The 140,410-nt window shown below is 38.8% G+C and overlaps 2 protein-coding genes across 2 annotated transcripts; both read left to right on the top strand.

The window, feature by feature from the left end:
* Positions 1-18,941: 18,941 nt before the first annotated feature.
* LOC139718002 (double zinc ribbon and ankyrin repeat-containing protein 1-like) lies at positions 18,942-94,979 on the top strand. Its single transcript, XM_071629490.1, has 19 exons — positions 18,942-18,961; positions 25,097-25,271; positions 31,515-31,662; positions 33,940-34,069; positions 36,414-36,596; positions 39,102-39,202; positions 40,462-40,579; positions 42,774-42,887; positions 44,265-44,366; positions 45,398-45,520; positions 46,158-46,316; positions 49,765-49,978; positions 53,272-53,375; positions 55,670-55,835; positions 61,662-61,679; positions 65,551-65,651; positions 70,906-70,986; positions 94,102-94,229; positions 94,724-94,979. Exons 2-19 carry the CDS (start codon positions 25,163-25,165, stop codon positions 94,977-94,979), a joined length of 2,355 nt encoding a protein of 784 aa, XP_071485591.1. The 5' UTR covers positions 18,942-18,961; positions 25,097-25,162.
* Positions 94,980-135,497: 40,518 nt separating this feature from the next.
* On the top strand, positions 135,498-139,989 carry LOC139718028 (isthmin-1-like). Its single transcript, XM_071629517.1, has 5 exons — positions 135,498-135,605; positions 136,136-136,856; positions 137,727-137,858; positions 138,400-138,543; positions 139,487-139,989. The coding sequence occupies exons 1-5, from the start codon at positions 135,498-135,500 to the stop codon at positions 139,987-139,989; spliced, it is 1,608 nt and encodes a 535-aa protein (XP_071485618.1).
* Positions 139,990-140,410: the final 421 nt, after the last annotated feature.

Genomic DNA, 140,410 nt, shown 5'->3' with positions numbered 1-140,410 from the left:
CAGCAAGTGGGAGCCAGCTGACCAAGATTTATGGAATGGATCAAAAAGTTCCCAACCAGTGGAAGAAGTTTCTTTCATGTAGCAAGAACAAAGAAGCTTTGATTCGCTTCCTGTTTAAGGCATGGCAAGAGAACCCAACTACCCTACAAGATGTCAAGATCACCATTTGCTCCAAAATGAAGATGGTACAGCCAAAGTAGAAGTTGTTACAGAACTTCAATGTAATCATGAAGAAGCAGACACCAGACTCTTTTTGCATTGCCAGTATGCAGCTGCATCTCTCCCATCTTCTTCAAGCAGTATGCCAGCTGTAATCATCAAGAGTCCAGACACAGACGCGTTTATCATTGGCATAGCCAAGGCTCACCAAATTCAGGCTCAGCTGCTCTTCCATACTGGCAGAGGCAAAAATAAACGTACGATCAACCTAACTGCTATCCGAACTCACCTTGGTGACAGTGTTGCAGATTCTCTGATTGGCCTCCATTGCTTCACTGGTTGTGATTCTACAAGCTCATTCTATGGCAGGTCCAAGAAGAAAGCCCTAAAACTCTTGACCGAGACGAAGAGTTCCAACAGGTCTTCCAGCAGGTTGGTCATGAATTCTCTGTTGCTGACAGCCTCATAGAGAGAGTCAAGAAATTTGTGTGTCGGCTCTACGACCAAGATTGTGACAGCGTTAATAGTGCACGATATAACAAGTTTTTAATGGGAACCAAATCAGAGATGAACATGCCCCCTACGCATGATGCAATGGCTAAGCATCTGATGAGGGCAAATTACCAAGCTGCGGTACATAGCAGATGTCTTGAGAAGTTTCCTGACATTCCCAGCCCACATAACCATGGTTGGACTGTGAAAGATACACAGATAGAGGTAGTTTGGGGAGACCTTCCACCTGCTCCTAGTACATTACTTGAGCTTACTAATTGTAGTTGCAAGAAGACCAATTGTGAGGAACCCAAAGGTGAAGGGAAGGGTCGATGCTCTTGTAGACATAACGTACCCTGCACAGAGCTATGTAAGTGTACAAATTGCCTAAATTCTTCACAAATCACACATGGCTTGGATGATGAAGATACTGACAATGAAGAAGAGTAAGGTCAGGTAGAGTACTAGGAGCAGGTAATAGCCTGCATGTTTGAGAGGAAATTCTTCATTAAAGGCATTCATCAACAATGCCAAATCATCTCAAAACATGTTTAAATGTGTGTGCTCCTCTTTATTTTATATATTTGTAACTTGCAATATCTAGAAGCATGAGATACATGTAATTAAACAGAAATTCACTTATGATCCCCAAAGGGCGAAAATGGCACAGCGCTCAGAAAGCTCATGAATTTGGGTTACCAAAGCAAGCAAGATTTTTATTCATTTATCTTTTTTTTGCTTAAGCTCCTGGTACCTTGCTTGCAATATTCAATTGGTTGTACATGTATCTTGAAATATACAGAACCAATGGTTGATGTTTTAGCCAAGATTTGGCGTTATGAGTATAGCACTACATTGTAGTTGAAGCAGCAAAAAACAAAAAAAACCTCCCCCCAAAAAACCCCCCAAAAAAACAAAAACAAAAAAAAAACATAACAAAACAATACAAAACTATCGGCTATGTTATCATTGCTTTTAATTTAGAATACTAAAGCCACATTCAAACGGGATGAGACTTTTGATGTCTCAATAATCTATAGTTACTCAAGTAAGGGTATCTTATAATGAGATTCCGCTGTATTCATGATGTAAATGTGACTGATTCACAAGAGAAAGGCAGAGATCAGGTCTTATTCACATTTTATTGTCATTATGGATGTATAGTGCTTGCGTCTAAATATATGAGTACATTTTTTTTCCTGTGAAATAAACAAAACAATTTCTATTATGAAATTCAATGTAACTTCCCATTTAGGAGAACATCTGCTAAAGTTTAATAAAGCATTGCTTTTTCTGCTGATCACTGTCAACAGGACAATCTGCTACATGTTCAAAGTGAAAACACAGTTCTCTTTTGGCTACAGAACTGTTAATTTTTGCTCTAAAATATACACAAATGCATATCAAAAGAGTAAAATAATGCTATACGACAATATCTCTTGGGTAATGATGTAAATGTGAAATATTAGCCTATTAACAAATGAAAAGTTGTACTTTCAAGAGGTGATATTACATTATTGTAATTCACTCTCTTTATTGTACTAAATACATATAAAATTACATTGGCTGGCATCTCTGTATACTGTACAGTTGTAGATGAATTTATTGATCTCAATCTTTTATTTAGAGGATTGACCTTCAATCCATTGCCTTCACATGAGAAAAAAATATTTCTCAATTTATTTCTATTTATATCCTTTTTACCAATTATCATGTTACCTTAGTATTTTGTAACTAAGTTACAGTTTGAAACCTACATTTAGTCAAAGTTCACAGACTTTTTACTTATAATTTACAAAGATTTTGCCCAAATTCTAATCATCTACAACTCATAATGCTCATTTGTGTACATCCATCCATGGGTTTTTCATAAAATGCGAGCATGAGAATATGGAAGCACAGAAGGATGAATAGTGATTGTCAACCGCCAATCATAGTGCCTTCTGTACCCTTCAGGGGCAGAGACATTGAAACACAAGTGAAACAAACTGCTCTTTGTAAATGTATCATCACTGAATGACTCAATGTAGAAAACAAAAAAATACAGTCTTAACTATTGAAGACTGGTTAACAAAACGAGAGAATCTACTGATTCCGTATAATGAGGTGTATACATGCACTCTTCTTTGGTTGCTTTTTAATGCCCTGTGGTATGTCACATCATTTGTAAGTCTTGGATCTTCATGTCAGGTCTGTTAGTAAGCTGTATCACCTGTGGTCCTTTCCCTCCATTCTCTCTCGCTTCTCTCTTAGCTGCTTAGTAAGTTCTATTTGTCTTTTCAGTTCCTCTCGGTTCTGTCTTTTCCTCTCTTGGCGCTCCAGATCTTTGTATATTCCTTCCCGTAATTTCTGCAAAGTGAAGATTGAGAAAAAGAAGAAACAAAGTAAACAGATGATTTTTGATGCTTTGTGTTCACGTTGTTGATTTTGATGGCCACAAACATGAAGTTCTTCATTGTGGAAGTAGTCCAGGAATGGACTGTGAGGAGGATGGAGAATAACATGAACAGTTTTTACGCCTCCACCACCAATGCAGGGCTTATTAACCCATTTTACCTACTGGTCAGAAAGAGTACCCAGTTTTTCCATATTTTACTGGTCCATTCCTGAAAAAATTACAGGTCAAACAGTAAGTTTTACTGGTCCTTGACCATCAGATCAGTACCTGAAGGTGAAAGTTGTGCTTGTATTGTTTTAAGCCTGTGTGAGAGTATCAATGACAAACAGTGAAAAACTACGCAAACTTGTTACACGGTCATGTAATGTTTTCTTTGCATGTTCACGGCACTGTATACACACATGCTGATCTAACACAGTGCTCGATTGCCGACCCTTGCTGGCTTGATGTGCTAGTCGCATTGTGCCCCGAGGATGCTGGGTGAGCATGGTGGGCGATCACTTTACTGCTTGCGTAGCCGTGCGGTAGCACTTCTGCAGTAATGTTCATGTACAGCAGAACTTTGCATGAGCGATGCATGTCAATCATGAATTAGGTACAACTTTACAAGGAACATGCACAGACCACATTAGGGGATAGAAATGTGAACTAATAAAAGTAATGTGCAGTTTAATGCCCCATCACTGTACAGGCATGCTAACTTGGAAACATTAAACTGCACATTACTTTAATGAGATCATTCTGAAGCAAATAATTTTCACAGAATAATATATAATGTACTCTTAAATGAATCCCACAAGGATAAGAACAATCATCCCCCATCATTCCCATTTGTACTGATTCCCACTGATCAGTTACTAGCCATCCCCTTTAATTCACAGCAATCTTTTATCTTCAGTAAATTAAATTGCCTTAGAGTGTACCATGCTTACAATTAACTTTACCCAGACAGTCTCTATTTATAGTTGATTTTGGATTAATGATAATCCCGGGGCGCTCCTTCACACAATTATACTATGGGAACGCTTCGCGTTCGGGCTGGTCACAGTTAGATCAATGATTGAGTTATAATTGTAGGATTTTGCAAAGTTATTATTATAGTTAGTAATTGGGAGGAAGTTTTGACTGATTTCAATTTGGTGTAAGGGTCTGTAGTAAAACAGGTTGAACTCGGTACGTGGGCTCCATCGAAAACCCCGGGGATAAAACACTGACAACAGGGAGGATGAAGAGGATGTGGTCCACCTTGCCGGGGGAGTGATGAACTTCTGCGACCCGCAGAAGTTCGCCGAGGCCGGATTTGAGGGCAATATCCACCAAGCCCTCAAATACAAAGTGGCGGTGGGATCCACCCAAAGAAGGCGACAAAGTTCACCGCCAAGCAGCAGGATGCCTTTGTTCGCCACCTGCAACACGCTCGGGTTGTTGCAGTGAGCGAACTGAGCTTTGATCTTTCAATGCCCAGGAACCAGGTGGGGCACCAAGAGGACCTCTTTAAGATAAGAGGATCCTCTCCCTAGGATCCTCGGATACGTGCTTGTCATACAGCTCCAGAGAAGTGCCCCACCGGCTGGGCTCTCTGCCTGTTAAGGCAGAGATGCCAAAGGATACATCTCCACTGTTTCGATGGGAACATCGTACTTGTTCGGGACTGGTACAGGACATTCCCAAATGTTTATTTTGGGATTACCGGTCTGGCCCGGACCTTCAGGAAAGTCCAGCAGGAGGCCGTGCGGGCCATCCCCAGCAACCGATTGTTGCTGGAGACAGACTCTCCCCACCTGAAGCTCCATCCCGACATGTGGTATAACACCCCACTCTTTGTCGGCGATGTGGGCAAGGTGGTGGCAGACATCCTTGGGGTGGCCCTGCCGACCCTAGCAGGCAGAGACCCTCACCAACGGGCACCACCTTCATGGCCAGTAATGCCATTTATCTGGCCATTGTAAATATGTAATATACATGTAGTATGTAGTTTTAAGTTGTATGTACATGTCCGTATATGTTATCTTTAATTTCTGTACGTGAAGCTTTCAGAGTTTAGTTTGAAAAGGCACATATGATTATACATATGTAGGGTATATGCGCAGTTATCAGAAAGTCTGTGGTGTCTGTCACCACGCACCCTGGAAATGTCCCTCTGTCTCCCTCAACTTCATTGCCCTCCGGTTAATTCTTCTTCTTATGGTTAAGTCTGCCTTCTTCAGTAAGCTGAAGATTCTTGCAGACTAACTTGATTGTGTTTATTTAAAGGAAAACGTTATTTTGCTGGAATCACCGCTAACCGGCATTCCGCCAGAATTGCCGTTAATCGGCATTCCGGCAAACTGAAGTTCCACAGGTAGATAATTGTGAAGAAAATTATTATTAGAATTATTACTGACGACAATCTGTAGGACCGGGGGGAGTGCAGTGAAACATGTTAAACTCCGTGCTCGGCGCTCGTTTTGGTTGTATGGATGGTGATTATATCTGCCACCAGGAGTATATATAAGGTTGCCGATAATATATCTGCCACCAGGATTCTATATTATAAACGGTTGGCAATGATATATCTGCCACTGGGAATATACAAGCCAATACCAGTGCAGCGGTATATAATAGGTTCACCAGTGTGTAGCACCGTCCGTCGCCACGCATACACTATTATATAGCATTGGGCTTTGCCATACAGCCACGTACCCTCCGGTAAGAGACATATGTGCCAGCACAGGCTGACGGACAGCACAACCCCCCAACAAACATGGGCGCATGCACCAGTCGCACGCAAGGAAAGTTCACATGGAGGGCAAATTAGAGACAGAGAGACAAACGGACATGAGGTCGCTGTGCAGCTAGTGACTACCAATATATTTTCTCCCAGTTGACAGATTGTTTTGCTTCTAAAATTCTTCTTTTATGCAACTCTGTTGGACCTACCAAGTGAAAAGTCTTTGATTTTGATAATTGGAGAATCAAATGTGCCATGGATTGACACAGGATGGCTTTGACTTATGCTTGATTCAGACAGATGATTGCTAAAGAAAATCTTCATTGTTTGTGCCTCACAGTTTGCTCAAGCCCCACTCAATCATTTTCTTGTAAGTACTTTTGCAACAATATGGCCGATGACTATAGGCTGATTATTTTCTGATTATCTACTCACTGTATTCAGCATGTAACATTGAATCAGTGTTAAAGTGAAGTATCAGGAGATTTGGACCTAAGTCAAGCATTATTTTTTTTTTTCATCAGTTGTGTGCCATCTGGTTCTGCTTACTCCTAGGAGCTGATTCACAAAGCTTGTTTCTAATGAACACAAACAAGTGTATATCTGGAGTATCGTTCCATGCTCGCAGCATCCGACGAAAATTTGCTGATCTAGAGGCATACATTGATTGTAAACAACCACATATCATCAGCATGACTCCACGTGTGAGAGCTCTGAACTTTCCAAACCGAATGATTATGTTATTTTCCGACAGGATCGTGAGCAACCTGGCAATGGTCAGCGTATGAGAAATGTTGGTGGTGGTGTACTCCTGTGCCTCAAGTCATCCTTGTGCCCTCGACAGTTACCCAATCTGCAGCACCCCGAGTTGGAAAATGTTGCAGCTGAGATACAATGTATGTATCAATGGCTCCAAATGGATTGTTGCGACCCTATATCGGCCTCCAAACAATCTTGCAGATTTCTGGGACCGCCTTCAGGACAACATTGACCAGATTCAGTCTGTATCGTTGAGCTACACAGGGGAAACTTACTCACAGGGGACTTCAACATTGATGTCTCCGAATGTAATGTTGATGCTACCAGATTGCTATCTATGCTGGAAGCGGTGGATTTATCGCAGCTAGTGTCTTCGTTCACATGGCTGTCAACTTGTGACACTACAAGAGGTTCAATTATTGACCATCTCTACTCAAATCGTCCAGATTTACTGGCGTCTGTTTCTACTGAGCCAACTCCTGTGTGTAGTGACCACTTTGCTGTTGTCTTCAAACTGAGATCTCTGAAACCTTACACATGCAAGAATAACCTGCGGGAATTTCTCTTGTATAAGGCAGCTGACTTTGACCACTTCAACTGTCTCCTTGAGCTAGCTCCTTGGCATGTCTTTTTTGATGACAGTGACATCAATGCCAGTTGGGAAGGTTTCCTTGACATTTTTCATGCTGCATCACGTGACGTGATTCCCCGTAAACTTAGTAAATCAAAGTCCAAACCCTGGATAACAAAGGAAATAAAGAAGCTGATCACAAAAAAGCACAATTTATTCAAGTGTGCAAAGTTTTCAAATGATTCACAAGATTGGGAAAAGTTCAAGGTTGTCTGCAATGACACAAAGAATGCGATCAACGCGAGCTACCGGCTGTATGTAAATACTCTTTTTGCCCTTCCAGACGACAGGAAGCGTTCCTTCGCATACGTCAGATCTAGGAAGAAAAGTGCATCTCCTCCAATTCTACTTGTAGATGGGGAAGTCATCAATAAGCCTAGTGACATAGCTAACAGCTTTGGAGTATTTTTTGAGTCAATCTACCCTCCTCCATGTGTGTTGCCAGAAGGTCCGAGTGCATGTAATCATCCACTACCTCAACTTTGCTCCATTTCAAATTCATCTCAGGAAGTTTACAGGGGCATCATGCAGTTGCAGGATAAGAAAAGCCCTAGCCCTGATTTAATCACTCCTACCCTTCTCAAAAAATCAGTGGGTGTGATATCTCCTGTCCTGCAACGTCTGTTCAGTATGTCTCTTTGTCAACACTCTGTACCAGAAGGCTGGAAATCGGCAAACATTGTCCCAGTGTTCAAAGCTGGTGATAGGTCAGTTGTTTCAAATTATCGTCCAGTCGCATTAACTTCTATTGTCGTCAAGCTGATGGAGTATTTGATTTCAAATGCAATCTCTGACCACATGGAATCACATTGTCTCCTTACTCCATTCCAGCATGGTTTCGTTCATCAAAAGTCATGTGTTACCCAGCTGATGACTCTGACCCACTCCTGGCTCCAGGATCTTGACAAGCGGAGACCTCCTTCCATCATCGCGATATTTTTCGATTTCGCGAAGGCGTTTGATCTTATACCTCATGATGTCCTCCTGCAGAAGCTATCGCTGTATAACATCTCTGGTGATATTTGGTTCTGGATCCGTTCATTTCTGTCCGGCAGATTACAACGTGTCCAATATAAAGGACATATTACTCAGAGTGGTCGACGCCTACCTCAGGTATACCGCAAGGGAGCGTCCTGTGGCCTTGCCTGTTTAACTTATTCATCAATGACCTACCCGAGGCTGTTACGTCGAGATGTGCGCTATTTGCAGATGACACTGTTATTTCTCGACCAATCTATGACCTCACAGATCAACAGGCTCTCCAAGATGATGTCAATGCTCTTGCAGGCTGGTGTGACAGAAACAAAATGAGTCTGAATACCTCCAAAACTAAAGTCATGAGAATATCCTGGAAAAGACATTTGGGCCATACACAGTACTACCTCAATGATACGCAACTGGAGGAGGTATCCGAAATGAAGTATTTGGGTGTCATCATGAACAATCGTATGTCCTGGGATAACCAGGATTTAGTATTTCTTGATTTAAGTAAGGCGTTCGACACGCTTGATCATAGTATATTGGTACGTAAATTATATGCATATGGAATTAGAGGATTACCATTACAATTACTTAAGAGTTATTTGTGTGAACGTAAACAACATGTGGAGTGCCCCAGGGCTCTATTTTGGGACCTTTACTATTTTTGTTATACGTGTATATCAATGATATTTTTAATGTTTCTGAAATTTTAAAGCTTATTCTTTTTGCCGATGATACGAGCATATTTTTTTCACACAAGAATATTTTTGAGTTACAAATTATTTTGAACCAAGAACTTACTCTGATGACAAAGTGGTTTTATTCAAATAAACTTACAATTAATGTTCAAAAAACTAATTATATGTTATTTACCAAGAGAAAATGTAATATTGATAATTTTTCTGTCAATATCTGTGCCTCTCGGGTAAAACGTGTGTCGGCTTTGAAGTTTTTAGGATTAATACTTGATGAAAATGTTACCTGGAATGCTCATGTAAATAACCTTTGTAATGTGTTGGCAAAGAATATTGGTGTTATGTATAAATTAAAGTCAATGCCTAAAGTGTTTTTAAAAATGATTTATAATTCAATTGTTTTATCACATTTGTCATACGGAATCATAATTTGGGGTAATGCATCAAAAACCCAGTTGAACAGAGTTTGTGTCTTACAAAAACGTGCAATACGTATTGTACACCATGCTTCATATCTTGCCCATTCAAAACCAATCTTTCATTTGTATAAGATGCTGCAATTTTATGATATTTATCTTTTACAGTTGGGTATTTTTATGTATTTATGTTACAAAAAGTTCCTTCCAGAATCCCTTTTAGATTATTTTTCGCTGAACAGCACTATCCATAATTACGAAACAAGAAATTCTGCAAACTATCATCTATATCACATGCGCACCTCATTTTTCAAAAATTCAGTTATATATCAGGGCCCTCATATATGGTATTCTATCCCTAGAGAAATTAAAGCATCAAAATCCATAAATAATTTCAAAATTAGATATAAACACTTTTTATTGGAAGATTACAAACATAGTTAATTCAAGGCGTATTTTTGTTGTTGCTGTTTTCTGTGTTGTTATCGTCCATACCTCCGTAGTTTTCTTTTGTAATGATTGCATTGGTTTGACTTGTTCTGTTTTGTCAACTTAACTGACATTTTTTTTCTTAAATATGTCAAAGGTATGTATGTTACAGTAAAATGGGTCAGCTACTCACAAGGGCTTTTCCTTTCTTGCTGCTTCCCCCACCAATGGCATTGTCTCTGTATGTAGTCATACCGCCACATTATTTTTACTTTTATGTCGTATGTCCTATGAATTTTTCTCTTTTTGTATCTCATTTTGTACACTCATGTTTTATTGTATGCTCTGTATATTTTTAATGCTTGGTGCAAAATAAACTAAACTGAAACTGAAACTGAAACTGAAACCATGTTGGGTACGTGATCTCTAGAGCGAATCGTTTACTTGGTTTGATAACCAGCCTAGCCTCAGGTCTTTCATCAGTGGCTGTGTTCACCTTGTATTAAGAGTTTGGTCCTCCCAATTCTTGAATTGTCTATCAACAGACTTGAGTCGATACAGCGTAGAGCAACGCATCTTGCCTTGAAGCAAAGGCGAGGTCAAATGCCATACGAGCAACGCCTTCAAGGCTGAACTGGAAATCTCTCAAGTCTAGAAGGATTTACTTTACCCTCGTTTTCATTGCTATGTGTGTCTGTTCAAACATATTCAATGTCCTGTTGTGAACCAACTTGTGGTGGTGAACCCACCCCATTTGGATGACCTGAGGTTCAGGCACCTCCTTGCATGTAAAGATGGTCTGCATTTCTGTGCAACACACGAGTTCCCTAGGCTATGGGATACTCTACCTTCTGACCTCAGAAACTCAGTCCTTACTGTGTCTCTTTCAACATGGTGCATTCACTTAAATTTCCATCTTGCCGAGGCACCTTAAGTGTCGGATTTGGTATTTCACTGATTTCATGTGGAGTACATGTAGTTTTATAGCGACATTTATGTGTATCTTATCGTTTGTTTGTTTGTTTGTGTTTTTTTTTAAATCTTATGTATGAATTTCATTTACCGGTAACTGTATTCATGTATATGTATAATAACGATGTATTCATGTCCACGTGTAAAGGTAGTTTGCATTTCTGTGCAATACAGGAGTTCCCCAATCTGTGGGATACTCTACCTTTTGACCTCAGAAACTTAGTCCTTATTATGCTGTGTCTTTTCTAACATGGTGCAGTCACTTAAATTCCCACCTTGCCGAGGCACCTTAAGTGTCGGATTTGGTCTGTCACTGATTTCATGTGGAGTACATGTAGTTTTATAGCGATATTATTTGTGTATTTTATCGGTTTTTATGCCTCCGCCACGAAGTGGTGCCGGAGGCATTACGTTTTCGGGTTGTCTGTCCGTCTGTCCGTCCGTCCGTCCGTTCTTCCATCCATCCGTCCCTCCGTAATGAATTTTGTGGACAGCATAATAGCAGCCTGCTATTGATATCATAAACATGCCAAATGTACCGTTATTATCGAAAGATTATTTTGACAAACGCATTTACGAGATGTCTTGCGAAGAACGATGAAAATTTACTGTCATTGCTCCGTCGAAACGACTACCGAGCGCTCCACACAGGGTAGCCATGAAAAAAGTGACTGCAGCACATGATAAACGAGACGCTCTCTTTGCTAAATTTGCGTAATCATGAGCGGAAAATTACGCTCACAGAGCGCGCATATTTCAGTAACATTTGCATCTGACGTAACGTATCTGATCGCACGTTTTTTCAAAGCGCAATAACTGTTGAACATTTGCAAAGAATGGCTAATTATTTTTTGTGATGATGCACAATCTCAAAAGGTCTTAATCAATGTACAATTAAACAATATTACATCAAACACTTTTGTAGGAGGTCGTGATTTATAGGTAACGTATCTGTTGCGAAAAAAATGTGGAAAATGAGTTTTCGGAGATAATGGTCTGATTTTGAAAACCAAAATTTAGAAACAGAAAATCAAACTTAACTGTATTTGATAAAGTATATCCTTCTGATATTAAACATGTAATGTCGTATCTCACGTCTGCTATTTTCACTAATTTATCAATTAAAATATTTTGGTAAGGTATCTGACATGAATTTTGGCGACACACCTTCAGTGAGCTCCGGAGGGAAATGACGTGGAAGAATTCAAATTTTTTCTTGTCTATGCATAAATATATCAGACGTTAATTATATTTGCCAACATCATGTTGGGTTCAAGCTCATTTTATATAATTTTTTAGCATAATACAAAAAGTACATGATTGCGGCGACATCGGGTTTTGGGATACTTCTCAAACTTTACCAGTGGATATTTTAAAATTTACGCAAGCGACAACAATATTTTTTTTTTTACTTTTCTCCTCAAACCCTCAAGTGTTACATAGACAATTCTGGCAATTCAAACCAGACCTTTAGCAATGGAAATAATCGTGGGAACGTTGGCGACACATATTTTCAGTTTTTGAACGCTTTAGCAGAGAATGGCCCAAATGATGACAGTGTAAGAGAAAGGTACATTAATGTACAGTAGGGCCTACATGAGCTTAGTCTTCTGATATGGTGTTATGAACTTATGGAAAAATTACAACGGGTGTATGGTAACTTTCGGGGGGGGGGGGGAGGGAGGGTTGTCCAGTGGGTAAGTATCAGGAGGGGGCGGCGGTTCGGGGTATGGTTATGGGGGGTATCTCGGGGTGGTAATCCGGGTGGTAGTTATCCTGGGGGTAGTTATCCGGGTGGTAGTTATCCTGGGGGTAGTTATCCTGGGGGTAGTTATCGGGGGGGGGGGGGGGGGTAGTTATCCAGGGGGTAGTTATCCGGGTGGTAGTTATCTGGGGGGTAGTTATCGGGGGGGGGGGGGGGGGGGTAATTACCCAGGGGGTACTTATCCGGGGGCTAGATGTCCTAGGGGTAATTGCCCTTGGGGGTAGTTGCCCTAGGAGGGTAGATGACCGGGTGGTAGTTGTCCTAGGGGGTAATGGCCCTGGAGGGTGATTGCCCTAGGAGGGTAGTTGTCCGGGGGGGGGGGGGGGGGGGGTAGTTCCCCTAGGGGGAATAGACCTGGGGGGTAATTATCCGGGTGGTAGTTATTCGGAGGGTAGTTGCCCAGGGGGTAAGTGCCCGGATACGGCCACACCCAGGTGACTGCCAGATGAAAGAATGCGCGCACTGGAATAAACAGTGTGTAAATATCCTGGAAATATCGATGGAAGAACCAGCTCATTAGTTGAATTAAAGGAATCATTGCAAAGATACAATGTATCGTGATTCTATAGCCTTTCTTTTGGCGTATAGTAGGAAATATCAAACAGTCGAATATAGTGTACTTAATCAAATATCTTATGTTCCCTGAAAAATAAAAAAGGATCGATTAATCAGTCAATTAAAAAGGCAATCACAGAAATACTTAAAAGGTCTCGTATGCAGAGACAAATTCACTAAGAGTAGGTCCAATGAGATGCAGTCATCACCTGGTTAGACAGCAAAATCATGACAATTAATTTCAGTTCATGCTCATCATAACTGCTTATTACTTTTCAAAGTTTTGGCTATCAACATTCGTTCGTAGGTGTTGTTTGTTTGTTTGTTTTGTATGTTTTTCCTTGTGAAAGACGTAATGACTTCTTCGTATCGAATGTAAACTGCATGTTCACTGTAAACAAACTGTAAACAAGCCATTCAGCTCAGCTATGGCGCATTCGATTCATCGAACTTGCAGTAACCTCTTAGGCAGGAGCACATGGCGCGTTCCTTTAAACTTGAAAGTGAAACCACATGTTTGAACATTGGCGCAACCACACACAGCGCGGCATTTTGCGATCATCGTTATACATAGCAGACTTTCCGATTCCAGTCAGGGTAAAAGAAATTGGAATACCGGTACTTCGGAACATACTGATGTTTAAAATCCAGTAAAATGAAAAAGCCTGAAAACAACGCATGATTATGTTTTATAGTAAACAATAGTTGGAAACACTGAACAGAGTTTTGCATTTGCTCACACAGAAGCTTTCTTGAAAAGATGAAAGCATTCCCCCTCCCCTGCTTTAGTGCTAGATAGTGGAAGCTTCCATAACCAGCCCAGCAAGTTTCTGGAGGTACATACATGCGCTTGTACACATGAATTGCTAGAAAACAATCAATCAACGCTGAACATTGCATAGTTTGGATTCTTTATCATGCTGGTGACCAGCTCGATACTTCGGCATGTGTCGTAATGTTATGTTTAGAGCCTGTACATGTAGGCCTTATAAGTTGACGAGTTTAATTCAAAATAGCAAAAAGAAGGAGATGGAAAAAAATACGAATTCTGGTGAAAAAATACGGATTTTTGAGCTGCTGAGTACGGATTTGTGCTTCCAAAGCTTGGCAGCTCTGCTGATCAATCAACATGTGGCGTTACATGAATGTTTCTAACCCAGACCTTGCAGCTAAAAAAAGAAGAACCGAGAAAGAAAGACAATATGAACAGACCAGGGTAAGAAATTACAGAAGGGAATGGGAGAGGGACCACACAAAACACCTAGGCCTACACACACTCCCACACACGCAGGTGCATGGCAGGCACAGGCACACACACACACACACGCGCACGCACGCTCACACACACTGCGACTGTGCTAAAACCCGTTAGAGACTAAAGGCATCTCAGGCTTGTGTCTGTGGAGAAATGCAAGTTATATCTACATGAAATCTTCTCCACCTGGTTAATACATGTAATACTAAGTAGACCTCTACTGCTGATTGTGACTGAGGGAAAGGTGGCTCCCTAAAACTCAATTTGGCTCCCTAAAAAGGTCTCTGAGGAGCCCGGCTGGCTTCCTAGAAAATGAATCATCTCTTCTATAAAAAAATTTATAAGAAGAAAATCGGCGAACTTGAAATAACATCCCACTTCTCCCCGCTCTCCCCTATATGGAACTCTTCCCAATTTGTATATTTAAAACAAACAGGTGTCTAACTGTTACACCTGATTTTATAACACCAGAAGTGTTACAGTTAACCATAATTGATAAATGAAGATGGGAGAAGGAAAAGATGGGAGATGGGAATCCCCTTCCCTGCTTTGATTAAAAAACATACCATTTGATCAGTCTTTTTCTTGTGATGAACGCCTGCTATTATGGCAGCAGCAGTTACTACAGAAAGTCCAAGAGTAACTTTCGAAGCTGTCGACATGATGCTCTGGATTGCTGTCTCACATGCATGCACATCCACGAATCGAATCGGATCGAATTACAGGCTCCGAATTACACCAACCATATGTACATCTGTGTGTAGCGAGAGAATAAAAATGTCTGGTGCGTCGCGGCGGTGACCGGTTGCTGTTGCGTACGTGCCTGGACGCCTCGGCCTCCACTCGGCGGCGGAGCACCTGAGCTGTACGTTAAGTCAGATGCCACCCTGGCACTGCACTGGTCCAGAGATGCCAAGTTGCATCGGGAGACGACCGGGAGGACGACACGTGTGACACAGCTCAGGTAGATTTCTACACAGTTCTGATCGAATACGAAATCTTCGCGGTCCAAATCCTGAAGTCACACTGATTATACAACCTCATTGAGGAAACTTGCAGCGTGTTTGCTCATCAATCAATGTTAGCAGCAGCAAAGTACGACTGGTACTTATACGGACTACGGAGGGGTCGCGGCCGTGGGATCGGAGGTGTGGGTATGGGGGGACGAAAATTTTGACGAAAAGTGAAACACTGGCGAGGAGTGCGCCAACTAGCGTTCAGCGGGGATAGTTTTCAGCGGGTGAAGTTTCCAGGTAGGTGAGCTGCACTTTCGCGATACAAGTGGTAAAAGGGAAATTTAAATTGCCCTTCTCTTGTGGCAAATTATCCATGATGTCAAAAAGTGGATGAGCTCTCATTCATTGAAGTTAAATCAGGAAAAGTCAGAGTTGTTATTTATTGGCTCCGAAGTTTTACAAGACAAGGTCAGTCTTAACGGTTGACAATGATGTGGTTATTGCTCCATCTAAATCGTGTGGAAATCTTGGAAATGATTCTACAATGTCCATGTTTGTCAGATCTCTGCTGTCTGTAAATCCTTGAGGTATCAGTTACGCAATTTGGGCATAATTCGCAAGTACTTAACTCATCAGCCACAGAGAAAATAGTTCATGCTCTTATATCGTCCCGACTTGACTTTGGTGATGCACTCTTATTTCAGCTACCAGCTACCACAATCTCAACTTTCAAGGTTACAAAAGTTGCAAAATTCAGCAGCTCGCATTGCTACCCTTACCAGGAGAAATGCATTACCCCTGTTTTGTCCTCATCGCATTGGTTACCTGTTGAATCTCGCATTGTATTTAAATAATTACTACAAATGTATTTGTTTTTCATTGCATACACGCATATGCCCCAGAGTACAATGTTAATTTGCTGACATTTTATATTAGTCCTCCCAGATGTTTAAGGTCATCCGATTATAGATTGCTTGTTGTTCAAAAGACAATAAAAAAAATCATGGGGAACATACCTGTGGAATCAGTTTCCTCAAGCTATCCGTTACATTTTGAACATTGACTCCTTTAAAGTTGCTCTCAAGACTCATTTGTTTGTAATCGTTTTCCAGTAGAATTGTATATTATGATTTTTTTTTCATCATCATTATTGTGTCATTCATTTTCATATGCATGTATGTGTAAGGATTTTTGTATTTCATAACTCACTTCTTCTACTGCAAAAGTACCCTGTATTATTATTATTATTATCATTATTATCATAGTAACCTTGAGAGAGTTCAAAGGTAGGGCCATGTAGAGTGTGGATTGCTCTACCCATGTGCCAGATATGTCAGTGATATAAGCCATAATATTATGAAATAGCCTAACGGAGAAATTTTTATGGGGAGTGGGGCACAATGTGTCTCCTCCCCTTAGGCCTGAGAAAGGTCAAGTAAGCTTGGGCTTAAATAGGGTTCAGAGACTTACTGTGTGTTTGTCAGACAAGAATTTTGCTATGCTTCATATCCTGTTAGCAAGGCATGCTTAAAAACAAAAACAAAAACAAAGATCACAGACAACAGAAGAGGTTGTAAAACCATGAGCTACAATGGTTAGGGCCTACTGCTTCCCGCCTGGTCAATGTACAAAGTGACAGTCGATGAAGAAAGATCAAAAAAGAGAAATAACAGAAATCATGAAAATATAATGAAATAGTATCTTAAAGAAAAACAATGAATAAACCAGAGAGAATAGTTTTTGGCAAATATCAATCTGTAAACGATGAGCAAATAACAAATATAAGCAAGATTAAAATTGGTTACTGATTGTGTAGATTTCTGACAAAAAAAAGATAAACTGAAAGAAATTATAATATATAGCTGTGAGAACAAACTAATAAAAGTGAGGTGTCCCTCCATGATCAGACTCAGTATAAACTTGAAAAATACAGCTGAAGTCTTATTGAAATAGGTCACCTATATCATATAAAGAGTTTGTTCACAAAAACTGATAAGTCCATATTTGAAAATTTTGAAGAATGGTCTCTGTCATAAAGCTCGGTACAAAATAATACCTTTTAAATGATATATTGGTCACTACATACATATAAAGGTACATTTTTGAAGTTATGGTCAAAAGAACCAAAATGTTCTTATTATTCTCTTTATTTTTCTTGACCTTTAATCGCAAATATCTCCATTTGGCAAATATGGACTTATCGGTTTTTGCGAACAAACTCTTCATATGTTGATTTAGTTGTGGATATTATACATTTTTTTTTGAATTTTTCATGAATGTGTAAAACAGGAAACTGTTATATAATACATCCTGCATGACAATATCTAGAGTTGAAATGTTATTCCACCCATGCTTATCTTTTTTTCTGCTATTCATTTTACAAGAGAGCTGCCTCCCGTTTATTTGTGCTTGTGTGTGTGTGTGTGTGTGTGCACGTGTGTGTCTCATTTACGATTTCTTTTTGTCCTTCTTTCTTTTTTTCCCCCCTCTGGCAATTTGCCTAGGTAAGTTTTGCTAGCTCAGCATTCTTTTTTTAAATAAGGAAACTGCAAACTATATTCCTGCCTGCTTTTTGGCAGCCCCCTCCATTTCAAACAACTCTATTACTTGCTATTAATACTTAGTTGACAGTATTTTCCTTCACTGATTATATTGTTACACTGATTTTGTGTCGCTATGAAGTATTCAAATATCCCATTGCAATTGCAATTTTGTTTGAAATGAAATTATTTACAAGTGACGACTTTGTAAGGAGGGGGAGAGGGAGGGTTTAACATTCAGCTTGTCCTTTAAAAGTCATAGGTTCATTTTTTGTTTCTGTTTCAGTTCTGTCTGAATATCCAGAATTAATTGTAATCAACCAACATGGATATGTTTGTTGGAATAGGACCTATATTCTTTTATCTTTCGTAGGAAGGATAAAGATTACCGGTAGTGAAAGTCTGTGTCTAGACCGAGGGGAGATCAATAGTCTCTAATTTCATCACATAGGTAGCCAATATACCATCTGGTATCTACTTGCTTGAAAGGGACCAACACTTCAGCAACCCTGTAGTGTTTTGTTTGTATCTCTCATGTTTTACATTTTGATGCAGCTTAAATAGCCACTTGGAAGCAATTAAAAACTAAATGTTTAGAAGAAAGCAACCAAAGGACCTCATTTTCTTTGGTTGATATCAGACAAAAACTAGCTATTTAAGTGCATCCCGTGGTAATAGTATCAGGTGTCAATGGGGGCGGGGGACAGGAACGACAAAATCCACACCGGGTTAGTACACTGTACACCTGTACAAGTAGAGAGCGGGGAGAAGGCGTCAGGCGTCCCCTGCAGCTGGGGAAACCGACGCCTTGCCATTCTTTGAAGAGGTGGAAGCAGGACTGATTGTAAAACTCTTGAGACCAGCAAATAGATTACTCAGAGTTTAGAAATACTGTATATGTTTTTTGTTATTCACCTAAATAAATATTGAAATAGTTTTTGTCGGAAAATGTTGTCCATAATGTGAAATCCTAAGATCTAATGATCTATCTGTAAATACTTTCCCCCTTTAAAATAGTGGTTCAGTCGAATCATGTTCAAATTACTGAGTACTATAATCCTACGCGAGCTAGCTAGCACATACATACACCGTACGCAGAATGAACCTGTCCTGCTCGCGTCCTGCTCTGTGCAGAATGTCAACACTACGATCTTTACTATACACAACATACATACCGATCTTTGGTACAACTCACCATGCACTGATCTGAGAGGAGCATTCGGCCGACTCCATCTCTACTCTGCAGCTGTAAGTTAGGAATCTAGGAGCAGTTTCCTTGTCCAAAGTTCCATTCCCGTCCGTAATTTTAACCTCCGGTAACGCTTGGACAGCAGTTCCAGGCTAGGGCCCTTCCCCTGCCCTGCCCTGGGTGCCGGTCGCACGCCCTGTCGTTAAGAAGCTGTGCTCCGCACGTTGCGGCGTCTGGTCGGGCTAGGACTCGCTTGTATTAAGATCTGGGAGTGCCACTGATTATAGTGATCGATGGAAAATGTTGTGTTTGTTTATCCCATAATGTAGAAATTAGATTCTAGATCTATATTTGATCATTGATTGATTGATATTGAATTTGTACCTTCTTTGAATGTGCAACGCAGCGCCATAACAATGTTACATAACTTAATTAAGCACGTGGACGTAGACTTGGGGGGTGTTTCATCAACGTTTGTCAGCGCTGACATGACAGTCACCATAGTAACAGGGTAACAGTTAGTGACCAGAGCATCTCATCCAATCAAAACCAAGGATTTTGCTGAAATTGTCAGTCAGCGCTGACAAACGTTGATGAAACGCCCCCTGGTTCTACAGACTACACAGTTGCACATGTGCACCACTACATTGTAGCGTCAATTATCGTATGGTCGCCACTTGTGTGTAATTTTTATGCACGTCTGGGCTGGCGAACTAATATCGGCACTGAATTAGTTCGCCGCCCATAGCCTGCCACATATTAGCATGTGTACTTATACATACACTTCAATGAAGGAGGCATTGTCGGTCACCGCGTTTGAAAATCTCCCTTAATCTGCCACCTGAAATCCATTCTAAATCAAAAACATCCTCGCATTAAAAATGGTTTTATCACCTGTTACATATGGTAAAATATATTTTGATTACAATTATTTGTGTTTTTACGGAGGAAAAAGTGAATTACGAATGAATTTTGAGAGTGATGAAAATCCGTCGCCCAACCTGATCTCCGATCGCGGCGCGCGTTACATGCGATGTGAATGTCTGGCGACCTTACCGCAGTGGCGACCATACCGTAATTGACGTTTAGGTTATGTTTAACGTTAAATTTAATTGTTGGGGTACATCAAGAAAGATCTGTCTCGTCCATCTGGATGGAAGAATCTTTTTTTTTTTTTTATGTTATCGCTCTCCTACGTATAGGACGTAGGAGGGGATTCCGTGAAGCCAGACGCAGTCTCTGCGAAACAGTTCCACGGAGATCTCATGATCTGGTCGTCAAGGATACTCCGAACTATTTCTGACGACCAGATCATGAGATACAGACCGATCTTTTGGTCAAATCAAGCTGCAATCCATGTTCAAGTGGCTTAATAATATTCTAACGTTAGATAAAATGTGTGAAGGAGCGTTCAGGCAGGGGTTTCTATAGACAAAGGCAGTTAGCAGATCCAGGAATTCTGTAAAGGGGAGAGGCACCTTTTTCTTTACTAAATTAAAGGGGGCGCACGCGATCCCCCCAATTTTTCTTTTTATTTCTTTTGTTTTAACCAAAAATATGATAAGGATGAGATTTTGGTAGGATAGGAAGCCCATGCATCAAGACTCTGGCCATTGGACTCCATTCTAACATTAGTTTCTACTCTACTGCTGCTGCACTGGCTTGCTACACACATGTACAATTTAAAGATTTAGTACATTGTATATTCAACTGACTTCACAACTAAAGCTGGAGCCCTATATTTCCATTCTTATTAAAGTATTAGATTTTCACCTGTTTATGTTCTCATTTTTAAAAATTAATTTCACCCTCCTGCAATAATCTTCAGGACGAACTATAGGCAGAATAGAAGAAGAAGCACAAAAGGGAATGGAACCTCAGTTATTGCCTTTCATCTCCTGCTGACGGAAGGCAGCAGCAGCTGATTTTGAAGCAGAACTTTTTTTTCCAGTTGCACTGTGTAAATTATTGGCACATGCGCCTTATCTTGACCCCGTCGCGGGCGCTGTTACTAACTACGTGTTGGGGTTGGTATTTTTTGGTTACTTACTCCTATGACACACACTGTCATCAAGTGCTACAAGAATCTTCAAGGCTGAAAGGAGCAGACTACTGACAAGAAAAAGAGGAAGAAGAAGAAGAAGTAGTTCGAAGAACCCAAATAGATTATGTGGATTGAGAGAATGCAGCAATTACAAGTATGGCCAACCAGGGTTTACTTTACACGGCAGTCCATATCTATAGACACTGTGTGACTTCTGTACAGTGATGTGTCATGGTGTATACTGTATATACCAAATATTTCGTAAGGTTTTTATTTTCATGAATTTTGCCAGTTGGGTGCTATTCGCGAATTTAAAAACAAAATATTATGACATTCATCCACCATAATATCATAGTGATAACGTGCAGGCATACATTTCTTAGGTCAATACTGGTACTTCACGATCTAGAATTTAACCATTCGCAAAAATGTTAGAAAGTTCCAATTCACAAAAATTTGGACTCGCTAAATATATGGTGTATACAGAAGTTTAACCTCACCAGCAACCCCAACACGTACTGGTTACACTCACAGCCCCCCGGGGTTATGTAAACATGTATTGCAGTTATACTTTCACAAGGGCCATTTGCGCAGTAAATATTCAACATATGATGCATCACGCGTTACCTCGGGGTACCGTACATGTAGTACCCCAGGGTACCACGTTGTGAAGCGCCACCTCACATCTACCCGAGGACAGCTGCAGAGAAATGCATGCACTGTGTGTACGTCTACGGTCATTCCCATGCCCATGCCACTGCATGTGATACTATGCATACATGGTATACTGTGCTAGCAATACAGCGTGTCCCAGAAAAAATGAAACCGAGTTTCATTGCAATTCTTTGCGATCATAATCATAGTATTATTTGCTCTATGAGATGTACATGAATTGAAAGATACAATTCTCTTCTTTCATTTGATGCACAACACGTTCATAATTCATACATGACTGAGTTAGAACAATAGACAGTGGTGCTGCTAAATTTTCATTTGCACGAGCAAATGGCGACTTTAAATAAATTTTCAGACTTTTTCAGCAATCTTTTGCAAAAAATAAAATCATAGCTTTAATATCCATTCTTTTTCCTTTCATTTGATATCCTATGCGTAAAAAATGATCAACGCCTGCTCAAAAAAATTTGATTTGAAAATATCCTTACATTTTACCCAGATAGATAGATAGTAAAAAAGGAACAGTTAACTTTCCCGACGCCTGCCGACTTGGCAGATAACAATGGCCTTCATGCTTCAATGAATTTACACAAACATGAAGGGAGGGGGTAAAAGGGAATGTTATAGATGGTTCGGTTGTGAAGAGGGTCGTAAATTAGCATGTGATCATGAGCTTGCCTGACCATGCAGCTAACTACAGAGCAAAGGGTGTTCATCAGGGGAATGTTTGGGAAGGTGGGATGGGAGTAACAGACCGAAAAAAAAACCTTCCGAGCCCCCCCCCCCCCCCAAAAAAAAAAGACGACTTTCTGCCCTGCACTTGCACCTTTGAAATGTTAGAAGCGCAAGTTCAGTAATAGATAAAGTGATGTACCCTCTCTTTCTGCTTCGCCTCCCCCTTCAAAAACTTCAAAATCCTGTCAGTGATGAAGGACTAACCACGCGTGAGGGAAATGTAGAGAGGAATAAAAACAGTGAAATAAGTTTGAGGTATAAAATCATCAAAATGTGTATCATTGTTGTAATGTTGATTTCCCGTAGCCATTGGACTGCGTGCAGCCTGAGAATACTCATGATATTAGTCTTCAATTATTGGTCATGTCTCATACAGCTGTAGCTTATTCTAAATAGATAACAACAAAGGGCTGTCCGTCTCATACAGCATTCTCTATAAATACCCTCCTGAACAACATTCACTCAGGGAGGTGGAATATCCACCTCCCTGATTCACTGTAGCACTGCGGTTGTTTTGTGTGAATTCAATGGTGCAAATGAGCCCATTGTCTAATGCTAAGTCAGGAGAGCTGAATGCTTGTTTTCTTCGACTATCTGTAGAATTGGTAGAAATGAAGCATGCTTTCATACAAACTTTTCTCAAGCATGCATTATTTATATTTGACATGTAAGGTCTCATATATGAAAGAAGAAAATATTTGGGTTATGAACTTTGTTTTTCGAAAACGTAACATTAAAAGTTTGAAAAATTAACTTAAAATCACCATTTGCGCGTGCAAATGAAAATTTGGTAGCACCACTTTTCATTGTTCTAACTCAGTCATGCAAGAACAATGAACATTAAAGGGACTGTACAGTACTGGTTGAGGAGGGGGTTCATGTTTTGAACATTCCTAAGTGAGATAATGAGAAATCTCTTACGAAATATGAAAGAGCATGTAATTTTAAGAAGGATTCAACGTTTATTTGATGAAAATTGGTTTTCAAATGGCTGAGATATCCAAAAAGAGCCATTCTAATAAAGTGTGGGACCCACACTTTATTACGATCGCTTTGTTTTACTTTGTTTTTGGATGTTTCAGTCATTCCAAACCCGATTTTCATCAAATAAACTTTGAATTCCTCTTAAAATAGTATGCTCTGTTCTATATCATAAGTGTTTTCTTGGTATCTCTCAAAAAGTTAAAAGCCCAATTCTCATCTCAACCAATACTGTACTATCCCTTTAAGTTGTACATCAAATGAAAGAAGAAAAGTTTATTTTTCCATTGATGTATATCTCATTATAAAGAAAATGTATGATTTCGATAGTAGAAAGTTGCATGGAAATCTGGTTTCGTTTTTTCTGGGACACGCTGTATACTGTAAAAGTGGTTTCTTTCGCGGTGGTTTTATTTTTGTGCTTTTCGCACTTTGAGGTTGAACCGCAAATTTAACATCATGTGAAAATGTTTTGAACTTGTCGCTTGTACAATGCTATCATTACCGACCGCGAATTTAAACCAACGCGAAAAAATGCGCACCGATGGAAACCGCGAAAGTTTTTGTACGCGAAAGAAACCACTTTTACAGTACCCGGTAGCGTGTGCTCAGTGCAGTGCAGTGCAGTGCAGTGCAGGGCAGTGCAGGGCAGTGCAGTGGCTAGCATGCGCTAGCTCCACCACCAAAATAATTTCCTACTTTGTGGCACCCGGGGTACAACCTTAAAAAAAAAAAAATGATTTAATTCAACAAAATGGCTGATTTTTATTTGGTACCCCGGGATACCATTTATGTCATCATATTGTCACTGTTTTAGCATAATATAATGAAAGAACACTTGACTTGGCTCTTTCAGATTCAGAAAGCAGGGGGGATGATATAATTGCTCCTAGCGTATGTTGGCCTGCAGGTGTCAGTAACAAGTGTTGATAGAATGCATATTTTCATGAAAAATTAGATATTGTTGCATTCCTATATTTTCCTTATTGTTACAACAAATTGATGTTATTTTATGTGCTGTAGTGGTCTTCTTACTCCATCAAGAACGATACTGAGAGTTTCAATATTTTCCTAAACTCACTGATACGTTTTACTTCCTATTAAGTGGCTGTCAATGCATCTATTTCAACAAAAGATGATGCCTCATCCACATTATCTCACTTCCTGACAGTTTCCAAATCCTCTACTAACTAGTGCCAACAGCATTTGTTGTTTTTTTATTCTTATTGGTACTTTGTTATCTAATTTTTGGTACTTTTTGATTCAATTTGTCTACTTTATTTTGATTTTGTCGCAAAGTGTGTCGAAGCATTGCATGTTTTCTTAGTTAAAGGCCAGGTTTCACACCTCTTTTTCAATGTTTGTACGCAATTATCAGAGTACAATGCTGCTTTGTTTGTGAGCTTCAGGCTAACTGTTTTCTCTTCCAAATTATGTAGAGCTCCTCTATCTTGGCAGAATATGTGATGAAATGACAACATGAATAGTTCGTCTGCCCCTGAAAAGTTGTGAAATACGTGTTCACTTGTATCTCATGACATATGGCAGCTTTAATTATTGCGGCTTATTGTACACTTGTACAACTGTATCAGTTGCTTTCATTATAAAGGGAGAACATTAATGTGGAAGCTTGCGTAATTCGAATGTAATATTCATCGATGAATTGTGATGCAAACATTCTACATATTTCTGATTTGTTTTTTATTGTTTGTAATTGATTACTGGCCTGATTGTTTTGTCTCTTGTTTGTTATATCCAGATTTATTGCTTCACTGCAACGATTGTCTCATCTGCCCCACTGCCATCTTGAACATCAGTCATCAATATGGCTGCTGGTGCTGTAGTTGTCCCGTCTATCATTCCACTTCGACTCCCTGTCCAGGGCAAAAATAAGAATGATATTGACACAAATACTTTTGTGGAGCTCAAAACAGGTAAAAATTTAAAGGACAAGTCCACCTTCATCATATTCATGTACATGTGGATTGAGTGAATGCAGCAAGAATGCATCAGTGAGAGTTTGAGGAAAATCAGAGTTTCTGCTCAGTCACTGCTGGTGATGTCACATGTGTAGAATGATATAAAGAAAATGCAAAGAAAGTAAACATATTTTTACTTTTCTCACATAATAATAGAACACTTGACTTGCTTCTTTCAGAAGGGATTTGAATGATGTTACCCTTAACACAGGGCTGCACACTGGCGCCGGTCCGACGGTCAAAGACCGGTAAAAGTCACTGTCGGACCGGTAACTTTTCAGGAAATCCACAAGTTACCGGTCCGACATGACCAGTAAAAAAAAAAAAAAAAGCATTGGTGGGGTCAGTAGAAAGGAAAAGAGCAGCCCCGATCAGGGAGAAACAGAATGCAAGATATCGCACTGTTCAACAAGTTTTACGCAAGTTTTCGTTTATGTCTACCGGTGCAATTTGTACGGTAAACATAGTTTTTAGCACTAGCAGTGGACCAGTTACATTCGCGCTCGCTTGCGCATTTGGCGCTGCTCACGCACTGCCATGCAATGCAATACATGCAAAGCACACGATGCAAAGCATGTACAGTGTAACTGCTTCTCGTTTGCTTGCGATCAGCGGTCATGCCCGACAAGAAGCATTGAAAGAAGCGCACACATTTCTAGGTCATTTTACTCATGATTTTTTAACGCAAGATCGATCCGATCCCGGCTTCGCAGCAGCGTGGCAGTTATGTTAGAACTAATTTACTTGTGTCGATTTTTAGAAAAAGTTCGATTTTCGATATTCAGCGATACAGTAAATGGATCTGATTGCGTTTATTTTCATTTTGCACAGTAATTTCACAAATTGATACTTTCATTCGCTCAGAATGTTCTCATAACGAAGATAGGCGCAAAAAGGATCACGAAATCGGCCCTTCCGTGTACTTTTTAAGAACGCATGCACAAAATGTGAAGAGATGATACTAGGGAGAAAAAAAAAATCATGAAATCATGGCAGTCCCGCTTACATATTTCAGGTAGAAATCGTCCCAAAAAGGATCATGAATTCGACCGGCCGCGTCGTATCTTCCAAAAGATTATGTACGAAATGCGAAGAGATTATAGAGGAGAAAAAGAAAAAAAATAAAGGACACATTTTGGTGAGTGCATCATAAACGATTACAGCCGAATAACAATTCATGAAATCAACGCAATCCCGTTGAAATTTGAGGAAATAATAGGCGCAAAAAAAGGATCTTGAATTCAGTCCTGCATGCCGTCTTGGTTATCAAAAACGCATACACAAATTCGACGAGATTATCGGGAGAAAAATAAAAAAGACATTTTTACCCTTCTGGTGCGTGTATTACAAAAGATTACATCCGAAGTAATTCATGAAATCGCCACAATCCCGCTGATATTTGAGGTAGAAATAGGCGCAAAAAGGATCTTGAATTCGGCCGTGTCGTATACCTTGTAGATAAGAACGCATGTACGAAATGGGAAAAGATTAGCGGGAGAAAAATAAAGGACACATTTTCACCCCTTTTGGCGCTTGCATCATATAAATTACAGCCGAATAGTAATTCATGAAAATTTCGCAATCCCGTTGGAATTTGAGTAAACAATAATAGGCGCAAAAAGAATGTCGAATTCGGCCCTGCATGCAATGTATAATTTTGAAAACGCCAAATACGAAGAAATTATCAGGAGAAAAATAAAGAACGCATTTTCAACTCTTCTGGTGAATGTATCACAAAAGATTACAGCCGAAATAATTAATGACATATCGCAATCCCGCTGATATTTGATGTAGAAATAGGCGCTAAAAGGACCGTGAATTCGGCCGTGACGTACAGGCATGTACGCAATGCGAAGTGATTATTGGGTGAAAAATGCAGCACACATTTTCAACCCCTTTTGGCCCGTGCATCATAAAGATTATAGAGCCGAGTGATAATTCATAAAATCATCGCAATCCCGTTGAAGTTTGAGGAAATGATAGGCGCAAAAGAATCTTGATTTTTGGCCGTGTCGTGTATCTTTTAAGAACGCATTTACAAAATGCGAAGAGTTTATCGGGGAAAAATAAAGGACACATTTTCAACCCCTTTTGGTGCGTGTATCATAAAAGATTGCATCCGAAGTCATACATGAACTCATCGCAATCCCGCTGATATTTGAGGTAGAAATAGGCGCCATGTCGTATACCTTTCAAGAACGCATGTACGGAATGCGAAGAGATTATGGGGAGAAAAATAAAGAACGCATTTTCAACCATTCTAGCTGGTGCGTGCATCACAAAAGATTACATCTGAAGTAATTCATGAAATTGCCACAATTCGTCTGATATTTAATGTAGAAATAGGCGATAAAAGGATCGTGAATTCGGCCGTGTCGTATACGCATGTACGAAATGCGAAGAGATTATTTGGAGAAAAATACAGGACACATTTTCAACCCCTTTTGGCGCGTGCATCATAAAGATTACGGCCGAATAATAATTCATGAAATCATCGCAATCCCGTTGAAGTTTGAGGAAACAATAGGCGCAAAAAGAATCATGATTTTTGGCCGTGTCGTATATCTGTTTAGAACGCATTACGAAATGCAAAGAGTTTATCCGGGAAAAATAAAGGACACATTTTCAACCCATTTTGGCGCGTTTATCATGAAAAGATTACTGCCGAAGTTATTCATGAAATCATCGCAATCCCGCTGATATTTGAGGTAGAAATAGGCGCAAAAATGATCGTGAATTCGGCCGTGTCGTAGAACGCATGTACGGAATGCGAAGAGATTATGGGGGGAAAAATAAAGAACGCATTTTCAACCATTCTTGCCGGTGCGTGCATCACAAAAAGTTACATCCGAAGTAATATGTGAAATCGCCACAATTCCGCTGATATTTGAGGTAGAAATAGGCGCAAAAAGTATCATGAATTCGGCTGTGTGGAACATCTGTAAGAACGCACTTATGAAATTCGAAGAGTTTATCGGGAAAAAATAAAGGACACATTTTCAGTCCCTTTTGGCGCGTGCATCATAAAAGATTACAGCCAAAGTAATTTATGAAATCGTCACAATCCCGCTAATATTTGAGGTAGAAATAGGCGAAAAAAGTATCATGAATTCGGCCCTGCATGTCGTGTACCTTTCAAGAACGCATGCACAAATGCGAATAGATTATCGGGAGAAAAATAAAGAACCCCTTGTAGCGCGTGCATCAGAAAATATCACAGCTAAAATAATTCATTAAATCGTCGCAATCCAACTGACTATCATGAATTCGGCTGTGTGGAACATCTGTAAGAACGCACTTACGAAATTTGAAGAGTTTGTCGGGAAAAAATAAAGGACACATTTTCAACCTCTTTTGGTGCTTGCATCAGAAAATATTACAGCCGAAGTAATTTATGAAATCGTCACAATCCCGCTAATATTTGAGGTGGAAATGGGCGCAAAAAGGATCGCGAATTCGGCCCTGCATGTCGTGTACCTTTCAAGAACGCATGCACAAATGCGAATAGATTATCGGGAGAAAAATAAAGAACCCCTTGTAGCGCGTGCATCAGAAAATATCACAGCTAAAATAATTCATTAAATCGTCGCAATCCAACTGACCACCAAGAGCAGGTTACGCAGCAAGTTCGTGTGCCGATGTTTAGAAAAAGTCACAAACGCATTTTGATACAATCTGATTTTGTACATCATCATTTTACACTGTAATTCACAAACAAACATTCTATTTTTTCCTATCTTTGTTTTTATTTTTTTGTGTGCAATAAACAATGCAAGTTTAAAAAAAATATTAATCTGTAAAATGTACATGGGTGGGGGGGGGGGGGGGGGGGGAGGGGTTTGTCCTTAAAAAAAAACAAGAAAATACGTTTGCAAGTCATTTAATGTTTTTTTAGGTTGTTGTTGTTGACCGGTAAATTTTCTGTTCGGACCGGCAAAAAATGGTAAAACGGGGCATTTACCGGTCCGACAGAGACAGGTTGGACCAGCAGAAAAAATGGGTTAGTGTGCAGCCCTGCTTAACATATATCAGTGACAAAGTTGAGGAAATATGTACACTTTCTTTAAAAAATAAAAAATTTGTGACATTTTCTCTATCTTTTCCGTAACGTTATAAGCATGTGACATCTTCCACTGTAGTAATCTTCTCATCCAGCAGTGACTGCACAGATACTTCAGAAATTCATAACTTTTGAACAGATTATCAGATTTTCCAAAACTTTCGCTGATTTGTTCTACTTATATTGCTGCATTCACTCTATCCACGTATGAAGGTGAACTTGTCCTTTAAGAATGTTTGTTCCATGAATTATAATGAAATGTATCGAGATAACCTATGCAATGCACGTGGATGATCACATTTCAGGTGTTGATTTATTGTACCCTGATCATCACTTACATGGCCTAAAGAATGTCTAGATGCAATGTATGCCATATATTTAGGTGATATGCTATGTGTGTATTACCTACCAGGTATTGTATCTGACTGTACGGAATCATCGTCTTTTATTATTCCCATTTATTTCTGATGAATTTTGTGAACGCAGTATCTCAACATTGACATGACCAGCTAGAGATGTACTCTGAGAGCACAGACCTCCACCAAGCAGCTCATTTTCACCTCTGATCTTGTTCTTCCATAGAGATCAGTGATTTCCACCTGTACGTATGGATGCCGAAAATCGCCCAATTTCCCAATAAAAGGCTTTTGCTACGTCATCAACTTCCAGCTGTGTGACCTACTTGTAGCAGAAACTAGAGCATGCACTTTAATAGTGCATGTATGAAAACGTCAAAAATGTGCAGTTTGAACTCCCACGTTCATTGACCCTACCTATCAAGATATTGTAAATCCTTCATAAAATCCATAAAAATTCCCAGATCACTACCAACATTTAAAATCATATAGGTACTACATGTATTCCTTATGTCATTCTCAGCCTTTACTGTACATGTAAGTTTCATTCAAATCTGTTCACAACTTTTTGAGTTATTTTGCACACGGAAAAAGCCAAACTTTAATTTTTGTCTTGGCTGTTTCACTGGCGCTGTGAGTGATTTATATTGTTGGGGCAGTATATACAAAGATGTCAAGTTCAAAAAAATTTTATGAGTGAGATTTTCATGAGTCGGCATTTTGGCGCGCGCGCATGTGCATGAGCGAGGGGAGGGTGTGGGAGGGGGATGTCCACCCTCCCATGGTTAGGAGCTTTTTCAACTTTTAGCTCTTGATGGTACAAGTTGGTGCATATTTAAGTGACTATTTTTTACTTATTTTGAATGACAAAAGGGAAATATGCCTTCAATTGCAACTCTTACTTTAATCCTTTAAGCTATGCTCCCAATGCGTGAGAAAAATGGGTGTCCTGTGTGAGATCGTGAGACAGACCCTAAATGCTTGAGTCTCACTCACAATGCGTGAGACTTGGTAGCTCTGTATATAGAACAGAGTATTATGCAGAAGTCACCCTGAGTAACATGGTAAAAAGCATTCACTTTGGTATCTTTCTTCTTGTAAGTCAATAACTGGTGATTGAATGATACAATATGTTGAGACACATTGCACTGGTACCTAGCTTATAAAGGGAAGTTGATGCAAGATGCAATTGCTGGTGTACATAATGAATGCTGCCATTGATTTCAGAGGCAAAGTTGAAGTACTATCCTTATGCTATGCAAGGGTGTGATTACCTTTGAATTTATGAGACCATACTTCTGTACGTCGATTTCTAACTGTCCTTTTGAAGATGTGTCTGTAACGGGCGACCGATATCTGATGACCCCCCCCCCCCCCCAAAGTATCTCCTAACTCGTCTTAATGTGACAAAGTTTCATATCTCGTCTATAATGATATTATAAATCATGCCATTCTTATTTGAACAGATTATTGGATACGCCCACAAAAACCTTCCAGACCAAGGTTCTATGGATGACATTATGTGTCAATCACTGCTAAAAGTACTAAGTATGATTAACAAGAGAAATTGGAATACCTCTTCCCCCCAGGCTGAGGATAACTTACATGCATGTTTCCATACATCTTTTGTTAAAGCATATTAATGTATATGATGAATTAATGATGTGTGCGCTTCTGATGTTTCCCTTAGACTTTTACACAAAGACCTCATAGTGATTGGAATTTCACGCAATAGGCAAATCTACTTTTGACCCATTCAAGATTTTGCTGATGTTTTTGCAGCAACTCCAGATACAAATATCTACTACACCATCAATGGAAAGAAACCTGATCCATACCAGCAGCTTGGAGAGAGAACTACTTTCCTCTACCAACGACCCTTCCGACTTACAGAGGGAAAGAGGACAGTCAAAGCTGTAGCTGTTGCAAAGTAGGATTATTCACCCTTGTGGTATAATTATCAAGATATTGAGAAATGCCTCCATCTCTCCCTCTCCCTCTCTCTCTCTCTTACCTTTCCTGTCTTATATGTGACCGTGCATCACAAAATGAACAAAAAATGGCACACACTGATTTTGCGTGAGGGCTGAAAATACGTGAAATGGGTCAACCTAGCCAATATTGACTTTTTCATATTTTCTAAAAGAGCAAGTCTTCTTTTACATTGTGCTAAAATTTGGGGTCATAAAACGGGCGGGAAAGTGTGTTTTTTAGCAGTTTATCTCGAACATTTTTTGTAGAATAGTGTGATTTGGTGTGTCTTTGTAGTCCCTTTTTCATTTCTGAAAAACCTTGTACACACTCTTCACTTTCAACTCTAATAACTTTTGAAAAGATAGTGCTACTGCTTTGAAAGTTGGCATTAATTATGGACAGAATGTGTAAATGAGGCATGCTTAATTTCAGTTTAATCTGATCATCTCTTCATTGTTATTACTCGGGTGGTTTACTTCCTTTTTATGCCTCCGCCAACGAAGTGGCCGGAGGCATTATGTTTTCGGGTCGTCCGTCCGTCCGTCTGTCCTAGCGTCCGTACGTCCGTCCCGTTTTGTTTTTGTCGATATCTCAAGAACTGTGTGGTGGTTTTACATCAAACTTGGTATGAGGGTATATCCTGGGGGATAATACTTTGTTTGGATTTTAGGGTCATGGGGTCAAAGGTCAAAGGTCACAGGTTATTTTGTGAAAAAAAGGTTGAAAATTCATGTTTTTCTCCATATCTCGCAAATGGTTCAAGGTATCTTCATGGAACTTAGTATATGCTTGTTCCAATGGGCAGTGATCATCTAGGGAAGTTGGGGGTCATGGTTCAAAGGTCAGGGGGTCAAAGGTCAAGGTCAACTCCTCAAAATATCACTACTTTCCTCATATTTATGCAATGCCTGAAGGCTTTTTTTTTTTAACTTGATGTATACATGTATTACCCAATATATATTCTATGGGAAGTTTCTTGCCAAAAGGTCAAAGGTCAAGTGAAAGTGCTGAATTGCACTTTTTCCTCCATATCTCAAAAGTAACTCAAGGTATCATCATGAAACTTACATATTTATGCATGTTCAACCTAACAGTGATTCTCTTTGGAACTGTGCAGAGGTCAAAGGTCAAAGGCCAGGTTTAGATTATGCTATTTTCCCATTTGATACTGAAATTATGCTTTTTCTCAAGACCTTGAAAATTAGTCAATGCATAAACTTATAAAAGGGTCAAAAGTCAAGTAAAAATCATCAGTTCCCCAAATACCTGCACTCTGACATTTTAATCATTCATTCAATTGAACCTAGTTCTAGGAAAGTGAACATTCAGCACATTTGTGTCAAACCTGTCATTTTGATATTTTGCCAATTGTGTGAAACTGTCATCACACATTGTCAAGACATTGTACTATAGATCTATTAGGAGAACCATGCATTATGGCGGAGGCATATCAGTCACTGTAGCGATATATCCAGTTTTTGTCTCATTCATCGCACAGCCAGCACGGCTTGGTAAAGATTAAGCGCTTGAATAGACACTGTACTTCAGCAACCCTCTTTTCTTAGTTCACACTTTTCCTGAGTTTGTGCATTCTTTCCAATATTTAGATAGGTTAGGAGAGTCCATTTGATTTGAATAATATATCATTTTAAAGCTTAAGGTCTGCTCTTTCAGAATATAGTCTTTACTGAAAATTCATGTCTGGCGACTTTTTGTTTGCTTTGTGGTGCAGGGTGACATATTTAGTTTAGTTGCATTTCATTTACCCATTTTCTTGATAAAGGGGACAAGATAAGTGCATTTGACTGTAAAATCTTGTGGGGCTCAAGTCAAACAGAGCTGACTGAACATGGGCAGTTTACCTTAAATGAGGGACAGTATAATAGGGGCTTTATAACATGCTTACTTGTCATTCATTTTCTCAAGCATGGACCAGTAATTCGAACCACTGATCTGTTCAGTCTAAAGCTTAGAGATGTTTACTGTTGTACGCCATATATTTGGCGAGTCTAAATTTTCGCAAATCGGGAATTCCCGATGATTTCGTGAGTGGTTAAATTCGCGATCAAGTCCTGTGCTGAACAGAGAAGAGTACATGCGTATGTCAAATTCACATTGGGGATCAGAGTCTATATTTTCGCATGTCTTTATTTTCACAAATAGCACTTGACTCGCAAAATTCGCGAAATATTTTGTGTATACAGTATATTTTTCTTTATATAATTCATTGCAGGGATCAGAGCAGGGAAAGCTTTGTGGTCAGTAAGACATTCTTTGTGGAGTGGACTCCGCAGGAGGTCGATGAGACAGATGAAGAGAGTTTACTTGAGGCTGAAGCAAGGAACCAAAGCCCTGGACTGAAGGTATATAGCTCTAGAACCAATATCATCATTGCTGGGTTATTCAAACTTAATCAGGCCGGGCTTTTTTGGCTGTATGCTAATTCCCCCCCCCCCCCCCCCCCCCCCCAGATCTCGGCCATCAGAGGTGCAATCGTGACAAAATTTGGCATGCGTGACACCAACGTCATAATCTACAAGATTGCGCCATAATATTTTTTGAAACAATCGATTTTTAATTTTAATTAATTAATTATGCAAATAAGCTCAAGATCATATTTTAGCCTAATTAAAAGCATTGAGAGCCTACTTTTTGGTCTGTAAATCTGTTTTGGCATATTCAACAATTGTACATCACAAAAACTTCCAAAAGTCATTTCAATTCTTATGTATTTAATTGTTTCAGAATTTCTTATGTATTTCTATGTTTTCAACTTTTGTTTTCCCTTTGTTTTTTTATCGGAAATTGTCACTGACCACTTTTCTACTGTAATTAGCATAAAATTAATCAATGAAAGTGATCAATTGTAAAAATAATCAGGTTTTTATGACTTTCATGACGGAGCACTGTTTTCCATAGGAAATGTACACAAAATCACAAAATTGTGCCCGTTTTTGGGCGACATGCCGTTACAAAAATGGGCGTGGCTTCGTAAAAATATGCGCGGACGTTGCAAATTTGGTCTCAAAAGTTGCACGAGACTTGAACAAAAAAAATTCAAGAAGCCTCGCGACGAGATTTTTTAAAATTGGACAATCGATGCAAAAGTTATGAATTTTTTGAAATTTTTGTGTTGGAACCGCTGGATGAGGAGACTACGACAGCTTGTGAGTCATATGCGTACAACAGTATAAAGAAAATGTAAAAGAAAATTCAACATATTTCCACTTTTTTCTCATAATAAAAGAGCACTGGACTTGCCTCTTTCTACAGGCAGGGGGATAATATTACCCATAACATGTGTCGATAAGGAGTCAGGGGAATGTGTACTTTTTTCAAAAGATGGAATTTTGTGAAATTCTCTTTATATTTTCCTTATATTGTTGTACGCATGTGACATCTAAGTTATTCATACACAGCAGTAGTCTTCTCATCCAGCGGGTACTGCACAAAAACTTCAAAAATTTATAACTTTTGAACGGATTGTCTGATTTTCCTCAAACTTTCAATGATGTGTTCTACTAATATTGCTACATTCTCTCAATCCTTATGTTTATGAAGGTGAACTTGTCCTTTAATTTTGTTATTGAAATAGAAAATTACTTTAAGTAAAGTCTGAAGATATGTGTGTAAGTTGATGGAAGAGATGTGATATGACTAACTTATAAATGACCTCATCTAATCTGTATTTATGATTCTAAGCACTGTTTAATACTGTTTTGTGAAAAAAAAACCTTTGATATGATATATGTTTTTCAATATTAACTGTGTGTTGCATTTCAGTGAAATCTCTACTATTCTGCAAATATCTGTATTTCACTTTGTGTGTTGAAGTCAATTTGAATGTAGAATAGCATTTCACTCTAAGAATTAGGATAGTATTTTTCCAGAGAGTGAATTAGCAGTCTCCTTTCTATGAATCGGCAACCCCACCACATATTGCTTTAATACTTACCAAGAATTACCATGATACATAGTGCAGTTGTTACAATAAGCATCAATTATAGAACTTTACATCCATTTTTAGTTTGAAATGATGTTTGAAAGTACACACCTCATCAAGCTCAGTCATTTGTATGCACAGTGGCATGGAGCCATTACAATAAGCCAGTTCGGAGATAGCTCATGTGCACATGGGTACAAATGACCTTTCATTTTTCTCAGTTGGTTAGGCACTTCACTCAAGTCAAAGCGAGATAATGCAGCAGCTTGCCTAACGTAGCAATTTACGGAATTCGTATTCTAACAAAGCGTGTAGATGAAATGACCAGAATGGTTCGTCAATCAACACTTTGGGAAGCATTTATTTCATTGTGCTGTTTTGAATACATTAACAAACTTTTTCTGTTTTGTTAACATTGCCAAATACCAGGCTTGCTGTCAGGTGGATGTTTATCCTGGCAGGCACCATTTGTAAGGATCCATGAATAATCATAGCATTACAGATGCTTATCTCAGTGAAATTAAAAACCAACCTGTCTCTCGGTACAAATGACCTTTTTCTGCTCATGCTCAAACTGGAACCCCGAACTGGCTTATTTGCGTATACGAAGGATCACGGTACATGATGTGTGCTAAATGTTAACATGATGCAATGTAGGGTCTACCATACATTGTAGAAATGCAGTCAAAACTGTTTTTCTTGTTTTAGCAATGGAGAGATTGGAATCTGAAATTTCCACTCATTTTTGTCCTACCTGAAATTAGCTGACAACAACTAAAACAACAGCAGCACTTTTGAAGAAGGTGGTAGAAGCAGAGACAAGGAGACCTGGCTCAGTGCAGGGTTCAGAATATAGAAAGCCTACCACTGGGACGAGGTTTATGGAGAATCGCATGGGATCCAAGAAACCCAGTGTGTCACGTGGTCACAAGATCACAACAGGAAAGGTGAGATAGGATTGGATTTCATTGTGACCATTCAAGGACACTGACTTCATAATATTTTCATTTAATTGTATTTTGTCCTGTCTGCCCTTTAAGGAGGGAGGACTCACAATCATTAAAATCAGTGTATAATCTCTAAAATATGTCTGTACTTGTAAAAGAAAGAGGAAACTGATTTGAAGATACATTGTACTTCTTGCTTCATTGAAAAGTTTGCGTGAAGACTTACATTTGTATTGTCGAGCTATGTAATAAGCCAAACATTCGATTGCACTTCTAGAACGCGTCTGCAATGTTGTGCTGTCATGGTATTGCAAAGATACTGTAATTGTCTTAAAAATAAGTACAGTATGCGTTATAATAATTTCTTTGAAAGTTCTGGCATGTAAGATGAATCTTAGATCATAGAATTAAAGTGTCATATATTAGAACTAAGAATGAAAGTGTATCTGTACCCTAAATTTTAGATAAATTCTGACATTGTAGTTTATTGTGTTGGTAATGTCCTTGAGAATTCTGAAAGTGTGAGGTTGCTCTCACGCAGAGATATCAAATTAACAAGGTCAGTCTGAAATGCCTAAAATTGCCAGCGCCTTAATCTCAAACTAAGCGTAAAGTGATATTGATTGCATTCTATTGTTTGTAGTTTGATAACTTTCTGTGCAAACTGTGATGTTTGGTATTGCTTTTTGAACTTGCAGACACACACACACATATATGTGTACATGTTACGCAGCAGCAGCTAGGCCAGTGCTGCCGAATGCCAGGCCACAGTCCCACATTCTCATATCAGCGACATGTGCAATGTACACAGTTCTGTATTGTGTATACACATGTACGTATATTATGTTTGCATGTTGCTGGATTGTGTGGTCTGGCGAGAAATCGCTCTGCCTAATTTTGTGATCAATCCCCCCTGATTACATACAATGTGAATACTCGCAAGGCAGACTAAATGTTGCAGAAACGAAGGTGTACAATTTCATACCAGAAAACAAAATATCAAAATACTAAAATAGACCTCCTAATGAAATTTTGATGTCACTAAAGAAAAATTCTGGATAAATATGATGAAACCTTGTAAAGCATAGCACCCATCGAACTGTGAGAAAGGACTTAGAAGGAGGCCAAACTATTAAAGTTAACCACACCGGTGACCCGAAAATGTTTGTGTCGACAGCACACCGCTCCACCAGGGGTTAAACTAGCTAGTAGTAGTACTACAACCTACTGGTGCTATGGACTGCAAATTATAGAATTCTTGCGTAGACATAGCATCGGAATGGTGCACATACAGCCTGTACATGTAGGCATACTATGTAGAGAGTATGTAAAGCGATACCAGTAGAAAGTATTTGATGTAGACAGAGGCAAGGAAAGGAAATGTGCACACCACATGCGGCTACTGTTTTGCGATGTGGCTACTGATGCGGCAGCATGGTCGTTTGCGGATGATGAAAATTAATATTTCTCAGTTATGGGAGCTTTTTGTGATGAATAATAACTAAACTTTGCCTAGGTTACTAAGGACATGTCCTAACACCTCTCAAATTTAAATTTTTGGGTGCTAATGTACTTTAAAATTTTCACAAAAGTAATTATCCTTGATGCATGATAGTAACATTTGATACATTATGTACATGTATCCATAATCCCGTCATATTTTTTTCAAACCAGAGTTACAGATTTCATGACATTGTATGATTATATATTTTTCAGAATTATTCTGTTGTATTCATTTTCTTTAAAGGACAAGTTCACCTTCATGTACATGTGGATTGAGTGAATGCAACAATATTAGTAGAACACATCAGTGAAAGTTTGAGGAAAATCCGACAATCCGTTCAAAAGTTATGAATGTTTTAAGTATCTGCGCAATTACTGTTGGATGAGAAGACTACTACAGTGTGTGATGTCACATGCGTACAGCAATATAATGAAAATAAAAAGAGAATTTCACAAAATTTTACTTTTTGAATAAAGTGCACATTTCTTGGACTTGTTACTGATGTATGTTAAGGATAATATTCCCCATGCCTTCTGAAAGAGAGAAGTCAAGTGTTCTTTTGTTATGCGAGAAAAGTGAAAATGAGTTGAATTTTCTTTATACTTTCTTTATACCGTTGTACTCATGTGACATCACAAGCTACAGTTGTCTTCTCATCCAGCCATGACTGAACTGAAACTTTAAAAATTCATAACTTTTGAACGGATTGTCGGATTTTCCGAAAACTTTCACTGATGTGTACTAATATTGCTGCATTCACTCAACCCACATGTCTATGAAGGTGAACTTGTCCTTTAAATCTAGTATACACTTTGGTACAGCATGTAAACCCCAAGGTTCTTGTTGTGCATACAGCATGTCCTTCATCTTGTAAAAGTGTATGTCAAGAATTTCTAAATATGTACATTCATAGAACATTTCCTGAAGGTGTAAAGTTGTGATGACAACTGAATTCACATTGTCATGCTGTGTAGGACGGATTTTCACTTTTTGATTCACAGACAAGTGATTCTGGTAATGGACACAGCAAAGAGAAAGTGAAGAAGATTCCTGAAAATTTCACTCAAGCCAACAGACTGCAGAGAGAGACAGACTTCCTGAAGTGAGTTTTCATTCCTCTGCCACGAAGAGTTGCCGGAGGCATGTTCACGGGTTGTTTGTCCGCCTGTCCATACTTCTGACTGGCCGTACTTCCCACCGTTCATCCGTAAACAATTTTGTGGACAGCGTAACATAAGAACCGTTAGAGGTATCCAAATGAAACTTGGCGTATGTATGTATGAGGAGACGAAGTTGTGCCTATCAACTTTATTTTGCACATGCTGAAGGTCAAAGGTCAAGGTCAAATTCTGAGAATTTCACTATTTCACCCATATCTTTGTAATGCCTGAAGGTTTTTCTTGAAACTTAGTGTATACATGCATTACCAGATAAAGATTGTGTAGGGCAAGTTTTGGGCCATGGGGTCAAAGGTCAGAGGCCAAGTGAAACTACTAAAAATTTCACGCTTTTTCTCCATATCTCAGAAATGGCTCAAGATATCGTCATGAAAGTTGGCATATGTATGTACATTGTATGAGTGGATGAAGTTGTGCTTGTCAACTTTTGGTTGCAATGTTCAGGGTCAAAGGTAAAGGCAAAATTCTTTAGATTTTACTATTTCACCCATGTCTATTCAGCGGTGCACATTTTTTTTATTAAGATGTAATTTGTATTACCAGATAAAGATTATCTAGGGAAAGTTGTGGGCTGTGGGGTCGTAGGTCAAAGGTCAAATGAAGTACAGTAAGACCTTGATTATCTGGCCATCGATTATCCAGATTCTCTTTTAGCCAGCTTTAGGGCAAAGCCCAAATGTCCATGAATAGGGAGGTGCTGCTTGATTAATCTGCAGTAATCCATGAATCCAAAGTCCAAAGTAAAAACCTTTTTCCTGTGGTTGATAAGGTGAAGTGCACTGCTCAGGTGAGCACTGGACCCATGGGTCTTATGTTTAATGATAATATCATTTTCCTGTGTTGAGAAAATGTCTTAATATTTACCAGCAGAATGATGAAAAGAATTTATATCATGCATATCAAGAAATTATCCAAATGTTTGATGGCATTACATACACTTTGTATGCACACACCATGATTCACTGTCAGATTGATAACTTACACTTAATACCAGAAACATCTTTGTAATTTTATAATTTGCATCCTCATATATCTGTTTGATTTTGTTTCTTGACTATCATTGAAGACACTCTAAATGGTCTATTCTCTATGAAGAACAAGTAATATCTAGAATCAATTCAGGTGACTGATTTTAATGTAAATTTGTGTTAACGGTATTATGACTTTTTTCCACTCCCGGCAGGTGTATATTTTGTTTTGCTGACCGTCCTGCAGACCCATTTGCAAGGTTTTGCATCTGTTGTGGCTCACCGGTCCCACCTCTCCCTAACGTCAGACTTCCTCCTCCAGAACCTGCTCAGGTTGGAATATAAGCTTATATTAGACTGTTTTCATGGACAAGTAGATATCTGACAAGCTTGATCTTGTAGACAATCTTTGCCTTATTTATCTGTTGATTCAGTGTTCCAAAGCACTTCTATGTTTATTATTAACTTTTTTTACCCCTGCTTTGGACAATTTAACAGAGACTTAGGGTGAACATGGGTGACTTTGTTATTGCATGTCAGATGCGATTTGAAGCTTAAAGTGAAAATTTTATTGCAGACCTGTCTTGTAAATCAAATATTTTACATTAGTGATATAGTGACCATGCAGCGCATAGTGCAGTTATGTGTATTTGAGGTCATTCCACTTCTATTCATGCAGGGCAACATCAGTTTCTTGATATACCCGGTAGTCTGCAGCAAGATGCTACTGTTACAAGATGCTTGCCATTACTTCAAATTTTCTTCCATAATCTACTGTTCACTACTCTACACATGAAAATTGGTGTGATGGATACATTAAATTAATCTTTTGCTCCTTGAAAAAAGGGGCACACACACACACTCACACACACACACACTCACACACAAAAATCACCTCTTGAGCTATTTTGTACACAACTGCAGGATAACCTGTGTAGAAATTTTGCTGAATTTAACGGGTTCAAACTTTTATATTTATATATCAAGATTTGAATTTATCTCTCATGCAAAACATTACACTGCTGTGAATAGTTCAATGTATGTACACTGATTTGGCCAAAAGGTGGCGTGCTGAGTTTGCTCAAATTACATTCTAATGCTTCAGTGTTCTGCCCCATTCCATAAATACCCAGAGCAGGATTGTACGTGTAGTAGGTATTGTGTGAATGATATCATTAATTGGCCATTCATTATGCCTCCGCCACGAAGTGGTGCCGGAGGCATTATGTTTTCGGGTTGTCCGTCCGTCCGTCCGTACATCCGTATGTACGTCTGTCCGCTTTCGTTTACGCGATAACTTGAGTAATATTGAGTGGAATTTTACCAAACTTGGTTCAAGTATAAAGTATGATGAGGCAATTACTTGATTAGTTATTGGGTGAAATTGGCCAAAGGGCAAAGGTCAAGGTCAAATCATTAAATTGTATCTGTTTACGCGATAACTCAAGACGGGATTCAGCAAATTTCACCAAACCTTGTCTGAGAATGATGTTTGATGGGACAATTACTTGAATAGTTTTTGAGTGAAATTGGACAGAGGTCAAAGGTCAAAGATCAAGGTCAAATCCTAACATTTATATGTTATGTGATAACTCAAAACTGGATGAAGCAGCTTTCACCAAACTTGGTCCAAGGATGAAGTATGATGGGGCAATTAGTTGAGTAGATTTTAGTGACATTGGCAAGAGGTCAAAGGTAAAAAGGTCAAGGTCAAATGCAATAAACGTTGCTATTTCCCCCATATCCATGCAATGCCCAGAAGGTATTTTCCTGAAACTTAGTGTAGACATGTACTAGTACTGCATAAAGATTCTCCAGAGAGAGTTTCATGTCATAAGGTCAAAGGTTAGGTGAATATGTCACAATTTCACTTTTCTTGCAAATGGTTCAATGTATCTTCATGGAACTTGGTACATACGCATGTACTGACTGGCAGGGATTTTCATGGGAATGTAGGAGTCATGGGTCACTAGTCAGGGGGTCAAAGGTCAAGGTCAACTCCTCAAAATTTTACTATTTCCCTCATATACTATTATATGCAATGCTTACATTAATGTTTTTAAAACTAAAAATTGATATATACATGTATTCCCTAATGGAGATTCTCTGAGAAATTTCCAGCCAGAAGGTCAAAGGTTAAGGGTCAAAGGCCAGGTTTGAATGCGAAAAACATATATATTTTATACTGTAATGACACTCTTTCTTCATACCATGAAAATAACTCAATGCATAAACTTATAAAAGGGTCTGTCAGAAGTCAAGTAAAAATTCTCAATTCCCCAAATACGGGTACCTGCACTCTTAGACAATTAAAGCAAACCTAGTTCGAGGAAAGTGAACATTCAAGATATTTCTGACAAACCTGTCATTTCAATATTTTGTCAGTTTTGTGAAACTGTCATAACACATTGTGAAGACATTGTACCATACACCTATTGGGAGAATCATGCATTATGGCGGAGGCATCAGTCTCCATAGCGACATTTCTAGTTTTAACATTTAATTCATTATGTTTATATTCCTGCAGCTTGGTATGTGTGTTGGATGTCATTCAATGATACCACTCAATGTCTCAAAGTGTTTGGTGTGTGAGACAGATATACCTCCACAACTTGTTCCACAGGCCTCCATCAAACTCAGGGTAAGTTTTAAGAAAGACTTTCTCATGAAGGGTACCAGGGTGAGTCATGTGAAGAGATGTCCTCCCACACTCCCATGGCTCTTCATATGACTCTATCAAATACTGGATCACTGAATACAACATAAAAATCTCTTATTGATAATGCTACTCTGATGTTTCTTTTGTAAAATGCCAAATGATTTTTGAATATTCTTGTGACTAGATAGTACTCAGTAAATTGTGAGACCAACATTCTTCTACTGCACACAGTGTACGTCTTTACCTCATACATCAAGAGTTTACCAAGATATATGCACTTTACATATCAGACTGTGCATAATCTTGGTTTGGTGATGCTGCCTCCGATGTTCTGGTTTTTACAGGGTCAAATGGAGTAAACATGTTACATTTCTGGATTAATTTTCTTGAAAACTCATTAACCCGTGGAGGATGGTTTGATTTTGCTACAACATGCATTTCCCATAGACACCTGCCCGAGTATACTCGGGACTCGTCCTCAACGGGTTAAGAGATGCAGTATTGTGGAAATTACACCCAATATTGCTTTTGGTAATGCTGCTCTCAGTGTTCTGCCTTATATAGGCTCAGAGGTCATATTGTAGCTGGTGTCTTGTTGAGGTATTTCAGTCAACTTCTTATAATTTTTGGTGTAGCACTGTTACAAATTGTACTTGTTTATTTAAAAAAATTGGTTGAATATTTGAGGGTTGACTTGTCTTCACTCTACTGGCCACATTTCTTGATGGACTGAGTTTATGTTTTGTACAGTTATAACAGTCAAATCTTGTCCTGTACTAGTTTTCATTTTGCTGCCCCCATGTTTTGCCTTGTACTGAATCAAAGACCACCACCATGGTACCTTTCTTGTGTGTCCGCTTCCATCCATATTTCTTTACATTTTTTCTTCAAAATTCATATGTACTTGCATCATGATGAAATTGAATAGACCCCTTGTCCTCAGTGTTGTGCCTTTCATAGGGGCACAGATCTTACTTTGGTTGGTTTCTTGTGTGCGCCACACAGGTAGTGTTGAAATTTTGTACTCGGGTGTATTATGGTTGAATCTAGACTCCTGTTGTTTTGAGTGATGCTGCCTTCAGCATTCCATCTTTTATAAAGCCTATGGTCATATTTAGGTTGCTGACTGTATACACTACTGGACACACTTTTTGCCTGTTTTTTTGTTTGTTTAATTTTCCACTAGCATGCAGAGCTATCATGGTAAACATGTAACCCCTATACTAGAAGTAGAATGTACTTCTGTTGCATGGCAGTGGATATTTCTCGTTAGTTTAATGACTATCATTATAACTATTACTATAACTATTACTATTATTGAAATCAATGTCATTATCATCATTATCATGCCATTTATAGGACAAGCTGGTGTGTGATGAATGTGGTACAGGGAATCCTGCCAACATGGAGTACTGTGTGACTTGTGAGTACCCCTTGACAGGGGCCAGCAGGCATCTCAAGGTAGGCACTATTCAGCTGCATGCCATGGTAATCATCAATCGACAACAATGCTAATACCAGGTAGTCATATGCTCCAGGCAGATTATTTAATTCCAAAATTAAAAACAAACAAACAAACAAACAAACAATTATTTTATGTAAAATATATGTCATTCCTTAAATTTGATCCTTAGTGTTTATATATATTTTGAAGACTTATACCAAACTTGAAAGGATTTATTGTTAGTAGAAGGACATACAAGTTCAAGTGAAAGGGGTAGCCCCATGGGGGCCCAATTGTACAGGGTAGAGGCCTCCAAAGGCCTAATCTATGTGACTTTTAAACATTTTTGTCAGAGCCAGGAGTAGCACAGCTGGTATTGAAATGATCATTGTGATTGTGAGTCCCACACTCTTCAAAGCTGATTAAAGCCATGCCAGGCAGAGAATCATGCATGATATAAGGGTCATTCAGTCTTTCTTCATTAAAATCTGTTTTTCTGGAATCGTACAACTGTATCCTTGCTTGAAATGGAATCTAACATGGAATTGACATGTGTATTAAACAGTGAGGATTCTCATGTGAAACTTCACAATGATCTACATGAACTACTTGATCAGATTTTAGTAGAATATGGCACAAATCATCCTAGAGGCAATTGGATTTGGTCAGTCAAATTAGAAACACATTCTATGTAACTTTATTACTAGTACCTCTGATTTCTATAAACAATGATTTAAGATGCAAGAATCAACTTAGACACAAATAGACAGTGAACCTATTTATAAAGCTTAATTTAAAGATTTAATGTCAATATTTAGAGCATTTCAGGGACTGGGCAAGTTTTAATAAAACTTACAGGATTCTTATGTGTGCTGTAATATGGCACTGCAGATGGAGCGTGATAAACAGAGCTGCGAGGTCAAAATTTTCTACTTCGTAAGAAACTGATTAATAGAAATCCTAAAACTTGAAAATACTACAATGCCTTGCAAGTGTATTTGAATGAAAACATATTAAAGCAACATATGCTTGTCTCTTCTGCTGACAGCCAACCTACAGTCAGTATGCTGCTCCTCCAGAACCAGGGCAAAAGGGTCGGCTTTTGTGCTGCAGTAAATGTGGACGTGTCAACAACAGTGATGCCAGATACTGTGATTGGTGTGGAGCTAAGGTGAGTATCTTTGCTGTATTTACCCATTCTAAAACTGTGAGTTTGTAATCACATTGTAGCATGCCTCATTTCATTCAAAGTACTGACATGCAATGCTCTCAAGAAATATCATTTCACGTGGATTACTACAGCTGATTTTGTAATCTCATTTTGTTTTCACAGGAATATGAAACATTCCAAAAAAAAAAATCTGTTCTGTGTTGTTATTGTCAATGTTGATGACAGATATTGAAGTTATCTCAGATTGACATTGCAGTAAGAGGCTAAAAAGCAAAAATTACAAGGTGTCATGGAATGCCATTCATGTTATTACAGTAACGCTTGAAGAGATAGAACATATCCAAAATTTTTTTTCAAACCATCTTTGATGATTTAGAGTGAAACATAAGTAGATCTGGGGGGCGTTTCATCAACGAGTTCGTCGGAGGTTTTCACTGACAAATTTGCTATCAGCCAATCAGACGCAAGGATTTCGGTAGCTTTTAACAGTTGTCAGTGTAAATCACTGACAAAAAGTTTCATGAAACGGTCCCCAGATATGTCATATAAGAAATGTAAAATGCAACGTTGATATTTGTGTCCTAATCTGATGTGTTAATATGAAGTCTTATCTACATTGTATGTTGACTACCCACAGCCAGCACCAACCACATCTCTCTTGACATGCTCCCGATGCAAGGCTGCTAATCAGGCCTATTCCTCCTTCTGTCATTCCTGTGGTGTCCTCATTGAGCCTCCTCTTAGAGCTGATCCCAGAAATAGTAATATAACGGTTGGAGGAAAAGCCCCGTATCAGGTATGCACATGTGCCTTTATATCACTCAAAATCTGGAGAAAACTTTATATACTCTAGGTCAATATCATTCCATTTCCATGTACATACAACCCTTTGGTAATACAGGGGAAACTTGATATAACGAACACTGCTATAGTGAGATATCTGCTGTTATGAGGAAACTTTCGCAGTCCGAAATGTCCTTCCACACAAGTCTATGTCAAACGATACTCGTATAGCGAGATTGGCTGTTACGAGATACAATTGTAATTGCTATAATGAGATAAATTTGTGATTTTCAAAATAAAGAAAAGCATAGCTGCTAATCCTGTTATAGTGAGGTAAAGCAAAATCTTTTTGGGTAAAGCTTTACTTTGCCTGTAAGATCATGTTCGAAGATTCTATACCTACAGCATGATGCGACACAAACTATGTCTTGGTCATGTATTTTCTGCAGTGCACTGCATGTTGTACACCTACATGTGTGTGTGTGTGCGCACACATGTTTGTATACTAAATTATATGCACTGACTGTACCAGAGTATGTATGGCTCTATGCATCCATCTATCATCATGATGTAGCAGGTGTGAGGCAATCTGATGTTATGATTGGCTCTCTGCAAGGGAATTCCCAATCTTCACACACGTGTGCATAATGAAACTAGAAAAGCACTCTGAGAGCGCAGACCTCCGCCAAGCATGCAGCTCATTTCCACCACTGATCTTATTCTTCCATAGAGATATCAGTGATTTCCACCCATACGTATAGCATTGTGTGCTGAAAGTCGCCGGATTTCCCAATATAGAAGCCTTTGTTACGTCTTAAACCCTCAGCTGCACGGCGCGCCTTGCCCTAGCAGAAACTAGAGCACGCACTTTAGTGCGCGCAGCACATGCAAACCTCAAATGCAGCCTGAACTCCCAAGTTCATTGACCCTACCTGCCAAAATACCAAAAATCCTTCATAAATTCCCCCAAAATTCTCGGATCACTATCAAAAGTTAATCGTTTGATACTTGTATCATTCTTAACCTTTCCTGCAAGTTTCATCCCAATCCGTTAACTACTTTTTGAGTTATTTTGCACACGGACAAACTAACAAACAAACAAACGGTAAATGAAAACATAACCTCCCCCTTGGCGGAGGTAATGAATGCAAAATGTGTCTCACACGCAGAGCTGGCAAGCATTAGCTTGTTCAAGTCTTCACACACAACACATGCTTGCCAGAACCGCATACCAATGAATTCACAAACGATCATGACATGATCGCACACAATCTGTAGATTTACAAATTCAAATATTCATTAAGAAAAAATTTTTTTTTACACATAAAGGAGAGTAATTCTGTCACACACATTGCCAGGTTATGAGTATCAGTTGAAACATGATCTGTAGTCCCATATGTACAAATTCATGTTTTTATGGTATGTTAATTATGCCTACTAATATAACAAGATATCAGCTGTAACGAGGAAAAGTGGACAGTCCCGACCTTCTCGAGTGTCCCCTGTATACATACATGCATGCAAACATTCCTAGAGTGATCAGTATAAATACTTGTGTATGTACATATATGTTTATGATGATGGTACAGTATACAACAGAAGTGAGTACACACCATGTGAACATTTAAAAATTTGAATATAATTCTTTAAATTGTTTGTTTTATCTCACAAGTCTCACAGAGATTGTAAAAATGACATTGAATGATATGACTTGAGACAGAAAACTAGTATTTATAACCTTAATTTTGAAATATTATGCATACTTGAGAAAATAATGGCAACAAAAGTGAGTACACCCTGTGTAATATTTGCATGGAAACATGGTTGAATCTGGAGTTTTATGGTCGACAGCACTGTTCATAATTTTCCTTAGCACAAAAAACATGTTGATATGACATAGCACTGCCTTATAATGCCCCTCTGCATTCTTTTATCTGTGTTTCACTCCTGTTTGATGACTTCTTGGAGTGGTCAGGGTTTGACTCACTTTAATTCTTGTATTCCTCTGTGCATTACTACTGGTGTGACTAGTGTGGTCAGGAGAAATCATCGAACATGCAACTGATCCCCTTGCTAACTTTTCAGAAAAGCAGTTGGTTGTGTACATGCATGGAACACAAACTCTAGGTCACTACCATGTAATATCAACATGTTTTTCATGCTAAGGAAAGTTATGGCAAATGCAGGGACCATAAAACTCCAGATTTGATCATATTTCAATGCAAATACTACACATGGTGTACTCACTTTTGTTGCCACTATTTTCATGAGATATGCATAATATTTCATAATTGAGATTACGAATACTAGTTTTTGCGCCAATTCCTATCACGCCAGGTCCATTTTACAATCTCTGTGAGACTTGTTATTTAAAATCAGCAACTTGAAGAATTACATTCAAATTTTTAAATGCTCATGTGGGGTGCACTCACTTCTGTTGGATACTGTACGTATTCATTTACATCATCTACAGTAATAAATGTATTCACCCAGCAGCTCATTTGATATTGCCCCTCAATCACCTCTTCAAATTAAGTGAATATGACCATCATAGATTCATTACCCAAAAATTAGAAAATTTATTAATAGATTGTTGAATAGGAACAAGACCCCTTACGCTTCATTTACAAAGTGTTTTTCCAACTTTCCAACACCAGTGGTGTTATGACAAATAAGCAGTTGTGTCATTGGTGTTGCTTTAGGAAAACAAAAATGTACCACAAAGTATACAAGGATACCATAATATTTTGTCAGAAATGGTATGCAGTATGCTTTAACATGTTCAGTATATTTCTGTATATTTTTGTCTGACTCAAGATTTTATCCCTTTTTTTTTCTGGCAACACCAAATTTGCCATAATTTCTTTATTTTAAGGATCTCATGACTCCCTTTGTACAAGTTTACATATTGCACCCTGTAAAGTGGGCTAATGTACCATAACTTTAGAAAAAGGAATTATACTTGAACAGAACATAAATGGGGGTGATGCTTCCACTGTCAAATTATGTTCAACAACTAATAAAGTTGTCATGGTTGTAATGAAGGCACTGTTTAACATTGTAGTGGCTCACTTTTGGAAACAAACTTTGCAGACATATGAAGATATTCAAGTGTATGAAAAGAACATAATTATTCAAACATTTTGAGAATGATGCTGTCACTATCAAGAGATATGTGAACAAATATCACCAAACAATTGACTTAGGGGTTACTTTTGTGGGGAAATGCTGAATATAAGTCCAGCCAATCACAGATATTCACTTCCTTTAAGCAGTTAGCATACAATGTAAATTTATATTTGACCCAGTAGCTTCATATTTACACCAAAGACTGGGAGTGTTTTGGACCATCCGGCTCAGATTTTTCAAATGGGGACATTGTCAAACAGTGTCTATAAGCTATGTATGTAGTTAAGTTTTCATCCTCATGTTTGTCCTGTTTGTGTGTCCTTCATATTTAGGTTGTGGACAAGAATGAAGAGCCATCATGGGTTCCAATGACCACACCCAAGAAAGAGCCCCCCAAAGCCTCAGCTTCCACTCAGACAGCAGGCATCTTCTACCCCTCCATGCAAGAGATGCACAAAAGGGAGGCAGAGCAGCAGGAGGCCAAGAACAAAATGGACTCAATGAGTGACCGTAAACTGACCCTGACAGCAGTTAGTCCAGGCAAAGGTGATCTTTCACACTAGTGTCTAGGGTTTTAATCCAGTAAATTGACACCTACATCCTCTGAAAGCAAGTGGCATTTTGATGTTCCATGTGTATGCAGTAGACTGGAAACTAGTACTTCCTCCATTCCTTTTACTACTGCTACAATGAATCTTGCTACTTCTCTTTTCATGGAAGGTGTGCGTCAACTACCTGTACACTTGAGGAAAACCTAGTACAAAAACAACAACCCCCCTAAAAAAATTATGTATATTTGTGAAATGTGTGTGTGTGTGTGTGTGTGTATGTATGTATGTGTGTGTGTGTGTGTGTGTGTGTGTGTGTGTGTGTGTGTATGTGTGTGTGTGTTGTTTTGTTTGTTTTGTTTTTTCCACCTCCACCATTTTCTTTTTGCCAATGTATGGGCTGGTTCACAGCTTGTTGATGAAAGTTCCAGGTTTGTGTTAACAGGACTCTTCACACTGAGCCAGTGTTTCTTCTGTGTATGAATGTGAAAGGGCCTTTCTGTGTTGATGTCATTGTTTGCAAGATTGAATGTCAAGGTAAGAAAAAAATCATAACTTATCAACTCTTTACATATACATGGCGTTTCACATAATAGATGCAGATGCCAATAAGATTGACTGCTATGATATTACATATTGCTGAACAATAACATACATGTGAGTAACTGACATAGCATTACAGATATGCCTTACTGTGCCACACAAGCTTCTAGTGCCACTGCAGATTTCAAGCAGAAGTTGATATTGCATTTTTCTGCTCAATTTTCAAGTTGCTTTTAATGTAACAGTGTTAAGTCAAACAGAATGGTTAAATGGCTTTGTTTTTATCAAAATTTGTTGTAGAAAATGACTTATGGAATATAAAGTTTCACATGTTGTCATGAAATAGTGATTATTATTGAAACCAGATTTAAAGACATCAAACATGCTACCAGTTCAATGAGTGGGACAACAACAACATGAATAACACATTGACTTGGACAATAACCAGAACATAACAACATGAATAACACATTGACTGGGACAATAACCAGAACATTACAGCATGAACAACACATTGACTGGGACAACAACCAGAACATTACAGCATGAACAACACATTGACTGGGACAACAATCAGAACATTACAACATGAACAACACATTGACTGGGACAACAATCAGAACATTACAACATGAACAACACATTGACTGGGACAACAATCAGAACATTACAACATGAACAACACATTGACTGGGACAACAATCAGAACATTACAACATGAATAACACATTGACTGGGACAATAACCAGAACATAACAACATGAATAACACATTGACTGGGACAATAACCAGAACATAACAACATGAATAACACATTGACTGGGACAATAGCCAGAACATAACAACATGAACAACACATTGACTGGGACAACAACCAGAACATTACAGCATGAACAACACATTGACTGGGACAACAATCAGAACATTACAACGTGAACAACACATTGACTGGGACACCAACCAGAACATTACAACGTGAACAACACATTGACTGGGACATCAACCAGAACATTACAGCGTGAACAACACATTGACTGGGACATCAACCAGAACATTACAACGTGAACAACACATTGACTGGGACATCAACCAGAACATTACAACGTGAACAACACATTGACTGGGACAACAACCAGAACATTACAACATGAACAACACATTGACTGGGACAACAACCAGAACATTACAACGTGAACAACACATTGACTGGGACAACAATCAGAACATTACAACGTGAACAACACATTGACTGGGACAACAACCAGAACATTACAACGTGAACAACACATTGACTGGGACATCAACCAGAACATTACAACAAGCAAAGACTGGAACACCTGATTGCAACAGAGAGACCCCCACATTGATGCAAATGATAGAGTACCACTGGACACAGGCTTTTACATTAACAACAACAAACATTAGTACATTCACTAAAGACGCTCAACTGAAAAGACAGGAAAGTGTGCGCTAATCCTGTATGAAACAAATGGACAGCGCGCGGTCCTCGAGCGTATTACGTACATCACCTGAGACCACTCAAAAACGCTTGATAAACAACAACAACAACAGTGTGCTCAGGTGATGGGCGTCTTCGCCTGAGACGCGTTGTCTTTGAAGTTGTTTTTGTTGTTTATCAATCGTCTTTGATTGTGAGATCATGTTGTCAAATTTTTACCTCCTTGAAATAATCCTTATTACTGTAAAATTTCGTTCTTCAAAATAATCCCCTTAATCGAAAAAAAGCTATGACTATAATTTTTCAATCTTTTTAAGATGATAAAAATACCACTACCTTTGGAAATAGATGATGTTTCTAGGTGTACTGAGTTTGTACTTAGCTCTCTTTTGTATCGTCATGTAGGGTAGCCATTTTGTGTCCATTTCTATCGTGCGCCTTCTTATCTTGTTATTTACTATCTTTGACACTCACTCTACCCCACATCGCACTGACTATTAACTTCAACATGCCAGATCCACACAACAACAACAACAACCTGATGATCATCTTTAGAAGCATAGCCAAATGCTCCAGTAGCTTACTAACACACCAGCAGAGGGCACTGACCGCTCACGGTGAGCAGGCTCCTCAAGGTCTGCACAAAATGCTCAAATCCCCCAATCTACTTTGAAGTGTTTATCTCGTGATCTGCTGCTTAGTTTGTAGAACTCTGGTGAAGTTTGATCAGCTCTTGTTAAAGTAACCTCAGGACTATCACATTCTAACACTGCAAAGTCTTTTCACATTCACAAACTGCTTCTGTTGAAGATGATTTGTGAGCAAAGGTTCATGTTTTTGTCCTTGTGCTTTATTTTACTAGACATCTCTAGTAGCAAGAGCATGGATGGACAGTAGTCATGGAGGAAGGAAATACCATTGAATTACAGGTTAATGGATTCCACACATCATGAGCTCGGTAAACTTCATCATCAACTTTGGTCATACAGTTGCCAGTACAGAAATTAGAAGCAAACCCTATTAAAACAAGAATCTAGTCTTGACTAAAAGATTTCCTTGAAAACACAAAATCTTATGAAAACAGTCAAAGTGAATTGGAGGAATAATCACGGTCAAAGTGGGGAACCAGTAGCCGATTCTGGCACTGGTAAATTAATTATGGTCATGTGCATTTGCTCTTTGTGTGTGTGCTTGTGTCAATAATCCAAGCAAAAAAAAAAAAGAAGCTTTACATACTATACCAAGATAGTATAAATATGTCATGACCCTGTGTGTCTCCCATTTCGTAGGGTACTGGAGGCAGCAAATGGACCACATATGTGGGCACCTGAAGGCACATGCCCAGAACAACCAAGATTTCAGAAACATGATTGGGGAACCTCGGATGGGCAAGGTACTTATAACGACTTTATGTCCAACTTGTCAGAGTATTGCCACATTAATTTTATGATGTGGATCTTATAGACTAAAGGGATTCCTTGGATATTTGTAGTGTTATAGGCAGGCCCACTTCTGCTTATACCAGAAGTATGAAATGTACTTTAGTATTAAAGGAGACATCTGTATGATTTTCAGGCTTTTGCATTTGGACATCTATAGAGTACACTGGATATAGTGTTACAGAATTTATATTGATTTCAATAGGAATAAGAATGTTTTCAAATTTCATAGCAAATCACAATGAACAAGGATGATGACATAACAGCTCCACTTTAAAATGCCTGATTGGGTGCTCATGGAAGCAGAACAAAAGAAGAAAGCATGCATGAATTCTATACAGGGGAACTTATTTAAAAGCAAGTGGTATTGCAATGGAATTGAATTGCTACACTTTTCGAATATGTGAGCCTCCTCTGTCATCATCCTCGTTCTATGTTATAAGTTTTGGGTTTTTAGAATATTGGTTTGTCTGCTCAAGGACAAATAAATTCCACAAATCTATACATGGCACTATCAATTTATATACTACATAATGTAAAATTATATAATCATCTGGAATGTCCCTGTAATTGAGATATGAAAATCAGCTACCCGATGAAACCCATATTATTGGTGATATAATGTAATCTATGTAGGTGTTCCTGTTTGAGAATAGTCTGTCTGGCTTTTTGGAGAGCATACCCTGCATATATACACTATGCAAAAAAAGTAAGTTCCCCCCTAACATTTTTGGATATATCTCAAAAAGTATTTTACGGATTTTCATAATTCAAACGGGAATGGATAGGGAATTTCATTACCCATGGTACTCATAACATGAATGGCATATCACTGCCACCAGATATCATTATTGGTGTAAAAAAAGAAACATTTTATGTCAAAATGCATGGGAAAAAAAGTTGCACTTCAGGCTATATGAAGCATATTGTATACATTTCCTATGTAAGTTGGCAAATGACCTTTTTACATTGTGTAATTCTCAGGAATTTCTTCAAATACAATGTGCTTCCCTACTAAACAGATGTTATGCATACTTTTTAAACAATAGGCCTTTTCAATATGAAAATGTTGGTACAAGCCATGTGATTTGTAATTCCAATTTGGGTTGATCACATTACTGTGCCTATAGCCATTTTGCATCATGCGCTCAAGTTGTAGATCAGTTTGTTGAAGGAAATGGCATCGAACGTATGGAGTGGTCTGCAAGATCCCCTGACTGTAATCCAGTAGAGATTCTTTGGGATATCATTAAGTGGAAAGCGAGCAAGAAGGTGAAAGATGACACTTCACTGCAAGAAATTCAACGCATCTGGCAGAGAGCATGGGGCCAACATTGAGCAGCGCCAAGTACAAACTTTGGTTAACAGTATGAGGAAGAGATGCCGGCTGGTCATTGAAGCGAATGGTGGACATATCAGTTATTAACTACTTCACTGTATGCTCATGAAAAAAAAGAGATAGGGAATAAACCATGCTTAAAAGTTCAAAATCATGAGTGATTGTTTGATTATTTGTGTAAAAGTCATTGCAAATCACTAAAGTGCAACTTTTGTTTCCATGCATTTTTGACATAAAATGCATTTTTTCACACCAATGATTATATCTGGTGGCAATGATTTGCCACTCATGTTATGAGTAATAAAATTCCTTATCCATTCCCGTTTGAATTATGAAAATCCGTAAAATACATTTTGAGATAAATCCAAATATGCTATGGGGGAACTTACTTTTTTTGTTGAGTGTATATACATTTCTACATAAATGACTTTTGAGTATTAATGAATTCTACAAAATATGTAAATGTGCAATTCACAAGTTGCACATTGTTACAAATTCTAAGAGAATGGTTTTATAGTGGAGTAGCTAAAAAAATAGCAGTTTTATCAGTGCTGATAAAATCAACGCTTTAAAAAAAAAAACAATTTAGGACTTGTCCATGTAACGTGAAATGCTGAGATGTTACAGTCTGTGTCTAAGACATGTAATTGTCCATTTGAGTAATGTATGCATATTTGTGGAGATGTTTCCTCTCAGAACATTACTTACAAACTATTCCATGCTCTTGTAGACACTGAAAGCATTTCAATGCGTGAAATCCAGTTTGCATGTATGAATTACTACTGTGTATTGCAAGGCTTTTGTGCAGTATTTGATTGCTAGGAACAAACTAACTTTGTTATCAGGGTATGCATAGAATATGAATATGTTAGTAAACTTGTGTATTAATCCACTGTTCTCAATTTCTAGTTGGTAACAGCAGCTGTCCATGAAGATGGTTATGAACTAAGTCTGACAGTATGTTTCAACCTACGAGGATCAAAGGATGCTATGACTGGCAAGCCACTGGGCATCATGAAAGGAACTCTATTGAGTGATGTTACAGAGGGGAGGAGAGACAGTACTCCAAGTCCAGGTGAAGACCGATCCTTCACTCTTCACCATGTGTTGTGCTTTCTTCGTATTCTGTGTCTTGTCTGATTTTTTTCTCTGCTGTGTGTTCTTTTCTATGCTAAACTCTGTGTCTGCTGTACCCTCTTTCCCGTGTAATTATTACTGGTATTCTTATTATTACCCATGCCGATGAAAATCAGCAGGGGGTTATGTAAAGGGTTCCGTATGTTTGTTTGTTTGTTTGTTTGTGTACAAGATAACAAGAGAACGGGTGAACGGATTTGCACCAAATGTTCAGGGAATGTTTGGATAGTGACAGGAAAGAATCGATTAGATTTTGGTGATAATCAGTTGACCCCTGCAAATTCTGTGTGACCTTGTACTTTTGACCCCATGGGGTGACCACTCCGAACATTTTCCCGTTTCTTACTGTGCGATTTTCCGCTACCATACGAAAACAGAACTCCCAGACGACGGACTTCACTGCTCAAATGTTCGTAAGAATTCTGAAATTTATGTTTATTTTAGGGACTAGTCCTTCTGAATTTGTGAAAATTTTGTGAAAGTTCGCTTTCCGTCGTCACAAAATGGCCCGTATTTGGTGATTTTTCATATTATTATTGATTCTTTTTTTTCGTTGGAGGAACATTTCACAATCACGGAAAAATTTTGCTCGGTCCCAGTCACACTGCAGTGCATATGCTTCCATTTCGTAGTGCACTAACTATACACGGCTCTGTTGCTGTACACAAGTGTCGTGCTGGCACACTGGGCGAAATTTGGACACAGCACCATATATTAAATAGGTTAGTCAAATACCGGTTAGTGATTGGCTAAACACAGTCACGAGGTGGAGGCACATTCGTTATGATCGCCCATGGACAGAACATTTTTGTAATGTTCTCTCATGGGAAAACATTTTCACGTAACAAATGACAGAAGGCCTAGGACCGCGCACAGTGAATTTGGCTCTGCGTGAGCAATCGAGTGCGTTGTGCTGGTGGTTGACGTTGACGTATTTGACGTATTTGACTAACCCATATGATATAACAGATGATGACTTTTGTTGTCGGGAACATGTACCAAACGTTCCACCCTCAGGGTTTGAAATGCTATTTCAGGAGGCTATAAGTCCCGAGACGAAGTCGAGGGACTTATAACCTCCCTCAATAGCATTTCAAACCCCTTCGGGTGGAACATTCGATTTGTTCCCTCCCCCACCAGTCATCACCTAGTATATAATATGTCAAAATCACCGCTTCGCACTCTTTTTCATTGTAGAGTGTTTTGGTGGAAGTGAATGTTTGGATAGTGACAGGGAAGAATCGATTAGATTTTGGTGATGATCATTTGATCCCTGCAAATTCAATGTGACCTTGTAGTTTTGACCCCATAGTACATGTATAGTATTGCGACTACTCTGTAGCGCTGCTAAGGCATGGGTCTGCTGCCTTTGACGGCCGCTCTCGTTACTATTATTATCATTATCATGATTATTATCATGATTATTATTATTGTTATTATTATTATTATTATTATTTTTTTAGTAATCATATTCCACTATTTTACCCCTGCTAGATACAGTGAACTTCACATGAAGTTTTCTTGACTGGAGAAAGTGCTCAATTTTACTATAATCGAGCCCTTTAGAGAATAAATTTTTACTTTCATTCTTTTTTTAAACCCAAAATGTATTTGATTTTAAGCTCACCCGAGCCAATGCCTAAGTGAGCTCTTGCAATCATTCACCGTCTGGCATGCATTGTGTATTGGTCATTGTGCCTAAACTTTTTATGCCTCCGCCACAAAGTGGTGCCGGAGGCATTATGTTTTCGGGTTGTCCGTCCGTCCTTCCGTCCGTCCGTAATGAATTTTGTGGACAGCGTAACTAAAAAACCTTCTGAGGTATCTTAATGAAACTTGGCATGTATGTGTATTAGGGGGTGAAGTTGTGTCTATCAACTTTTGGGTGCACATGCTCAAGGTCAAAGGTCAAAAGGTCAAGGTCAAATACGTAAAATTTCACTATTTCCCCCATATCTCTGCAATGCCTGAAAATATTTTCTTGAAACTTAGTGTATACATGTATTACCCAATTAAGATTCTGTGGTGAAATTTTGGGGTCATGAGGTCAAAGGTCAAAAGGTCAAGTAAAAATGTTAAAATTTTACTTTTTTTCTCCGTATCGGGGAAATTGTTCAAGGTATCTTTATGGAACATAGTATATATGTACATTGTATGTACTGACTGGCAGTGATTATCTAGGGACTTTGGGGTTCATGGGGTCAAAGGTCAGGGGTCAGAGGTCAAGGGCAACACTTCAAAATTTTACTATTTCCCTCATATTTATGCAATGCCAGCAGGATTATTATTTTTTAAAAACTTGGTGTATGCATGTATAACCCAATATTAGATTCTCTGGGAAGTTTTTTTTTCTTCCAAAAAGGTCAAAGGTGAAAAGGTCAAAGATCTAGTGAGAATTCTGAACTTACTTCTTCCTCCATATCTTGGAAGTGGTTCAAGCTATCTTGAAACTTAGTACATATTTATGCATGTTCTGCCTGACAGTGAGTCTCTTATGAATTTTAGGGTCAAGGGCCATATGAAAATGGTTAACAATTTACTGTTCAATATAGAAATTGCACTTTTTCTCCATACCTTGAAAATTACTCAATGCATAAACTTACGAGAGGGTCAAAGTCAAGTTAGAGTCCTTAAATCCCCAAATACATGCTCTCCTATTCATCCAATTAAACCTAGGTCAAGGAAGGTGAACATTCAACACATTTGTGACAAACATGTCATTTTAATATTTTGCAAATTTTGTGAAACTGTAATCACACATTGTCCACATGTACTTTAGACCTATTAGGAGAATCATGCATTATGGCAGAGGCATACCAGTCGCCATAACAACATTTCTAGTTTACATTTTCAGTTTCTTCCTCCAAAACCCCATGGTGGATTTCAAAGACCCCAAATTAGGGAATCTTACAAATCTTATTCTCTAGAACCATAAGTGATAGAGCTACATGAGAGTTATTAGTATGAGTAAGTAGACTGGTGACCATAATTTCAAGTTTTTTCATGGCCTATCCAGGGATTCCCCGCCTGGGGGCCTTGTAAGGGGGGAGGGGAGGGGACAAATTAGGGCCCAATTTCATAATTTGGTAATCTGCTTGATAATGCATGGTACAATTTTCACCAAAACTTGGCAGGTAGCATCCCTGACCTGAGGGTAAGAGGATCTCAATTTGTTAGAATGGGTAACATGCCTCCAAATTCAGGAGTCTTTACAAGTCTTCTGTATAATTGTACATTTCATCTTCTTCTTGAGAATGCATGGTCAAATTTCACCAGACTTGGCAGGTATTATCGCTTGGATGATAGGATATCTTTAAATATGTACAAATGGGCAAGATTGGAGACTTGAGCACAATGCTCAAAGGGGGGAGGGGGAGACAGACAAAACTCCCAAATTAAGGAATCTTTTCAAATCTTCTTTTCTCAAATTGTAAGCGATAGTCTTCGGTAGTGCTACAATGGATGTGTAATTTCCTCCGTCAAGGGAGGAGGGTATGTTTTCACAAAGATCCTACTCTCCATAAGATGATCAACTCTCCCCATTTTACATGGCTGCTGGTGAAACGGAAGTGGCTGCCGCCCGCTAGCATTGAGCGGGTATAGATCAAACAACCGTTAGCCTTTTGCAAAGGCAGCTCCCAATAATTTGTGGATGTGCGCAGTTACAGCGAGTGTAGCAACCTGTGAGTGGAGCTGAGTGAGCTGTGTGCGAGTCTACCTCTCGCTGTGACCATGGAGGTGAGACATAAACTCGCTGTGCATGCGGTCTCTTGGAAATCGAAATAATGATAAACCTGCTGATGGTTTGTTGTTACGGTAGCTATTGATGCAGTTTAATGCACTGCACAAATTCTTAGGTTTACTCATGATTCTTCACAGAAAATACCAGCTTCTTTCTTGTCTTAGCCTGTCTTGGTCCTCCACAAACATATCAGGAAAGTACAGCACACCTGGACACTATCGCTGCTCAATGCTAGTGACGCACTCCTTAAAAATCCCACAATTCAAATCGGCAGCATTTCACTTTTCTACTGAGAGTTGACCATCTTATTATGTAGGATCTTTGGTTTTCATTACCATTGGTTTGTTTGTTTGTCCGTGTGCAAAATAACTCAAAAAGTTGAGAATGGATTTGAATGAAACTTGCAGGAAAGGATGAGAATGACACAAGGAGCAGATGATTAAACTTTGGTAGTGATTCAGAATTTTTATACCCCCGCCAAACGAAGTTTGAAGGGGGTATATAGGAATCAGCGGACGGTCGGTCGGGCGGTCGGTCGGGCGGTCGGGCGGGCGGTCGGGCGGTCGGGCGGTCTGGCGGTCGGTCGGGCGGTCGGTCGGGCGGTCGGTCCGTTGCAAATCTTGCGTCGCGAACTACTTCCTCAGTTTTCAACCGATTCCCATAAAACTTGGCACAGATGTGTGCCTTGGGTTGTAGATGTGCAAGACGTATTTTTTGACAGTACCCAAAAGTACGTTGCCATGGTAACGGCATATTATGGGCAAAAATGGGTACAAATCTTGCGTCGCGAACTACTTCCTCAGTTTTCAACCGATTCCCATAAAACTTGGCACAGATGTGTGCCTTGGGTTGTAGATGTGCAAGACGTATTTTTTGACGGTACCCAAAAGTACGTTGCCATGGTAACGGCATATTATGGGCAAAAATGGGTACAAATCTTGCATCGCGAACTCCTTGGTACAGACGTGTGCCTTTGGTTGTAGATGTGCAAGACGCATTTTTCGACAGTACCTGAAAGTACGTTGCCATGGTAACGGCATATTAATGGCAGAAGATCAAGGAAAGATCTTGCGGATTTAACTACTTCCTCAGTTTTTTGACCAAAGCTTATCAAATGTTGTTTTGACCAAAGCTTATGAAATGTTGTTTGACGGGGGTATAACCAGTCGCTGTAGCGACATTTCTAGTTATGCCTCCGCCATGAAGTGTCGCCGGAGGCGTTATGTTTTCGGGTTGTCCGTCCGTCCGTCCTTCCATCCGTAATCAATTTGGATGCCGTCCGTAATCAATTTGGACAGCGTATCTAAAAAACCATTATAGGTATCCTAATGAAACTTGCATGTACTGTAAACGCCAATATTTTCGCGTACAGATATTTTCGCGAATCACGGTATCAGTGGCGTTTTGGCATGTTGTTAAATTAGCGATTGATACTAGGTCTAGTAGTAGTAGGGTCTACTGCCAAGCCCGAGAAACACGTTCAAACACTTGCCAACGTACTCGTAACGTTTTTCCATTTGCACTGTGACTTCCCAAACATGACAATAGAAAAGACACGTTAGAAGATTTATAAAATGAAACAATAATTACGGGAACTTGCAGTGAGACACTCACACACGGCATTCACAAGTACCTACCAAATGTTGCAATAAATAGATGTTTAGACTACAAAGTTTCAGAGCTGGGCTAGTGCTAGCGAAAGTTTTACATGCATCCCTAGGCCTCACCCAACCATGTTGAGCCGGTGTTTATGAATGTCATGATTTTCCCTCAGAAACTCATCTGACGAACACACACACACCCTCACCGCGCCCATGGGATTTGCACACATCTTGCAGTCTCAATGATCAATTCCCTGGCTATCAGAGTAGACACACACAATGTTAATCACGTGTATGGAAGAGCCACACAATCGGGCACGCCCATCAAACTGCAGGCCTCGAATTAACCGACGGCCACCGACGGCCATGGCCGTCGGTGCCCCTTTCGTTGGCCGCAATGCCTTTTTTTCCTTGATCAAAGTTACGGCCAAAAAAAAATGTGCCCTTTTTCTTGTGGCCGTGGTGCCCTTTTAGAATGAAAGTTATTATTCATTTACGTATAATATGCCCTTTCTCAAATTCTACACTTTAATAAGCTTGAACAACTTTCCTGATCTCAAATATCATACCTTCAGTTCACTCGCGTCCCAATATATCTGATTCAAACTCAAAGTATCTTTCCGAGATACGAGACGACGTGTACGTACATGTACGCCCGACCGGCTTTTACCGTCCCGACTGCCTCCGCAGCGCAGCGGCCATAGAGTTTATAGGCAGTGGCGGGCCGGAGCAAGTGGTTGTAAACCATGTTAAAAAATGCCAGGGGGGTGTTTCATAAAGCTATTCGTTAAGTTACGAGCAACTTACGAGCAACTGGTGATCATTTGTTGTGCTGAATTATGGAAATTCTGATAAGTATAGCACATCAGAACTGATCACCAGTGGCTTGTGAGTTGTTCGTAACTTTACGAACAGCTTTATGAAACAGGGCCCAGGCCTGTCGGACGGCTGCGAGCATTGCCATCTCTCTCGCTCTGCATTCATGCCCGCATGCTCAAAGCAAAATGGCGCCGGAAGTGCTCCAAAGCGAGCGCGGCGTATGTGTTGAGAACATACTGTATTACAGAACCTACATCGTATTGCATATGGCCTACTGCCTAACATCGTCTGCTGCGGAGAGATCTTATGCATGCGTGCGCTGCTGGAGTGTAGCAGCACGGTCGATAGCATATAGCTGTATGGGGCATTCACATCACGTATAAACACCCAACATGCCCTTTCCAATGTGGCCTTGGTGCCCCTCTGACTGACCTAAGTGCCCTTTAATGGCTAGCCTCTTGGAAAAAGTGCCCTTTTCTAAATGGCCTTGCCCCTCCAAAATCCTATTTCAAGGCCTGAAACTGAAATGGGTATATACCTTAACCCTATTCTAACTGAGGAGGGTCAAATTGACCCCCCCCCCCTCTACATTTCGCGCCATGATTCCGCTACGCACAAAGATTTTGCCGCGTCATTTCATGACTTTTTTCATTGAAGTTTTTTTCATTGAAGTTTTTTTCATTTTTCATCTCCCGCATATTTTGAGACCAATTTGCGACATCCGGGTACACCATTCTGAAGTTATGCAATGTTTTGCACATGCATGTCAACCCGAAAACAGCTCAAATTCATGATTTCGTTTGCAAATCCAATGCAAATTGTGTTTTTTTGTTTAATTGATATAAATTAGATTATTTCAACTTTTGAACATTAAGATTAATCAATCATAATGTAGATAAGCTTGAAATAGTGCCTGCAACAAATTTTGGCCAAAAAACAATAGAAAACAGAAGGTCGAAAAAACAATAAAATGCGTAAGAAATTAAAACAATAAAAAACAAAAGAAACTGATTTTGATTGCCTATTTTTTTACAAGAAAATTGTTTGATGTGTCTTTAGGAACTCTGACACAAAAATTTAGCAACCCTTTGTTCTTTTTGATGGAGTTATAGGTGAAAATATGATTTCATGCGTAAATTTGCATAATTAATTTATTAAAAAATATGAAATCAACATTTTTTACTGTATGACCATGTAATCTTGTAGTTGACATCCGGCTCTATGTTCAGGCAAAATGCGGCGATCGCGCGATCGGCGGCAGAGATCTGAAGGGGGGTCAAATTGACCCCCCCCCCCCAGTAAAAACTTGGTCTCAAATAGCCTAGTTAAATAAAATAGGGTTAAATAGGCACTGGCGATAACATTGTATTTACTGTAATTATTACGAGTCCCTCTGAACATGATGGGAGTTTTTTCACCTGCTGAACAAAAAAGGAATTAACCGCGCTAGCGTGACATGTAGGGCGAGTCCATGATAAGACAGGGAAGCACACTTCAATCGCAGTGAGCGTATACCGCATTTGTAAAACTGGAGCCCTGTACTTGTACAGTAGTTCTAGTAGGCTTACTTTGAAGTGAAGTGTTTATCTCTCGGAAGAGGCCAATTTCCTCACTGGCTTACTGTAAACGTGGAAATTTTCGCGGTACATTAATTTTCGCGGATTTCACGCTACGTTCGGCTAGCGCGAATTCAAAAACGCGCGAATATATCTTCACAATTTTCTATGCACATTTTGAACGGGATGAATTGTGTGCGCTTCATCGATGATACTGCTACGTAGTACAATGTACAGGCATATGCGCATGTTTACGCTACTAGTACTGTGCGAAGAGACGATAGATTGCTGTGTACTGTAGCATGCAGTGTGCACCGCGCGCACCGATGCTACATTCCCCCGTGACTACGGTACTACAGTCACAGCTGTACTACGTATTTGAGTGCTTGTACTCGCAGTCGAGCCGCTCGCTACGTCGCTTGTCGTACGCTGGCATAGCAAGCTATGTAGCAGAGGCTTTGGATGTAAGCAGTGAATGTGTACTACAGTAAAGTAACCTGCTGTGGAGCGCGAATTTAAGAACCCGCGAATACGTTTTCGAGCCGCTCAGCGCGAAAAATTAATCGCGCGAAAATATTGACGTTTACAGTAATGGAATTGCCCAAAAGCTGACGAAAAGCACGTACAGTACACAAATTACCAAGGCATGATTACAGTGCAGTACTTAATAGTATGTGGAAGTACTGGCCGGTGTAACAGCCGCGTTCTGGTCTGACCAGTGCTGGATGCATTTTGTCATCAATTTGTACATACATTGTAAGGTATGATGGGGTAATACTTTCGTGTGTCTTTATTTTCGCGATCAGCCCATAGCTCGCGAAATTCGTGAAAATAAAACCCTCCCGAAAATAACAGTGTATACAATATATGTATGAGTGGGCAAAGTTGTGCCTATCAACTTTTGGGTGCACATGCTCAAGGTCAAAGGTCAAAAGGTCAATGTCAAATACTCAAAATTTCACTATTTCCCCCATATCTATGCAATGCATAGAGGTATTTTCTTGAAACTTAGTGTATACATGAACTACCAAATGAAGATTCTCTAGAGAGAATATCAGGTCTTGAGGTCAAAGGTCAAGTGAAAATGTTAAAATTTCACTTTTTTCTCCATATCTCACAAATGGTTCAAGGTATCTTCATGGAGCTTTGTACATATGCATGCACTGACTGGCAGTGATTATCCAGGGAATTCAGGGATCATGGGTCAAAGGTCAGGGGGTCAAAGGTTAGCATCAAGTCTTCAAAATGTCAGTATTTCCCTCTTATCTATGCAATGCCTGCAGGATTTTTCGTGAAACTTAGTGTGTGCATGTATTACCCAATAGAGATTCTCTTGGAAGTTTCTGGCCAAAAGGTCAAAGGTCCAAAGTTCAAGTGAAAGTGCTAAATTTCACTTCTTCCTTAAACTTATAAAAGGGTCAAAAGTTAAGTAAAAATCCTCAAATCCCTGAATACCTTCACTCTTAGACAATATAGCCATTCATCCAATTCAGCCTAGTTCAAGGAAAGTGAACGTGCAACACATTTGTGACAAACCTGTCATTTTAATATTTTGTTGATTATGTGAAACTGTCATTACACATTGTCAAGACATCGTACTATAGACCTATTAGGAGAACCATGCATTTTAAATGGCGGAGGCATACCACTCGCATAGCGACATTTATAGTTTTTTTTAAAAAATTTTTATGAAGGATTTTCGATATTTTGGCAGGTGGGGTCAATGAACTTTGGAGTTCAAGCTGCGCATTTTTTAGGTTTTCATATGGGCACTAAAGTGCGTGCTTTTGTCCTTTTGAAGCATTCTAAAAGATGGTGAAGTTGAGTTTTACCAACTTCTATTGTGTTGACATCATAATCCAAGTGATTTTGTAGTTAATGAAGACATCTGTTGTAAATCACTTGGCAACAAGAATATTGTTTTGTGCATTTCAGCTGCCTTTGACAGGACTGCAAGTGTAACGAGAGATGGTACAAGGAAAGAACCTGCAAAGAAGAAAACCATCAAGAAAAACCAAGGGAATCAAAAGCTGACTGTGAGTATATCCTAATCCTAACCCTAACCCTTCACTCAGGCAAATATTCAGTTTATGAGTTACATGTACATATACTGTATATCTGAAGTACAATATTGTATTCTCATTCACCTCTAAGAACCAAGGTCTAAAAATTGATAAGAATCTACAATCATTTACCATTGCAGTAGTTCAACAAATATGAAAGACAAATTTACCTCAAATCTACATTTGGATTCAGTAAAATCAGAATAAGTAGTAATATTTGAGTAATATCAGATGATCCCTTCAATGGTTGTGAATTTTGAAAGTACTGGTGAAAGCTATTGATTGCTGGATTAGAAGACTGCAACAATTAATGAAAACAAGTCTCGATTAACAACAGGCAATGAATGTTGTACCACCCTCAAGGCCAGTATATTGTTCTAGCCCTCATTGTTTCCATGGGTATGTTTACTGGAAGCTCCCTTGGACTCAGCAGTGTTGTGCTGCTGCCTCTGCATCCACATGTCACACTTGTATGCATAATACTGGTCCCATTTGATGATGTAGTTTATTCACATTTGATACGGGAATGTATCATGTAAAAATCCAGGTGCCTATAACTTGGTGATAGTGCCTGTGCTTATTCTGTCTTTATACACAAACACAAAAAGGTTGATTTTTTGAGGGTCTGATTGTGTATGCTCCATTAACCACATTTCAAGACAGATTTTGTTCAATTTTGTGCAAATGTTTATCATTGTCAGATCTGAAGCTCTATAATGCTTGGCTATGCTGTTCTCAGTATTTAGCCTTTTACAGGGTCAAAAGTCACCACCATGTTCATATATTTTTGAGTGTGCCCTACCATCCACATTTCTTGATGAGTTTTCTTCGAAATTTGTTTGGAGATGATCATGGTAAAATTGTTGACTACTCATTTGTTTTTGGTCATGCTGTCCCCAATGTTCTTCTTTTGATAGGGTCAAAGACCATATTTTGGTTAATGTCTTTGTGTGTGAGTAATTGGCTGTGTTTCCTGATTTTATTCAAATTTAGTGTGAAAGTGTATTATTCATAAATCTAGCTGCTTGAAACCTGTGGTAGTACCCTCTTTATTCAGTCTTTATACACAAAATTGTTGATTTTTTAGGGTCTCCTTGCAGGGTGCTATCTGACTTTTTTTGTAAATTTTATTTTACCATTTGCGTTGCCAGGCAAGCAGATTTTCATATTGTTGCACAACACTTGCCTGAACGTGAATTTTACTTGCCCTTCAAGAAAGTACAAAAATATAAGAAAATGATAGTGAGTGCACTTTTAAGGTCATTTATAGTAGATCTAGGGATTGAGTTGGGATCATTAAGTCTTAAATTTTTTTCCTTGAACTGCATACCGTAAAAACTCGTGTATAAGGCGCACTTTTTTTCGTCTAAAAAAATGTCAAAAGTTGGGGGTGCGCCGTATACACGAATGCAAGAAAGTTTAGATCGTGGTCTGCCGTACAGAACACGTAGAAACCCTGCTGCAGGGGAGCCAATGCACTGTTTGTATAGTACACTGTACCAATGCTGCCTACGTGTGACCGAATGAAAAACATGTCTCTGAAATGTGAACGATATTGATTTGAAATTTCCGTTACAGACCTATAATTCATTAAAATATGTTAAAATTATTTAATTGCTGTCATTATCAAGGAGTATTTGCACACAGAGAAGAGCTCCCAGTCTCCAACTCACAGATTTGGAGCCAAGAAATCCAACGTCGCTAGACTCACCGGGCCACTGGTGTGCATGCTTGCTATTGCGTGTTTGCTATCGCGTGTGTTGTGCATTGTGTGGATCATCATCGATAGGATCACTTTATAAAATGGGTTCAAGAATGTAGCCAATAGGAAGCGCTGAAATGAGTCACGTGTGCTTTGGTTATTTTAGTCCCATTGCACTACGTGTTAAATCCTATTGCCGATCGTCTGTGCGCGCGGTGGTTCCTTTGAATTGCATGCATACGCGCTGTCAATCCTGTAAACAACTTCTAGTTCGGGCTGCCGGCCGGCCAGCCGGCCGGCCTTTCTTCCCTTGTGCATGCATAACATGTGTGCCGTACGTAACTCTTATACGTACAGTAGACCAAGCGTTGTGGGACCGGACGCGTACATGGAGTCACTTTGAAGGGAAATCCAACGATTTAGCAGGTTAATTCTCACGCCGTTTTCAGAGTATGTTGTCTAGTAGGCCTATATGAGGAGTCTATATCAAGTTTTTAAGGTAAAGGGTGCATATTCTATGTAAAATAAGTAAGTTTTCATGCGGGAACTTACGTGTCCGGAAACCCAACCCCCCATCATACTTATATGTGCGGGATTTCCGAGTGCGACGTGCGTAAATGTTTGGGACGAACATTTTCGGACATCTTGACCCACAAATGTACGTGAAAAATGCTGTTAGTTTTCGAATTTTCGACCCATTTTATAAAACAAATGATGCACAGGATTATTTCGTGGCTTTAGTGGAGATGCAGCTCACTCTCGGGTATTTACAATGTAGTGCAACATGCACTCGGCAATTGTAAATACCCTCGAGTGCGCTTCATCGCCGCTAACGCACTCTATCCTGTGCATCATTTGTATAACAGCAGTAACACCAAAGATGATAGAGCGCCGCACTGGCAGCAAGGCGCTGTATTATCTATAGAATACCAAACAAAGCAAGTCTGGTACGCCGTAATGGCGCGGCGCTCTATCATCTTTAGAAATACCGAACAAGGCAAGTCTGGTATGCTGTAAGCTGTAATACAATAGCTGAGCTGTGGTAGCTCACGCACACTCCCAATGGGCACTTAACTCGCCTATTATATACGTGTACCTCCGTGTTGCATCGTGTCACTGTAAAATTTATTTTAGCGAGGTTTAGATTTCGCAAATTTCGTGGCGCAGTTTAGTATCACGAACGTGGGGGGGATTGCGAAAAGACCTCTTCGCAAAAATAACAGCCTTTTTTTTCCCCTCGCGACGGCGAAAGTGGGGGTGCGCCGTATACATGAGTGTGCCGTATACGCGAGTTTTTACGGTAGTCAAATTTTGTAAAGGCCGTGTCACACCTTTCCGGGCAAGTCTTGCGTGTGACTTGCAAAGAACAATTTTTACGACCCGGAGGTCCCCGTAGATGAGCCGCACATGACAGTACCTAGCATGTATCTCACCTGTAGACGCCCGAAGGTGTGTACGCAAATCTTTTTACCCGCAATCATGTTTAGGCCCTGGCACACCTTTTTGGGCAAGCTACACAGGTTTGTTGCTTGTAGGGATTTTCCAGCGTACCGGACAATTTCTGAGGGCTGGCAAGGATTTGGGCAAGTCAGTGTATGTGTCTTACTTGCTGGAAGCGTTCTACTTAAATTTTACTTGCGGGTATACTGTGTGACCTGTATACCAGTCGCGTGAGGGCTGACAACTACAGTGAAGGAATTCCTCTGAAGGAATGGCAAAGTCCCATGGAATGTCATTATCTTGGCTGCATATGGGGACTGTGAAGTACCTGCATGGGAGTTGCCTGCAAAGTGCTGCTGCTAAGGGCCTCCTACTGGCGTTCCGCTCCGGGCATCCCCGCGACTCACCCGGAAAAAGTTTTGGTCATGCTCAAAACTTGGCTGCGGTTAAATCAGACTTGCGTGCGCACCTCTGGGTAACTACCGGCGAGATACGCGCTAGGTACTGTCAGGTGCGAATCAACTGCGGAGAGCTACGAGTAGCAAGTTTGTTTCCCCGCAAGTCAAACCGCAAAACTTCCCCAGATCCTGTATGACAAGGCCTTGAGCATGCTCAAAACTTGTTCCGAGTGAGTCGTGGGGGGTTCACTCACAGAGGTACGCGCAGAACACCAGTAAGAGACCCTTACCGGCAGCACCTCTCAGGCAACTCCAGCACAGGTACTTCTCAGTACCCATAAGTCGCTCGTAACAGAAAACGGAGCGGTTTCAAAGCTCTCACGCAGGTCACACGGAATGCACGCAAGTAGAAGCTACATGTAAGTAGCATGCGTCTAGTACTGAAAAAGTGGTTTCTTTCGCGTACAGAAACTTTCGCGGTGTCCATCGGTGCAGACTTTTTCGCGTGTGTTTAAATTCGCGGTCGGTAGTGATAGCATTGTACAAGCTACGAGTTCAAAACATTTTTGCGTGATGTTAAATTCGCGGTTCAACCTCAAAGCGCGAAAAGCGCGAAAATAAAACCTCCGCGAAAAGAAACCACTTTTACAGTAGGTAAGAAACAAGTGCGAAACTAATACAAACATTCTTGTTCGCCCGCGGAAAATCTCCTACGTACTGGAAAATACCTCCGCGCCACAAGCCCGCGTAGCTTGCCGGGAAAGGTGTGACACGTCCTTTAATAAAAATGTACTTGGCAGGTATTTCTACCTGTGTGATGGAATGTGGCCCTATACAAACTATGTAGAAGCCGTCAAAGCTGCCTGGCCATCCTCCAAGTTTGCAATGTTCTTAGTTAGTAGTTTGCAAGAATGCACGGAAGATGAACTTTTTATAATTAGGTGAATGTGAGGTCCCCCGGTCTCTTGTTTTCTTAAAATTCAGAGTATTCTGAGGATGAACTTGACTAAAGCTGCGTTCACACCATGTTCCTGGTGGCCACGGCAGCTCCATTTGCCTGAAACGTAGTGCGCCGTGGGTAGATGAGACATTTTCCTGTTTCCCCCCCTTCGCATTCTAGTCTTGTTCGTTCCAGTCCTTGCCCCGGTCAGACGCTGTTCTCATGGCATCTGGTCAGGCTAGATTATCAATATTTTCAGTCGCGTCCCGCTATGGACAGCCCCCAAGTTTTGTTACGGCCTGTTACATGCCGCCTCATTATGTTGTTTTCACTCTGTTTTATCACTGCATACAAGATTCCTCATTAGCACCGCGACTGCCGTGGTAAAATTTTTTGACAGTCTAAAAGTCTGATGCAGCATTTACGGCAATCACGGCCAGTCGCGTTTGCCTATCCAGTCTCACCTTGTTGTTTCGAGTCCGTCCCGTTTTGTCCACTGTGGCCTGAAATGGGGCTGCCGTGGTTGCCGGGAACATGATGTGAACACAGCTTAACAGCCAAGCATCCCTATGATGAAACTTTTTGGATGACTCATAAAGCAATTATCTAAAGTCAAATGATCGGGACACAAATGGTGACACATTGGAACAAAAATTGAGTAACATGTGAGTTTGTGACTAGATGGTCACAGTCCTTTCTCAAAGACATGAGGCAGCTGACATTGCTTTTGTCTTGGAATTGCTGCAGCCTTCTGACAAAGACCTCCTGAGGGAAGTTGGGCCAAAAGGAAATGGTGATGAAGATGAAGTGGAGAGGTTATTAGAAGAGGTGAGTTGTGTTTTGTTTTTGTTTTTAAACCTTAGATACAAATGCATGGCTTCTAACTGTGTGATGTAAAACGATCTTTTTTCTTTTATTTTTAGGACAGAAGAAACTTCTTATCATGAACACACTTACACAATGCTCATATACACACACAGACATAGCACATAAAATACTAATTTTTCATACTTGTTACATTTAGGATTGGCAGTTATGTGGCTGTAGTTATGCAGCTGGAATTCATGAAAAGTATTCTTCTTTCATTAAATGAATAAATCTTGAATAAATTTTGATGCAGTATGCATATATAAATGTATATGTGTGTGTGTGTGTGTGTGTGTGCAATTTCCATTCTGGAAAACATAGCTTTAAGGCCCGGTCACACTGCCCAAAAGTCGTGTAAATGCATGAATCACGCAAGAAATTTGGTTGTGCGTGCTTGTCCGTCGAGAATTTTCGCTGATTTACGTGATGAAAATCACTGATGAATTGCGCAAGAATTACGGAAAGATCACGCAAAAATCTCTAACAAACCACGCACTTTCAGCGCATAGGCACGCAAAGGCCCCAAATAGGGCAAATTCGTGGTTGTGCGCAACGACTGAGGTCCACGGAAAACCACGCATAATCTGCACATTATTACTAATGAATTGCGTATGAATCGCACATGATTCGCGCATGAACGCGATAGTGCAACACTTTCGGGAACGATCACTGAACTTCCACGCATATTTTGTGCATTGTTCGCGTAAGAACTATGCAAACTACGCAAAAATTACATAAAACAGCGCAATACTGCGTAAACTTTTACGCGAAGCCAAGTTTTGAGCTGCTCAAAACCTGGAATCGTGTAAAGTGCTGATCCGGCCCACATCGGCGGACAACTACCAAGGTTCCACGTCAGACAAACTCATGAAATGCGCAAATCGCGCATGTATCATGTAAGGCTTGAATTTCTTACGTGATTCGTGCGTTTAGGCGACTTTTGGGTAGTGTGACCGGGCCTTTAGGGTGTTCAATTCATTCCTTCTGCACAAATGTTGTGATGTATTTTATTTCTTCAGATACACTTCTCTGTAAATCATAAATTCTTCAGTTTCTTAAATGAAAGGGATTTATTATTTTTTTTGTCTTGTTTCTTTACAACTTTTGAGTTTGTATGGTTTTATGATATGAAACTATTTTGTTTTTCAAAGTAGCATAAGTTCAGATCATGGAATGTAGGATATGGATGAAAATAAGAAAGAAAAATAAAGTCAAAAATTTACAAGACAACGTTGGTGCCTGTCATGCAACTTGGTTCACACCCTTCAGTGAATATGCTTCTCATGCAATTATTTTGCAGTATTTCAAAACTATTTGAAACAAAAACTTTTTGACAGTAATTTTTCAATAATGTTTTCTGCAGAAAGTTTATGGTGAACCAATGTTATTTTCGCAGATGTACTCTTATAATCCGATGCTACACACTAACCCATTTTTCTACTGGTCTGACCTGTCTGTCAGACCAGTAGGTACCCTGTTTTTCCATTTTGTACTGATCCTTTCCTTAAAAAGTCACTGGTCCCACAGGGATTTTTACTGGTCCTGAGCCATTAGACCAGTGCCAGTTTGAAGCATTGTATAATCCCCCCCCCCCCAAATCAAATCATATGCCCCATGTACAGTACTATTTTCATATTGTCAATATGTTATCATGGTGTCCAGTATTATCTACACTGTGAGATTTTTTTTTTTTTTTACCAGTATATAAAAGAACTTTAAGATATTTACACTTAGAGTCTTGTTTTCTGATGTCGAGAAAAGTATTTGTAACTCAACACATTCTGTTTAAATCTACAAGGCAGCAAGTGCAGTTGATGCTCATTGCTATACTCTTGGCATTTTCCTGGACCTTTTCAAGTCCTTTGACATCATAGATTATGATATTTTTCCTCACAAATTGTTGATGGTTAAAACAATGCAGACATTGTGTGAATATGTATAGGTCTGAACCATTCAGAACAAAATTTGGCATTTTCTATGGTGCACCGCTGTATTGAAAGCAGCGACACAATGTTCGCTCCTGCGACAATTGCTCCTGTATCATTTTCTCCAAGGACTTGAAGTTAGGGTTGTGATAGGGTGTTAGGTTTAATTTGATGTGAGGATTATAAATAGGGTAAGGGTTACATTTGTGGGTCAAGTTTGGCTTAGCATGCAGATATTCCGTGGGATGAATTATCACAGGAGCAAATGTCACAGAACCATTGAATGCATAGATTCAGTTTTAGTACTTCACTTTTTGCTATTATGTATGCTGTTGTGGTTGTTGCTTTACCATAAATATGGTATTGGATTGTGCTATTGAGTTTCCCAAAATTTGCATAAATTACATTTCTATTTTTTGTTTTAAATCTTGCTGAATGGAAGTCTGTGACATCATAAAAGACACTAATGATTGTGGCTAAGTTGCCCATAGGATACCATGTTCAACAACTTATTTTGTTGTGCTTGTGAGCTCCTCACATTGTTAAGCTGACTGATTTTTCATTTTCTTTTCCATGTGATTTTGATAATTTTTGATGTGATTTTGCTGTAGTTTTTTTTCTGTTGTTCTGTTCAGCATTTTTATGCCTCCACCACGAAATGGTGCCGGAGGCATTATGTTTTCGGGTTGTCCGTCCGTCCGTCCGTCCGTCCTTCGTACTTCCGTCCGTCCTTCCGTCCGTCCTTCCGTCCGTCCATCCGTAATGAATTTTGTGGCAAGCGTAACTAAAAAACCTTTTGAGGTATCCTAATGAAACTTGGCATGTATGTGTATTAGGGGGTGAAGTTGTGCTTATCAACTTTTGGGTGCACATGCGCAAGGTCAAAGGTCAAAAGGTCAAGGTCAAATACGTAAAATTTCACTATATCCTCCATATCTATGCATTGCCTGAAGATATTTTCTTGAAACTTAGTATATGCATGTATTGCCCAATTAAGATTCTATGGTGAAAGTTTGGGGTCATGAGATCAAAGTTCAAAGGTCAAAAGGTCAAGTAGAAATATTAAAATTTTACTTTTTTCTCTGTACCTTGGAAATTGTTCAAGGTATCTTCAGGGAACATAACATGTACTAACTGGCAGTGATTATTTAGAGAATTTAGGGTTGATGGGGTCAAAGGTCAGGGGTCAAAGGTCAAGGGCAACACTTCAAAATTTTACTATTTCTCTCATATTTATGCAATGCCAGCAGGATTATTTTCTTTTTTACTCTTGGTGTATGCATGTACAACCCAATAGAGATTCTCTGTTGAGAATGTGCTGAACTAACTGTTTCTTTTCTCTGTTGAGAATGTGCTGAACTAACTGTTTCTTCCTTATCTAGGAAATGGTTCAAGTTATTTTGAAACTTACTACATATTTTTGCATGTTCTGCCTGACGGTGATTATCTTAATATGATTTCTAGGGTCAAAGGCCAGATGAAAATGGCAACAATTTACTATTCAATACAGACATTACACTTTTTCTCCATACCTTGAAAATTACTCAGTGCATAAACTTATGAGTGGATCAAAGTCAAGGTAAAGTTCTTAAATCTCCAAATACATGCTCTCCTATCCATCAATTAAACCTAGGTCAAGGAAGGTGAACATTCAACACATTTGTGACAAAATTGTCATTTTGATATTTTGCCAATTTTGTGAAAATGTAATCACACTTTGTCCACATGTACTATAGACCTATTAAGAGAACCATGCATTATGGCGGAGGCATACCAGTCGCCATTTAGTACGGTAGCGACATTTCTAGTTCTTTTTGTGTTCAATCTGTTTTTTCTTGTGCAATATGTAGGATGTATTTTACACTATTCTGTAATGTTTTGCATTGACTTAAAGTTTGTGCATCCTTTTGCAACCCTGAAAATGGGATTCCTTTCAAAAGCTTGTATATGTATAATTATGGTAGACATGGCTTGATATAAGAAGTGGTCCGGGGGCCCCAGGGTCACTAAAAATTTATGTTGGGCCACCAATTTTTAAAAAGGCTATCTTTTGATGGCCTGATTAGTCAGCTAAAATTCCAAATGAATTTTTAGATCTCCTCCTATTTCAGGCCACCAAAATTTCAAATTCAGAGATTTTAGTGGCCCAAACTGATCACCAGAGAACAAAGTTTGTGTCAAGCCCCGTTAGAGTTAGTAGTCAAGGCGCTAATTCCTGTAAGGGGCTTAAATATGGAGTTCGTTTAACCTTCAACCTTCCCCTCAGAAAAGGTTTAACTGCATGGGGTGGTCGGTTGGACCCTCTTGAACACCCCTAGGTAGTATGTGGTTCCAAATTGTGGTATCAATAAAATTTTACAGGCTACTTTAGTTGTGACAAGACCTTGTTGGTCGTAAAAGAGTCTGCGCGTGCCAAGACTACTACACGCGTCACTAGTGATCCCCGAGGTCACTCTAAAATGAGTGAAAATAAAAATTTTCACTCAAAATTCACTCCCAAGTTTTCTCTAAATTCACTCTTTTCTGTTATTCACCCCTTGAAGAGTGAAAATTTTCACTCGATTTTTTGGAGAGTTGAATATCACTGGTTTTACTCTCTGTATATATGGTAAAGATGTTAATTTCTACATGGGTTTTATAAACATTTTTTAATTTCTTTTTTAACTTTTTAAAGAAATATTGTGCATACTGAAAAATGTCTCCATAAAAACATAAGACTGTTTAAACATCGTTCAGAATATATAAAAATAAGTAAATAGACAGCAAAATAGACAAAATTGTATCAAAATCGAAATAATACACTTTGGCGCATTACACTACTGTATACGCTATAATTTTCGCGTACATTAATTTTCGCGAATTGCCGCTGTTACACATTTTCGCGAGTGGTTAAATTCGCGTTTGGGGGACCAGAGAAAATATGAAGTTACAAAGAAAGTGTGAATTTTCAACTTACTAGCAAATAAGAATGATACTATACACTGCATGAAAAAAAAACTTACCAAACTCTGCGAACTAGTAAGTTAGAATTCAACATTTTTGAAGTGGTTAAGTCCATCGCAATAGATTTCTGACGAGTGGTCCCCTTGCGATAATGGATTGGCTCTCTACAGTATTCGTAAGTAGACGTGGACGTGCGTAAACAAGCTTAGCCAGTATGGTTTGTTCGGTAAGCCGTGACATGGTATTCTAGTACTGAAATGTTCGTATCATCAAGGCAAGGGATTCATTTTGGAAGGTAATATTTTCGCGTGTTGTTAATTTCGCGAATAGCTCCCGACTCGCGAAATTCGCGAAAATAAAACCCCCGCGAAATATATAGCATATACAGTATGTCGACTTTGATGGCCACCATCTTGAATTTTTTGAGTGGTTGATATAAATTTTGTCTTAAACTATCTATAACAAGGTTGGTGCCAAGTTTCAAGCTTCTATCTCTATTTGAAAAATATTTTTTGCTTCACCTTCGCTGCTTCAGAACAATCTACTTTAAAATAATAGCGACCAACGTTACCTACCACTTGGCATGAAAAGTTAGTTTGCAGGCACAAACCCTTGTTTGTCGAAGAAAAAGTCCAACGGTCATTCTCTGATTAAAAGCAAAGCATATTCTTGGATGATATTGGTAAGTATTGCATTGTTTTTATTAAACTCTGAGGTGTATATACTGTATAAGCTGTTATTTTCGCAAGGCTTTCATTTTTGCAAATTTCGCGAATCACTGTTGGATTGTGAATTTAACAACACACAAAAATGTCTTTATGCGTGTGGATGATAGTGCATTTCTGTTAGCATCTGCATCAATTTCGCAAAAACAACATCTCGCGAAAATGTGTATGACCTCCTCATTTGGGGAAACATCTGTTTATACACGAAAATAACAGTGTATTCAGTACCATCTAGATTTCATACATGGTATCGGGAGAGATTATTCTTCAAACATGAAAAATTTTGTGATGTTTGAAAAAGGGATAGATGACCTTTAAATCACAATTTTCATTTTGGTGAATATTTTCACAAAGTAACATCCCAAATGATAGCATTGATACCACCCAACTTATTTTGTTCTTCATCAGCCACTGCATGCTGGAGATGGTTGTTGGTAAATGGTTGAAAATTGGTGCTCTTTGAAGGCTGGGTCCAAAGTGAAGGTGTCCATCTGATTCCATTCATTAAAGTCCCTCTTAAGTTGGGGTTTCTCAGTCAGTTATCTCAATTTTGAGAAGGTCAGAATATAATAACTGAAGTTGTGACTGCCTTGTCATAGTTGTATTGATGACATAATGTTGCAATCCTCAGGTGAGTGTTTGATTTTATGTTAAAGCAATACAGATGACACTGTTCAATGTGTAGTCATTTGTGTGTTTGTGGACAAAGTGATTGTCTGAATTAGACAGAAATGATGACAAATTAGAGCAAGTGAAAAACCTTTCATGTAGTTTTCTTTGGCAAGGTAACCCACATCTGTATGAGTTCAGTAGTTACATAGGTACAAGCTTGAAGTACTGTCTCTGTCTGACACATGTGCAAGTCATCAAGCAGGGGTCAAGTGGGAGGTCATAGGTCAAGGTAGATATTTCCTGATAGAGGCTTATATAATGAAAAATATCCTGAGAGATAATGGCAGGGTATTGTGGGAGATTGAAGTGAGTCAGAGTGCAGAGGGAACTGTTATATCTTCTCTTTCAACAAAACTTGATACCTACAATATGTACAAAAGGGATTAAAAACAGCTGATCTGTGTGATAACTTTCTCAGTAAGTCTATGAACTTGTATGTTCTACCTTTAAAAATATAAGCTACTGTCACTTCATAATGTGAACATAATCATGCATGTTAGAGTGTGGTTAATACCAAAATTTGTTTCTGAGCTGTCCACCAGGTCAAAGAGAGTGATGTGTGATCACATTGTATTGGACAATTCCATGGTAACTGAGGTCACAAGGCAGAATTTTCGTGAAATTGTCAACATTGTAGTTTTGTGAGTGAAATACTTTGAGCTTGGAATTCATGTAGATATATGAATTAATGAGAGTGAAGAATAGGCCGAATTTTTGTACACAAACTGCATTTCTTATCACACATGAAGTGAAAATGATGTGTCTATTAATTGACATTATGAATGCAAAAAGGACATGGAAAATCATGGTGTAGATTCAAATTGAAATATCTCATGTCCCTGACTTGTAAAGTTCATGTTTCATTTGACGATTTACCTCTTAGGTTCTTTAATAGGAAGAGTTGTGTAAAATAATAAACAGTTTAGATATATGACTGTCCTTAGAGAGCTGTGACAACTTTCCTGAAGACATGACGGTAACTGACGTTACATAACTGACATTATGCTTACATTTGCCATAGGATTTACACAATTGATTGAGAATAGGTTCATAATATTTTATAATTCGGACTTTTTCAGAATGATTTGTCAGCTTACCTGAGCTGAAGGCTCAAGTGAGCTATTGCAATCACTCTTCATCCAGTGTGCATCATGTGTTAACTTTTATATTTTCATCTTGTTCTTGAAAGCCCCATGACTGATTTTCACCAAACTTGGCAGGTATTGTGCCTAGGAGTGTAGGATCCCTTTTTTTTTTTTTCAAATGGGCACCATGTCTCATCTTGGGGCCCCCAGGGGGCCCACCCCCCCCCAAAAAAGGAATCTTTAAAAATCTTCTTCTCTAGAACCAAAAGAGATAGAGCTAAGTTATTACTTTGAGTTAGTGCATTGATGAGTTTTTTTTTCAAGTTGTGTGTTTATGTAAATTGATATTGTACTCTTAGCATACACTGAAAATATGACAGATATGGTTGTTAACATGCAATTTGTTTGTGGTAATGGTTGCAATTTGTTTCTAATGTGCTATGGCAGTTGGTTACTCTGATTTCAATTTGATATTTAAGAGCTTTGTCAAAATTTGAAATGAAAGCAAAGTCAACAAATTTTGAGGCAGTTGCTATGTTTATAAATACATGTGTTAGCTGAAAAGTTCTGCTGCAGTGCAAAGTAATACCGTTGCTCGCAGGTCCTGAGTTAGTTCTTGTGCCTTCATTTGATTTAAAAAATGAGTGAAAAGGTAGCACATGGCACATACTGTTGAAGCTTTACATGTCTTCAGTGGTTGGCTGTTTATCACTCTTATTACTCTGAAATAAAATTCCACTAATGTCTACAGCTATTATCATCTCTGTTTCTTGTATCTCCCTCATACCATCCCTTTCTGAATCTGTATATTCCCTTCTGTCATGCTGTTTATCTTTTGTTACACTGCAAATCGCACACCATTGTATTTGTGAGGTAGTTTATGACCCATATTTCTAAACTGACAGATAGCGGAATGCTTTGAAGTCTTTGACAGCATTGTGTAAGTTTGGGCTGGTGATAACTTGTCAATTTGACAGAGAGTGACCTGTTCCCAGCCACAATAGATGCTCTTTCATTTTCTGCTTATCTCTTGATCACCCTATCAATAGCCCCACCAATGACCATTCAACTCCCCAGAAAAAAAAAAAAGTTATTCGCTTGGAGTTGGTAAATAATTTGATAAATGCACATTAAAGCTGCAAAGTTTATTGTCAAGGAACCAAGAGTTGATCAGTATTCTCTGACTGATTTTCATATGCTTTTGCCTTTTTGAATAACTCTGGAATGACTTTGATATCACAAAGAATCATAGTGCATTCATAACAGACATCTGATCAAAGCTTTTGACCTATAGATTTATACCCTAGTTAATTCTCTGATGTATTACTCTTGCAATTATAGCTATGTCGGCCATTGATATGTGACCAGCTACAACAATAGGATCCACAAGTTGAGCCAGGTCGATTTTCTGAAAATGACATGACATTATACTCTTACTCTTCCGCTTAATTTCATATTTAACACAACTCATAAAAGCACTCAGCTGCGGAGATATTGATGATTTTATTAGACCATGCCGAGTGGTCTAAGAACTTAGAATTTCGAGAAAACCACCTTCAAAGGTTTCTTTCTGATGCAACTGTGAGGTAAGAAAGTTTTCACCTGACGACATCAGAAGGTCTGCCCATGGGCAAGTCCAAGATAACACGCGCGTTACGTATGGGACATTCAGAGACTTTTATGACCTGAAAAATAGTGTTAATGGCCTTTGATCATATTGAACTTTATCATGGTGATTGATATTTAGGAGAAGTATAATCATGTAAAAATTGTGAAAAATGACCTTGACAGTTATATTCTAGAAGAGAAAATATGTGCCGTTACGTATGGGACCAGAAAAATTTTGTTTTTTTGAACATTTTTTTCAACCTCAAAACTCTCTGAAAGTATTTCATTCTACAACTTGTAACTCACTGTGATGAAAGTCACAACACTCAAGATTATCACAGGTAAGTTTCATGTCATTAGGCAAAAAGCTCTAATTACAGGTTCTAATTAAAGACAGACATGACGTGTTACGTATGGAACAGTTACGTATGGAACAGTTACGTATGGGACACTTTGTCCCCCATTCATTTAGTGTGTGGGGAACCATGTTTATGGGTATTTTGCATAATTATTGAAGTAAAATCAGTTGAAACTACTCAAATACTGATCCAGATTGTCAAGGAAACAATATTCCCCAAATATTCACCATCATAGTCATATTCAATCATATTTTTATATTTTTATGACCAACCTAAGTATGCATGCCCTTTGTCCCCCATTCGTTTAGTGTGTGGAGAACCATGTTTACTGTATGGGTATTTTGCAAAATAATTTTGCAAAATACCCATAAACAATTTTTTGCATAATTATTGAGGTGGAATCAGTTGAAATTACTCAAATACTGATCCAGATTGTCAGGGAACAATATCCCCCAAATATTTACCACTATAATCATATCCTATATTTTTATGACCAACCTGAGTATAATGCCCTATTTTTATCAGAATAGTTACTACTAAAAAATTGAATAGTTTAAAGTGTTTACTTCTATTGATGAAGGGCAGTTTGCCATTTAGTTTCAATAAAAACAACTTGACACAAGAAATATCAATTTTAATAGATAAGCAATACCTGCTGCGTGGAATTCCAGTAATCGAGTAGATGTATGATGTATGTCTAGCAATCAGGTCATTAATTTGAGTCACACCAGTATGTATACCCATGAATTTTGTTGTGGCTACTATTGAAAACTGAATAAGGACAATTTGTGTATCACTTGCAATAAGAAAAAAAATCATATTACTTTTTTTTTTTTTGATATCACAACCATTTCAAATTGGATCTCCATCAAATTGACTTTGAATTCCTCTGGTCTTAGAATTATATGCTCTTTAGTAATTCATATTGGTTTCCAGTCATCTCATAAAATTTTGAAAACTGAATCCCCATTTCTACAAAAACTATACCATCCCTTTAATGCTGATTTTCATTGCGTATTTTGCCATCTTCCCCTTCCCCTTTCTGGAAATTGTTCAGTCAAGTACATGTATTGTTTCAAGTGTCTATAACTCAAAAAGTACATGTAGCTACAAAGTTGGGATGCTTTCTTCAGGATGATTGACCATTTGTGTATTGAGAGACCTTCCCAGCTAGCTACTTGCATTCACATGCAATATATATGAGGATGTCTCATACGTAACGCATTTGTCCCATATGTAACATTATTTCAATGCCTAATAAAAAATATTTCTTTTACTGTTTTTTCTCTTTTCTATGGTATTTAATTTCTCTAAACAGTAAATTAGAACTTTCCAAAAGGGCATTCAAATAACCTTAGCAATTTCACAAAAAACCTAAAAAAAATGACCTCATGTTGTTACGTATGGGACATCTCATGATAGGACACGAGCTAATTTGCATAATCATTTGCATAATTCCTAAATTTTCATACCAAGTTTAACTATTTGATGAACTTCTTATGTCCACATATTAATCAAATATCATTTGCTTTCCTTTGAATAAATATGAATTTTTATAAATGTGCCATACGTAACGCTGTGTTTTACATTTATGCAAATGAAGCCCTTGAAATTTGCATAGATTTACATAATATCATTTTTTTTCCTCCATGGAAATCAAAACTTCAACTCATAAGCTTCAAAATGATACCCATATGTCAAAATTGAGCAAAGATGAAATTTTGCCTTCTTTGAGGACCTTATCGTGGACTTGCCCTCATAGCAACCTCCGCAATGTTCATTGAAGCTCAGTGCCAGTGGTCTACGCATGACCAATCAGTAATCAGATTGCCAAGCACTGACCAATGAGATCACTCCTTTGTTGCTAGGGGTGGAGTCTATCTGTGGCGCTAAATCCAAATCTTCGGACATGTCCCGGGATATGTTTCTGTTCCGTTTAAAGTTGAAAATCATGGCCCAGAAAAACACAAATTTCTTGCACTTTCTTGATCATTTAGCTTTTAAATTTCGGCAGATGATAGACAAAACATTACACTACAGCATTATTATTATAAAAAACAGAAATTTGATGGTTTTGACCGATTTTGATGACCTGACTTCAAACTCGATTTTCTCGGCTCAGCCGTCAGCAACTTTCGGATCCTTTTCTCGTGGCAGGTCACATCATATATGAACCATTTGTGCAGTCATGCGAAGATTTCACAGTAGTTGAGCACAAACTGTATCATTGAGGTCACATCATTATTATCAATGCAATCATGTGAATAACAATTCCTTTTATTCTCCCAGCAAACATAAGGCACTTTTATACTTCTTGGTTGTGATGCCATTTTGTCTTATTGTCTGACCTTGTGTGATGTAATCTTTTGATTAGTTATACTGTGTGATATCATTCACTATGTACAGCTCATTAAAACATTTTCTAAGTTTGTCACGCTATGAATATTATACATACTTGGATGGAACTGGAAAGACAGTGTTTTTGCCATGCCCAAAAAGTGACATTTTTGCTCATCTGTATAATGCTGCAGGTACTAAAATACGGAAGTGGTAAGTAGATACTGTACGTGTACATGTACACAGTAGCTCAATGGTAGTAGAAGAAAGTGTCTATTCTGTAATTCAGAATCTGGTGATGGCTCATGTTAAAGTAATGATTTATCTTGCAAGTATATGACATCAATGATGTCATGTCTTCAGCACATAAGTCATACAATGTACATGATTTTGCTGTACTGGGGTAAATAGTCCATGGGCCAGGCCAGATATTGGTACCACCTGAGGTGGCAAAACCTTTTTGGTGTCATTTTGTTTGTCGGGCATAGATATGCTTGTCAAGTTATGATAGCATAATTTCCAAATGATTAGCTTAGTCATAATAAATGAATTTTTAACCAATTTGGTCTCGTTGTTATATCCCTATACTTCTGAATTGAAACTAACCGCTATACAAAGAAGAGCACTGTTTTCTGTATGTTCCATAGAGCTGTAAAATGCAGCTCTATGGTATGTTCACAGGTGTTCTGTTGTAAACGCGGTGCGCTTAGTCTTTATTCAAGGCAGCAAAGGGAATATCCAAAGTTTATGATGTCCACAGTGCTTAGTCTTTATTCTAGACGGCGAAGGGAATATCCAAAGCTTATGATACAGTGTATATCCTTTTATCTAAAAACAACAACAACAACAAAAGCAATTCCTCGTGAATTTTACTGTATTTTTCAATTATTTATCATTTTCTGGCAAAAACGCTACGGTGAAAACGCTAACACCACGCCAATGTCGCTTTATTTTCATCCAACAATAAAAGATAATGCAAAAACAATGTACCGGTACACTACAATACATTATAATGAATAATGCTGTAAATAAACAGAGTGATATTTGTTTAAAACTGATGTATTTGTTTAGAGGGTAGTATAAAAACAGTATAGATAATCCCTTTTATGAGGAACTTTAGATATAACGGTACATTGGTCTAGATAAAGACTAAGCGCACCGCGTGACAGCTGTGGACATCATAACCCTTTGGATATTCCCTTCGCTGCCTTGAATAAAGACTAAGTGCATCACGTTTACAACAGAACACCTGTGGACATAACGGAAGACAGTGCTCTTCTTTGTATAGCGGTTAGTTTCGATTCAGAAGTATAGGGATATAAAAACAAGACCAAATTGGTTAAGAAATCATTTATTATGACTAAGCTACTCATTTGGAAATGCTATCATAGCTTGATAAGCATATCTATGCCCGACAAACAAACTGACTCCAAAAAGGTTTTGCCACCTCAGGTGGTACCAACAACCCATTTTTCGGGTCTTGGCCCATGGACTAAAACTGCTGTTTACTCTGTGCTGGCCATTTTCATGGAATGACTTACCAGACATTATGAAATGTATACCATTAGTCTTTTGTCCTTTTAAAGGAAGTATAACAGTTTCTCCTGAATCTGTAACTTTCTTTGATGCATGCATGAATGAGTTAAAGATATAATTTTGCCTAGTCACTTGTTTATTGTTTGTTATGTCATAAACTGTATTGTCCAGTGTATTCTGTATGTTTTATTGTACATAATTTTTGTTAATACTAGCAGGGATCAGCCTTTGAAAGGCCTGTTGATTCCTCCACTTTTGATATATTTATTGCATCTTGCATGATGCAAGTTGCAAATATTGTAATGTGTAATTTTCTTTGAACTAACTATGTGGAAATAAATGAATGGAATTGAAATAAATTAAACTACTGTCCACTATGTCTATACTGAAGGTCTGCTAGGCTTGTCAGCATTTAGCATCTAGAATAAATCCTGTATGCCTTGAATTTTTACTGCAACCTGAACCTGATCAAACATCTGTATTGGTAATGTACCTTTCGTTGCTGGGATGACAAGACCTTGTATCTGCAATTTTGGTGAAAATGACATTTTTTGATTAATTGTCAAATAATGGGTTAAGTGATATCTTGTCCAAATCCCAACTGTCTTACTCCCAAAATGAAGCCTCCACGGCATGTCAAAGGAAAGGCTATCCCATTCGCCACAGTGCTTTGGCCGCCATGTTTTTTGGCTCTCCTGAACATTTGACATTTTGTAGATACGAGGTCTTGTCGCCCCAGCGATGCTTTGTAATCTTTAGAGACACCTCCCAAAAGTTGTTTTAAAACTCTTTCAGCTTATAAAACTTTACTTTGATAGTAATCATTGTCATTTCAAGGCATAATGTATTTAACCTGATACTGATTGTGTAGATAAGGCCGCATGATGTACAAGATTTGCCAATAAGCAAGACATTATATTCTTAGAATGTGTTGTAGATCTACAGTGTACATATATGTTAACATGTAGGTCTTCAACCATACCTATACATTGGTCACAACTCGAGTCTTTGAATTGGTTTTCCTGTAGGTCTTAAAACAAGTTCCGACATCTGGAGGTCTTTGTACGATTCTCTACATGGTTCTCTTTTATGAAAATCACAATATATGATATATGAGGCCAGAAAGAGAGATAGCATTACTGAGGTCTATCCCACATATGATACACATGTTAAAGGTCCTGTTTACCTTTGGGAACAGTGATTAAAAAATGTCAAGATATGACATTTAAAGGGAGGGTATAGTTTTGGTTGAGCCTTAACTTCAGGTTTTTATCATTTTTTGGTGAGGTAGTGAGAAACCTCTTATGAAATATGAAAGGGCATGTAGTTCCAAGAAGAATTTAATGTTTATTTGATGAAAATTGGTTTTTAAATGGCCGAGATATCCAAAAAATAGCGATCCTGATAAAGTGTGGGACCCACATTTTATTATGATCGCTTTGTTTTACTTTGTTTTTGGATGTTTCAGCTATTCCAAACCCGATTTTTATCAAATAAACATTGAATTCCTCGTAAAATGGTATGCTCTGTACTATTTCATATGTGTTTTCTTTGTATCTCGCAAAAAAGTTAAAGCCCAATTTTCATCTCCACCAATACTGTAGGTCTGTTGTACCACAAGACATCCTTTCATATAAAATTTTCGCGATAGAGCATAAAATATAAGGAGAGATGTGTATTTTTCTCAATAAACCGTAACTGTAGACGGTTTAGTCTGGAAACATTTTTATTATAACTATTGTTCACATTTTGTAGATTTAATGATTTACTTAACAGTGATTTTACCGATTCAGATTTTTACAGTAGTTTTTACAATGGTAAATTATTTGCCCTCAAGTGCTGGTGGTGTCTTTGATAAAGCTCAGTCTATGAGTGCCCAAAATACTGGTTGGATTTAATACCAAATCAAGTTTTCAGATATTAGCATCCTCACTATTATGCTCACAGTGACAGAAGTGTGTGGTACCGAAAGAATCGATGATTTCATATACGAGATTCTGCGTCATAAACCCACAAACATTTGCAGTTTACTTCTGTCATTTAGCTTCCATTTAGCCAATGGTGGTACAAGAATATAGTGCACATGGTGTAAAACTGATCATCTAAACAGTTGAGGATGTTTGAAAAAAAAATGGTAGATGTAAGTCCCTTGTCTTGTACTGTATTACCAAGAAGCAGGATGCTTTGATACATGCAATTAGATTTTTTTTTTTAAGCCTCCACCACGAAGTGTCGCTGGAGGCATTTTGTTTTCAGGTTGTCCAGCCTTTCCATCCGTCCTTCCGTCCGTCTGTAATTAATTCCGTTGACAGCATAACTTAAGAATCATTTGACGTATCCCAATGAAACTTGGCATGTGTATGTATGAGTGGATGAAGTTGTACCCATGAACTTTTGAAGGCACATGCTCAAGATCAGAGGTCAAAAGGTCAAGATCAAATGCTCAGATATTCACTATTTCCCCCATATGAAATGTCTGAAGGTATTTTCTTGAAACGTAGTATTAGTTACCAAATAAAGATTCTCCAGAAAGAGTCTTGGGTGATGAGGTCAAAGGTCAAAGTTAAGGAGAAAATGTTAAAATTTCACTTTTTTTCTCCAAGATGATATCTTGCAAATGGCTCAAGGGAGTTATACAACAAATGGCTCAGGGATCAGGAAACTGTCTTTCTCCATTTTTGACTAGCCCACCAGAGGTGAGGGGAGACTAAAGGGATTGCCTGTCCGTCTGTCGTCTGTCCGTCTGTCGTCTGTCCGTCCGTCGTCCGTCGGTAACGCTACAAAAACTTGAATAACTCTCTAGGGTTAGGGTACTGCGTTTTGATTATGGCTCAACACTGTTGATCTATTTCTGCTTGTGACCAAACTTGGATGGTAGATGTCCCTTGGGGAGTTCAAGATCACCATAAGGTCAAAGCTCACAGACAGGGGTCAACGAACTTTAAGGGCCCAATGTTAAGTTTTTACAGCATGTTTCGATTATGGCTCATAACTTTTGATCCCTATGTCCATTTGTGACCAAACTTGGATGGTACAAATGTAAATGTCCCTTGGGGAGTTGAAGTTCATCACAAGGTCAAAGGTCACAGACAGGGGTAAACAAACTTTTAGGGCCCAATATTAAGTTTTTACAGCATGTTTCGATTATGGCTCATAACTTTTGATCCCTATGTTCGTTTGTGACCAAACTTGGATGTTAGATGTCCCTTGGGGAGTTGAAGTTCATCACAAGGTCGAAGGTCACAGACAGGGGTCAACAAACTTTTAGGGTCCAATGATAAGTTTTTACGGCGTGTTTCGATTATGGCTCATAACTTGTGATCCATATGTCCGTTTGTAACCAAACTTGGCTGGTAAATGTCCCTTAGGGAGTTGAAGGTCACCAGAAGGTCAAAGGTCATAGGCGGGGTCAATGAACTTCCTGGAGTTAGGAAAACATTAATTTCTTCTACGCGAATGGGCGCGCATTGTTGTTTACCAGTATGCCTCCACCCACACAGTGCAGCATTTAGTATCATATTTTAGGAATCACTCTGAGGTTGGAACATCAGGTGGTCAGTCAGGTGGCTTGTCGGCCAGTTGGTAAAATAATCTTGTTGATCGAAAATTTGGCATGTGTGACCGCTATCATTATGCACCTTGTATCGAGTAGTCCATTGCCATGGTGATGGCAATAAAAAAATCATGCAAAATGTTATGGATCAAATTGCTCTCTCAGTTTTAAAGCAGCGCAGTTGAAATCCTGCACATGTGATTAATGTAATGTGTACATGTAGGTGTGCTCAACATCTTTTTGGTGAGCTGTTGCCATGGCAACAGCTCAGTTTTTACACAAGTCATACAAAATTTTGTGGATAGATCTGATCTCTCGGTTTTTGAGCGTTTGACTTGAAATTTGACACTGTATGTGACTGAGCCCTGTAGTATACAGATGAGCAAACTTCATCTTTTATCATTGTCCAAAAATATGTTGCCATGGTAACAGCATTTTTTTAAAATGAAAATCTTATCAATTGCCAGTGGATTTAGCCAACTCCTTAATTTTGTGAGCATTTGAATTGAGATTTGGCACACGTGACCAAAATGTATTTTAGAAGTGCAAAGCTTTTCTTTCGTCAATGTTGAATAATGTGTTGCCTGGTAATAGCATTTTTTTTTAGCATACAAAAAAAAGTGGATTTAGTGTACTCTTTCATTTTTTGAGCATCTGGCTTGAAAATTGGCACTTATATGACCACTATAGTAGTATATGTAGATGTGCCAACTTAATATTTAATGAATGTTGAGCAATGTGTTGCCAGGGTAACAGATTTTTTTTTTTAGTTCACTTGAGCTAGCCAAAGGTTCAAGTGAGCTATTGCCATCCCTCATCATCCGTCATTCGTTGTACTTCATCTTTCATATACAGTTAAACTCGCATAAGTCGATCTTCTCGGGACTGAGCAAAACACATCGACTTAGGCGAGTTTCGACTTGTGCGTAAGTCGAAAAAAATCGACTTACACTAAGTTACAGTTACACCACACGTACATATTATGTATAATGTACATGTATGTTGTCTACTCTGGAGCCGAGAGCTGGAGCGGTGTGCCCGATATTTGCCCTTCAGCAAGACACTTTATCCACATTGATGCAGGCCAGGACTCCACACTAGCTTTTATTTTGGTGGCCCCAAAAGGACTGATGTTTATTTTTTGGTGGCCCGAAAAAAAAAAACAAACTAAACAAAACTAAATCGGTCCTACGTTCGGTCCGAAAGTTACCATTATTCATTTCTGATTGTAACAGCAATCATCCACCATTTACAAGTATTTCAACTCTTAACGTGCCATGGTCGCCGAACAGCGACCTTAGTCCTGACGTGCCATGGTCGCCGATCGGCGACTAAGAACAGCGAGAAAAACATTGATCATTTAGGTTCTTGTGGTACCGTAATGTGTTACACCAAGCAACTGCCAATGATATGTACTGGCAGCTGATTAGCATAGCCATCCTTTCCTCTAAAAATATGAGCATGCTTACATTGGAAAATTTTGAGTAAATACACGATTTTTCAGCTAGATGTATTTTTTTCACATCGGGAAAATCCGCAGCGGGCGCACCCTCTGCGAGATGTGTATGGATCAAAACTCTCATAGATAAACCACGCGTGTGTATGCTATTGACTCTGCGTGTATTGTCTATGCGGTTCTACTCGCATTGTTCCGCTTGGACGCTGTCCTGCGGGAAGCTGCTTTGATTTTGTCCCTCAAAGAGGGTCAGCTTTCGTTCGTCGGTCAAGTCTTTCATCCTTTTGTTTTGGTGAACGTCACTAATCGTCCCCACGCTAGCATAGGAATTGCGCGCGGACAAAGGCCTACCGATTTCAATAGAGTACGCCCGCCCGCGGTCCGCTTAGACAAAAGGAGGATTAGCAGGTTCTTCCTTCTCAGGTGGACAAAAGACACTATTCCAGGGCCCGGGACAATTACTTTAGTTTCAAATACAGGATCTGGGACTAAGGGACTCAGATTTGGGAATGGATTACTGAGGCAGAAAGAGAAATTGCTTGGACAAAATAAACAGCTAGTATCTTTGGAATCATACAATTCTAGAAGGCAAGTTTGTTATCATTTGAAAGAGGAGATGTTGCTCTAAAACTTTCTCACAGAGTCAAGGGAGCGTTCCATTGAAGAAAAAACATGACTGACTCTTTTTTCCCATACTACACAAAAATTTCTAATATTTTTTTTGATGTATCAAATATTTCTGCAATATTTCAGATTCATAACACCTTCCGGAGCTGAATGTTACCGTTAATCATTTTCAAATGTAAAAACAAGCAACCGACATTCTTTCTAGGATCTTACAGAGCTGAATATCATCCTTATTAATTTCCGAACGTGACAGCAAACATCCGCTTTTTATTTTATCATCTAACTGAGCCGATTGATACCGTTAATCATTTCCAAATGTAAAAGAAACAATTTGTTACTTATTTTAGCATCGTACGGAGCAGAATATTACCGTTATTCGATCTCCAAATTCAAAAGCAAACACCCGACATTTATTTTATGATCGTAAGGAGCCGAATGTTACTGCTGTCCACTTCCGAAAGTGAAATGAATCATCTGACAATTATTTCAGCATCTTAAGGAGCCGAATGTTATACTGTTTTTCATATTCGAACGTCAAGGCAGACATCCGACATTTACTTTACCATCAAATGCAGCTGAATGTTATTGTTATTCATTTCGAAATGTTAAATAGCAAATGTCTGATATTTATTTTAGCATCTTAATTATGGAGCAGAATGTTACTGCTATTCACTTCCGAATGTAAAAGCAATCATCTGACATTTATTTTGGCATCTTCCGGAGCTGAATGTTACATGCTATTTACTTTCGCACGTAAAAGCGAACATTCGGCATTTATTTCATCATCGTACGGAGTTGAATATGATTGTTATTCATTTCCGAACGTCAAAGGGATCATTCGACATATATCTTAGCATTTTCCGGAGCTGAATGTTATTGCTATTTACTTTCGAACGTAAAAGCGAACATCCGGCCTTTATTTCATCATTGTACTGAGTTGAATACTATTGTTATTCATTTCCGAACGCTAAAGCAAACATTCAACATTTATTTTAGCATCTTCCGGAGCTGAATGTTATTGCTATTTACTTTCGAACATAAAAGCAAACATCAGACATTTATTTTATTATCGGACGGAGTTGAATACTATTGTTATTCATTTCCGAACGTCAAAGCAAATATCAAACATTAACTTTACCATCCAACGCAGCTAAATGTTACTGTTATTCATTTCGAAATGTAAAAGCAAACATCCGACAGTTATTTACCATCGTATGGAGAAGAATATTACTGCTATTCATTTCCGAACGTATCCGACAGTTAGTATGGAGAAGAATATTACTGCTATTCATTTCCGAACGTAAAAAAAATCATCTGACATTTATTTTAGCATCTTCTGGAGTCGAATGTCATAGCTATTTACTTTTGAAAGTAAAAGCAAACATCCGACATTTATCTCATCGTCGTACGAAGTTGATTATTATTGTTATTCATTTCCGAATGTCAAAGGGATAATTCAACATTTACTTTAGCATCTTCCGGAGCTGAATGTTATTGTTATTTACTTTCGAACATAAAAGCAAACATCAGACATTTATTTTATCATCGGACGGAGTTGAATACTATTGTTATTCATTTCCGAACGTCAAAGCAAATATCAAACATTAACTTTACCATCAAACGCAGCTAAATGTTACTGTTATTAATTTCGAAATTTAAAAGCAAACATCCGACAGTTATTTAGCATCGTATGGAGAAGAATATTACTGCTATTCATTTCCGAACGTAAAAACAATCATCTGACATTTATTTTAGCATCTTCTGGAGCCGAATGTCATAGCTATTTACTTTTGAAAGTAAAAGCAAACATCCGACATTTATCTCATCGTCGTACGAAGTTGATTATTATTATTATTCATTTCCGAACGTCAAAGGGATAATTTGACATTTACTTTAATAGCATCTTCCGGAGCTGAATGTTATTGTTATTTACTTTCGAATGTATAAGTAAACATCCGGCATTTATTTTATCATCGTACAAAGTTGATTATTATTGTTATTCATTTCCAAATGTCAAAGGGATAATTCAACATTTACTTTAGCATCTTCCAGAGCTGAATGTTATTGTTATTTACTTTCAAACGTAAAAGTAAACATCCGGCATTTATTTTATCATCGTATGGAGTTGAATATCATTGTTATTCATATCCGAACGTCAAAGCAAACATTCAACATTTATTTCAGCATCTTCCGGAGCCGTATTTTATCCTTATTCATTTCCGAACGCAAAATCAAATATCTGATAAAAATATGTTGCCATGGTAACAGCATTTTTTTTTTTGAACGAAAATCTTATTAATTGCCAGTGGATTTAGCCAACTCCTTAATTTTGTGAGCATTTGAATTGAGATTTGGCACATGTGACCAAAATGAATTTTAGAAGTGCAGAGCTTTTCTTTCGTCAATGTTGAATAATGTGTTGCCTGGTAATAGCATTTTTTTTAGCATACAAAAAAAAAAAGTGGATTTAGTGTACTCTTTCATTTTTTGAGCATCTGGCTTGAAAATTGGCACTTATATGACCACTATAGTAGTATATGTAGATGTGCCAACTTAATATTTAATGAATGTTGAGCACTGTGTTACCAGGGTAACAGAATTTTTTTTTAGTTCACTTGAGCTAGCCAAAGGTTCAAGTGAGCTATTGCCATCCCTCATCATCCGTCATTCGTCGTACTTCATCTTTCATATACATGTATGTTGTTAGACATCTGTTGTGCGCAAACTTCTTACATTCTCAGTTTCTTGATGACCCCATGACAGATTTTCACCAAACTTGGCATGTAGCATCCCTAGGAGGATAGAATCTCAATTTGTTCAAATGGGCACCATGCCCTCACTAGGGGCTCCCTGAACCTCCCCCCCCCCCCCATTGAGAAATCTTTAAAAAAAAGAAGAAGTGACAGAGCAAAGTTAATGCTATGAGTAAGTACATTGATGACTGTAGTTTCCAGTTTGTTTGTGGCAGATTCAGTGGTCACCTTCTTGAGGCCCTGTGGGGAGTCCAAATTGGGGCCTACATTTTACATTTTCATCTTCTTCTTGAAAATGCATCTATAGTCAAAATTTCACCAAACTTGGCAGGTATTATCGCTTGGGTGATATAGAACATACGTTTTGTACACACTGTATATTTGTCCAAATTGCACCATTCCCAACCTGGGGATCCTCTGGAGCAGTTATTTGATGAAAATCGCTTCATTGAAATGACTTAGATATCTAAAAGCAATGAAAAACAAAGAAATCCTAATAAAAGTTGTTGCCTGTCAATTTTATTAGAATTGCTTTTTTGGATATCTCAGCCATTTCAAGGCCAATTATCATCAAATAAACATTGAATCCTTCTTGAAATTACATGCTCTTTCACAGTTCATAAGAGGTCTCTCATAATCTCACCAAAATTTTTTTTATAAACCTGAATCCTCACCTCAACTAGTACTGTACAGTCCTTTTAAGCAGTAAGTAATAAGCTAGGCTAGTGCTGTGAATAAGTAAGATTGGTGATTGCAGGTTGCAGTTTGTTGGTGGCAGGTTGGGGGAAAAGGGGGGGGGAGGAGGAGATGAAAATTAGGGCAATTTTTTACATTTATTCATCTTCTTCTTGAAAATGCATGGTCAAATTTTCACCTAACTTGGCAAGAATTATTGCATGGGTGATCTAATAAGCTATGCTAGTGCCATGGATAAGTTAGAATGGTGACTGTAGGTTGAAGTTTGTTGGTGGCAGATTTGGGGATGGGCATGGGGATTTAAATGTGAAGGACACATTATTTCGTCAATGTTGAACAATGCATTGGTTTTTTCTTCAAGTAAAAGCTTACAAAAATGTTGTGGATTGAGCTAACTCCCTCAAGTTGAGGTGATAATCACATTCAGTGATATTTCTAGTTTTTGACTGGATATGACTTTCACCGTTTGAGGTATCTAGAAGCCAGTAATATGAAACTGATGAGTAACATGTACATTGCCATGCTAAAATTTAAGTAGTTTTCATGAATAAATGTAGACTTATTGATGTTTTGTGATAGCTTTTTTTGAAAAACATTCATTGTTGAGTCATGAATCTTATTATTTTTCTATACAACCTGATTTTTTAATATCCCATTTTAGACTTCTGGTTGGTTTAAGTGCCAATGTGCATGAACACTGATTTAAAGGCAATCTCAATTTTTAACCCATGGGAAATGGCAGCTGAGGACATTTTGTCTAAATTGTTTGGGTGTACATGTATTTGATTTTCTTTTCTTCAGGGAGCTGATCCAAACTGTGAAAATACTGATGGAATCCCAGCATTGACTGTAGCAGTTGTCAACAAACATTTCCAGTGTCTGCCTGCCCTCATCTCTAGTGGTGCAGACAGCCACAGAAAAGTTGGACAGTAAGTCATATTTCCAACCTGATCAAAGTAACCCTAGCATTTTCTCTTTCTTGCATTGATAGAAGATTTACCATATATGTATAGATTAACATAGCTTCATTAAAAGTTGAATGCTTCATAATAATGAACATTGATGGATAGGTTTCTAAACCACTTTGAAAGAGGTGTAACAAGAGTCCATTCTCAGAATAATGAGTGATGGTTCAGGGCTGAAGTTTACTGTAAGGAAATCAAAACACATTTTCATGAGTAAGAGCATTCTCTGTTGTCTTGGTACAGATATTAATATGGCAAAGCACGGCCAGTCAAGAGAAAATACAAAATTGAAGGCCAAAATCATTGCAGTTAGTAGGATTTTTCTTTCATCTATAAATTTATTGTCACAAAAGTCCAATGTATCAGGTACACGGTAGGTAAGGGACATTATCTTGGAGGCCCAGTTAATGTTAATTATATCAATGACATTATTATTTCTTATTTGATCTCATTGACAGGAAGGGAAACACAGCTCTACATGAAGCTGTACAACTTGGCTATGATGGGAAGAGAGGGGTTGAGATCCTCCTCAGTAATGGCGCCAATCCAAAAGTAAAAAATAATAGAGATGAGACACCTGTAGCCATGGCAACTCGACTGGGCAATGAGGGTATCATCAATGTGTTTGCTTCTACAGCTGGTCAGGGAATGCTGGAAAAGATCAAGAAACAGTCATTAGCACGTACAAAACCTATTGGTGAAGATGACTTCTAGGCTGCTTGACAAACAAGCTTATGGACAAATTTCAATCTTTGTATCGCATTAGCATTTGCATTGATTGTGAATTCAGGGTTAAAAAGTTGTACAAGTTCTATATCTGGAATGCCTAATGCTAGGAACATGAAAGGAATATTTTTCCTTGATTTTGTTGTATTTATTTATTTTTTTATTGGGGGGGGGGGTGGAGTATTTAAAATGAGAGTGCAAAACATTTTTGTAAACTAGTTTCCCATTGCAAAGCGTCTTAATATGTTTCTGTGAAGTGCGTTGACTTGGAGTATGTGTAGATCATCTTTAAAATACCACGAATTGCCTAAACAATGTTGACATATCTTTTGCTTAATGAAAAGCATGCCCCCAAATTTGATATTAGGAGACCCTCTGCAAAGATGGCAGTCATTAGACTAGGGTCAATGATATAAGCAGAAATTTTGATGTGAGAAGATGTGAAGAGACATGTCCATTTTTTAGGTTTTACTATCTGATGCTCAACTAAAGAATTGCTACAGCATGTAAAGTCCACCCAAAGGGGGGCCAGTGGTATTGTTATTTCTAATTTCTTCTGAATATTTCAGCAATGAATTAGTTTTACAAGTGTTCATGTACTATTCAACATGTCCTAAAAAAAGACATCCAACCAAAAATGAAGCAAATAGAAAAACTGAAAGTGGATGGGTAAGTGGGTAAAGGTTAAAGCCTGTTGTGACTATTCATGATCACTGTGTAAAATCTGTTGACAATACAATCATCATAGAGTAATTGATTGTGGTCATCATGAAGTACACATACAAAAATGTATTTGTGAACCTGCATGGTTGATTAAATTCTTTGCCATAAACTGGTTGAAAAGAGGGCAATTGAAATTTTGGAAACATCTGCTAAGCGTGGTAAGTTCCTGAATTATGATTGACTTTGTTAGATTTTGGAACAAGTTTTATAAGAAGTGACGAGTTCACTTCAAATTTCCCAGGATAAAATGCTCTCAAGTTTATGTTTATGTTCCTCATAAATATTTCATTGTTGCCTATTGTATCCTATATTTACTATTTATGCAGAATTTTAGCATTACCCCTCTGAGTTTTCCCTTAAGAGAATTTCTGTGAAATAATATGTTGTCATGAATAATAAAGTGAATACAATAGTCAAGTGAAAGTGTGTGTAGATACTAAGATAAAATATTGGCTGCAGTGACATTGGATTACGCTGTACAAGGGAACACAAAAGCAAAGAATTATATAAACAAAGTCATGGTTGAAATGATATCAGACCTCCACACCAGGCTTTGTTTAAGATTCAAGCATGGTATCCTGCCTTTGTTACTTTGTTTGTTTTTCAGATGACGACTGACTCAGAAACATTTATTTGATTCCCCCTGACGAACTCAAGGATATTCTGTTCTTGTTGAATATCGCATCCAAAGTTAATTTGTTCATCTGAAGCAAATAGCAATGAGTCCCTTTTCCATACATACGTGGAATAAGCTCTGATAAAGTAGCATCTACATGTATGTGACATTATAAGATGAGAATTATCTTAATTTGCTAAATTGCTGTCAATCAAAGAGTAATATGTTGTTTCTCTTCCTCTAATATCAGAAGTGAATCAAAATCAAAGTTTACTGCCATTCAGTATATGTTGGTCACAACTTGTCAAGTATGAACCTTCTAGGATATATTCTTTTTTTTTTTGCCTTTTTGTATTTATTTATTCATCCATTCATTTCTTTTTCTTGTTGTTAGTCTGCTTCGGTCCTCTGAAAATTCTTGCAAAGCTTAAGCATTTTTTGTTTGCCTTAAATCGCTCGCAAGGCGTGATTTTTCTTGTATATATTCAAATCATGACCATGCAGGTCCTAATTAGTCCAATTAAAAATAAAAAAAGAAAGGGAGTTCAAACCAAGTGACAGGTTGTAACCCAAGATAGCATACATTGTAGCATGCCTCCTTGCACATTCCTCAGGAGTCCTGTTATTTCAGAGACTAATATTTCATTATACAAGTAATGAATGTTTATGAGTGCAGTGGACAGAATATTTCATTAGTTGAATGATGAAATGATTCATTCAACGAGTTGAATGGATCAATAATTTTATCTTTCACCTCATGAAGTATTCTTTCCATTGCACAAATGAAAAACAACATTATTTTATATAACACCTAAAAATAGATCCTTGTCATTCGATGTTTTATGAATTTAGAAACAAGATAGAATGTGCAAGATCTGAGATTGAAGAGTGCTGAGCACTATGCGTTAGCACGCTGTCTGTCAATATGCTTTATAAAATGGGTTCAAGAATGTAGCCAATTGGAAGCGCTGAAATGAGTCACGTGTGCGTGCATTAATTCTTAGTAAATGCACGGCCGGGGCCTGACGTACGTCACAATGTTTACACTAGCAGTGCGCACTCAATCAGTTGTTACAAGTGCGTCACGCACTACTATACGCGCTGTCAATCCTGTAAACAGTTTCTAGTTCGGGCTGCCACAACAGCCGGCGGCCTTTCTTGTGCATAACACGTGGCGTACGTATACTCTTATACGTACGTACAGTACTTATGTGCGGGATTTCCGAGTGCGACGTGCGTAAATGTTTGGGACGAACATCTTCGGACATCTTGACTTTTGAGCGAGTGCTACATGTAGCTGACTGGTATTGACCCACAAAGGTACGTGAATAATGCTGTTAGTTTTCGACCCATTTTATATAACAAATGATGCACAGGATTATTTCGTGGCGTTAGTGAAGGTTGCGCCTCGTGCATGTCGCACCATTGTCAATACTCTCGGGCGCGCCGCACCTTAAAGGGGGTGGCTAGTAACTGATCAGTGGGAATCAGTGGGAATGCTGAGGGATGATTGTTCCAATCCTTGTGGGATTCATTTAAGAGTACATTATATATCTATTCTTGTGTGAAAATTATTTGCTTCAGAATGGTCTCATATTCAAGTAATGTGCAGTTTAATGTTTCCAGGTAAGCGTCCCTGGTCAGTGACGGGGCATTAATCTGGACATTACTTGAATATGAGACCATTCTGAAGCAAATAATTTTCACACAACAGCATTCCCACTGATCGGTTACTAGCCATCCCCTTTAACACACTCTATCCTGTGCATCATTTGTATACAATCGCATGCACACTGCAAATGCAAGTACAATGTATGTAGTGTGTGTGTGTGTGTGTGGGGGGGGGGGGGGGGGTATCAGCATGTGTGCATATGGAGCAAATTGCATGATAAATGGAGCCACAGTTGCATGAATGATGACGTAGTTATTGTAGTAAAATGGGACAAATGATCAATATCAAACAGCCAATCAAGTGACAAGGATCTATTGTAGGTGTTACAATGTATAGAAATATTTATGTGCTGGAAATTAGAATAATCCATGGACTACAGTGTAGGTTCACAACACTGTTGTAAAATCTGCCCATCAACTTTACTCATGTAATGGTCTGGGTTATCTAGATCGTAATACATACATGTACATCTCTAAACTTTGATTTACAAAGTTTACCAATGGAATGCAGGTGATTTCAATATGACAGTTTACAGAATGGTGACTGTGCTACAAAGTACCTGTAGTTTTATGCCTCTGCCATGAAGTGTCGCTGCAGGCATTATGTTTCAGGTTGTCTGTCCGCCCGTCCGCCTGTCTGCCATTCCTTCTGTCTGAAATCAAGTTTGTGGACAACTGAACAACTGTTCGAGGTGTCCTAGTGAAACTTGACATATACAGTTTGTATGAAAAAAAATAGTAATCCAGCATTGGATGGTTACTACTGTATTTCTTAATTGTAAGCTATGGAGAGCTCACTGTTAGTTGTGAGGAAAGGGGAACTTCTTTCCATTGATACCTTGTTATATTGACAAACTTTTAAGACAACAATGACAAATTGTACTTTTTCCAAGTTTGAGTGTCACATGAAGTAACAAAGAATGTACCTACACGAGGTCATCACGGGAGGATCTATATGTGATAGTGATACCCTCCATTTCCACAAACTACTATGGCAAACGTAGTTTCAGGAACTCTGGAATGGTATCCCAAGTGATGAAGAACATGCAAGTTCCATTTATAAGTTCAAAACATGTTTAAAAACTTATCTGTTCAAAAAGTAACATAGTGATTGTAGATGATGATTTATGCAGCATTTTATTGTTTCTGTAATTACTTTTTTTTGTGTGTGTATTTTTCTTTCCACTAAAGCACATAAAGAGCTTGCCAAAGGTATGATGCGCTATATGAGAACAGTAATAATAATAATAATAATAATAATAATGATAATAATAATAATAATAATGATAATAATAATAATAATAATAATAATGATAACTGTAATGATATGCTGTTTACTTCACAAGATGAGCAAGTTAGACAGGAACTGGTTAGTCATAATGTGTTCTTTAATAGGGTGCACTGCAACCCATATCTCTGTGTACAAATGTAGTCTGCAGTGTGGTCACATACATAGGGTATGCATGTACAGTAGGCATGCATGTGAGAGCATGAAGGCTGAAGGCAAGTATAGCATATGGAATGCCAAATGTGCATAATGAAGGTGCAACGTATGGAATGCCAAGTGTGCACATATTACATCCCCCTTACAACAAAAATTAAAGAAAAGAAATTACAGTCCAAAGAATTGTCCAAAACTCTCAAAGTTCAGGAATCCCAATAAACTATTTCCAGGGCTGCGTCCATATCTCGATCAGCTTACCGGAGATAAATGTCTATAAGCTGTCCAAATTCTGTTACTGACCCAATCTAACTTGATTATTTATCCCGACATATTTATCAAAAAACAGAGATCTTAATGTTCTTCTGTTTATGAGATCTATTAATAAGTCAGCTTTTCTGGCTTCCTGATGCGGCGACCGCTACGAGTGCTCTGCCCACCAGTTGCATTCTGTGGGCTGTTGGGCAGTGACTGATGGCGATTTCCGCTGTTGGGGGGCACGGTTGCAGCATCCAGAGGCGTTAAGGTAGGGAATGATGGCTTCGTCTCATCGTCAGAGGGAACACGCTCGGGCTGGACATCAGCGAGGTGACGTCTATTTCTGCGCAAGACACCACCTGTTGGTGTCTCAACGAGGTAAGACCGAGGCTCGGGGCATTGCTCGCGAACGGTAGCAGGAAACCAGTACCCCGTTCTGTGATCCTGGACCCGAACTGGCTGTCCAGGTATGAGGGGCGGAAGGTCACGAGCTGTCCTGTCGTGGTGATCCTTTTGTGTCTGTTGCCTCTGCTGCATCCGGTGATAGACCTCGTCGCGACCAGGGTCTCTGTTGCGAATGCGTGTTGGGAGGTTGTCTTTCATTTTCCTGCCATAGAGAAGCTCAGCAGGGCTGGGAATATGGCTGTCAAGTGGAGTGGCTCTGATGCACAACATAGCCATATTTGGGTCGATCCCGCTTGCTTTTGCTTTCTTGAGCGCATTTTTGACAGTTTGAATGGTACGCTCAATGTAGCCGTTCGATTGCGGGTAGTGGGGTGAGGATGTGATGTGCACAAAGCCCCACTTTGTGGCAAAGTCCTTGTATGCCGACGAGTCGAAGTGCCTGCCGTTGTCTTCTCGGGGATCCCTTGCTCAGCAAACAACTGCCGTGTTGCATTTATAACGGCATTGCTTGTGCACTCCTGTGGCATCTTGCGAATGAAGGGAAACTTGGAGAAGTAGTCCGCTATGATGAGATAGGTGTTCCCTTCAAAACTGAACAGGTCAGTTCCTAGTACCTGCCAAGGGCGAGTGGGTACTTCATGCTGTAGAAGTTTCTCGTGCTGTTGCGCTGGCTTGAACTCCATACAGGCTGTACAATCTTTGACTACTGTCTCGATGTCATCGTTGATGGACGGCCAATACACCGCTCCCTTGGCTCGAAGGCGTGTTTTCTCGACACCTTGGTGGCCCTCGTGTAGCTTTGAGAGGATGTACTTTCGCATTGTTTGGGGTATTACGATTCGCTCTCCTTTCAAAACAAGGCCATCCTCCACTGCGAGCTCGTCACGAAAGGCCCAGTATGCATAGAGCGTTTTCGGTAGTGCACGACGTTGTTCGGGCCATCCGCGCATGATCACTTTGCAGAGTGCGGTTAACTCGGCATCATTGGCAGTTTCTCGCTTGAGTTCACTGAGACGGTCTGGAGCAAACTGCACAAAATGTATCTGCAAATCCAGGTGCATGTGTTCTGCATTGTCGAGAGGGCGTCGTGACAAACAGTCTGCTACGGGGACATCCTTGCCCGGGCTGTAGCGAATTGTTAGGTCATAGGGCTGAAGACGGAGTAACATCCTCTGTAGTCGAGGAGGGGCAGCAGTCAATGGTTTGCGTTGAATCATCTCCAGCAGTTTGTGGTCCGACTCGACCACGAAGGTCTGTCCACACAGGTAAGTATGGAATCGTTCACACCCAAAAACGACGGCAAGAAGTTCGCGTTCGATATTGGCGTAGCGCTGCTCTGCTTCGCTGAGGGCCTTGGAGGCGTACGCGATGGGCTTCCCGTCTTGCATGAGAGCGGCTCCCAATCCCTGAAGTGAAGCATCCACTTGTACAGTGGTGGGCTTCGTAGAATCGAAGTATGCGAGTGTTGCATCCTTGCAAATTTGGTCGCGTAGCTCACTGAATGCCTGCTGGTGTGATGGGGACCACTGAAAGTCACAGTCCTGTTTCAGTAGTTCACGCAGGCAAGCTGTTTGCGCAGACAGATTCGGGATGAAGGGGCTCAGGTACGTAATCATCCCCAGGAACTCACGAAGTTGCGTCTTGTTTCCTGGAGGAGGCATACATTTCACTGCTTCCACCTTTTGTGGGTCTGGGTGTACTCCTTGGGCATCGTAGATCATCCCAAAGAAGGAGATTTGAGGGGTTTTCACAGAGCACTTAGCACTGTTCAGCTGTAGACCCCTTTTGGCTGCCACTGTCATGAGGTTGTGGAGATTGTCATCGTGCTCAGCTTCGCTCTTGCCAAACACAATGATATCATCGGCGATTCCGACTGTGCCTGGGCATTCCTCCAGGATAGCGTCCATGTGTCGTTGAAACACATCTTGTGACATTGCGAGGCCAAAGGGCATCCTGAGGTATCTGTAACGGCCGAATGGGCTATTGAAGGTTGTCAACAGCGAACTCTCATCGTCCAGTTTGATTGACCAATAGCCATTCTTCACGTCCAGTTTGCTGAAGTACTGCGATCCCGAGAGTTTGTGTGTCACTTCGTCGGTGGTAGCTGTGCGATAATGGCAACGTTTGATCGCGCGATTCAAGTCTTTGGGATCCAAACATACTCTGAGTTTGCCATTACCTTTCCTGGAGAGTGCTATGCTGTTTACCCATGGTGTAGGCTCAGTGACTTTGGTGATCACACCTTGAGCTACCATGTGGTCGAGTTCGCTTTTGAGCTCGTCATACATGTGAATTGGGCATCTCCGAGGTGCATGTACGACAGGCTGTGCAGACGTGTCCAACACGATGTGATACTCCCCTGAAAAATGTCCTATTTTGTCGAACTGGTCAGGGTATTGTGCGACTAGATCTGCTGTGGAGCTTATAGTCGCTCTGTGTTGGATTCCATCGATGTGTGTATGCATAGTGACTAGCTTCAACTGCATGGAAGTCTGCAGGCCAATGATGGCTGGTCCTTCTGATTTGACAATGTAGAAGGTACTGCTGGACCATGGCGTCCCTCTGAAGCTGCATGGGAGTTGCACTGCGCCGTAGTGTTCAATCAGAGTGCCGTTGTACGCAGTCAGTTTCGTGTCTCTATGGTGCACATAACTGTGATCTGGGTATCCGTCAGGCGTAAGATGAGTTGGAAACATCTTGCGATACATGCGAAGGGGAAGCGTATTTCCTTCGGCACCAGTATCGACTTTGGAACGAATGCCCACTATCGTATGTCTGTCACGCTGAATTTCAATGTACGTCATTGCGGAGTCCTTGCGATCATCGGTAGACAGGGTGCTGATATTCGACACCACGATTTCGTCGAACTGCATAACGTTGAATGCTTCGTCGAGTTGAGAGGTGGCTGTCTCGCTGTCAATAACATTGACTTTCTTCTGCTGCTGGTAGCCACGCGATGTAGATCCTTGCTGTGAAGAATTACGTTGACGGTAGCCATGCGATTTATACCCACGCTGTGATGGGTCACGTGTGTGTGTCTGCTGGTTCCTGGGCTGCGAGCGACACACTTTGTGCCAGTGGTTGGGCTTTCCACAGTTTGAACACTTGCTGCCATATGCTGGGCAAGCTTGACGAGGCTCTCGAGCGTGATGACGACCACAGTTTGGACAAGAAGACTGTTTAGGGCGTGTGGACATCGCGTTGATGGCAGCGCTGTCAGGCTGCACGCGAGCTAGCTGAGCCATGTGAATTTTGGACGCCTCAAATGTCCTCGCTATTTCCAATGTTTTGTCGATCGAGAGGGTTTTGTCTTTCCCTAACAGCTCCTTCTGTAGCTCTGTGTGCCGGGTACCAGCAATGAACTGCTCGATAACACGCTCCTGCAACTCCGTGTCATCGCGAAAGTCACAACTGTAAGCTTGCAATTTCAAACGCGACACAAAATCATCAGCCGTTTTGTGTGCCTGCTGGATGTATCTCTGAAGGTACAACCTGGCTACCCTGAAGTTTGTTTTTGGCTGGAGTTGTGTTTCGAACTTGCTCCACACCACTTTGGCATTCTTCTTCTCCTGGTCAGGGAGACCCCATGAATTATACAGTTTGAGACCAGTGGCACCCGCGAAAAGCAAAATGTGGTCCACTTGCTTATTTGGAGCAACGTTCTTTACTGAGAAATACAGCTCACACTGTTGATGAAATATCTTAATAGCGTTCGGCCTATCTGGATTACTCCAGTCCATGCGGGGTACTATAGACTCAGTCATTGTTGTACACGGTATCAACAGCAATGTTCATAAAAATCACCAAGGCTCTATATGAGTGTACCAATACTCACAGCAAAGCGTTCATATGGGACTGCACTAGGTCAGCACTGCATGAGTCCTATGAAAAAACTATCCACAGGTGCAAGGCCAATTAACTGAAGAGAGGTCCACAAAATCACACTCATATTCCATGGCAAGGTCCTTTAAACGCTGCCACCATGTAATGATATGCTGTTTACTTCACAAGATGAGCAAGTTAGACAGGAACTGGTTAGTCATAATGTGTTCTTTAATAGGGTGCACTGCAACCCATATCTCTGTGTACAAATGTAGTCTGCAGTGTGGTCACATACATAGGGTATGCATGTACAGTAGGCATGCATGTGAGAGCATGAAGGCTGAAGGCAAGTATAGCATATGGAATGCCAAATGTGCATAATGAAGGTGCAACGTATGGAATGCCAAGTGTGCACATATTACAATAACCAAGTTATCGGACAGATGGCCCGATGTTGTAGTTTATGTGTCATAAAATGTTAGAAGAAACCTAAACACAAACCTGCATTCTTTCAGGAAGGCCTGTTTATTTGGCCACTTTCATTGACAGATCTTATCCATTCAGTGAGACATTCATTGTTCTTTCATGTGACACTCAAACTTTGAAAAAGCGCAATTTGTAAGTTTATGTGCTCAGTCATGTGTGACATTTGTCAACATAATTCATTACCATTGGAAAGAGGAGTAGTTCTTCTTTCCTCACATCCAACATTGTGCTCTCCATAACTGACAATTAAGAAATGGTATTCCTCCAAAGTTAGATTACCTTTTTCATATTTGACACGCACTGTATATATATGAATGGGCGAAGTTGTGCCTTTCACCTTTTTAGTGCACATGCTCAAGGTCGAAGGTCAAGGTCAAATGCTTAAAATTTCACTGTTTCCCTCGTATCTCTGTAATGCCTGAAGGTATTTTCTTGAAACTTAGTGTATACATGCATTACCAGATAGAGATTTTCCAGGGAAAGTTTTGGGCTATGAGGTCAAAGGTCAAATAATGGTTTCTTGGAACGTAGTACATGTGTGTGTACTACCTGATAGTGATTCTCTTGGGACTCTTTGGGGTCATTGGGTCAAAGGTCAAGGGTGAAAGGTCGAGATCAAATCCTCAAAATGTCACATGTTGTACATGCTTGAAGGTATTTTCTGGAAATTTAGTGTTTACATGTATTATCAGATAGAGATTCTCTATGAAATTTTGACTAAAGAGTTTAAGGTCAAGTGAAAATGCTGAGTTCTACTTTTCCTCCATATCTCAGAAGTGGCTCAAAGCATCGTATAGAAACTCAGTACGTACCCATGTACTGTCTGACAATGATTATCTTGGTTTTTTAGGTCATGACGTCAAAGGCCAGGTTATATTGCTAAAATTCTATTTAATGCTGAAATTACACTTTGTCTCCATATCTTGGAGATTACTGGTACTCAATGCATAAACAGAATAGAAGGGTCAAAGGTCAAATGAAAACCCTCAAATACAGATGTACCTGCTCTCATAAACAATATAGCCATCCATCCATCCAAATCAAACGTAGTTCAAGGAAAATAAGCACATGACACATTTGTTACAAACATTTTATTTTCATTTTTTTGGTCAATTTTGTGAAACTGTTCCACACATTGTGAAGACGTACTATAGACTTATTGGGAGAACCTTGCATTATGGCAGTGGCATGCTTGTCACCATAGTGATATTTCTGGGTGTATATTGTTTTCATTTGTATTTTTAATTCCTCACTTTGAGTGTGTAAGTTGTTTGTTCCTGTATGATTCTTTATACACTGCACATGAAACTTATATGACCCATGGAAACTTAGTTTCACTTAAAGGGTATGATTAGTGTGTTCAAATTGATTATTCCTTCTTTGTCATTCTGCAGCTTTAGGGCAGAAGTAGTTTGTAGAAGAGGAGTGTGAGGATACAGTGCACTCCCGTTATAACGAAATGCTCGGGACCGGCAGTTTTCTTTTGTTATAACGAAATTTCGTTATAACCGAACAAATACAATATATAACGAAAACAAGGAAACCACATATATACACTGTATATATCATATTCTGTTTGCTGAATACTCATCATACACTGGAAAGCTATGTGAAATGTGATGGGATAACTGTATCACAATAAGAAACGCAAGTTCCCCTCAGAAACTGTGGAACGAACACACAGTGGTGTGAAGCGTTCACCCATGTAGAGACGCTATGCTTGTTCCACTACGTATTTTCGAAAGCAATTCACATTTCGTTATAATGGAGCATATTTCTTTTTTTTTCTTGTCTGTGGCGCTCGGAAAAGACTTCGTTATAACGGAAATTTCGCTATAACCGGGTTCGTTATAAGCGAATTTTTTACCATAGACTTTAATGGTGATAATTTTGGGACCAGAAGATTTACTTCGTTATAACGAAATTTCGTTATAACCGTGTTCGTTATAACGGGAGTGCACTGTATCACCAGTTTGCACTAAGCCATTTTCTACTTGTCTAGTAATTTTCTTTTCTAGGTTTACACAGAATCTTGCATATAATTTGCTGCAGACAGCTTGTGCAATTTTCATCACCTTGAGATTAATAAATGAGAATCTTAAAGCAAGTGTGTCTCATTTCTGACTGCTCAAATTTCATTCAGAATTGGCAGAGGTCGATTGCAAAGAGAGTAGTTTGGAGTGAAGTGTGATATGAATCTACAGAAAACTGATATGATTATACAAAAGTCAGTTTGAAAGATAAAAATAAAAACGATTCTCAATATGAAATATCCTTGAAAAGTGCATTCTGTGGAGCTCTTGGAAAAGCCTATTTTGATCACGTGGTCACTTGACCATATGACTGGAATGACATTCTGCATTAGTTCTTAGAACAAGTTAAACAAAATAGTTTCTGTAATGCAGTAATGAACCTCTTTTTTGTAGAAAATTTGAAAGGATGTGGTTTTTGTGATGTGCCTCAAATAGACTTAACTAAATTTCATGTTGAACTTACAGAAAACAGAAAATGTATCTTTTTTTGGTAATGTTTGTCTGAATTTGGGTAATCCTTGATTAGCTGTGGAGTGAAGTATTTTCTGTGAGTATGACTACCTCCTTATGTTACTTTCTTGTTGGAATAATGTTATACAGGTACTGTATGTGAGAATGATGGACTACTCTAGCTCTGTTTCAAAGAACTACACATCGATGACAATTTTTAGACAAATTGCTTGATGATCATTTTCGGTGATCAAAATTAACAAACAATTGTTTGAGCTAGACAAAAGAAAGTAACTTGCACTTTGCTCATGTAAATCGTTCATTTGATTAACTTACAGAAATGTAAGTAAATGTTATACTTTTGTCATCTTTCCATGTCTCATGCATAAGACACCCTCTTATACCCATCTGAGACTTCTGAGGAGCTTGTGCCATGTATGCAGACATCATACAGTAAACATTTGGAAGAAGATTTACAATAATGGTTGTGACAAAATTATTCATCCAGGTAGTAAGGGCCATGAGAGACAAGAGAACTAAATTTAAGACTTACAAAGTAAAGGTAAAAGAAAAGGAAAACAAAAATAGAACAAGAACACAAACACTCTTTGATATTCCATGTAGATAATGCCCAATGACCCGTATTGTCATGTGCATTGTTCTGCTGTGAACCCCTGTCAATACTTTTTAAATGACCTTGTCTGTGCTCTTGATTTGAACTCATTAAAAAACTTGGAAGATTGATAGAGTGTGATGCTTAGTCTCCAGTGAGCATGATGATATTGTAAGTGCACTCTGCTTACAAGGCACTTGGTTTGTTGCATGAGAAACCAGATGATAAATTGTTTGATTGTTTCAGTTCCATCTGAAGAATGCTGGACGGCCCATATTCAGCTGCACTCTAGGCCTATAGGTCTTCCATGGGGTCCAGTTGTGAGTACTTGTGGCATTAGATCTGCTTGAGAAAATTTAAGACTTGTATAGGAAGATCGCAGTTTGAGAAAGGGCAATGGAGATGCTTTGCAGTGGAACAATACAAATGGTTTTATTATACATAATTGTCCCTGCCGAACGAGTTCGAGCAGGGGACTATGAAACGGGCTCCGTACGTGTGTGTGTCCGTGTGTCCGTCCGTCCGTGTGTCCGTCCGTGTGTCCGTCCGTGTGTGCGTCCGTGTGTGATCAAAATGTTCAAAATGCTACTCCTTCGCCATTTCTAACCCGATTTTGATTCTGTTTGCTTTATATGATAGCACTACATGGGAGCTTTGAAACTTCTATACAGAATTTCAGTTGTGACCTTTGACCTTGACCTTTGACCTATATTGTACATTTTGCTTCAAAATGCTACTCCTTCGCCATTTCTAACCCGATTTTGATTCCGTTTGCTTTATATGATGGCACTAGGTGAGGGCTTCAAAACTTCTACACAGAATTTTGACCTTTGACTTCTTTGACCTTTGACCTTGATTTTTGACCTATATTGTACATTGCCTACAAAATGCTACTCCTTCACCATTTCTAACCCGATTTTGATTCCGTTTGCTTTATGTGATGGCACTAGGTGAGGGCTTCGAAACTTCTACACAGAATTTTGACCTTTGACTTCTTTGACCTTTGACCTTGATTTTTGACCTATATTGTACATTTTGCTACAAAATGCTACTCCTTCGCCATTTCTAACCCGATTTCAATTCCGTTTGCTTTAAGTGATGGCACTAGGTGAGGGCTTCAAAACTTCTACACAGAATTTTGACCTTTGACTTCTTTGACCTTTGACCTTGATTTTTGACCTGTATTGTACATTTTGCTACCAAATGCTACTCCGCCATTTCTAACCCGATTTCGATTCCGTTTGCTTTATGTGATGGCACTAGGTGAGGGCTTCAAAACTTCTACATAGAATTTTGACCTTTGACTTCTTTGACCTTTGACCTTCATCTTTTTACCTATATTGTACATTTTGCTACTAAATGCTACTTCCGGCGGGGACATATATTACGCACCGCGTAATTTCTACTTTTCCTTGTTATTTAGGTAAAGCATGGAGGGGGCATTCTGGTTTTGTACTAGTATAGTGCTCAAAGGTAAACGATGAACAGAAACTACACTGTATCTGAAGTCTATCATCAGTTATGACAATTTTTCCACATAAACAGCTCTGTAACTATCAACCTGGAAAAAAAGACTGACTTTGCCCATTTCATTTGCCCATCAAACATTAAGATAAATCTTACAGATTATTGCGATTATGCGTTGTTGTATTAAATCGTACGCTAAAGCATCTGGGTATAGATACCAGGGGGTGTTTCATAAAGCTGTTCGTAAAGTTACGAACGACTTTCGAGCGACTGGTGATCAGTTCTTGTGCTGAATTATGGAAATTCTGATAAGTATAGCACATCAGAACTGATCACCAGTCGCTCGTAAATTGTTCGTAACTTTACGAACAGCTTTATAAAACACCCCCCAGGTCAGGCGCGCCGGAAGCAGTTTTGGATTGGGGGGGGGGGGGGGGGGGGCAAACATTGGAGGGGGATCAAGATTAGACCATGCATATGTTACACAATATACACATACACACACACACACTCACACACACGCACACACATCTATTTTATATATATATATATATATATATATATATATATATATATATATATATACATGTAAAGTGCCGTACGGTGGGTCGAAACATTGGGGGAACCATAAAGTAATTTTGACGGTCTGTATGCTTGTGCGTGTGTGCGTGAGCAATAATGGGACTACAATACATTACGGAATGTGATACATTCAACAACGCAGTCATTGAGGAACATTGTAAGTTTTCCTTACATGGATTATGGAATGACGGCGTGAAACGATCGACAAATTATATACTGTCAGCAACATAAGGTGAATGGCATAACAATAAAATGCGAGGGGAGCGAGCTTGAAAATTTTGATATTCTACAGTTCCAAAACTGGAGTTTTAATTGTAGCTACATATTTCGCTTTGAAATAAATGGGGGCGCATCAACTGCTGGCAATTATTGGCAGCAACATTAGGAGAATGGCATAACGATTCAATGCAAGCGAGCAAAGCGAGCGAGCTTGAGAATTTTGACATTTTACAGTCCAAAAACTCCCGTTTGTAGCTATATCTTTCGCTTTGGAAATTAAGGAAGGGGGGGGGGGGGCATCGGACGCAACTGCTGGCAATTACTGGCAGTAACATTAGGAGAGTGGCATAACGATTCAATGCGAGCGAGCTTGAAAATTTTGACATTTTACAGTCCCAAAACTCCCGTTTGTAGCTATATTTATCTTTCGCTTTGGAAATTAAGGGGTTGGGGCATCGGGCGCAACTACTGGCAATTACTGTCAGCAACATTAGGAGAATGGCATAACGATTCAATGCGAGCGAGCGAAGCGAGCGAGCTTGAAAATTTTGACATTCTAGAGTCCAACAACTGCCGTCGTAGCTATGTTTTTCGCTTTAGAAATTAAGGGGGAGGCGCAACGGGCTCAACTGCTGGATGCGAGCGAAGCGAGCGAGCTTGAAAATTTAGACATTTTACAGTCCAAAAGCTGCCGTTTGTAGCAATTTTTTTCCCTTTTATTCATATATGTACATATTTATTTTATTTTCTTTGTTTATTCATTTATTTTTATTATCATTATTGGTTTTTTTTTGTTTTTTTTGTTTTTTTTTTGTTTTTTTTTTGGGGGGGGGGCAAAAATGCGTTTTGCCCCCCACTTTTTGGATTGGGGGGGGGGGGGGGGGGCGGCCGCCCCCCCCCCCACTTCCGGCGCCTATGCCCCAGGTACTAATGGCCCAGTCACAATGTCGGCGATCTGTCGGGGATTAGTTTTGGCCGGGGGTCGTCGTAGAAAATAAAGAATCCTTGAACAATCCTAGCAATAATCCTAATAAAAGTGGAGCAGTCACATTGTCTGAGGTTTTTTGAAGGATTTTGTCCCGGTTTTGTCGAAAAATCGTGGGATTAGCCTCCGATCGCCTCCGATTGCATCGGAGGCGATCGGAGACGATATCTGCGATCGTCTTTTCTTTTAATTGGCATCTTCAAAATCTTCAAAATCTTCTGTCACAGCCTCCTGCAGCAAGAGCGTCTCAAACTCGGTCGGAGGCGCCCTTATATACACGGCGATTTACTACGATTCCACCGTACGAATCGTCGGAGACGATCACAGAAAGCGTACGAATCGTCGCAGGGCGCCTCCGATTCAGTCGGAGGGCGCCGGAGACTACTCGCAGACATTGAATCTCAACCTCAATTTCCAATCCCACACAGAATCTTGCGACTAGTCTCAGATTATTCGGAGGACGCCTCCGATTAATCGGAGGGCATCGTAGGTCATCGGATATTGTGTCTGGGATGCCAAAAATGGGTGAAAAATCTTGCGAGCAATCTTGCAATTTTAAGTTCAAAGTTAGGGACCGTGACGGGTGTGGTGTGGCGATGCCTAAAAAATCTGCGACAAGCCGCAGGTGTCCGGAGAGCGCCTCCGACGGGTGCAAAATCGTGAGATCTGTCTCAAGATTTTGTTAAAATTTCCCGGGTTTTACCCATCGCCAACGCATCGCAACTGATTTGTGACTGGCCCATAAGTACATTGTATCTATCACGCCACCCTTGCTGGACTGCAGATGAGGATAACTGCCGACTGATGGGCAAGGATGTGCTGGTGATGTCATACTGTCCATAATTAGTGTGTATTATCATCTCTGTACTATCGTAACCTCTTTTTTTTTCTTTTTTTTTGGGGGGGGGGTAAGTTTTGTAAATTTACTGCCATTTTCATTCATTTATTTCCCCTTACCAACAGTAGTAATATATATCTCATTAGAACACTCTAGAATGATGTTCAGTGCCTTCGTTATAACTACTTATCACCATCAATATTTTTTCTTTGTGAAGGAATATACAATGTACTAGATAAAAAGAGCTCCATCTGAACACCTTGAGAAAGACATTTTATTGTGTGTGTGGCACAAATCATTCAGTGAGCACATATTTTTGCACGCATGCTACCCCTCAGATTGCCTCTAAGTAAAACTGATGACGCTAATTATCAGTGATCAGTAGAATAGAAAGGGAGTGTTCTCAGGAATGTCATCACTTAATCAGGATTACATAAGTCAGGTGTTTACAAATTACGGGAATAGCAACATTCGTACTCATAATGTTTCTTTTTGACTGATTTTGTTCTCCAAGACATTTCAGCAGGCAACGTTTCTATCGTCATTACTATTTCATCTTTCAACCGAACCTATGAGAACGCAGACATGATGACAGCAGTGGCATTTCAACATCCACTCCTGTATTTTTATCCACAGAAATTAGGAACTTAGGGAAATTCCCCCACACAAAGAGATATTCTAAAGGAATAACCATACACTATACACTGATAATCATTTATAAAGGTTTTTTTTTTTTTGTATACAATGAATCCTTGATCAAGATTGATTCAGCTACCAGTAAACCCTCTTAGGGGGAAAACACACACACACTGAGTTGCATTTGATTAACATTATGAATATAGGTATAAGTTTCTAAGGTTTCATTTATTGTAATATATACGTTTATAAATACACGTATAACCAGACTGAATAACGTGCAGTAATCGCAATGACATTTTCATTTTTGTGAATATCCATGTATAGCCATAGGCCTATCTATCAACTTTTCTTTAATTACGATGTAAAAAATACTATTCTTTATACAACTACAACATTTACAAATACATAATATTTGTTTACTGACGGTGTGAAATAAACACTTGACTTCGGGGAGACCGGGGGGGGGGGGGGGGGGGTTGAGGACCTCAAGGCACCATATAACGATACAACACATTTCCTTACAACCAACATTGTGCTCTCCATAGCTTACAATAACGAAAGAATCGCCCTCCAAATTTGGATTACATGTACTTTTTTTTTTAATACGAACTATATATTATATCCACATTATTTTAGTCTAGTCCAGTCGGCAGGCAGTCGAATTCTGGGAGGTGTTTCATCGACGTTTGTCAGCGCTGACAACTTGAATCACCATAGTAACAGTCAGTGACCAGAGCATCTCAGCCAATCAAAACCAAGGATTTTGCTGAAATTGTCAGCGCTGACAGTTGTCAGCGCTGACAAACGTTGATGAAACACCCCCCTGGAATTATATTACCTGAGGTGACGTCACTGTCATAACGATTACCGTCCTATCATGGCTGCAGTTGTTACGTGAATGCATTATGACAAATCACTTACAAATACAGTGTATTTACCTAAGCCATTTAGTATAATTGACTCAGCAAAAGAAGAAACTAAACACCTTTTCTACTTTATATTTCTCATAGAATAATTGACTAAAAGTTAATGGATTACATACCATATTGAAGGTAATTTAATTGGCTATCAGCCTAGTAGGTCAATAAAATGGGAAACTTTACGCATGAGTGAACACCTTTGGTTTTCTCTCCCAAGGCACAAAATTAAAAGTTGCAAAAATGACCAAGTTGTCATTCATGCGTAAGTGCTCTTCCATATAATGATAAGAACAGAGGACAAATTTAACGCAAGTAGACACATAAATTATGTTGCAAAAATAAACCTTTGATCTCTGTAAGGGAGACAAATGAAAAATTTTGGGTGAAATCCAAATTCAAATGAAGTGAGAGAAGAAGCAGACTGAGTTTAAACTGTAATAAAACAGTATGTATGTTTGTTGGAAATAGAAAGTCACTGAACAAATGTAATAAATTAAATTTGAATGTAAATGGGAAAAAATTGGAACAGGTAAATCATGTGAAATATTTAGGGGTATCAGTAGATTCGGAATTAAATTGGAATACACAAGTTGAAAGTGTTGGTAAAAAAGTGAGTAAAATGGTGAGCTTCATGGGCAGACTTAGGCATATTATCAATGAACAAAGTATGAATTTAATATACAAGTCTTTCATTTTACCACAGTTTGATTATGCCGACGTTGTTTGGGATTCTGGAAAGCGTAATCATGTAAATATGATTCAAAATCTTCAGAATAGAGCTGGAAGAATAATTTTGAACATAAATCCATATTCTCACACGTCTACCCATCAAGTGCACCAAACTTTCCAATGGGATTATCTTGTCTCTCGACGTAAACAGCATCTACTGCAATTAGTTTACAAGGCATTACATAACATGACATCGTCTTATTTTACCGATAAATTTGAACCCAAAGAAAATTCGTATTCATTGCGGTCTAATTTCAATTTACACCTTAATATTCCAAGAACAAATTATTGTAAGAGAATGGTTTCATACAGAGGTAGTAGGGAGCTCAATTCACTCCCTTTGTCAATAAAAAAAGGCAACCAGTATAGATATTTTCAAGCGATCACTGCAAGAGCACATCTCTTCTTATATTTGATATAACTCAGTACATGACAGATTAATGGGAAATGTATATTTTTCAATTTCTTTCTTTTTCCTTTTCTTTTGTTTTCTTGTGTTTTTTTCTTTCTTCTCATTGTATATAATTTGATTTGCTGTTTAATTGAAGAAACTGTATTACTTTAATCTATACTGGACCCTCCTGTAAAACAGCGGGACCATAATGGTCCTCTTCGCTGAGTGAGGCTATCCAGCCGTATTATTTGTTATGTGTTTTTTATATCACATGATTTGTAATGTTGATTTTTATATTTACGGAAATAAATTACCATACCATACCATAGCAACAAAAATGGAAAAAATTTCAATTTGTTTTCGAATTAGGAAAATTGGAAATAACATAAGGTCTTAGATTTATCTCATGAATCCTGAAATTACTAAATAAAAAGAGTGAAATAAAGAAATTATGTTTATCTAATGATCTTTATGTCATTACTCCCTAAGTCGTTTGAAGTTTAAGCTGACAGAATATATATATTTTCCCCCTTTGTTTTAATTTGAGGTTATAAAGAGATAACGAGAACAAAAACTTGTTTTTTGCTGTTTCATTCATGTCTCTCATTGTGTTAAACTATTTTTTTTTTGTCATTGTTATCTTGTAGGGCATTGCCAAATGAAAGACAACATGTCAAATTTCGCAATTTTTACTTTTGTGCCTTGGAGGGCAAAAATTAATGTGTTCACTCCTGCGTAAAGTTTCCCTTTGTATTAACCTACAAGCTTGATAGCCAATCAAATTACCTTTGATATGGTATATAATACATTGATTTTCATCAAAATCTTCTATGAAAACTAACAACTAAAAAAAGTGCTTACTTTCTTTTTTTTCTTTTTGTACAATATGTTTATGTATCTTCCGTCTAAAATATTGCCAGACCTTTATGACATAATATCAATTAAGTTTTTGGTGTGTCCTTTTTGATTTCATGAATTGCATGACTTCTCGACAGTCTGTGTATCAGCTCTTAACGTTTTCAAATCGCTTTTCCAATGGACAAACCATAGGAAGCTCTGGTCGATCAACCCGCAGCAGCAGGTTATAAGGTCGCCGTGAACTTTTGCAACCTGATGGTTGAAAGCAAAGAGGCTTTTAGGAATGCCTCTGCGTGGGCATCGTGTAGCCAACATGTATCCATTTTCGCTGCCGCTATTTGGGTTTGTGTTTCAATTCCTGGCGGACCGACAGAGAGAAATGAGCTCAGGATTGGATTCCGGCCAGGTCAATTGTTGCTAAACTATTCGTGATTAACCCCTGCTTTTCGTCATCGGCTACATTTTCCCATCGCCCACACATTTACAACTTGCATTTTACCACAAGCCAATTTCTTTCCCCATGCTATCCTGGTAAATGCTTTGCATAATGTTTTACTCTTCATGGTACAGTATTATGATCCCAACTCAAAAAGAATTTCTCGATACTTTTCTGAAGAAAGATGAGAAAGAGAGAATCCAGCCTTGAAGTCCAGGCATTCTCGAGTTAAGGGGGAGGGGGCATAGTCCTGTCTCGGTCTATGACACAAGTTTTGATAGCAAGGTTTTCCTTTTCCATGACTTTATAGAAAATGAAGTACAAAACATTGCATTTCCGTCAGTATTAGGGCACAGGTATGTCAATAGCATTGCGCCAGTTTGAATACCCTTTAATCGAACCTCATCGCGCCTTTTTCACTCTGTCCCCCTCGTCACTTCAGTCTCAAATTCGTGTCGAGGGATATAGGGCAAGATACATGAAAGACGGAAGGCACAATTTTATTGTGAGCTAGAGTCTTTTATGAGCTAGACATACAGTATGAACCATGGTCCTTTCTTTTCATAGCTGTCAAAATGGATTGCGCGTTCTTGTGCATTCTGTCATATTCACGTGCAGAGTTTTTATATTGGCTTCAAACCACATCTTCAGTCTCGGAGAAACGGACGGAACGCACAACGTGCAGAAGCCCATGGACAGTCTTGTCGGATTGTACACTCACAGAAGGTGAAGTGACTGATGTATGGAGCAGGTTGGTCCGACCCCATAGCACTGGAGGGGTCTGCATGCCGTGTAACCCAGTAGTCCGGGCAGAAGAGTTCAGCTGAGCCTGGGTGAGGCAGCTATACCGACTAGCGCGCTAGCAAATACTGACTACCATAAAAGCCTTATTTGCTTACTCCGTATCAGTTACAAGCTCGATTTCAATGAAGATTCTGGACTTGGTCGGACCTCGTCGAATGGATGGAGATACCAGAGCTGTAGAGATGCCTGCTTATTGAATTGTTGCCACCAATATGTGGATCTGTGTGAGATGGAGCGATTGCCCGTAGCTGGATGGATGGCTGCAGAAACTGCCAGGTAAATTCTCGACTCAGCATAACAAGCAGAAAGAGAACTATTCATGAGCAACATTTCAAAACTGCAGATTACTGATTTAAATATTATGCTGATGATGGTTTAGGAAGCAAGTATGAAGAAGGGGAAGTACAGCAAGCATTGTTTCATGTTATCTTGCAGCATAATTTACAATACTACAGTTCCCACGATGAACCAAGTAATGTACTTAAAGAATGAGCCAAACTTCCCTCAGACCAGACTCACACAATGCAAACACGATGTGATACATTAACTTTTTAAACAACAGTTTGATATCGTCACTGTTCGTCAAGCGGAGGTTTTCTTGGAAGTTTTGTTGTATCATATCAATTAAAGGCAGTTAGATGGAAAACGCGTTCGGGGAGTCGTTTGTCTTCAACACACCTGTGTACACGTTATCACATTTAAAGAAGCCGACACCACTTAAGGACTCTTGGAAAGAGTTTAACGAGCTATATCCCTCCAGACTCTGAATAGCTTTTGTTCGTTTAAGGAAAACAGAATAAGAGGACAAAGAAAAGGATTTGGTTGGAAGAGAGATGAAACTGAGCTACGCTGGACACTGTAAAGTGTCAAATATCATCGTAATTCTCGTTGAAACGACGAAAAGAAAGGATCGATGTTCTTAAGAGATTTCTGACTAGGTAGGGTCGGGGAAGTCCAGCCGCAGTCAACAGCGTGGATGCATGACTCCTAGGTAGGTGTAATAATGGTTGACAGAAAATCGCTGTGTTTAATCGTGACTGAGAGAAACAAACTTTCTCAAGTGAGCAATGTTTATTGAAACTGCTGTATTTATTTCGCATCAAAGTCTGTCATAACAAACCAATGTTTCTGACCTGTCAGAGCTTCCAAGTTGAATTAGGAAGCACAAAAGAAAACAAGTTACATTGCTCATTATCATTTGATTACATTGTAATCTAATAGATATGGTTTGAAACGGTATACTGTTATCAATAATTATGTCTAGTTGTCAAACTTTTTAGGATAGGCCTACATAATTCCATCTGCCCTTGCTTTGCTGTTTTATAAATCGAAGCCTAATATACTATAGTCTCCGCTGTGCGCCTACTCACTCTTATTGTACGTCATGCATGTAACCCGAGAAGTGTGGTTATTGGACAGATACGAATCTGCACTTTCCTAAAATATTAATATTTCAAAATTACGTAAAATTTCGCAGGTGCTCCCCTATCTATTTTCCTGCATAACATTATATATCCTAGGGCCCGTAACAGTCGTTTCATGTGATGATCGTGCTTGAAACCAAAGATTCAAGCGGGAGATCGCGTGGAAATCCCCCAATATATATGTGTACATATATATATATATATATATGAGGCATGTAGAGAGGCGAGTAGGAAACAGGTTGAGTGAGAACAATATTGGAAGTGTAATTGGTCAAGATTCTGAAGAGTTGGACTTGAAGCAATTATAACAAGAAACTTATATTCATGTCAGTAAAATATAATAGAGATAATACATCTATTGACTTTCCCTTGGGAGGAGCAGAATATATTAAAGGACAATTCTTTAATCGTGATAAAGTCGAACTATGTTTTATGTTCTCTGGAAGTGTGTTCCATATAATTTGGGAGGGTTTAAATGAAATGAGTTCAGGACTTATATTGTGCGTACCTTTGGTTGTCGTACTAAGTTTCTCTGAAGGGTATCATAGCAGTTATACCAACATATTATGCATGTTCAGAGGAGGGGTCGTGGAAGTCACATGTATGTGTTTTATATATATATATATGAGTTTGTTTGCAAAAACCGATATGTCCATTTTTGAAGATTTTGAAGTACGGTCTCTGTCATAAAGTACAAAATAATACCTTTTAAATGATATATTGGTCACTACATATAAAGGTACATTTTTGAGGTTATGGTCAAGAAAGCAGAAATTTTCTTATTATTGTCTTTATTTTTCGACGTATTATCGCAAATATCTCCATTTGACAAATCTGGACTTATCGGTTTTTGCAAACAAACTCTTCATATATATATATATATATATATATATATATATATATATACATATATGCGTGTATTTCATATGTATATAAAGGGGAAGAGAAACATGTAATGGCTATAGCTCTCTATCTGAAATGATGTTAAAATGCGATCCGGATAGCGAATTGAGAACAAAAACCTTTAAAGGCTAGATTTAACCCCTCTGAAAGCAAAAGAATAAAAATACGCAAGGAAGAGATACAAGGAAAGTGAAAAAGTGTAAGCGAAAATAAGAAGGGGCAGAACTAGTGAGAATGACAGAGTAGAGAGAGGGAGAGAGAAAGGGATAGATACTGTTGACGTATTGCTTTAATCTACAAGGTAAAGTTGACCGAGCTCTTGTCGACTGACGGGCACCAAAGCGCACAACTTTCGAGACTGAGCCGCTCTCTCTTTTTACCAAACCCGGAGGAATTAGTCGCACTGATTGTAGTGTTCCATGGAAAATCGAGAGCGTCCCCTCATGGATAGAAAAGTCAATGACAAGGAAAACAAGAAAGGTGCAAAAGTAAAGAGAGAAACTGAACACTGGAATAATGCAGGCAAAATGTCGACATTCGGAGCTCTATACGAAGTAATTTGAACAGGCCTTCTTGACATGTAAAATGGCCAGCTGGTAATCAAAGTAGGCTTTGACACATTAATCTCTCTCAAACATTTCTGCTTTTGTGCTTGGGCCTCTTTTGTCTAAGTTAAGTCTCTGATGTATAAATAGTGAGAGAACCACGATGTCGGAAAAAAATTCTGGTCTCAATTCAAAAACACCTCTGTATTGCTAGATGTTCACATTCAATGTAACGTTACCATTGTTATGCTTGTGCCGTGTCATTTGTGAATATGCCATTATCAGGATGGCGTGATGTGTTCTCAAAGAGATGCTTGAAGCGTTAACTCAACGAGCATCAACGACCTCATCATCAGACAATAGTTCCCCTACAGTTCCTGTCGTCATCGTGATGTTTCCACGCAGGAATGATAATCTTTTGGCTGATTAAATACATTTCACAACTTCGTATACCTTCATTCATTTCCTATCCGTATTTTCTGTGCCTCGTTCAAAACGACAAAACGTATGTATAGGCCCTTTATTTCATACCTTTGTTCTCAAGTGTTATTGTCCGTACCCATTCGGTCAATTTGATATACGTATCTATCCATAATAAGTGATTCCATGGCCTTGTATGTTCAAGTTGAGGGATTGTAAATGATTCATCATTTCTTGACCATTTCCAAGTTGGCAGTGGTTAATATTACCTTATTCATTATCTACTTTATATTTGACGGCATGCCTCTCTCATTCAATCCAAATTCTGTGATTCTAATGCGATCTAGAACATTCGAGAGCTTTGTACCTCGATGGCTATTGGAACTCTGTAAGAAAAGCAATGAATAAAGTGCCCAGAGAGTATAGGCGACAAGGGATCCAAGCGATGGATCCAAACGATGGAAGATAAGTTCACTCAAGACTGAGGTAGTTCATAAAATGAGCAAAAGAAAGGACGGTAAGATTTGTAAAAAGGCAATTGAAAAGCAATGCCAGTATAGCAGGAAAGCTTAAGGTCAAAACAGGAAGAGGAATTTGGGTCAAATTACAGGGATCCCATACATAAAGGTGCATCAGGACAAAGTGGAAGAAAGATTTCTTTGATCTGTATGTCAAATGATATGATACTTGAGACAAATGCATGCACGTCATTAGTTATGTTATCTAATACGACGCTCATGCCAAACTACATTAATGCAGGTTAAAAAGTCTGATCGCAGTTAATCTGTCTCTCACATCGCGGAAGGTAATTGGAATAGATGGAGCTGAAACAGCACTTAAATATCCTAATAGTATATAGATACAACGGCATCAAACAGCAGCTAAACAGTACAAACTGTAAGACTGCACTACAGGAACAAACGAGCGTTTGTTGTTGTTTTTTTTTTTGAACTTGTATTATACCAGCGTCCGATTGCGAAAATGGAAACTTCTTTTAATTTTTTTTTTTCGCAAGCTTTTTCCTCAGCTGTAAACCTGGCCAACGAATGCACGGGTGATATGGAAATTAACAAAAAAATACTGCAAACGTACCTTCAACCCATTATAACCCACACAACGGAATTGGAAATCTACACTGCAAGGCATGCAGTATATGCAGTATATCCACATCTGAAAGGTCTCGTCTGTTAATCTGCATGTATTCATATTAAAGAATGATTATTTGATATTTGTGCAAGTATAAAATAAGGACATGTTTTGGTCAACTGTCACCAAGGAAGAGAAAATACATTCTGAGTTCCAGGGAGAGAAAGAGAGAGGAAAAAATCTGATGGCATGTCCCCATGAGATTATCAATTGTCGGGTTCTAATGCTCATGGCCAATTGTACACGCAGCAAGTTCATTCTCGAAGTCCCTTAGAAAGCAATGAGTAAATGTTTCATTTCATTCTAAGCTTGAAAAGAATTTAAGTAAACTGCCATGACTGTGGAGAAAGCAGGTTCCATGCCATCCAACCATTTTCTTGCCATACTCGTGTTCTTTTGTTTTTTTTTTACACCACTTGCCTTGTTCGGGTTTTTAGGACCACTGCCCGTAATCAGCACATATTGCAGATATATAATGCTTTATTCTCCTAGGTTATGTAAGTTGAGGTGAATTAATAAAAAATGTAAAATAATGATTTGGCACCATGATTAGGAAATTACGGAGTAATGAAGGTGTAACTTCTTTATCTGACTGTTATCATTTTGATGGATAAGTGTGATTTCAAGAGGCACTTACACGAAGGGTTTGGACTTATTCACAGCAGAGTTCAAGCAAACAAGCAAATCTCAATATATTTGACTTTTAAAAACTGATATGCGACCATCCCACCAAGTATCCCATTAAAAATTTCTTCTCATATATATATATATATATATATATATGTAGGCGCTCATCCAACTCCGGTTCTCTGATAATTCCAAGATTCACTACAAAATGGGGCACACGTGCCTTTGGCCATGCTGCTCCCACCTTATGGAATAACTTACCTTCAGCCGTAAAAAATTGTTCTTCATCAGACTCCTTTAAAAGCAGTCTAAAAACTCACTTGTTTAAAGCCTCAATTTGACTACTCATTACATGTACTTGATATTTGTATGTCCTTTATCTCCTTCACTTTCTCTTCTCTTCCTTCCGCGCCTATAGAGCACTCTGCAGAGAGGATTTGGCGCTATATAAATCATATCAATTATTGTTATTATTATTATTATAGCGACAATAGCTCTTCGAGGAAAAAAAATAACGTAACATTAACAATTTAGTTGATATTCGTTGTCCGTTGATTCTAACAGTTTTGTAGTTTAAAGAAGTGAATTCTAAAAAGGCATGTGATACATTCATCCCAATTCCGCATTGGTAACGACGAGCAGCAGACATCGTCACTACTGTCAGGTATTTTAGCATAGTGTTATTTTACAGCGCTGCAAAGATTTTCGCGAACTTCAGTTCCGTACGAGCATGTTTCCAATCGTAGAGTAAAGAACCGGTGACAAAGGGAGAAGTACGAAGCCCGTCAGGTAAAGTTGCCAGCAATTACATCGGTCCGATGAACCGACATAATAGTTGTACAATCCACTGCTTTCCCCATTGATGCCCTTATTCCATGGAAAAGACGGAATAGAGCGACACAGCAAGGGAGAGAGAGAGAGAGTACTGTAGGCTCTCCGTCCCTTGCTAAGATCTCTTGTTTGTCAGCGTCGAAGTTGTTCCCCTTTCTTAAAAATTTCCTTGTCAAAACCCCACCAGGCAGGACTAATTTCTGCTTTTCAAACGCAGGGATTACTAAGCTGTCAAAACATGTGACATTTATTCTGAAAAGCCAGTGACACCTCGGGCTGCTTGAGAGACGTTGTCGCACTGCCGCTATGAGGTTAAAGCAAAGCGTGAAGCTGATATTAATCGTATATATAGCTTCTTTTCTTTTTTTCCATGGCATTCGCTATAGATTGTAGACTATGCCCATTGTGTTTACAAGTCTCTGCATGGTCTCTCTGAGAATTATCTTATGCCCAAGTCATTGATGTTACATGTCCAGACGTTTTACAATTCCTAGCAGAAAAAAAACCCCAAAACTAAATTACTGAAGTATCGGCATTCATTGATTTGCTAATTGCTACCTTATTTGTATTTTTTCTTATAATTGCCAAGGAAACAGCCGGGTTTTAGAGATCAAACTAAACAGTGACTCATGTACGAATTTCTGTGAGTTTGCCAAAAGCCTATGTGTGCTTGAGCTCTTTTTCTTGAAATTAACATGTTCCGTATAGTTTTAGGATAGATATCACATTTTGTGTGAAATTGCCAGTCCTTGTATAAGGTGGATTGTACCTTACAGGAAGGAGAAGGAGAAGAAGGAGGAGGAGAAGAAGAAGAAGAAGTTACAATGTTGCTTGGTTCGGAAGTTCTTTGGGACATCATCTTTAAATCTTTACCTGCGTTTATTTTTTTTTTTCTTCTGGAGTCCATTATAGTGCCATACCGCAACCAGAAATCGGGGCTGTTATTAGTGTTAAACCACTTACAAAGAAGGCCTCTTTCATAATGATTTGAACAATATCTTAATCCGTTAAATGAAGACAATACGACTTGATAATTCTGATAAAAACAATGATGGCAAAGATCACCTTAACCGTGATTCACACTTTTAACTTATACCCCATAAACCAGGAGGTATATTGGTCAGATCAAATATTCTATTACCTAAACGTAAATACCTGAAGGACAGTAGGGAAACTTATACTAATTCTTCAAAAAAAAAATAAACAAAATTCGTAGAGTTTGTGTGACTCATGATTTCTTGTTTGTTTGTTTGTTGGCTGTTTTTTTCTGTTTTTTTTTTACGTTGAGAATATGCGGACAATACGCTTCGGGAGTAAGAGAATGTAACTTTGAATATGTTAATCACAGATGACCAAAAACGTAGTTTGCAATCCATCACAAATATGCCTATGAATGTACTCATACTATTGAGAATGACATTGTCTGTAATGACAAGGAGTTTGAAGCTCCTTGGTAATGACGATAAATTTCGTTAATTTTGTTCACTGCTGGTAATCATGTGAATCAAAGGATGTATTTCCGTAAGTCCACGGTCTAAATATGTGTGGAATTTTCGACGTAAATTTTGTTGACAGCAGTTGTAGGTCTTTATGAACTCTGCCTTTAAAGTTGTGAACTGTTAGTGAAGTTCAGGTTTTGATTTTTTTTAGTCGTCTTGAGGAGTGTTCAATTTCATTGTGAAAAAAAAAATCTAAAGTGATCTAAAGTAGCACAAACAAATCTACTGCCATATGAGGAATCCATTTCAAATCATGCATACTTTTCGATGTTGTCTTTCATCCCACTATGGAAGATGATCAATTTACAAGTAAGGAAATACAGCTGGAAATAAACAGCAGAAGTGTGCCTAACTTATATCATTTTTTGTTGGTTTCGTCTGTGTTCCTCTTTCTGATTTTGGTTTGTGAAAGAAAGATTCACCTTCTTCGAATATATGTCGAAAGCTATATCTAATTCTTCATCACCCTTCATTGTTGCCCCGATTTGATCTCACCCATATTAGTCACTAAGCAGAGCACAAGTATTATGTTTTAGGCTACAATGGCGAAAGTCCTTTCACAACAGAACCTCGAAGGACCAAAAGATAAAGCTCTTTCCGCTGCTTTTCTTTGGAACGAAGTAACTGTGGACAAATTTGTGACTCTAGGTGGAATGTCGGTTGACTGGAGGTACAACAAACCCTGGCTTATCCAGCTGGCTCGAAATAAGCTTGAGATACATATCTATAAAGGCGTCAATTTATGTCTTTTATCGTGCAGACTACATGTCTTCCCGAAGTGCATGTGGAATCAAACTGAAAGCCGTTATCCATCAGAGTGTAAAACGTTACCATGGCCACTGCGCCTCGTTTAGGTAAGGATTAATGCTGAGACACCATTGCAATAGCTTTTCAATGCAATCAAATATTGGTGTTTATTGATGCATGACAGAAAGGTTATAGTGCTTAGCTACATTGAAAGAAGAAAAAAAAATCCGTTTGTTATAATTTTTATTGAGAGTTAATTGGAACATGTATAGCAAGCTATTTTTTTTTTCTTCCTGCATTAACAACCTGACAGCCTTAATCTTGTCACTTTGTAATCCGTCTTTGGTAATAAAACGACGTCCTTCGGCAAATTTTGCTGACAACAATAGTTTCATTCCAACTGTTAAGTAACATGGATTTCATCAAAATTCAATCATCGCATATAATTGACCTGGCATATAGAAGTAACTGTATCATTGCACGAAATATGGACACCAGATGTTGTTTGAAGTATAAGTAGAATGCGGGGGCCACAGTCACAATTAGGCGGCTGTCGACCTGAGGACTGAAACATACTGGCTTCAGTATTCAATACGAGGGAAAACTTATCAAAAGTGCTTTTGAGCGAGAATGCGGGTTTCATTTTTGGAATTAATCTTACAATAAGATTAAAGTCATTTGTAAATGTTGTCTATTATACAGGGGTATCTTGCCAGCTCCGAAAATAGAAATATGTGTCTGTTATTTTGAACTTTTGCTCCCATCTTTCAGGAAAGACTTAATTTCTGCACTTTCTGTAAATTATAGTTGATATTTCACAACAGAATATGAACATGATGATGATGATGATGATAATAATAATAATAATAATAATAATAATAATAATGCCTTATTTACCCAGGTTAGTGTTGCCACTGCTCTACCAGAGGGCCATGTCATTAATACTACCCTAGCGTTGCCAGGTAGGGCCGGGTGCACGTCACGAGACCGACACCCACGAGTCATACAGCCCACAAGTCATACAGCTCAGAAGTCATACAGCCCACGAGTCATACAGCTCACAGGTCATACAGCCGACTAGTTATACAGCCCACGAGTTCGACGCTGAGTAGATAAAGCCCATGAGTTCGACATCAAGTAAAATAAGCCCACGAGTTATACAGCCCATGAGTTCGACACTACACACAAAAGGCCCGCGAGACCGACACTATGCAAACAAAGCTCACGAGACCGACACTAGGCAAACAAAGCTCACGAGACCAACACGAGGCAAAAGAGGCTCACGAGACCGACACTAGACAAAGAAGGCCCACGAGACCGACAGGATGAACAGCGCCACCTATAGACCAATTAGTTGTATAGGGTGTCCAGATACTATAGTAATGGCATAAGGAAGATATGAGAGATGGAAAAGGAGAGTTGCTAGGGGATTACCCCGTCAATTGCCCTCCCTCGCCCTCTGAACTGTTCCAGAATTTTAATTGTGTTTGTGTGTTTGAGTGTTTGTGAAAAAACAAACTTCAGTAAAAGTGCATGAGATGTTTCAACATTAATTTCGAAAATGCCAAAACACCCTCGTTTTCTTTTCCGCAAAACATATACCGGTATACACCTGCTTAGAAAGAAAATGAAATAAAATGATGTGGACATTCAGATCAACCAACTAGAAGAATACCCAGGTGTGAAATGAAGTTTACAAGAAAATATTTCACAAAATGGTCAATATTGCAGAGCCACTTTCTTTACATGATATGGAAAGGGAGTAGTCATCTGCAAAGGTGCTGATTTAGTACAAATACACAGAAAATAACATAATCATCTATTAAGGTAGCTTTAAGGATTCGGACAAAGAAGATGCATCCATGAAAACAGCTATTCTATTTCATAAAAAATGTACCGTTTTGAGGAGAATAATCTTACAAATACAAGCCACAAATCGAGGTGAATCGCTGCGATATAAAACTTTTCATTCTTTGAAATGTCATGCATTATAGTTACAGAAAAAAAAAACAAATTGAACTCTAAGCAGGCGGGCATAAGCGGGAGGATAGGATATCTAATAAGGAATATTTAACTAGTGAAGCGAGAAAGAAAAAGGCCAACAAAATACATCCTGTCCACCGTCTATCTAGAAATTAGGAAAGCCTATTAAAAATAGCACGATGGCATCTAAAATCATTTCTTTCTTTCTTTCTTTCTTTCTTTTTTTTTCTGGGGGGGGGGGGGGGTCCCATGAAGAGGACAATTTTATTTTTAGAAAAGAGATGAGTTGGTAACAATGTCGCTCCCCGTAGCCTGACAGGACTGCCTTCTAAAAGCCACACGTGTAGAAATATACGTAGTTACTTGATATCGTTGATATGTAGATGGTGCTGTTCAATTAGTTACAATCTCTCGCTCGATAGCGTGACGAAATTGCACCCGCCAGTATGTAATTTTCCCCTTCATGGAACATCCTGTACAGATAATTGACATGTAGATGGCGCTGTTCATCCTGTCGGTCTCGTGAGCCTTCTTTGCCTAGTGTCGGTCTCGTGGGCTGTCTTTGCCTAGTGTCGGTCTCGTGAGCCTTCTTTGCCTAGTGTTGGTCTCGTCAGCCTTTTTTTGCCAGTGTCGGTCTCATGGGCTTTATTTACTTAGTGTCGGTCTTGTGAGCCTTTTGTGCGTAGCGTCGAACTCATAGGCTGTATGACTCGTGAGCCGTATAACTCATGGGCTGTATAACTCATGGACCTATTTTTGATGTCGGTCTCGTGGACCGTATGACTCGTGGGTGTCGGTCTCGTGGGATGACCCCGTAGGGCCTACCCATTTATACACCTGGGTCGAGAGGAACATGGTGGGTAAAACATCTTGTCCAAGCATAGGCGCCGGAAGTGGGGGGGGGGGGGGGGGGGGGGGGGGGGGGGGGGCGGCCGCCCCCCAATCCAAAAAGTGGGGGGGGGGGGCAAAACGCATTTTTGCCCCCCCAAAAAAGCCCCCCCCCCAAAAAAAAAATAATAAAAATAAATGAATAAACAAAGAAAATAAAATAAATATGTATATATATGAATAAAAGGGGAAAAATATGGCTACAAACGGCAGCTTTTGGACTGTAAAATGTCAAAATTTTCAAGCTCGCTCGCTTCGCTCGCTCGCATCCAGCAGTTGAGCCCGGTGCGCCTCCCCCTTAATTTCTAAAGCGAAAAACATAGCTACGACGGCAGTTCTTGGACTCTAGAATGTCAAAATTTTCAAGCTCGCTCGCTTCGCTCGCTCGCATTGAATCGTTATGCCATTCTCCTAATGTTGCTGACAGTAATTGCCAGTAGTTGCGCCCGATGCCCCCACCCCTTAAATTCCAAAGCGAAAGATAAATATAGCTACAAACGGGAGTTTGGGGACTGTAAAATGTCAAAATTTTCAAGCTCTCTCGCATTGAAGCGTTATGCCACTCTCCTAATGTTGCTGCCAGTAATTGCCAGCAGTTGCGCCCGATGCCCCCCTTAATTTCCAAAGCGAAAGGTATAGTTACGAACGGGAGTTTTGGGACTGTACATGTCAAAATTTTCAAGCTCGCTCGCTTCGCTCGCTCGCATTGAATCGTTATGCCACTCTCCTAACGTTGCTGCCAATAATTGCCAGCAGTTGCGCCCGATGCGCCCCCATTTATTTCCAGAGCGAAATATATAGCTACAATTAAAACTCCAGTTGTGGAACTGTAGAATATCAAAATTTTCAAGCTCGCTCGCTTCGCTCGCTCGCATTTTATTGTTATGCCATTCACCTTATGTTGCTGACAGTATAATTTGTCGATCGTTTCACACCGTCATTCCATAATCCATGTAAGGAATGTTCCTCAATGACTGCGTTGTTGAATGTATCACATTCCGTAATGTATTGTAGTCCCATTATTGCTCACGCACACACGCACAAGCATACAGACCGTCAAAATTACTTTATGGTTCCCCCAATGTTTCGACCCACCGTACGCCACTTTACACACACACACACACACACACACATATATATATATATATAATAGATGTGTGTGCGTGTGTGTGTGTGTGTGTGTGTGTGTGTATGTGTATATTGTGTAACATATGCATGGTCTAATCTTGAGCCCCCTCCAATGTTTGCCCCCCCCCCCCAATCCAAAACTGCTTCCGGCGCGCCTGTGTCCAAGGACGTAAACACCAAACAGGATTCGAATTCGGGTCCTGATCGGGAGACTGAGTCTTATCCACTATGCCACAGCGCCCCCACGTAAAGTTCATTAACAGCAGGAAGAGACATTATAATGTAATAAAGTGCAGAAATACCAAACGAATGTGGTATTAAATACTGTACTGGGTCCTCTTTTCTTTTTGCTATCCATTAATGATTTGCCATTTGTAAGACCTAATTTGCTTTCTATCTTATTCGCAGATGATTACTAAACTATTTTCTCAGGCCGGGATGGGATTTGCATGAAAGTAATCATATGATTAATTAAGAAATGAAGAAAGTGTGTTCTTGGTTTGCTGCAAATCGTTTGGTATTAGATATTGACAAACATCATGGTACCCAAGACAAAGAATAAGGTAATAGATGAAGATGTTTTACGAATATATATATACTAGTAGGTAATGTCACAATCAAGCAGATGAATAGAACAACATTTCTTGGTGTGACAATTGATGATGGCTTAACATGAAAAGCTCTTATTAAAGATATTTGTATCAAAATAAGTAGAATTGTTGGTATTATGATTTATATGAAGCATAATATTCCCCCTCAAAAATTCTTTTGGCCATGTGCCACACTATGATTTTCCCACATTTAACGCATCGTGCAATAATATGGGGTCATAGTGCGTTATATTCATTGAATCGTATTTTGATGTTACCAAAGCGTGGGATGAGAATACTCTGATTGACAAATTGCCCTACATCGACGTAAATAAGCACTGAATTGATCAGTGTTTTAGTAGTAGCCATGATAAAAAATCATGGGCGTACTACTCGAGCAGGATTCGAACCTACGACCTCCTGATCACTGGACAGGCGGCACCTCCACTAGACCACCGAGCTTTCGCCCGACAGCAAGTGTTTGTTCTAATCCTTTTATTTTCATTGCTACTGATTGACAAATTGCCCAACATCGACATAAATAAGCACTGAATTGATTAGACTACAATTAGATACACTGGAGAAAAATGCTGGAATGAATTAACAACTTTTGTTAAAGAGAGCCCAACACTGTCCTCTATTAAACGTAAATATAAAATGTTTTTAATCCCAAGTGCATTTGAATCCCTTTTTTTTTTGGGGGGGGGGGTAATAATTTTGCCACTTTTTTCCTTTTTTTTTTACTGTTGCTGTGATGTTTCTAATGTTGCCTAATAAATGTATATGACTTCTCCTGTGCTTGTATCTCTGTGCGACGCAAATTGCATCTTATTTATTGTAAGGGAATCGGCCTCGATAGGCTTCATATAGCCTTTACTGATACCTCACGTGCTATGTATCATTTTTTCTCTTGTGTTTGTCTTGTAAACGTCATGTTTTCTTTTTAGGATGTGAAATGAATGAATTTGAATTTGAAATAACAAATATGAAACGTTTTAGATCGTCTTTCATCATGGACGTACATAGATTAGAGTGTGCCACATTAAACATAACTCGGAGGTCGATGGCCGGCCTTATAATTATACTCGTACAAGAGGGCTGTATGAACATCAAATTTCACACTATCCTACCATTTAAATTATGCACTTATGCCATACTGTTACGCCATAAATCTACTTTCACACCCATTTGAATCATTATGATCTCAGTGGTTTTGTTTTCAATGTTAGTAATGTGTTATTGATATTATTGCATCATGTGGCTTTTCTGTGTTTTGTTTTGTTTAGTAACATTTATTTGACTTTTTGGTTTTTTAATAAATTCTTCCCAATCATAGTATGGTCTAAACAGATATGAGTACTTCAAAATTCCCCCTGTCTGATTTATCCCGGGATCTACGACTAAAGAACCTTGCTTTTACGTAGGCCTCATCATATTTCTCGTACTGTAACCATAGCCCAATTATAAACAGACCTTTGTGTTTGCACTGAGACAGCCTGCTGTACATTCCGATGAAGTTGCAGCCAATTTATGCTTTGTATGATTTTGGTATTGCATAATGATGTATTTTTTTGGGTGCTATTTTCCTTAGTAATATAAAAATAGATTGATATTGAAATCAAAATTGAAATGCTGCATGAGGTTCTCACCGTAGTAAAGGGAATGTGGTGCTAGTGCGTGCATGTGGTAGTCAGGATGCCCTCGGCCCTATTTATCAAAGTATAGAATATACAACAACCAGCATATTAGTTATAACAAAGCTAATAAATCATATTATATTGAGGCAAAATTTGTTTCTTTTATATTGGTTTAAATGTCAATACAGCGGCACAGGGTTTACGTGCTCAGGGAGGGTATTGTCGGATTGATTTCTTAGCTAATACGTATAAGAGCTTTGGGTTGCCTAAACGAAAATCTTGAAAACAATGTTGGGTATGGATAAATATAATCATTAGTAATCAAAGCATCTTGTAAGAAAGAGTAAATTATGAACGTATTTGCACGATTGTAGCCGTTTGGTAGCGAATGTTATGAGCCTTGCGAGTTTTGAATTGACAAAGCAAAGGATAAGTGTGAGCAAAAGGAGGAGTGAGTGCAAATTCGAAAGGCTTTTTCGTTGCTGAAGAAATAAATAATTATTTTTTCTATTTAGTGCAGTTTCCTTCAAATAATGTGAAAATTTGATATGTATGTATGTATGTATATATATATATATATATGTATACACACATATCATATATACATACAGCAATAACAAACCACTATATTACATTCTTAAAGATTCTTCATCAACTGTTGATCAAGTCCTTCAATCTCCGAAGAGCAACGGTTGGTCTAGATGTCAGGTTATTATGTTTTTTGTATGGTCATTTCATGTCAAATGAGAGTCGAGCATTACACCTAAAGAACTTAGTCGATTGTTTTCTGGTAATGCTACAGCATTAATAACCATACCTTGTCGAATGATTACAGAATAAGATTAAAGGATGTAAAAAATAATGAAACATGAATTTTCAATATTTAATCATAATTCATTACATTCAAAATATTAATATGCTCTATTGAATATTAAAGATACCAATTCATGAATCGATCCTCCTGTGGGAGTCAAACCATTAGTAACATCAGCGAGTATGATTGAATTTAACAGAACGAATTACTTGTTAATGTCGTGTTTTTATGATTAACGTACTATATCGGAAAAAAATAAAGCAGTTGTCCGTGGAAGGATCCCAATAAATTAGTAGACTGGATTACATACTTGTGACGGCTTAATATAAGTTATAGGTATTATGCAACCATTTTTGTAGAATTTCATGATGAATCGTGTTAATGACGAAATTTATTAAGATCTATAAAGACTTCAATTATGTATTCTTTGTTGGCGAGTGCTTCAATGACGTTATGACTGCAATTTGTTGGAATTATAACATTTACGAAAAATTCTAATTAAAGCGGGTAGTTTCTTTCTATATTTTGTATATCTGTCAATAGTCTCGGATCTTTTTATTCTATTGTATAGATATCTTAATAAAAAAGATAACGGGTGATTAAACACTGCATGAGCTAGGCCATGAGTAATCCAAGGTTGTTGAATGTAATTTTCTCTTTAGGTGTTAATGACATAAATTATGTTTGAATAAAAACCTCATAACTCATCGAGCTAGATAGTTTTAGTTCTCTAGTATTACTGGAAGTCTAATTTCCGAGACTTTGACCAATTTACACATTAGTCTGTTTTATTAATCTTCAAAACCACCATCACATGATCCCGTTTATAATACGATTACCGAGATTATTTTGGGCCTTTAAAAGCTTGCATCTGAAGTCGAGTTGTTGCTTGTATTTAAAAAACGTAAATGCATGATGGAGACTTGTATGAGCTCTGATACTTTCGTGTATTACTAGCGTCAGTGTGTTTAATGCTTGTTCGAATTTATGACCAAATGGCAGAACCCAAAGAGTTGACACATATAAGTAGGAATATCACACCAATACGTCGCCCATCATTCAGTGTACATACACTTGAAGGGGATGGCTAGTAACTGATCAGTGGGAATCAGTGGGAATGCTGGGGGTGATTGTTCCAATCCTTCTGGGATTCATTTAAGAGTACATTATATTCAATTCAATTCAATTCAATTCAAATTTATTCCGTTTTTCGACAATAAAAAAAATATCATGACATACATCACTCTTCCTTCAGTGAAAGGAATCATATAAAAGAACAAACAAAGTGAGTTTAACAAAGAAAAGCAGTCCTTATTATACTTACAGTAAAGATACATTGCAATGCCTGAAGTAAATTGAAATGAAGTGGAATATCAACGTACACAAGGCGAAAAACGGAGGGAACACCTAAAAAGACGGAGCTTGTAGAGTGTGGGCCCCTCGGGAGAGAAAGATTCAGTGGATGATATTGGTAGCAATCGGCATCAGAACAGAACAGGAATATATCTATTGTGTGAAAATTATTTGCTTCAGAATGGTTTCATATTGAAGTAATGTGCAGTTTTATGTTTCCAGGTTAGCATGCCTGTACAGTGACGGGGCGATCATTAACGGCCCGTCAACGATCGCTCAGGCACTGTATCACTATTATAAGAAGAAGAAGGAGTCTCGAGTACGCTATTTGTAGTTATATACACTGACAAAGGCCCGTGGCGGGCCGAAAATTTTGTGAATAAAAACCTTTCTTGTTGAACTACAAATGGTGTAATCGATACTACTTCTTCTCTTTCTTATATATATATATATATATATATATATATATATATATATCATAATCAATGTATGTAAATGAAGAAACAAACTGGTGACGCATTTTTTGGTCAATATTTATTATTTATTTGACTCAAATTTCCGGCATCCTATGCCTTGCCAAGACTCCTGAAGAAGGCGTAGGATATTATATATATATATATATATATATATATATATATATATATATATATGATATACAAGGAGTATCGAGTACACCATTAAAATAGTTCCAACAAGAAGGTTTATATATATATATATATATATATATATATATGATAGATGTATGTATGATGTATATCATAAGTTGTGTTTGTATGGCTGTGTTTATTATGTTGCATATCGTTTCTTGATATCGATTGTAGGTGACGTTGAATATTTGTTGTGATGTGTAGTGGTTCGAAACTATGGCGTACAAGAGTGAATTTGTATGAACCTTGAAGTAGATGTTAATTTCATGTTGCCATATCGCTAATGGTATTTTCAACATGAATGTGTACTTCTTTAATTATCATGTGCAATATTATTATGAACATTATGTTCTCTTGATAATCTTGTGTCTTTTATTTCTTGCTACAACTTCTGTCAGCACAACGTTGATCACAGAGACTAGATGGAAAGGATTACAAAGCTGTATATGAAAGTTAGCTATATCTTTGCTTCTTCTTGTGAGAGCAGAGCACTCAAGCAGAGGATAATATGTGTGTGTGTGTGTGTGTGTGTGTGTGTGTGTGTGTGTGTGTAGGGAAAGGGGGGGGGGGGAGGGTATTGCAGTTTCAAGGTAGGAGCCTCGAATATCTCGTGGGAACAACAGGCCAGAACCCCCTATAATGCACCTATATGAATTGTGCATTGTGTTGTTGATTGGTAGTTCCTTTCAGAGGACAAGACCTTTGTGATGTGAGCACCGCTTCAAAGCAAGGATAGCATTTTGAAGATTAATGTAAAATTGTGAACATGTCTGGACAAGGTGTGAGTTTTCTTCAATTTGTCTCCCTCTTCAAAAATGAAGTTTGTTAGATCGCAACTGCTGATCTATAATTTTAACAAACATGTCGGAATAAAGGAGCCACGGGACTCGAACCTGTCATCTACTGCTTTCCGGGCAGCGACACACCCCTTCCAAAAAGAGAGGTCTAGCTTAAAGATGCTCCGGTTTTCTGTTTTACTGGGATTTTTTTTTCTCTCGTTTGCCCGTGGTGGAGTAGGGTGAAGCTGGAGCGGGATATGGCCACCCTTTTATACTAGTAACTGAGCCACAACATTTCTTACTATATTGATTCTTCCAAAGGAATATCGAGGACACTGTTAATATAGACTCACGAGAAAAAGCGCGATGCTCAGCCAACGAAAAATGGTAGCGGTCTTGAACGAATTCCATGTGTCAAGTCGACTTTTAAAGAGAATTCTAGCTTTCATTAAATCAAACTGCTCTACCAAGTCAGATCCAACTTTTCGGATTGACTTTGACAGAAAAATAGTGGATCGAAATAATATGGTTAATGACATTCAGTTTTATGGTCATAATTTTGGTACCACTAGTGCAAATATCTGACCTTTATATTTTTCCTTTGATTCATTTTCAGGATGAAATCAGCCGATACAAGACTACTTGTCGATACTCCGTTGATTGAAGCTGTTTCTATGTTAGGCCAGGAGGTGTAATGTTACAGACTTCCTAGCTCAGCGTTACTCCGCGTCAGGACGTATAAGAGGCATGTGAGGGCAGGTTTTGCAAACTAAATCTTTAAAGTCCTCGTGTATCGACTGCATTGAATTCAGCCTTCTTTCCAGCACTTGGATCTCAGAGAGCTTTAACTTTACCGCTGCCAGACCAGTGAGAGAGCAACATTTTTCTCCTCCCATCAACTATCGATGACACCATCACACTCTGCTTCCATCAGCAGTCGAAACAAGTGTCATCCTTCTTTCCCGAAAGAAAATGAGTACACTCTGCCTCTGTCAGTCAGTAGAAAACTGCGCCCCTTTGCTGGCATCGAAGCAACTGTAAGCCTCATTCTGCCTCTGCAACGTATCAAGGGAATACATTTTCCCTTGATCTTTATCGAAAACCACGGGAAAATCTCTTCCTCCACGACCAGTCGAGAGATGTGTGCTTGGTGATAATGGCCATAACTTTCCCCTCGTCAGCCTGGCACTACCTGCTCTTCCTGGCTGTTTTCACCCTTATGAGCTTCTGGCTGATCACACCGGGACTCCTCGCCACGATACAGGTGACTTCTGTTAAACATCAATAAAATTGAATGTTTTGTGTTCGTTTTCTGAACTAATAATGTCAAAACATCTGCATCTCGATGTCTGCATGGAAAATTTCATGAAATTTTTAGAAACTAGCTATATTGAGTATCATATTTGTATATATTATGTTTGGTTATGTTGATAAAAAGTATTGGAAATGATGCCATACGGAGAATAAATCAAATCAAATCAAATCAATCAAAACGGTTCTGACTGTTTAGACTACCAATTGAGGGTTTAGTTAAGACGGTATTGCTTATAAAAATGCGCAATTAGCGTGGCTGTCACACTGTGTGCAGAAAAAAAAAACTGATATTGATGGATATACGATGTATTTCGGAGTCTTGTCGAACCGTGGCTTTATCTACTGTATGAAACCACGACTGCAAAGTAATTTCCTACTTATTACTATTATTCAAACCTAGTGAATTGTGAATCAAGGCAACCGTAGTATACCTTTGCAAATAAAATATGACTGAACACCTTTTTACGTACTTTCTATTAGATACACCAAGGGCGGAGGGATCTTGTGATTGACTCACAAGGATTGGATGGAGTCACAGTGCCAAGCCAACAATTTGTAAGCATCAACGTCCAAACTCAGGAAAATGTCAATAGCAGGGTCAGAACTTCCATCGGACAGAAGTCACGGATCAGACTATTACCCAAGGAGAAAACGAAATCTTCTTCCTTAATCTTGAATAAGGTAATAAGTACACCAAGAAATCTTCAGAGTAATATCAGAGACATGCCTACTACCATGCCCAAACCTGGTTCCGCTGCGTCAAGGGAGGAAAAAGTGGCTGCGACAATCAGCAGTGTCTTCCGGGAAGAAATTGACGGTTCAGTGGACTCCACTTCACACTCAGAGAATGGAGACATGTCAATCGATTTAGAGGATTATTACACTTATGACTATGATGATTACCTGGAAAAGGACGAATATGAGAAATTTCCTGACCAGGTAAAAGAGCCAAGGAGTAGAAAGGATGCTGCTAGTATACGAACTAGCGAGTGGCGATCAATGGAGCAACTTGCTGAGATAGCCACGAATTCGAACCCGAGTCTGGGATTTGTTAACCTTATCACTCCCAATCCAAACTTGGACATCACAATAGAAGTAGTTGTGAATGGGGAAGGGAACGAAGAAGAAGATAACCAGCACCTGTATGAAAGTAAAACATCTACACCGTCTCAACCATCAACTCGTCCAGCGAAGGGTTATGGTAAGAAAAGGGAAAAATAAAAAGCCTTGAAATGGAAAAAATGAAAACAAGAAATTATACAATATATTAAATAATTTTGAATAGTTTTGAGTTCTATCTTAGTTGTTGGTTGCTTTGCATGTTGCTTCATGTGCTGCAGCATTTAAAGGGTAGAATAAATCACATACAGAGTATGATGTGTTAACGGGCATTTGGTAATGCCAACATTTACTTTTGACGGGGTCATCGCTTTTCGTGTACTAATAGGCAGCAATATGTGAAGAAATGACGATAATAAATGTTTCATAGGTTTCACCACATAGTTTCCCTGTGGAAACAGGCAGTTCTGATCTCATATGGTTTTAGAGAACAGAAACACGTCTGAGTCATCAGTCGGAAAAGGTTTTATTTGCTTTTTTATGACTCTGTTTTTCTCTGTTGATGTTTTTAATGGTTAAAAATAATATTTTCAAAGTGCAAGCGAGTTAATCGTATAAAAGCAGACTCAGTCAAAGGCAGTTAAATGTTATCTGCGCTGTAATGAACATGTTAACATCTCCGACAAGGAATTCCTTCTTTTTTTTAATACTGTATTTCAAAGCGAAAAAAGAATATGGGTAAGTTATCGATGGGTGACAGACAAAGACGATTTTATTGGCAGATTAAGTTTTTCTGACTGACCTAAGAGAATTAATGTTTCCTTTTAAGACCTGATGTTTCATTTTCTGTAGTATGTCAGAGTGATTAAAAAAGTAATTGAAGGGGAAAAATGTCATCCAGGCAAAGGTTTCGAAATATGATTACAGAAGATATTGGTGAGGATGAGCTAATTTTCTTCTTTTTCAAGCAGGAATTTCTTATCAATATACAGCTTTTCTTCTTTGTCGATAGATGGGGACTTGACAGGTAGGAAAATTGACGAGTGGAGCGATTGGTCTTCATGTTCGGCATCGTGTGGGCAGGGAAAAAAGGAGCGACATAGGACATGCGGGACGCACTGTGTTGACACCGAAATTCGGCAATGTAATGATCTTCCCTGTTCAGGTATGAGCTTATCAGTTGTAGTTACGATATCATTGGCCAATCATTGGACATATATATATATATATATATATATATTTATATGTATATTTATATTTATGTTCACACAGAAAGGATATATGTGTGTCGATGACATAATTACCTCAGCTAATTCATATTTGGGGTTGCGACCAATGTTGTTTGTCAATAGAAACGTACTTATGAATCTCTATAAAGGCCATAATTATCCATAGAACCATGGTGAGCAAGTTGTTTAATGGTTCTATATATTCAAGTGTTTTCACCGAGTAAGTTTAACAAAGAGAATGTTATCGATTCACATACAGCATCCAAATGTTTTTCCATCTAAAGTGAATTCAGTGCTCAGAATGTATTCATGGCGATAAAGACAAAAAGAGGTTTATATTCTAAGAATGTCTGTAAATGACAAGTCTCAACGCCAAGGAGGAATAGAATGATAATGAGAAGACTGATATATTTTACAAAGATTTGTTCTTAAAACAATTATTGCTTCCAACTGCAGACTCGTCCATATTCGTGAACAGCAATGTCGATTCCAGTATGTCTGTGACAACCGCGCCATCCGACATAATCTTTGACATCGACCATGGTTTCACAATTGATGTCGTAGACGATATGAGCGGCGTAATCGACAACACTGACATCGGTACTTTATTGATCTTATTTGATAGCCGATATTTGTTTTCCTTCAAATTAATTTTGTTGTTTGACAGCTGGATTAATTATTTTTGCTGCTTTCTCGTTTACATCACATCGGTGGTATATTTTATTCAGTCTCAAAGATGTTCCCCTCGTTTTACCCTCTGAAAAGAAATCGATTTATCTTGTCATCAAGGGATTTAGAAGTTTCTAGCATATATTTTGTATGCTGTTATTTATGACTTTACCGCGCTAACAAAGCAGTTTGTTAGAAATGAGCTGTAATTGGAAAACAAGGTTCAGATGGGTTTTGTATATATCATGTCTATCCAGTAACTCACACACAAAGTTTCAGAAAGCATTAGAAATAGATTTGTGTCATAGTTTATCAGTATAAAAGGTTATGTTATTGGGAGGGGGATAGTGTGATGTGATTTTGATTTTTTATTGCAATTCGGCAGTTGGCAGAGAGAACTTTTGATTAGCACCTACTATCAATCTATTTTGTGTCGAGGTAAACTTTACCACACTAGGTGAAAGTGGTTTGTAGAATGCGATCCAGAAACACACAATAATACATAATTAACAGTGTCATCAATAAACTCATATTTACCAGTTCTTTGCCCAATATCAAGAAATTGTTAGTAAATGATTCAAAGATTCACAACTTTTCTTTATACTTTGTAGATGTTCACCAAGAGTTTGAAATATAAAAAATCTAAATCAATGATTATGACCTTAATCATTTTTATAGACCATGGTTTCAGGGCTTAAAAATAAAGGTTTTACCATTAATCATTATATTATGCAGTAGAAGTACACGTGTTACAATCTTTGTCTGCAGGGAGTTCAGTTTTCAAAACTAGCATAGTCAGCTGGTCATAACGGAGTGGTTCGTGCTGTGTAAGTTTTATATAAGAGGTATATCGTCCCCATGTCTACTGCCATAGATCGCTGTAAGGAATGGATGGAGTGCCGCAGCGAGAAGCTAGTCTCCTACCTCAAACGCCTGGAAAACCTCCCAAGTTGTCCCTGTCTTTACCCGGCTGCACTCACTGTCAATAGCCCGATCGTCGATAGGCATTTTCGGAGCTACTTCCGCTGGGTGGTTGTTGACCTGGAGACTTCTTGGCTGAGACTTAGCACTTTCAAGCCGACGGCAGTGGCCTGTATCCAGTCAGAACACAGTTCTTTGTTGGCATCGCAGCAGTGTTGCTATGACAGAAACCAGCGACTAATAACCCGCGGGCAAGGGGCGGGTACCCCACAGCTCATAAGTGCCAAGATTTCTCGAGAATTGAACTATAAAATTGACGTTCTGCCATGGATCATATGTAAAGGTGATTGGATGAAATACAATCTTGTTAGACCACCTAACAATGGCCGTCATTGCATGGAAAACCCTGATAATGAAACTTATCACATCCAGGTTGAAGAAGCACGAGACTTTTGAAGACTTAATAAAAAAATTATGCACCATCCCCTTCCCCTTGACATGTAAGAAATCAACCTCATGTAAAAAAGTAGATTCATGTCTGCGTTGTTTGTGTATGGAATTGGGCATAGCTCTTCCGCGCTGTGAGTTAAGAATTGATGTACAAAGAACTGTAAAATCTATAATTGATGATAAACAATGTATAGGAAGATTTTTATTTATGAATTGAGTCGAGTTAGATCACATCGTGAATGTCACAATGCTGTTTCATACCCATTCCCAATATGTTATTCACGGAAGGCAACTGTATCTCGTTAAATCCCCTCCCTCTCTCCTTCTATAGGTATATATACACTGTGATTATAGATGTGAACTCAAATAACATTGACTAAATAGGGTCATTTTGTGTTTGTGTGTGTGTGTGTGTGTGTGTGTGTGT

This window comes from Diadema antillarum, unplaced genomic scaffold (genome assembly GCF_040938485.1).
Source record: "Diadema antillarum isolate AM-2024a unplaced genomic scaffold, OU_Dant_1.0 scf00000087, whole genome shotgun sequence".
NCBI lineage: Eukaryota > Metazoa > Echinodermata > Echinoidea > Diadematoida > Diadematidae > Diadema > Diadema antillarum.
The sequence above is the reverse complement of the archived record's forward strand: the minus strand, read 5'-3'. Positions and strand labels throughout refer to the sequence as shown.

Bases quoted from the DNA above. Each gene is read 5' to 3' on its own strand.
- LOC139718002 (XM_071629490.1), top strand. From the start codon at position 25,163: ATGGCTGCTGGTGCTGTAGTTGTCCCGTCTATCATTCCACTTCGACTC. The intron at 31,663-33,939 runs GTAGGATTATTC...AATTCATTGCAG, and splicing joins AAAGCTGTAGCTGTTGCAAA to GGATCAGAGCAGGGAAAGCT. The intron at 42,888-44,264 runs GTAAGTTTTAAG...TGCCATTTATAG, and splicing joins AGGCCTCCATCAAACTCAGG to GACAAGCTGGTGTGTGATGA.
- LOC139718028 (XM_071629517.1), top strand. From the start codon at position 135,498: ATGGCCATAACTTTCCCCTCGTCAGCCTGGCACTACCTGCTCTTCCTG. The intron at 137,859-138,399 runs GTAATGATCTTC...TTCCAACTGCAG, and splicing joins TGACACCGAAATTCGGCAAT to ACTCGTCCATATTCGTGAAC. The intron at 138,544-139,486 runs GTACTTTATTGA...CTACTGCCATAG, and splicing joins AATCGACAACACTGACATCG to ATCGCTGTAAGGAATGGATG.